Source organism: Martes martes (genome assembly GCF_963455335.1).
Source record: "Martes martes genome assembly, chromosome: 11".
In the NCBI taxonomy this organism is placed as follows: domain Eukaryota; kingdom Metazoa; phylum Chordata; class Mammalia; order Carnivora; family Mustelidae; genus Martes; species Martes martes.
The window spans coordinates 13,090,933-13,235,111 of NC_137899.1; the positions used below are offsets into that span (position 1 = coordinate 13,090,933).

Consider the following 144,179-nt stretch of genomic DNA (forward strand, 5'->3'; position numbering starts at 1 on the left):
TCCTTGAAAAAGAGAACCTTCGAAGGTGTACTGTCTCCTGCATCTGGAAAGGTACCAGTGGGTACAGGTGGTGAAACCCTAAAGGATGCTCCCCTATCCCCGTGCCTTTCTATCGGGGAGCAGAGTGCAAGGATAATTTGCTGTGCCAATGCATCTGGGCAGAAGAATATCCTTTTCTGTTCTTTATAAACTGCCACCAGATGGTCGGCAACGACCATTAAAATCTTTACAAGACTCCAGTTTATTTGGAGCCGGGGGAAGCGAATGAATCCAAATCAAATGAAAAACCAAGATGTGTACAACCGAGGAAAGAAAACACCTCTCCCACATTGAATAGGGTCCCCACTCTGCCAAATTCATGTCCGTCCAAAACCTATGAATATGACATTCTTTTTTTTTTTTAAGATTATTTATTTAGGTATTTGACAGAGAGAGACAGCGAGAGCAGGAACACAAGCAGGGGTAGTGGGAGAGGGAGAAGCAGGCTTCCTGCCAAGCAGGGAGCCCGATATGGGACTCAATTCCAGGACTCCAGGATCATGACCTGAGCTGAAGGCAGATGCTTAATGACGGAGCCACCCAGGTGCCCTGAATGTGATTTTCTATGGAAGGAAAGTCTTTGCAGATGGAATCAAGTTAAGATGAACTCATACTGGGGGCACCTGGGTGGCTCAGTGGGTTAAGCCTCTGCCTTTGGCTCAGGTCATGATCTCAGGGTCCTAGGATCGAGTCCTGCGTCGGGCTTTCTGCTCAGTGGAGCGCCTGCTTCCTCCCCTCTCTCTCTCTGCCTGCCTCTCTGCCTACTTGTGATCTCTCTCTGTCAAATAAAATCTTAAAAAAAAAAAAAAAAGATGAACTCATACCAGATCCAGGGAGGTCCTAAATTCAGTGACCTGGTGGCCTCCTCCAAATATCCCTCCTCCAAATATTTGGAGGAGGGATATTTGGAGACCAAGACACAGAGACCAGGACACAGAGAGAAGAAGGTCATGGAGCCATGGAGGCAGAGACTGGAGGGACGCAGCTGCACGCTGAGAGGCATAGAGGATTACCAGCCACCAGAAGCCAGAAGAACCAAGGAAGGTTTGCCGACAGGTTTTCGAGGGAGCACGCCCCTGCTGACATCTGTTTCGCACTTCCAGCCTCCCACACTGAGTACATTGTTCAAAGCCTCCCAGTTCAGGGAACCTGGTTAGAGCAGTCCTAGGAAATGATGACAGCATCTTATACACCTTCCACGTGAGAAAATACAATGGCAGGAGTTATGAATAATTCTGGGACATCTCTAGGCCCGAAGGCATGCATTCTCTAGAAACATTGCCCTGCGGCTGTGACTAGTAATTAGAGAGATCAGTTTTTATTTTTTTAATTTTTATTTATTTATTTATTTATTTGACATAGAAAGAGAGATCACAAGTAGGCAGAGAAGCAGGCAGAAAGAGAGACAGGGAAGCAGGCTCCCCGCTGAACAGAGAGCCCGATACAGGGCTCGATCCCAGGACCCTGAGATCATGACCTGAGCCGAAGGCAGAGGCTTAACCTACTGAGCCACCCACGCGCCCCTAAAGAGATCAGTTTTTAAAAGGTAACAGTGAAAACCCATATCATTTATATCAGGAGGGTTTGTAGGTATGACGTTTGGACGCAGGCCACTGGTCCCAGCTCTCTAAGAAGACCCATTTCCCCCCACATGATTTTAGGAAATCCCAGAGCCAGGCGCTGACTGGGGTGATGTTAAGGGGCAGTATGAGTTGTTCTCTAAATGCTGCACCTCGGGGCCTGCCTTCCACCACCTTCAGCGGTGCCCCAGTGCGCTCACAAGCGTGCACAAACAGAAAGCCATATTCGCAAGCCATACCAAAGACACCCCGGATAAGAGTTCCCGGCGGGCAGATGCACCGTGCATTTGATGAAACTCTCCAGGTGACTCGAAGGATGAACCAGGTGGTGTCGGTGGAAGTGATCCCCGCCAGGTCCAGAAATAGGATTCAGGATATATACACGATTCTTGCCTTACACCTGCTGCGTTCATATTGGCTTAAAACGCAGAGATTCCAAGGGATGTTAACACAGGCTCATGCTTCGGAGACGGAAGTGTTGAGAAGCTAGAGAAGAAGCTGACCACAGGGAAAAAATGAATTAAAGACAAGAGGGTAGAGGTGCCTGGGTGGTTCAGTCGGTTAAGCATCTGCCTTCAGCTCAGGTCATGGTTCCGGGTCCTGGGATCGAGGCCTTCAACAGGCTCCTTGCTCAGCAGGGAGCCTGCTTCTCTCTCTGCCTGCCGCTCCCCCTGCTTGTGCTCTCTCTCTATATCTCTCTCTGACAGATAAATAAATAAAATCTTAAAAAAAATAAAGACAAGAGTGTAAGGAAGGCAAAGGAAGTCATGAAATTCCCTTTGTACGACATGTCTAGAATCGGCAAATCCATAGAGACCAAAAGTAGCTCAGGTAGTGGCCAGGGGTTGGGGACGGGAGGGCATGGGGAGGGGATGCTTAATGGATACAGGGTTTCCCTCTGAGGAAATGAAAAGGTTCTGGAATCTTCAGCAGTTACAACATAGAATGTTATTTAGTGCTGAAAAGCAATGGACCATCAAGCCATGAGAAGGCATGGAGGAAACTGAAGTCCGAATTACAGAGTGAAAAAGCCCATCTGGACAGGCTACACACTGAGTGATTCCAGCTCTAGAACATTCTGGTTGTCAGGAAGGAGGGAGCGATGGCTCGGTGGGGCACAGAGGATTTTCAGGGCAGCGAAACTGCTCTGTATGACACTATAATGGTGGATACAGATTATTATAAATACATCCAAAGACACAGAATGACAACGGCAAGAGTGAACCCCAGTGTAAGCCATGGACTGGGGTGACTCTGATGCCTTGATAGTCTACGTAAATAAACCAAAACCAAAGCCAGAGGCAGTGCCCTGGAATCCCAGAAAACAAAATTTAAGGACAAACAGCCAAGGAGGCTATCCCAAATACAGCCACCACTCAAGCGACAGCCAATCACATCATTGCTTGGCTTCCAGACTTTCTCCATGAAAACCTTTCTGCCAGCTCCTGCCCAGAGGACTCCTGACCGCTTTTTGCTGGTACTGCTTGATTCAAAGGATGCTTGCTCAAATAGCCCCAGATTTTTAACGTGCCTCAGTTTACCTCTTACTAGTCACCATGTGCTGGTGTGCACGTTATGTTGGGAAGAATGGCTCTAAACTGTCCTCCAGCTCTGGGATGCTGTGATGATGGGATGCAATTCGGCACAGTCTCCGAAGAAGTCTCGGGTTCTCAGGTCTCCACGGACACCTTCTCTGCCCGCCTGCTGAGATGTGGCACTTTAGTTTTTTGCACCTCGGAGCTTTTCACTTCACAATTAATTTTAGAGTCATTCCCACATCAGCATATTCTTCCTGACTGCATTTGAGTCTTAGAGCAGCACGGACAGTTCTGCTACAAGAAAGCACCCAGCTTAGTCTGCACAATCCATGCATCGGGGGACTATCTGAGCATAATGGGAATTTCATATTGGCTTCTGAGTGATTTCTTGCTCCAGAAGGAGCAAGAATCCATGAGCAAGGATCCATGAGCTGCACACAGGGCCACACCTTAGACACCCTCCAGGGGCTCGGCGGGCTGCTGGGCAGCGAGCCGCACCCGTGTAGGGGACATGGCACTTCCGAGGAAATGTTACACTCCCGCAAGAAGGAATCCACCCAATCTGAATTCACTTGTGCAACCTAAACGCCTGAACCTCCTTTTCTGGACAGTTCATGCCAAAACACTGGAACTTCAAAATCACAAGCAGTCAAGACATTTACAGAGAGGCTGAAACTTCTCCAATGCAAGAGAACCACATTTCCTTCTGACATTCTAGAGGTTCTCAGCACTCACGTGGGAGGATCTGATGAACGCCAAGTGAGGAGAGGAGTAACAAAATCGTGAGGCCAGGAGGGGGCACCTGGCACTCAGCTGGGAGCCTGGCGGCCGGGATGGAGCCTTCTAGAGAGGACATGTTCCCCCAGCGGGGAGGCCAGCATGGAAACAGGGCCCCCGGCAGGAGGGGGGGCGATCTTAGTGACCCAACAGCAGACCAGAATGACTTCTTGCATCTCCCACTCACTCCCCACCATCAGCTAGTGGTGCGCAAAATGTCAACGGACCCCAACCCAAGATCCAGACCAACAACATGTGCGACTTGTAAGCGAAGGCCAGGGAGAGCCTGATGTGGGCGTGGTCATGAGGTCCCGGGTCTCACGGTTTTGGAAGAAAACAGCACGTTTTGCAACTTCAGGTTTGAGCACATTGATATTGAAAATTGAACCTCATTTGAAACTGAGAAGTACCCTTTTATAAAGGGGGACCCGGGGGCGCCTGGGTGGCTCAGTGGGTTAAAGCCTCTGCCTTCAGCTCAGGTCATGATCCCAGGGTCCTGGGCAGGGAGCCTGCTTCCTCCTTTCTCCTCTGCCTACTTGTGATCTCTGTCTGTCAAATAAATAAATAAATAAATAAATAAATAAATAAATAATAAATAAATAAATAAATAAATAGAGACCCAGAAGATCCAGGCCAGCCCACCACCAGAGCCTCCCATGTGCAATGCACGTGCCTGTTCCGAGGCAGCTTCCCCACCTACCCTCCCACCCCCTGCCCCCCACCCTCCACACACACACCAGGGCCCAGGTCAAAGCCAGACCAGGCATGGGTTACCTGGGTAGTTCTCCAAACCTGAGATCCAGATCCCCTGGGAACCTGTTACAAGTGTACTTTTGCACGCCCCGCACCAGACCTATGGTCTGGGAACCTCTGGAGGGGGACCCAGCAATCTGTGTTTTAACAGCCCTCTTGAGGGGATGCTGATGCTTGAGAACCACTTAGCGACCTCATCCAGACACTGAAACTTAATGGCATCCTCCATGTCCAGATCCCCCACCACACTGTTGAGAGAAGCCATCACTGGAGGGATGCTGGAGGGTATGCGGGGTTGGGGGGGGTGGCGGTGAGGGCAGTCCTATTCCTAAACCTTTCCCTCTGGTCCAGCGTAACCTGGTGCCTAGGGCTCCCCCATTTTCTTTTCCTTCTCTGAATGGGCACCCTCTGCCCGCAGTTCCACCCCGCTCCCCAAGACGTTTATCTGTTATCAGATAAACTTTATCAGAGCCCGCCTGCTTCTTGGCCTCACCCTTCCCTCCCGCAGGCCATCTGGATGCCGGGGACCTTCAGCCCCGGCCACAGCTCCAGTCCGGACAAGCTGCCCCTGACAGAGAAGTCTGGAAGGAGCACCAGCCCACCCTCTGGGAACAGACACGTCCTCTTCTTCCGGCTGCCTGCGTCCTGCTGCTGGCTTTCGCTTACCTCTTTCCAGTCAGGCTGTTTGGCTCTAGAAAGCTGAGAATTCCCTGCCTCCCACATGGAGAGGGCTGATACCTTGTCTTGTCTGCAGCCCAGGCTCAAACAGCTCCTTTGTGACAGCTTTGCCGGGACCCACCCCACCACCCCAGCTGGGACGTTTCCAGGAAAAGTGAGCTGGTTCCTTCTCAGGGCTCCTGGGGCACCTGGAGCTCACCTCCAGCACTTGCCTCACTGCATAACCCCCTGAAATCCTTTTTGGATTCCCAGTATCTGTGCCTATTCCTGGCCCAGTAAGTGTTCAACGGAACATACTGGATGATCCAAATGCTAGCTGGGATGGATGTCTGATTTCCTCCCAAGTGCAGGCTGTGATCAGTGTACCTTGCTTTCTGCATGCGGGTTCCTAGAACGTGGAGCCCAAGTGTGGGCGCTCACATAAATGAGGGGGAGCCAGACGTGGAGGCGAACGAGAGCGTGTATCCTTGCCATCTGGGTCTGTCCTTTATGAGGCCGGAACAGTCTAGACCCTCTTGCGCCCTCTCCATTCCTTTTACTTCTGGGGAACCAGTCCCATGACCCTGGACCCTTTCCCCAAACCCAGGCTTCCAAGTCTTGCTAACTCTTGAAGGAGCAGACCCCGGTCGGGTTCCCAGTAAGGAAAACCTGTCACTTATCCCCCATATTGGGGCACTTTGGAGAGAGAAAGCGGCAGGATGAGTCGTGACACCAGGACGAAGGCGTCCATGGGGCGTGTTGCAGGCAAGCTGGGAGATGGGGTCACCGTCTCCCAGCCATGTGACTGCTCCCTCCCCTGGCGCTCAGGAGGTGGGTTGGGTCATGTGGCAGCTGGACTTGGCGCTGTGAAAGTGGTCACAGGGCTGAGGCAAACAGCCTTTTCCCATGGAAACTAGTGCCCAACTTTGAACTGTGGGCATTCCACTTTGGAAAGAAAATTACATTTTGGGGCACCTGGGTGGCTCAGTCGGTTAAGTGTCCGCCTTTGGCTCAGGTCTTGATCCTGTGGTCCTGGGATGAGCCCTGCCTTGGGGAGGGGAGGGTCCCTGCTCAGCGGGGAGGCTGCTTCTCCCTTTCCCTCTGCCCCTCCCCCTCTGACTGCTTCGGCTCTCTGGCTCTCAAATAAATAAATTTTAAAAAATTAAAAAAAAAAAAGAAAGAAAATTACATTTCAAAGGTCTGATTTGACCTTCAGCTGCCTGGGGTATCACTTCGTTTTTGGGCACTTCCTCTTCTTTCTAATTGGGCTACCTCAGATCCCAGATGCTCAGGGACCCCAGGAAGTCATCTAATTTAATTATAACCCCCAACCTGTCTAGCTCTTCAGTAAAAAACCACTTTCATACACTAAATCTCTCTGGGGCCGCACCATGGCTTCCTGGGGGGCGGGGGAGGCAGTGAGTGGAACAAGCCGGTGTCTGTCATAGAAACACAGGACACAGCAGAGTGTGAGTAAAAGGGATTCCGTGTGTATGCACATAACCCTTCCCACACTGGGCAGTCGTTTACCTGATTAAACAGAATGCTTATCACTTACTATCTTACTGCATCGAATTAGAGGGGAAGTTATTCCCATGAGCAAAGGACTCCCCATTTTTCAAAAGGGTCCTTTTAAGAAGCGGCTTGTCCTGCGTTCACTTGCAGATTGTTAACACGCTTAACAGAGGGAGAACCCAAAAGCTGAAGTGTCCCAGCTTGCTGCTTATTAAACAATTAAAAACTGAGGTAAGTCTGCCATGATGGTACCTAAAAACGTATTTTCATATGTTTCTCTCTCAATGGTCATTTCACCAGTTATGGTTTTTACTTCACTGGGAAGGAAGCTAAAACGCCAGATGCTCAGCTCAATGTTGGACGCAGGGAGAGTTAGGTGACTGGCACTCACGCCAGTGAGAACTGGAAAGTTCTTGCTCTTACTGGATAACTTGTGGAATCTCTCTGGTGTGTGGAAACTGAAAGCTCTCTACGTGCCTTTAACATCATCTGACGGTTGATGACTCTTCTCAGCACTTAGTCCCTGGCACATGGCCAGGATCAGTGACATGACCTGGTCTGCAGATGCTCCCCCGTCAGCGGGAGTAGAAATTCTGCAGCGATGCCCCAACTGGGAACGCTCCCAACACCACCATGTAACTTGGGATTTCTCTGGAATTCTATGTTATCTTTCACCACCATGCAATTAAAAGCCAAGGGGACATGTTATGAAGTCACTGTGAACATTCTAAATGATTGTTTACAAACAAAAGAGACAAGCAAAATTTCTGTAAGATAACTGAATTTCTAAGCAGTACTCATTTATTTCTTTTGTACAGTGTCATTTAAAGACCTCCCTAGAAGAAGATCTTATTTACAAAGACAACCAAAGATAAAAACTACCGAGGAATAAACTTAAAAATAAATGCATCAAATGATGTGAAGAAAACTATAAAAACTTTGCCAAGAGACATAAAGATTTTGATACCTAAACACTAAATGAGGGGCACCTGGCTGGGTCAGCCAGTGGAGCATACAACTCTTGATCTCAGGGTTATGAGTTCGAGTTCCATGTTGGGTGTAGAGATTACTTAAAAATAAATTCTTTAAATAAACACTGGGGATGCCTGGGTGGCTCAGTGTGTTAAAGCCTCTGCCTTCAGCTCAGGTCATGATCCCAGGGTTCTGGATCGAGCCCCGCATGGGGCTCTCTGCTAAGCGGGGAGCCTGCTTCCTCCTCTCTTTCTGCCTGCCTCTCTGCCTGCTTGTGATCTCTCTGTCAAATAAATAAATAAAATCTTTAAAAAAAAAAAGAAAAGAAACTAAATAAACACTGAGCAAGAATTCTCAAAATTAAGGTATTAAATTAACATATGTGTTTTGCATTACCCAAATCAAAATGCTAACGTTAGCTTTTCTGAGGTTTTTGCCAAATGGTACTAAAGAATATCTATGTGAAATAATTACATACAAAAATAGCCCAAGAATTCTGAAAAGGAAAAATAAGGGATAGGAACATTTCCCCTCCAAATATTAAAGACATGTACAAGAATGTTCATGTAGAATTATTGCTAATAGCCAGAAATTAGATAAAATCCTGGTGCCCATCAGCAGTAGCATTGATAAGAAAATTGTTGTATATTCATAAAATTTATTTGTAGCAATAGAGAATGATCTCTAGCTGCACCCAGCAATGTGGTTGTCTTTGAGAGATATAACGATGAGGGAAATAAGGCAGTCATCAAAGAATACACATACTGTATGATCTAGTTATACAGAAAGTTCAAAAATAGACAAAACAAATCAGGCGTGATCAGAACCAGAAGAGGGGTTACCGTGTGAAAACAGTGACTGCTAAGGGGTACAAGAGAGGCTCCTGGCATGCTGGTTTCACATGAATATACACTTAATTATTTTTTAATGTTTTTTAATTTTTATTATTTTTATTGTTATTATTAAAGATTTTATTAGGTAATCTCTATACCCAACGTGGGACTCAAACTTACAACTTCGAGATCAGGAGTCACATGCTTCATCAGCTGAGCCAGCCAGGAGCCTGGAATACAGACTTTTAAAAAATTCACTATTAGAATATACCAAAAAAATACATCCCTGAGAATGAATGAACTACTGCTGAACCAACAACACGATTAAGTTCACAAGGATAATAGTGAGTGAAAGAGATCAGACACAGATGAGTGCACTCTTCTATGGTTCCATGTATACAAAGCAAAAAGACAGCTAGGATCAATCTTTGGCATTAAATTTCAGAAGAGCAGTTACATCTGGAAATGTGAGGGCGGGAAAGGATAGGAGGAGGGACAAGAGGGGTTCTGGTTACTCACATTTTTCTATTTCTTGCTTTGGGTAGTATTTACACAAATGTGTTTCCTTTGAGATACTTGATCAAACTGTCCACTTCTCATATGTGCACTTTCTGTATACGAGAGATCCTATAACCTACAAGTTGGTTTTTTTCCCAGATGCCTTCCCTTTAACCTTACAATTTCACTTTTATGATTTTTTTCCCTAAGGAAACAATAACAAAATTACCTAAAGATGTAAAAAAAAAATGTATCAGAGCACTGTTCATAAAAAAAAAAAAAAGAAACAATCTAATGTCTAATGGTAGGGGAATCAGATGAATAATTTAAGGGGCATACACTGAGATACTATCCAGCCAAGCGTAGATGACACAGATCTACATTTATTGACCTAGAAGAAGGCTCATTACACAGGATCAGATGACAAAAGTAGGTGAATGTATTGATGTTTTTGGATATAACCCTAAAATGTTTTCGGCAGTAACTTGGGATGGAGGATTGATTATTTGATTGCTTTTGTATTTGCCTCAATATATTTTCTACCTTTTCTATAAAACCCATATTTTTCTTTTTAAAAATTAATTTCTTTCTTTCTTTACTGTGCATATTTATTATATACATATAATATATATAATATTTATATTATTATATTTATTATGCCCAGCATGGAGCCCAGTGTGGGGCTTGAACTCACAACCTTGAGATCAAGACCTGAGCTGAACTCAAGAGTCAAACACTTGACTGATGGAGCCACTCAGGCGCCCCATAAAACCCACATCTTTAAAAAGACATTTAGTCATTTCATTCACATCAAGACAGTCCAGCCGTTAGTAAAGAGCTGACTTACTTCCCCTAAGCACGCAGACTCTGTAGATAGATCCAGAATGGCGTTCCAGCCTTAACCACTTGTCAGCCACATTACCTTGGGGGTGTTGCCTCCATTTCGGTTAGAAGCTTCCTCTTCTAACTTCACCGCTTCTAACTTCCTCTTCTAATTTCAGAGCTTCCTTTTCCAGACTAACGAAAATGAAGACAATTGGGTTTACAGGATTTGAAATATTTCATTGTATGTAAAGCATTGATCACTGGCTGACGCACCAACGACGCCCCTGAATGCCGCGGCCCTGCTTCTGCTGTGTTCAAGGCTCTTCGTATCAGAATTTGGATTTGGGATGCAACAATCCTTTCGACAGATGCTCAACTTCCCAGGGAATTAGAAAATGGTCTATGGTCTTTTTTGTTCTTATGAAGTCCTTTTTTGCCTTGTGGTAGCAGCTTTTGATCAAAACTGTTGACGGTTCCTGGACCCTTTTCCTTCAGGAGGGCGGAAGAAACATGATTGCCTGCTGAGGCCAGAACATTCTTGTTCAACCCTGTCGGCAGGTGGAGCTGCTACACCTGTGCTCCAGCTTTTTTTTTTTTCTTTTAATTTTATTTATTTATTTGACAGACAGAGATCACAAGTAGGCAGAGAGGCAGGCAGAGAGAGAGGCGGAAGCAGGCTCTCTACTGAGCAGAGAGCCCGATGCGGAGCTCGATCCCAAGACCCTGAGATCATGACCTGAGCTGAAGGCAGAGGCTTAACCCACTGAGCCACCCATGTGCCCCCTGTGCTCCAACTTTAATATCTGCAGGGTCAGCAGCCCAGAGGACTTGGGAGGAGCTCTGGTGACACAGGAGCTCTGAGACAGCTGAGGTGAGGACTCCTAGGCCAGAGCAGGTGGTCTCCTTGATGGGATCTCACTACTCAGCATCCATGACCCAGCGACTTCACATGGACAGGGCACGGCACACCCAACAGTCCCTGGTCTAGCATGTCAGCCTCCTAAGTGTCTTATTCCCAATAATCTAGACCAGAACGTCAGGTCACAGGTATAAGCCCCACATTTGGGTGGTGCAGGGAGATGTGGGGTCCTTCCCAAATGTCACTCCATGCTCCAAAAGGCTACAAGGTACCTTCTCAAACATGACAAGTCCTAGTGTAATCCCCAATGTCTAGCTGATGTCCCAGAGGAGGAAAGTGCAATGATCGGAAGCCTGTAGGAACATGAAGCATGTTAGTGAGTGAAAACTACATGACATGTGAAGCAGAAGTTCACTGATGTTGTGACAGTGTAAACACTGCCACATTTTCATTAAGATAGGAACTAGAGGGGCACCTCAGTGGCTCAGTCAGTTAAGCCTCTGCCTTCAGCTCAGGTCATGGTCTCGGGGTCCTGGGATCGAGCCCTGCATCGGGCTCTCTGCTCGGCAGGGAGCTTGCTTCCCCCTCTCTCTCCACCTGCTGCTCTGCCTACTTGTGATCTCTCTCTCTGTGTCAAATAAATAAAATCTTTCAAAAAAAGAGAGAGAGATAGGAACTAGAGACAAAGTTGTCTGTGAACACCTTCCTGTGAGGAGACCACACTGGTAGGGGAGAGGGTCTCCTGGTTTATCCACTGAAACAGCTACCCTGTTTCCTCACCTCTCCAAGCCGTAGTCATCGTAGCTAAGACTTAGACCCCGCTTAAGTAGACTGACTCGTTTATTCCCCATCATGACTTATGAGGCAGGTAACTTTCCAGTGAGAATGCTGAGTATTGGGCAATGCGAGCCTTACTAGTCCTCTCCATCATCCAGCTCTCTCAGCCACTTTTGTGGTCTGGCTATAGACCAATCTCCCCCAACCAGGCCTCTTGGTGATCAGATTGGAGGTACCAGACCTTGATCCACCCCAGAGATGGCTCCCTGCCACCCATCCAGATTGGTGATGCCGGACTGTAATTGACTAGGGCTGCCATTTCCGAGACTGCTGGTCAGATTGCCGTTCCCACCACTGTGCCACCCAATGACGGTCTCACTCCATTGTCCCACTGAGGCTGCTTCCACCACTTGGGCAGGAGGGGACCCCAATGATGCCTCAAATCTAACAGTGATTCTCAGTTTGGGGGCTGCACACTGGAATCACTTGGGCAACTTCTAAGAATCCATTGGCCAACCAAGCCCTGGACTAATTACACCAGAATCTCTGGGGGTGGGGACGAGGCATCAGTATTTTTTAAAACTTCCAGGTGAGCTCTACTGTCAGCTCTCACCGACTGGAAAGGGGAAGATGAGATCTCCATGAAAACGGTCTTAGAACTAAACTGTTAGAAAACCCAATACAGAACTATGATCTGGCCCTCCCTTCTTTTCAATTTGTTTATTTAAAAATATAAGATTTCTAAGCGGGCTAGATTTCATTTTCCTGTTACAGAGAACAGAAAGATAAGCATTCTGTAATAAACATATGGTACACATTATTCCTTCAAATAGAAAGTACTGAATGGAAGAACCCTCTTGGCTAGAGCAGAAAGAAGAGTCACAGAATGACCACTTTTTAACAAATATTTAATGAGTATCGACCCTATGTCAGGCATTGTGCTTGATGCTGGGGAGGACAGACAGATAGCATCTATAGTGGAGAGGAATATTATGAAACCATAGTACAGACAAAGATAAATGCTTGTCAGCCAGTCAGTGGCACTAGAGATATCTCCCCAGACCTGAAGGTCAGAGTGTCTAGACAGTGCGGTTTTGTCTGAGACTTTGGTAGGAATGAGTAGGCATGTTAGAGGTGTGGAGAACTAAACAGTGGGACTGTTTTGCAGTTAGGAGAGGTCTCAGGCAGCTGAATGGGCAATGTTTATCTCTGTATCTACCTAGTTTCTTTTTCTTTTATTATTTTTAAAATTTTTTTAAAAAAGATTTTGTTTATTTGGGAGAGCTAGAACAAGCAAGCACAAGCAGGGGGAGCTGCAGAGCTCGATCCCAGGACCCTGACATCATGAGCTGAGCCAAAGGCAGATGCCTAACTGACTGAGCCACCTGGGCACCCCTTTGTCTACCTAGTTTCAAGGGGACAAATAGTTCTAAGCCAATCACTCATGAGACAAAGAACAGGATGTTGACCAAAGGCAAAGGGGTCTATGTCTGGCCTTGTCACTCCTAATCAAGATTTTGTATATTGTATATATGTGCTTTTCTTCCCTCTCTCTCTTTTTCAGTTGGTAGCATTTCAAATAGATGCAAAGGAAGAGAGAATAATATAATGAATCCTCATATACAACCCTCCAACTTCATTAAGTATCAAAATTTGGTCACTCTTGATCATTTATCCCTCTCTACTTTTTTCAACATAATTTTAAGGCAAATCCTAGACATGTGTCACTTCATTCCTATATACGGCGATATGCATACAGTTAATTATATTTAACCAATTTTTTAGATTTAGGAAGGCTTCCTAAAAGAAGTGACATCTAAGTTGAGATCAGAAGGACGGGTCACAAGTAGCCTGGTGAGGATGTATGTGGCAGGGCTGGGACAAGGAGCCAGGAATGTTCTAGACAGGGAGAAGAGCATGTGCTAAGTACATTTTGAGGAGAAAGGGATCCATAAAAGGTTTTGAGAGCCTCGAGCTCCAGAAGGCCTGAGTTAATTAGAGGAGAAGGGAGGAAATGGTTTATCAAAAGATTTCCCTAGCCCAGAGCTCTCTGTAGCTTCACTCTGCTGGGGTCCACTTTCAGTTCCTTCCTCAGTTGGGGAATCTAGAATCTCATGGGTCTCAAATCATCAGACTAAGCAAAATGTGTACAGGGGCTCAGTTCTCTCACACAGCCATCCCTCATTCCTGGCCACCCCCTTACTGGGCTGTTAGATCAGAAGTGGGGGCTTGTCTTTCACTGATTTGTTCCTACTGAAACCCACTTAGAGAAGTGAGGAGAGGTCCATGTTCTCGAATGGAAGAATGAGGACATTGCACAGTACATAGCTGAGTCCACAGGGCAGGAGAGATATGAGCTGGCAACAGATCTGGGAACCGTCTGCAGAGATGTGCTTGAGGTGGAAAGTGAGCCTAGGCCAGTAGCCAGAGGGATGCTAACATTTAAGTGCCTAGCAGAGCAGTTACAGTATATCTTGGTATCATTTCCTTAAGCTTCATAATTACATTGGCTCATTATTTTTCTTGCACCCAATTGTGTTCCTGCGCTAAAAAAACAACAAAACTATTAATTATGGCAAAATCTGTGGCCTTGTCTTTGGAGATAGTAAACCTAGGAGATGGCAGCAGGTTGGGGTACAGGAGGTTGGGGGTGGTGGGCACAGTGAAGCGATCAGGAGAAGAGAGAAGCAAGCTGAGTCCCTGGGAGTTACAGAATTGAGGGTTGGGGGAGGGAGAAGCCCGGGAAGCCAGACTCGCCAAAGGGGGAAATAGTTTCCCGTAATTCCAGGGACACCCCACGGAAGGATTCGCAGTCCTGTCTACCAGTGAGGAAACGCGGGCCCTGGAAGACCACCCAGGGCCTTGCTCGTTCGAAGCGCTGGAAGTGACCCAAGTTCCGACTCGGCCACTAACTGTGGGGCCTGGGGCAAGGGCCTTCCTCGCGAACCCCTTAAAGGCACCTGGCAGCTGAGAGACCCCGGGCTTGGAACCAGCAGTCCAGAGGGGCTCTAGCGCCCCTGCACTCCCGCTCCGCGGTCCAAATCTCACCATCCCTATTTTACAGACGAGAAAACGCAGGCCAGAGGCAAAGCCAGGTCTAGAACGCAGGGCTCCGGGGGTCGACAAGAACCTCTCCTTGTGACGCTGAAGCCGCTCGCCGGCCAGCGCGGACAGTCCCTTCCCGCTGGTTCCACGGGAGGGGAACACGCCCAGAGGAGACGCCAGCGTGAGAAGAACAAAGCCGGCGGCGAGCGCACGGCTGGAGGCTGGAGACTGGGGAGGCTGCGCGCCCGCCTCCTCACCGCGCCTCCCTTCCGCGCAGGTGCGGCCCGGCGGGAGCTGGGAGGATCCGGCTTCCGGTTTCCCGGCACTAAGGACGTAGCCGCCTCTGCCCTGGGGGATCCCGTCTCCTAGAGGCGGCCGGGGGACGCCCAACTTGGTTCCTTCCTGCAGTCGCCACGGAAACCGCCTCCCGCGTCACGGGGGACCACAGCTCCCCCACCTTCCCACGCAAGGTTTCGACCAATGAGATAGCGGGAGTCCTGTGACGTCGACGGTAGCTAGGTGGGCTTTGGCCGAGAGCTGAGCTGGGGGTTGGGAAGGGCGGTGCTGGGCGAGGAACTGAGGTGGGAGTCCAAGAGTCACAGCTTCCTCTCCTTCTGGATGTCCCACGGGCACCTCCTCTCGTGATCTCTCCAGATTCACCTGTCTCCCCGCCCGCCCCCCTACCTGCTCCTCCTCCTGAATTCAGTTTCCAAGCTGGTGGCCCCTGGGTAGGGGAGGGCGGGAGAGGAGCATTGTCAGAGGAGGCTTCGCTAAGAAATCCGACGGCTGACGGTTGCTTCTGCCTGGAAAGGTTGAATGGGGTGCAGGCAGCAATGGGAGGTACGGGTGAGGAAGGCTTTTCTTGACTGGGGAGGGTGGAGGAGGGAAATTCCACCCTGGAAACAGAAGTCGGCTGAGCTGAGGTGTACCTGGGGCAAGGAGGGGACTGGCCCGGGCGGAGCTGTACTGAGCTGTACTGAGCCGGAATGCCAGCCTTGTCCACTTCCTCCTCCTGGAGGCGGCCGGCAGACAGTGAAAACCGTGGGTCTGGACACCGCGGACCCGAGGGGACACTCCTATGTGGAAGCGTGTACTCGTATTTGTGGTTGGGGTGAGGAAGGGGGGTGTCTTTGTTAAGGATTCTTTGGGCCCAGAAGATTCTGGGGCTGTTCCTTACAAGGCCACAGAACCTGGCTCAACCCTGCTTGGAGAGGGTCGCTGGAGGGAAGTCCATCATTCTTCCTTCCCTCCCGTTCTCACCTCCCTCCCTTTCTCAGTGCCTGTTACGGGCCAACTGTGAGTCAGGCCCTGTTCTAAGGACTGGAGGTAGAGTAGTGCAGACCACACACAAGGGAGTTCAGGCCCTCCAGGAGATGGCATTCTAGGGTGCATTGGAGCCTGCCTTCTAGATGCTAGACCCCAAACTCTGCTCTGAAAGTGATCATTTGTGCTGAATGCAGGGAAGAGATCAGGACCAGACATGGTCCTAAAATAGGGTAACCCCCCTTTTTAAAAATTTCAGCTTTGTTGAGGTATAATCAGCATATACAATTATAAGGTGTTTGAAGGGTAGGGATTCCTGGGTGGCTCCACTGGTTAAGCATTTGCCTTCGGCTCAGGTCATGATTCCAGGATCTTGGGATCCAGTCCTGCATTGGGCTCCTTGATCAATGGGGAGCCTGGTTCTCCTTCTGCCTACCCCTCCCTGTGCTTGTGTTATCTCTTGCCTGCGCGCAAGCTCTCTCTGACAAATAAATAAAATCTTCTAAAAAAAAAAATTTGAAGGGTACATCGCAGTGATTTGATATATGTATACATCATGGAAGGATTCCTCCATCTAGTTAATTAACACATTCATCACCTCACATATTTGTCCTTCTCCTCCTCCTTTTTGTGAGAACATCTATCATCTACTGTCAGCAACTTTCAGTTATACAATACGGTGTTTTCAACTGGGGTCACCGTGTTTTATATCAGCTCCTCAGACCTCATTCATCTTATAGCTCGTTGCTTATACCCCTCTACCAACTGTCCCTATTCCCCCGCCCCGTTTCCAGCTTTTGTTAACCATTTTTCTACGCTGTGTTTCTACGAATTTGGATTTTTTTTTTTTTTTTTTTAAGATTCCGCATAGAAGCGATCCCATGCAGTATGTGTTTTTCACTGTCTGGCTTTTCACTAAGGAGCGTATCCTTTCTTGATGGCATCCCGACCATATCCCCAAAGCTGCCCTTCCCCTGAGCTAAGGACCGAGGCCTCAGGGCCAGCTCTCCAGCCTTCTGGGTAGTATCCATCCGCTTGGCCCCAGTACGTTCTCTCCCCCTTGGTCTGGGATCAGAAGATTTACCCAGGAAGAACTGGGCCTGGGTTCGAGCATCTCAGTCCTATCCTCAGCTGCAGTCTTAGTTAAGAGTAAGAGGGGTACTGTATCGAGGTTCGAGGGATTTGGGGCCCAGCCAAGGAAAAACATATAACCTTGAGAGGCAGTAACACACACACACACAAGCTTTAACAAGGTTGGGCTCGAACACGAGTGCACTCTGGGGGAAGTCTCTGAGGGCCTGAAAAGCTTAAAGCGAGCGGAAGGAGCCAACTCCCAGCAGAGGGAGGCAAGGGAACGAACGCTCAGGGAGGTGGGACTCAAAGAAGGGGTCTAGCTACTGTTGCTCAGCGGCATGGCCGGGGTAGCGGGGAGTGTCTGAGTCAAAGGGCAGCTTGGAGTCTTATAACTATCAGACTCTATCTTATCTCTGGATCACAGACGTGGGGGGAGCTGTGCCTTGCAAGGTATGTGAAGCAGGCAGGCTCTAAATGGCTAAAAATCTGCTTGTTAGAGCTACTTTTTAAATAAGGGGATATGTAAAAATTTGAGTTTTGCCCTGGGAGGGGGGGAGTGCTTTTGGCTGATGGCTCTCAGCCCACAGCGAAGGAATGAACAGCCTAGGGACTGATACATGGAGGCCATCTTTGGCTCATTTATCTAAGATGCGGGATGCAGAAGTCTGGAAAGTTCTGCTGACAGCCTTCCCTCCGCACATGACCTTGTCTCAGGATCCTCTCAAAGAGTGAATGCGGGCGTCTCATGTTGAGTGTTTTGCACCCTTGGAGGGCTCCGAAGACTGCCATTCAAGACCCTTTAGGATCCGGCCCCTGCTGGCTCGTATACCAGTGGCTAAGTATCCTAATGGCGCACGCAATAAGGAGAGAGTCCCCTTAGAACAACTTTCCTCACATCATTATCCCACTCGGAAGCCACAGTGGCTCCCTACCGTCCATTTCTGTCCCACAGACTAGATGTGCTCAAACAACAGAGCTTTATGGTGTCACAGTTCTGGAAGCTAGAGTTCCGAAATCAAGGTGTCACGGACCGTCTCTCTCAGGAGGCACCGGGAGAGGAATCCTTTCTTGCCTCTTCCTGCTTCTGCTGCTTGCTAACATTCTGTGAGTTCCTTGGCTTGTAGAGGGATGTCTGCCCCCCGCATCACGTGCTGGCTTCTCCCTACGTGTCTCCCAGTGCCTGTGTATCTCTTCTTACAAGGCCATGGGTCATGTTGGATTAGGGCCCATCCTTGATGACCTCATCTTAACCTGATTGTATCTGCAAAGATCTTATTTCCAAATGAGGTCATACTCACAGGCATGGGGATTAGGACTTCAACATAACTTTTTGAGGGACATAATTCAACCCATAATACAAAGTGACTAACCTCCTGTTAAGTGACTGTGATAGAAATATGCAAGAGCCGGGCACCTGGGTGGCTCAGTCAGTGAAGCATCTGCCTTCTGCTCAGGTCATGATGTCAGGGTCCTGGGATCGAGTCTCACACTGGGGTCTGTGCCCAGTGCAGAGTCTGCTTGTCCCTCTCACTCTCCTCCTGCCCGCTCTCTCTCTCTCTCAAATAAATAAATAAAATCTTAAAAAAAAAGAAAAGAAAAGAAAAGAAGTATGCAAGAGTGTCCCTAGCCTGCCCTTAGGAAACAGCTTATGGGTTCCCTTGGTTTTGTCACTGTCTCTTCCTCTGTCTTGCCACCCAGAACTTGAACTCTGATGCTGAGACCATTGCAGATGAAGCAGCAGTGCAGAGGAGCCTGGGTTCCTCATAGTGGGGAGCACACCTCCGGCCCTGGACAGCCAACCTGGGCTTTTACTTTCAAGAGAAGTAAATTTCAGGGGCTCCTGGGTGGCTCAGTCGGTCTGCCTTCGGCTCAGGTCGTGATCTCAGGGTCCCAGGGTTGAGCCCCACTTTCGGCTCCCTGCTCAACAGGGCAGCCAGCTTCTCCCTCTGCCCCTCACCCTGCTCTTGTGCTCTCATGCTCTCTCTCTCTCAAATAAATAAAATCTTTTAAAAAAGAAATAAATTTCAGAGCTCACTTTGATATACTAAAAATTGGAAATGATACAGAGATCAGCATGGCGCCTGAGCCAGGATGACATGCAAATTCGTGAAGTGTTCTATATTCTTAAGGATGGATCTAGAAGATATCATGGGGTCCTGCTTAGTGAAATAATCCAGTGGGAGAAAGACAAACGCCATATGACTTCACTCATATGTGGAATTTAAGAAACAAAACAAATAAGCAAAGGGCAAAACAAAACAAAAAAAAAAACCAACCAAACAAAAAACCCAAACAAACCCAGAGAGAAGAACCAAGAAACAGACTCTTAACTGTCGAGAACAGTCTGATGGTTACCAGGGGGGAGGGGCGGAGGAGGGCAGAGGAAGCCTGTGACCGGGACTGAGGAGAGCACCTGTCAGTGATGGGGGGGAGGGGGAGGATGTGTGGAAATGCTGGATCACTATGTTGTACACCCGAAACCAATGTAACACTGTATGTTAACTACACTGGAATTAAAATAATTTTTTTAAAAGAAAGAAATTTCAAAGTGTATAAATACTTTATTGTGGAGATTCTACCCATAGCGGCTGAGTCCAGTTCCTACTAGTAGACTTTGTGCCGTCCCGGGGTTGGGATTTCACTGTGGGGATTGGTTCCCCCTCAGAGTTACCACAGGGAAGTGAGCACAGGTCCTTTGGCTTTCAGATTTTCCAACTAACTTGGGGTTCTGTCACGTCCTTCCCTTCGCGGGGGCACTCACCAGTGCCTCATCTCTCTCTGCTCCTCTGAATTTTTTCTCCTTTCCTCAGTTCAGAGAGTCTCCTAAGGCAGGAAAAAAATTACTCCTTTGCATTCACCCAAATCTATGATTTCTGCCGTAAACAGCCTGCTCTGAGTCCCTAGGGCTTTGACTTTTGAAACTCAAAACCTTTCTATCTCGGGGCACCTGGGTGGCTCAGTGGGTTAAAGCCTCTGCCTTCAGCTCGGGTCATGATCCCAGGGTCCTGGGATAGAGCCCCGTATTGGGCTCTCTGCTCGGCAGGGAGCCTGCTTCCTCCTCTCTCTCTCTGCCTGCCTCTCTGCCTACTTGTGATCTCTGTCTGTCAAATAAATAAATAAAATCTAAACAAAAAAAAAAAAAAAAGGAAAGAAAGAAAACCTTTCTCTCTCATCCTGTTGTCTCAAGATGTAATCTGAAAGCCAGAACTCCAGAATGGACATTTTTGTGTGGCTGTACCCTTCCTTTCCCTGGGGTTGAGAGTCCAGAATGCCATAGTTTATGCCCTCACAGGGGAAAGGTCATGAAGGCCCACGAACGACCAGAAATGAGGACACACTGGCTAATTTATCAAATATGAGCCCCATGAGCATTCACCTCTATGCGGTGTCCGACAGTGCCAGCACTGGACGATGTCTTCTTTACCCCCAGGGGCACCTGAGTGGCTCAGCCGGTGAAGCATCTGCCTTCGGCTCAGGTCATGATCCAGGGGTCCTAGGTTTGAGCCCCACATGAGGCTCCCTGCTCAGCGGGGATTCTGTTCCTCCCTCTGCCTCTCCCCCTGCTTGTGCTCTGTCCAGGAGAAAATGTAACCTGGTACATAAGATGGCCTCTGGGGATCCAAGGTGGGACGTCGACTTGCTTTTCACTGTACAGCTTTTGCTCTTTGGGGTTTATGCTTTCTAAGTGCAGGTGTTACCCATTGATCTGGAACGGGCGCGAACTTCGGAAATGAGCGGTTGAACCCAGAACCCAGGTCGGGGGTGGTGGGGGAGGGGCTGGACAAATTGAAAACTTAGCTCTTGGCTGGGTTTGCCAATGCTGTTGCCGACCAAACTCAGATAGACCTGCAGCAAGAGAAGCCCATAACTCAAGAGACAAGGTTTTTGGAAAAGAGAAAGGGAGAGACTTATTTCGGGTGCTCGCAGCCGGGACAGTGTGACAGAACAGGCAGAGAGCCAGTGATCCTACGTGCGGTTGGGGCGGGGGGGTTGTTCAGCATGTGATCATGGGCGGGGGGTGGGGGTGGGGGGGAAACCTGTGAGGGGGTCTTCTAAGGGTGGTTCCATTGCTCTTGGGGCTTTCCCGACCTGGCAATTGGAATGTTCCGGTCATTGCGAAACATCTTTCATGCCTCAAGTTGCAATGAGAAGTAAGAACCACAGGTTTCAGAGACAGCACGAGTTGAGCTGTCTTGCCTCTTGTCTGTTTCTGATTTCAATGGTTGGGGTCTATAGTGGAGCAAGACGGCTTGCTGACCCTAATGTAGAGACAATAAATTGACAGTCGCTTAGATAAGCCCCAAACTGGATATCGACTTGACGGAAACCTCCTGGGGATTGATAGCTCTTGTCCTCTACGGAAGGTCTTCATAAAAAACATCCCTCCGAAGCTCACCACTGAGGGCGATGTAAGAAGGACATTGAGGGTGCTGTGAAATCGGAAAGCAAGAAAAACAAGAGCAAAATCTGATTTAACTGTTCTGGTGTGGAACTCGCTGTGGCAGATGTTTTAAAAGCTCTAATGTGTAGCCATAGTTGAGACCCGCTTGGACTGAGAGGGAACAATTTGAGATCTTCATCCAGAAGGTGTTTCTCTTGTTTTGGGCAAGGCACTGGGGCGGGGGGTGGGGGGGATTCAAAAGTAAGACTTGGTCTCCAACTTCAGATGTCTCCGGGAGCTGGAAGATGCTCTGTTTCTTATTGGAGATGTTTCTGGAAAGAGCCTCTCCCCTACTCCCTGTCTACTTTCGGCTTCATTACATAAGAGCTGGGGCTGGGGTTGGATTTGCTCAGTGAGAGCTGAACTGAGGCATTGTGTCAGCCTCAGAAGATAAAGAGCTTTGGGTCACCTGGAGCCCTTGAGGGCAGCTGGCCCTTCCAGGCACTTCTGGGAGAATTCCACATTTCAGATCACACACTCAGGCCTGGGGAACCCTGGGGTGGGGGTGGGGGGGCATCCCATGGCTTGCAGAGCCACAGATCCAAGTTTTGCTCTAGAAAAGCCTTTCTGATTGCCAGCCCTTGGACAAACTAACTATATATATTTTTTGCCATCTTGATAACGGAGTCACGTAACCTTTTTCAACTGTAGCAATGGATGGGGGCGCCTGGGTGGCTCAGTGGGTTAGGCCTCTGCCTTTGGCTCTGGTCATGGTCTCAGGGTTCTGGGATCGAGCCCCTCATTGGGCTCTCTGCTCAGCTCTGCTTCCCTCTCTCTCTGCCTACTTGTGATCTCTGTCTGTCAAATAAATAAATAACATCCTTAAAAGAAAAACTGTAGCAGTGGAGAAATCATCATTTCTCAGGAGAGAGAGCATTCCAAGTTAGGAAAATTCTATTTAATCTTAAATTTTTTATCTTGAAATAATTATAGGCTGTCAGGACACCGTACAATTAGTACAGAGTCCTGTGTCCCCTTCACCTCTCTCCCCCCACCAGTGACATCTTATCTGGGGGTAAGACAGTTTCAAAACCAGGAGATTGACAATGGCACAAGAGTGTTCTATTTCCTTTGGAAGAAGTTGCTGTGTCTGATGTCGAAGAGGTTACTACTGCCTATGTTCTCCCCTAGGATTTTGATAGATTCCTGCCTCATGTTGAGATCTTTCATCCATTTCGAGTTTATCATTGTGTATGGTGTAAGAGAATGGTCGAGTTTCATTCTTCTACATATAGCTGTCCAATTTTCCCAGCACCATTTATTGAAGAGACTGTTTTTTTTCCACTAGATATTTTTCCCTGCTTTGTTGAAGATTATTTGACCACATAGAGTTGAGGGTCCATATCTGGGCTCTCTACTCTGTTCCACTGGTCTATGTGTCTGTTTTTGTGCCAGTACCATGCTGTCTTGGTGATCACAGCTTTGTAGTAAAGCTTGAAATCAGGCAATATGATGCCCCCAGTTTTGTTTTTCTTTTTCAACATTTCCTTAGCAATTAGGGGTCTTTTCTGGTTCCATACAAATTTTAGGACTGTTTGTTCCAGCACTTTGAAAAATGCCGGCAGAATTTTGATTGGGATGGCATTGAAAGTATAGATGGCTCTGGGTAATATAGACATTTTAATGGTGTTTATTCTTCCAATCCATGAGCATGGAGTGCTCTTCCATCTTTTTGTATCTTCTTCAATTTCTTTCATGAGTGTTCTGTAGTTCCTCAAGTTCAGATCCTTTACCTCTTTGGTTAGGTTTATTTCTTTCAAGACATGTCTCCAAAGGCAAAGGAAACAAAAATGAAAATGAACTTTTGGGACTTCATCAAGATCAAAATCTTCTGCACAGCAAAGGAAACAGTCAACAAAAAAAAAGAGGCAACCCACGGAATGGGAGAAGATATTTGCAAATGACACTACAGACAAAGGGCTGATATCCAAGATTTATAAAGAACTCCTCAAACTCAACACACACAAACAGATAATCACGTCAAAAAAAAGGGCAAAAGACATGAACAGACACTTCTCCAAAGAAGACATGCAAATGGCTAACAGACACATGAAAAAATGTTCATCATCACTAGCCATCAGGGAGATTCAAATCAAAACCACATTGAGATACCACCTTACACCAGTTAGAATGGCCAAAATTAACAAGACAGTAAACAACGTGTGCTGGAGAGAATATGGAGAAAGGGGAACTCTCTTACACTGTTGGTGGGAATGCAAGTTGGTGCAGCCACTTTGGGAAACAGTGTGGAGATTCCTTAAGAAATTAAAAATAGAGCTACCCTATGACTCTGCAATTGCACTACTGGGTATTTACCCCAACGATACTGATGTAGTAAAAAAAAAAAAAGGGCCATCTGTACCCCAATGTTCATAGCAGCAAAGGCCATAGTCACCAAACTGTGGAAAGAACCAAGATGCCCTTCAACAGACGAATGGATAAAGAAGATATGGTCCATATATACAATGGAGTATTATGCCTCCATCAGAAAGGATGAATACCCAACTTTTCTATCAACATGGACAGGACTGGAGGAGATTATGCTGAGTGAAAAAAGTCAAGCAGAGAGAGTCAGTTATCATATAGTTTCACTTACTTGTGGAGCATAAGGAATAACATGGAGGACATTAGGAGAAGGAAAGGAAAAGTGAGTTGGGGGAATTTGGAGGGGGAGACAAACCATGAGAGACTGTGGACTCTGAAAAACAAACTGAGGATTTTGGAGGGGAGGGGATTGGGAGGTTGGGTGAGCCTGGTGGTGGGTATTCAGGAGGGCATGTATTGCATGGAACACTGGGTTTGGCACATAAACAATGAATCTTGGAACGCTGAAAAAATAAAATTAAATTAAAAAAAAAGAGTGTTCTAGGCTACGGGTCTTATTCACACTTCATCTTTTTTGTTGTTGTTGTTTAAGATTTTATTTATTTGTGGGGTGCCTCGGTGTCTCAGTTGTTAAGCGTCTGCCTTTGGCTCAGGTAATGATCCTAGGGTCCTGAGATAGAGCCCCGCATCAGGCTCCCTGCTCCACGGGAAGCCTGCTTCTTCCTATCCCACTCCCCCTGCTGTGTTCCCTCTCTTGCTGTGTCTCTTTCTGTCGAATAAATAAATAAAATCTTTTAAAAAAGATTTTATTTATTTGTCAGAGAGAGAGATAAGCAGGGGGAGCAGCAGAGGGAGGGGGAGAGGCAGGCTCCCCACTGAGCAGCTTGCCCAGGACCCCAGGATCATGATCTGAGCTAAAGGCAGACTCTTTACCAACTGAGCCACCTAACCGTCCCACTTTTCATCACTTTTTAAATTAAAACAAACAAACAAACAAACAAAAACCCCTGTATTCATTTGTGTTTGCAACTTGTACAGATCTGCATAGAAATTCCTGTATTTAAGATACAGATCTGTTTCATCACTGAAACAGAACTCCTTCCTTCTGCTTCTTTGTGTTCGCATCCACCCGTTTCTAGATGAGAAATGTTCTATAAATGGACTCGTAAAGTATGCAGTCTTCATCTGAAAGGTGACAGCTTGAGGGATATATAATTCACATACCACCCATTTAAAGTGCACAGTTGAGGGGCTCTTAATGTAGTGAAAGACGTGGGCAACCATCAGCATAATCAAGTCAGAACCTTTCTGTCACCCCAAAAAGAAACTTTCCACCAGTCCTCACGGGCTTCTGATTTCTCCCTGACCCTCATCCCTCCCCAGCCACTGATCTGCTTTCTGTCTGTAGAGAATCGCCTGTTCTGGCCATTTCCTACAAATGAAATCATCTAATACTTATAATCATATCTATTTAGCCTTTTGTAGTCTGACTTCTTTCACTGAGGAGGATGTCATCAAGGTTCATTCCAGCGGTAGCAAGAATCAGGACTTTATTACTTTTTTTGTTTAAAGATTTTATGTATTTATTTGAAAGAGAGAGAATGAGAGAACAGGAGAGGGGGTAGGGCCAGAGGGAGAAACAGACTCCCCGCTGAGCAGGGAGCCCAATGTGGGACTTGATTCTGGGACTCCAAGATCATGACCTGAGCCGAAGGCAGTCTCTTAACCAACTGAGCCACCCAGGTGCCCAGGACTTTATTCATTTTTCCTGCTGACTAATAGTCCATGGAATGGATGTAGCACCTTTGTTTCTCCATTTATCCATTGTTTCCACTTTGGTCTATGATGAATTGATTGAATTGGTTGGCTAGTTTGTTGATCGAATTGATTGGCTCTTATGAATTGATCAATTGTTTCTACTCGTGACTATTATGAATAACGCTACTAGGAACATTTACATACAAGCTTCTGGGTGGATCTAGGTTTTTATTTTTTTTAGGTTGTACCTAGGCATGGATTGCCAGATTTTATGGTAACGCTCTGCTTAACCTTTCCAGGAACTGCTAACAAAGGATAGTCGGAAGAAAGGCAGGCAAGAACCAGGAACCCCTGCCCTAAAAGGAAACCATCCTTAAAAGGATTTGACACCACCGTGGAAGGAGGCCTCCACCCTTTCCCACGTGATAGATGACAAAAACCTGACTGGATGCGCGTGAATGGTAAATCATATTCAAAGAGCCTGCCCACAAGCCCATAAAACCCCCCAGACTTAGAAAATCTAGAGGCAGCCAACTGGGTTCCCTCCCTCTTCTGGAGGTTTGCATTATCGCTCAAAAAACGTTTTGCTGCCCAGCACTCTTTGTCTGGTCTACCTCCTCATTCTTCAGAGCTGCTCGACCATGAACCCCGGACATGACAGGCAAGGGAATCCTGTAACACTGTCCAAGCAGTTCCCCAGGCAGCTGTACTACCTCGTGTTCTCACCAGTGGTGGACGAGGGTTCCGATCTCTCCACATCCCCACCAACACCTGTGATTGTCTGTCTTTTTGATTCCAGCCATCTTGGTGAGTGAGGCGTAGGATCTCATTGTGGTTTTTCAAAAAAGATTTTATTTTTATTTATTTATTTTTTTAAAGATTTTCTTTATTGATGTGGGAGAAAGAGCGAGAGAGCATAAGCAAGGAGGCAGAGAGAGAGAGGGGGAATCGGGCTCCCTGCTGAGCAGGGAGCCTAGTGTGGTGCTTGATCCCAGAACGCTGAAGGCAGGTGCTTAACCAACTGAGCCCCCAGGTGCCCCTAAAGATTTTATTTTTAAGGAACCTTTACCCCCAACATGGGGCTCGAACTCACAACCTTGAGATCAAGAGTCACACACTCCACCGACTGAGCCAGCCAGGCGCCCCTCACTGTGGTTTTGATTTGAATTTCTCTAATGACTAGAGACATTGACCATTTTTTTCATATGCTCTATGGCCTTTTGCATATCTTCTTTGGAAAAAATGTCTACTAGAATCCTTTGTCCATTTTTAAATTGGGTTATCTTCTTATTGTTGTAAGAGTTTTCTCATATAATCTAGATTCAAGTCCCTTAGATTTATGGTTTGCAAATATTTTCTTCCATTCTTTATGCTTCCTCGGTGGTATTCTTTGAAGCACAAACGATTTTAATTTTGATGAAGTCCAACTTATCTATATATGTTTCGTTTGTTGTTTTTTGTCTTAAAAAAAAAAAGATTTTATTTATTTATTTGAATGAGAGCAAGCATGAGAGAGAGCATGAGCAGTGGGGAGGAGCAGAGGGAGAGGGAGAAGCAGGCTCCCCTCTGAGCTGGCAGCCCGACTCTGGGCTCCATCCCAGGACTCCAGGATCATGCCCTGAGCCAAAGGCAGACGCTTAACCCACTGAGCCACCCAGGCGCCCCCTCCTTAGGATTTTCTATATACGAAATCATGTTGTCTGCAAATAGAGAGGGTTTTTTAGCATGCATTTTTTATTTTTTATTTTTATTTATTTATTTTTAAAGTTTTATTTATTTGAGAGAGAGAGCATACATGTAAGTTGGGGGAGTGGTGTGGGGGGACGGGCAGAGGGAGAGGGAGAGAGAGAATCTCAAGCAGACTCTGTGCTGACCACAGAGCCGGTCATGGGGCTGGATCTCCTGACCCTGAGATCACGACCTGAGCCGAAACCAAGAGTAGGACTCTTAACTGACTGTGCCGCCCAGGTGCCTGTATTTTTTAAAATAGACTTTAGGAGCACCTGGGTGGCTCAGTGGGTTAAAGCCTCTGCCTTCAGCTCGGGTCATGATCCCAGGGTCCTGGGATCGAGCCCCACATTGGGCTCTCTGCTCAGCAGGGAGGCTGCTTTCCCCTCTCTCTGTCTGCCTCTCTGCCTACTTGTGATCTCTGTCTGTCGGATAAATAAATAAAATCTTTTAAAAATATAGACTTTATTTTTTAAAAAATATTTTCTTTATTTATTTGAGAGAGAGAGAAAGAATAAGAGAGAGAGCGAGCATGAGAAGGTGAAGGTCAGAGGGAGAAGCAGACCCCCTGCTGAGCAGGGGGCCTCCCCCTTCCCGGCAGCAGAGGGACAGCCCACACCCTCGCCCCATGTGGGACTCGATCCGGGGACTCCAGGATCATGACCTGAGCTGAAGAAAGTCGCTCAACCAACTGAGCCATTTTTAGAGCAGTTCTACGTTCACACCAAAATTAAGAGACATGTACTCCCTGCCCCTACACATTTGCAGCTTCCTTCATTATCAACATCCCCCACAGGAGTGTGGGGCACATTTATTACAATTCGTGAATCTATACAGACACATCGTTATCACCAAGAATCCATCATTTACATTAGGTATACATCCTGATGTTGTACATTTTCTGGACTTGAACAAATTTATAACGACATGTATCCATCATTATGGTATCACATGGAATATTTTCACTGCCCTAAAAATCTTCTGTGCTCTGCCTGTTCGTTCATCCCTCCTCTCTAAACCCTGGCAACCACCCATCTTTTAACTATTTCCATAATTTTGCCTTTTCTGGATTGTTATTTAGTTGGAGTTATACAATATGGTGTCTTTTCAGGCTCGCTTCTTTCCCTTAGTGTTATGCAATTGATTCTTCATAATTGAACAACATTCCATTATTAGATGTACCACAATTTATTTATCCATTCCCCTACCAAAGGACATCATGGTTGCTTCCAAGTTTCTGCAATTAAAAATAAAGCTGCTATAAACATCCAAGTTCAGGTTTTTGTGTAGATGTAAGTTTTCAACTTCTTTGGGTAAATACCAAGGAACACAATTGTTGGATTGTATGGCGAGAATATATTTAGTTTTCTAAGAACCACCATGCTGTCCTGCTAAGGGGCTGTTCATTTTGCATTCCCACCAGCAACAAATGCGAGTTCTTTTTCTCCACATCGTCACCAGCATTTGGTGTGGTAAGTGTTTTGGATCTTGGCCATTCTGATAGGTGGGTAGTGGGATCTCGGTTGTTCTAATCTGCGTTTCCTCGATGACTGAGGATGTGCAGCATCTTCTCATATGATTATTTGCCAGCCTATGTCTTCTTTGATAAAGTATCTGTTAAGGCCTTTGGCCCATTTTTAAACTGAGTTGTTTTCTTATTGTTGAATTTTAAGTGTTCTTTGCGTATTTCAGCTCAACTCTGTTAGGAACTCTCATCAACTGGAGGGGACAGTGGAGACATGAAGATTAAGTCCAGTGCGGATTCTGGGTTAGAACATGAAACACAAAGAGTGGGGACACGGGTGGTATCCCATAAAGTCCGTAGTTAACTGTTGTGTACCAATGTTAATTATGCCTTGTGACAAGTGTGACTGGGCCCTGCTGGGAGAAGTATATACAGGAACGCTCTGTCCAATCTTGGCAACTGGACTGTAAATCTCAAATTATTGTGACACAAAAATTTGTAAAATAAAAGACTTGAACATGTAATAAAATATATGATGTGTGTACCGTATTTGGATCCCAACAGAAACAAACAAACAAACAAACAAAAAAGAGAGTTGGCGGGAGAAAACAGCAAAAATTTGAATATAGACTGGGTATTAGACAGTATTAAGGGATTACTATTAATTTTGTTAGCATGTTTGTGAACAAAAATCATCTTTACCTATTGAAGTATTCATGCTGAAGTATTCACAGGTGAAATGATATAATAGCTGGAATTTGTTTTAAAATATTCAGAAACAATGGGGGTGCCTGGAGCGTGCAACTCTTGGTCTCGGAGTCTTTAGTTTGAGCCCCATGTTGGGTGTAGATATTACTTAAAGAAGAAAATAAAATAAAAATGGACACCTCCTTTAAAAAAAAGTTAAAATATTCATGGACAAAAGAGAAGTACGGGGCGCCTGGGTGGCTCAGTGGGTTAAAGCCTCTGCCTTCAGCTCGGGTCATGATCCCAGGGTCCTGGGATCGAGCCCCACATCAGGCTCTCTTCTCAGCGGGGAGCCTGCTTCCCCCTCTCTCTCTGCCTGCCTCTCTGCCTACTTGTGATCTCTGTCAAATAAATAAATAAAATCTTTAAAAACAAAAACAAAAGAGAAGTACTTATGGGTAAAGTGATATAATTTCTTGGGGTTACTTTAAAATATTCCAGAAAGAAAAATGTAGTTGGCAAAATGTTGCTGCTTAGTGAACTCTTATGAATGACGAAGTTTTCCCGTAATAAAAAGTTAAATAGACAACACTGGTCCATGGATAGGAGTGACTTTGTGACCCCCCCCCTTTTTCTTCCCACGGGACTTTTCCACGCTTCGATAGCACTTCCTCTGTTGTTTGACACCGTCCATAGAACCTGTCTCCTCTCTGGTCTGAAGGCTCCTTGTGGCTGTTTTATCTGTGGGCCAACTTCATCCAGTCCCGTAAACCCTTGGGGAGCCTTGCTATGTACCAGACCCTGTGCTGCCCTGGGGGATGGGCTGGTAGAGAAAAGCAACATTGTTGCTAACTGATTGAATTTATAATCCATGCTGGATCAGATCCTTGGGTCATGGCACTGAATCCCTTGGCTCTCTGTTTCTGTTGTCCTGACTCGTCTCTGACTTTAACTCTGACCTTTCTGCCGCCAGCGTATAAATCTTGTGATTACCCTGGGTCCACCGACATAATCCAGGATGGTCCCCCATCTCAAGATCCTTACTTCATCATGCCCGCAAAAAGCCCCTTTTTCGTATTCGCAGATGCTGGGGGCGAGGACAGAGGCATCTTTCTGAGCCGACTCCATCCTGTTCTTGGAGTTCTGTGTTTATCCTGGAAAAGACTTGTGAAACCATCTCAGTGAATGAGATGGTTTAAGCAAAGGGAGGACCCAATCAGGTCCACCCTTTGCCCTGGTTGTTGTATCCGGGATGGACTGGGTGGGGGTTAGGAGGGGAGCAAGGGCAGGGTAAGGTGGGAAACTAGGAGGCTGTCGGGTGAAATCCTTTAGTCTGGATGAGAACGGAGGTGGCAAAGATGGAGAAGAATGAAGAATTGTGTTTGATGAATGAATGAATGAACAGTGTGTTTTGGAACAAAAGGAACTTGCTTCCCCGCTCCGAGGTTTCCACTCTGAAGGCACAGCGTGCTGCTGAGACGGCAGCCCTTGACCATCACAGCACGGCCTTCCAAGGCCCACGTGGTTGAATGTTGCACAGACACGGTTTTTATGAAGAACGGGGGCCAGGCCCAGTTAGAGCCTTCCTCCACATTAAAAAAACATATGCCCTCTAAGAAAAATAGCGTATTCTCTGGGCCCTCCTTGCAATCATCCCAGGAGGTAGGCAGTGACTGCCTGTTTTACAATCAAGAACCTGGGGTCTGTGGGAGCTCCTCAAGGTCACGGAGAAGTCACGGAGGCCAGACGAGTCAGCTCACAGGGTTCTGGGAGGCTGGGTCTCTCTCGCGCCATCTCCAGGTCAGGCAGCCTCGACATCACCCCCAAGCTGGAAAGGGGAAGGAACTGGACGAGCTGGAGTTTGATGCCAAGACTGCGCACCTGATTCTGGTTCTTACCTGACTCATGGGATCTTGGGCAATGCCCTCCCCCTGCCCGCCTGTAAACCCGATGGAATGGTGGTTCCGGCCCTTTCTAAGCCAACTTCTAGGACTCTGCTCTTCCCACCGCATCAGACATCCTTTGCCAAGGTCAGTCCGCAGACATTTCGGGGGGCTGCAGCCTGAAATTCCTTGCCCTTGCTCCGCAGGGGCCCCAGGGGAGTTAGTTTTCACATCTCTCCGCTCCTTTCCTTTCCAGTCAACAGACCCTTGTGTATGGAACACTCTGCCCTTAGGAGCATTTTCTGCTGGGCCGGGGGGGTGGGCTGGAAGCACCTGAACACTCCGGCTGTTGGGTTTCAGTCGGGGCTTTGGATAAAAGCCGTCTTGTTCTTCTATCAGATTAGCCCCCGGCCGCCCCCCAGGAGTGGTGTTCTGCGGAGACTGAGACTACGGATGGCCAAAACTCCCTGCTCCCCACACCCGGCCGCCCCCAGGCCTCTGTCCGCAGCAGCCGTGTGCCGGGCGGGGGCGGAGGGGTGTCCTGCTGGAGCGCAGGGCCAGGATGTTACTCTGCAGCCGGGAGACTCTGGATGAAGCTGCCAGCCGTCCCAGAGGAAGGCTGCTCCTTCCCGAGGTTCCGGAAAAAGCACAGTGAGGCCCGAGTCCACGGTGGAGCACTGCACAAAGCTTTCCCTCTGGGCACTTGACCTTTCTCTTACCAACCAGGCTGTCCACACAAGGGGCCTCTTCGCCTCCAGCTCCCAGCCAGGCCGTCAGCGCTGAAGAGGCTGCCACCACCGTGGGGACACCTGGGGCGCTTCCCACCTTGGTACCGGCTGCCCAGCAATTTGTTCTTGTCTTCATTCTGCTCCTCCTGCGCTCTCCAGCCTCGAAGGGCATGGGGGCCCCCCTGCTGTGCTTCCTTTGCCGGCTGGTAGTTGCTAGCCTTGTGGCCCTGGGCGAGTTACTGTTCCTTCATCCGCAAAATAGGGGTTAGTGACAGCACCTGCCTCGTAGGATGAACATTAAATTTAACTACATGCACACAGTATCTGGCACATAAGATGCATTGTTTGCTATTATTATTAAGTAGGTTCCATACCCAATGCAGGGCTCAAATTCACGAACCACAGATCAAGACCTGAGCTGAGATCGAGTGTGACGCTCACAGACTGAGTCACCACTCAGGTGCCCATTCTTTTTTTTTTTTTTTTTTTTAAAGATTTTATTTATTTATTTGACAGACGGAGATCACAAGTAGGCAGAGAAGCAGGCAGAGAGTGAGGAAGGGAAGCAGGCTCCCTGCGGAGCAGACAGCCCGATCGATGCGGGGCTCGATCCCAGGACCCTGGGATCACGACCTGAGCCGAAGGCAGAGGCTTTAACCCACTGAGCCATCCAGGCGCCCCTCAGTTGCCCCTTTTTGGATTGTTTTACATGTTGGCAATCATAAGAGATAGGGGGTCTAGCCCAGAGTAAGTAGACCTTTTTTTTTAATACTTACTCTCTTTCTGCATGGGGTACAGAGGTCCTTTCTTCAGTGTGACTCCCTAATTGCCCCAACCCCTGTTTGTCCTTTCCCTGTCCTATTCTCAGCAGTGCCCACAAATATGGACTGAAAAGGAAAGGCACGAACGAAGGCCTCTAGTGACCGGCCACTCTTGCAGTTGGCTAAAGGAGACTTACAACACTGGATTCAATCAAAAAGGTTATTTTGAAAACTTTGCAGGAACTTTTGGTAAATGGTTTGACGGTTTTACTCTACTGGTGGTAACATAAGGTTGCCAAGTATTAACTTTTATGGCCTTGTTGCACAATTTTGAGACACGGCATTCTGATTTAGTTTAAGACTGGAACTTACTCTAACCTTTGTTGGTATGTAATATTTAACAGCATACCCCATATTGGTGTTAAAAACAGGTCCAGAGACTCAGTTGGTCAAGCGTTCGAATCTTGGTTTCAGCTCAAGTCATGATCTCGGGTCACGGGATTGAGCCCCGACTTGGGCTCCCTGCTCAGTGGAGGTCCCCTTCTCTCCCTCTGCAAACCCCCCTTCCCCGCTCATGCACCCTCACTCTCTCCCTGCCAAATAAATAAAAATCTTTTTAAAAAATGGGTCCAGTGAGGTTAAAACTATGCCAACTATAACTCAAATGTGCTTTCTTGGCACTGTTTATGAATTAAGAAATTAAAATCAACTGGCTTTTGAAAAGTGCTCAGTCGAAATTGGGCCAGATCGTTCCTAACCCCCAGGCTTTCTGATAGTTAACACCACCATTTCCCTCCACACATCCGAGGGAGAATGCATGGCCTGAGGCTCATGAGACGGTAGCAGCGAGGTGACTCCTGCCACAATTTGGAAATTAAATGATCTGTGGGGATCATTCTGATGAGAACATGAATATAAAGCCATCCCCTGGTCACTCTGGACATCAGCAGTATTCAGAAAGTACTGTACACAAAGTGATTTCATAACCACATAAGGGAATCTTCCTTGTAATTATGCTCATGGGATTCTCCCACTTCTGAGCCTGGGCTGCAGCTGAGCACCGAGGCTACAGTCATTGAGGGAAACTGGTGTTACCCGAAAGCAAGCCCTAAACTGAGAGCTCAAGAGATTTAGGTGTTTTTTTTTTTTTTTAAGGCTTTCTTTCTTTATTTGAGAGAGAAAGTGCACAAGTAGGGGGAGCAGCAGGCTACCTGCTGAGCAGGGAGCGGACCCTGGGATCATAACCCAAGCCAAAGGCAGATGCTTAACCGACTGAGCACCCAGGTGCCTGGAGACTTAGCGGTTTTATTTATTTATATATTTTTAAAGATTTTATTTATTTTAGAGAGAGCGAAAGCGATCACAGAGGCAGAGGGAGAGGCAGACCCGCTGTGGAGCGGACAGCCCGATGCGTGGCTCGATCCCAGGACCCTGAGCTCATGACCCATGTGGAAGGTAGACGCTCAACCGAATGAGCCACCCAGGTGCCCTGAGATTTAGCGGTTTTAAAATCTCCTGTAAAGCTGCCCAGGTTGGTTAAGTCTGAATGTTACATATTACATATATACGTATAGTAAACATCAAGTAACACCACAAGCATTTAAAAAAAAAGGAAGTTTATTGGTCTTTAAATGGCTCAATTTTGCAAATAAACCAATCGGGTAGTGGCATCAGCCTAAGACATGTGATGCATCTTTGTCAGTTGGCTTCATAGCACCTCAGTACCCAGGAGAGGAAAGGTCTAAAGCAAAGTCACAATGTTAGTGGTTAGGACCCCTGGTTAGATGAGACTGCAGTAAGTACACATGGGGATCGCTGGGCCCGCGGGGCGGGTGTCACACGGGTAACTTTAATTCTGCACATGGCATAGCCTATGAAAAATATGAAATGAAAGATGTACATCTCCAACCCTTTAAGGACAAATATTTAACAGGACAAGCCAGATGGAGTATCTAAAGAGCTGAGTTCCTAAAAAGCCTATTTTTGTTAACTTTACGTACACACCTGTTACCTGGAATGCCTGAACACATCTTGGACTTGTTGAAATTAGGACTGAGCCAAAAGAAAGACGAATTTTGTTGAATCAACTGTCTTAGCCCCATTCCGAAGAAGAAAAGAAAACTCTGGACAGCAGTGTATTTCCTGTTGAAATTATGTTCCCAGATAGCATGCTAGATTTCTTCCAGGGGACGCACCACACAACGGTGACACAAGCTCACGTCTGGCCTGCGTTTGCCACACACGATTTCTGAACTACACTCGGGGCCGACGGCCTGGTGTTAACGTCAGGACAATGTGGCTCTGGTGTTCTTTGTGATGACTCCTGAAAACTCTCCCAGAGCCCAGCTGTCACCTCCTGAGCCCGGCTGGCCGGCACGTGCGCCTTCCCCAAGTGTTCCAGGGCAAAATACGTTAGCACTAACGACGATCTTCCCGTGCCCTGTTCCAGAGAGACCAACAGCTTAACACATGCTCACCACTTGCAGAAAGGGATTTCCGGGGACCGGCATTTTAAAGAAAAAGAGGGATCACTGAAACGTGACTGCGCTGAATCCTCACGGTCTCAAGGTATCTTACAAGTATATGCTGGCCCTTCTTTGCAAACTACCTTACAGTTAGTCAAAAGTAATCAAGGTGCTCTGGAACCTCACTTTCAAGAACCAGAGTATGGCACACATTGTAAATTTGGACAGATCCTAGCAGACGGTTATTTTTTTACGAATCTTCTATACAAAAGTTGTACTCCACACCAGGCAAATTTTCTCTCACCAGGACACGCGGGGCGGCGATGGGCCCACGGCACCAGGGAGGACACACCCAGGATGATGTCACCGGGTATTTTTCGGTTTCTAAATTAAGGCATATTCAAAAATTTCCATGTACAAGTTTACACCACTTTTCCACGTTAATCACCAGGTAATTAATGCAGGTTCACAGATGAATCACTCTCAATTGAACTATATGCAACAATCATGCCAACAACTTTTCTTCTATATTTTGCATAACAATGGTTAAAAAAAGTGGTACAGTTTCACTACCATGTTCACAATTGTCATTTTTCAAGGCAGTAGAAGACCAAGACATTTTAAAATGATATAAAATTTAAGCTTTATAATAAACCAGAGGAAGTAGCCTTTCCTCCCATCCCCCCCACCCCATCTCAGCTCTAACAGTTCCAGAAAGACTGCCCTCGAAACACAAGCCCACACGCTACATTCAGGACCGCAATAAATGTAGGCAATTATGAAAGAAGTTGAACTTTGCTTCTTGGTGAAGCCACATTAATTTCTTTTTTTAAGTGAATTTGACTTTCAGTGCAGTTCCAATTCATGCTTTTAGTGATACATAACAATTTCCAAATTGTTAAAGTAATTTCAGTCAATTGAGCCTTCGATGGCAATGCTTATAAATTATATTTATTAGTATGGTCAAGATAAGAAAGGAGTTTGGGCTTTGATTATAAAATGCAGCATCTTTCTCTGATTCTCTTGGCTAAACTTTTCCTCTTCTTTTTTCCATTCTTTTCTTTGCTGTCTTCCATCTTTCTGGCTCGAATTTCCCTCATCAGATCAAAAAATACCTAGAAAGAAGAAAACAGGGTAAATAAAGCCAACAGATAACATGAGCTTGGTACTTCTTGGAACCACAGAAGTAAGCCTTGGGAATGAACTAAGAGTAACTACTTAAGTGCTCTCGTTTAGGGAGTACAGGGAGAAGATAGCACAAAATCAAAGTCTCCTTCTCCAGGTATACTGAGAAAGCTGGGACATTTTCTGAGTTACACTTTTCGGTACAATTGTTCACATCATATAACCTAATCTTCCCATCCCAATTTTTAAGATAAAGAAGATAATAGCACTACAGATGATGACAGCTCCAAAGATAAAGAAGATAACAGCACTATAGATGATGTGGATTCTGTTTATACAATTAATGAATGCATTTCACCAATTCGTATTTAAAGGCAATTTATGTTTAATAAAATTTATATTTACTAATTTGTTTGTTTTCAGCTCCATTTTGAGAAACAAAGCTGAGGAAAATGAGTGCTTCCTTTATCATTCTGATACTAGGTACTAAGAAAACAATTTTCTTTGTGGCAACATATTTGAGATTTTATCAATTCTGTCTCCTATCCAGAAACTGGCAAATGAGAGCTATTAGCACAATAACTAAAAAATTACTAGAACAACTCGAAAGTTAAATATTGCTGACAAATGCCTGAGGGCAGACAGACAAGGGTCTAGAAGGACACGGGCTCACATCGTACATGAATAGTTACAAGTATGCGTATGATGACTGGATGAAAAAATTTCAGGGTCTACACTCTAAAATTCTGTATTTAAAAAATTCAGTTATTACTTTGGTTTTATTTATTTTTCTCATAAGCATGAAATAAGAAGTGACACCACACTGACTTATTAAGAACTCAGCTGAATATAAAGATTTCAAAAATTCTAGTTGGCCTGTGCATTGCGAAGGTGCTAAGTAAACAAATGTATGTAATGTAGTGGCCGGTGTGCCTCCAGCTCTCCGAAGGAAAGGCTAACTGAAAAAGTGAGGTGCTGTAAAGCTCAGGCAGAGAGGGGCACCTGGGTGGCTCAGTGGGTTAAAGCCTCTGCCTTCAGCTCAGGTCATGATCCCAGTGTCCTGGGATCGAGCCCCACATCAGGCTCTCTGTTCGGCCAGAAGCCCGCTTCCTCCTCTCTCTCTGCCTGCTTCTCTGCCTACTTGTGATCTCTACTTGTCAAATGAATAAATAAAATCTTTAAAAAAAAAAAGCTCAGGCAGAGAGCTATGAGTTATGTGGGTTTACCTGCATTTGAAACAGAAACAACGAAAGGATAAACCAAACACTGCTATTATTTTCAGGATGAAGGGAACAGGGGACACAGAACAGTAAGGTATCTGTGAATATACTTCATGGTACAACTTCTACTTTGGATTGGTAAATGTTTTACATATTAAAAAACGGAATTAAACACAAAAAAGCAGCTGCCAAAAACTGAAAATCAAACTAAAACACTTTAAGGTGAGCTACACAGAGAGTTGGTGACATAATCATACAGAGGAAAGAATTCAAGAGACTTTAAAACACGGCATACACAATATACATCTCAGAATAGAAGCTAAGAATAAAAATAAAAACAAAACCTCAACAAATAAAAAAGCAAGACAAATCTTGAACTTCACTTTGTAATTATGCTGTTCACAGTAACGGTGGTATTGCTGACTTGGAACAATCTTATACAACAGGTTGCAGGGCAGTGTAAGAGAGCAATCACGCTAACGCAGGTTAGGAACCAAGACTTCTAGTGTAAGAGAGAAGATATGAACATAAAGTCAAAGAAGCAGAAAGTCCTGAATGCTACAACTGAATTAGAAGTAACAGTATGATCTCATGATTTGTTTTCTTTACTACATATTTCCCAGCACTTCAAGGAAGGCCACGAAGCAAAGACAAGGCAACAGCAGAGAGCACATTCGTCCTCAGGCTATGGCTGCTAAATACCATTCCTCCCAGGGGAACCGTGTCCCTTAGATAAATGGCTGATCCCTGATCTGGAGTGAGAAATAGAAAGTAAGTCAGAAAGCAAGGAAGCTATTAAAAAAAAAAAAAGGCAAGAAGTGATTAGAGACTAATGGCTTAAGTCAAATGGACACAGGACCAACACACAAAGGGGTGCAAATGGTTAGAACAGGGAAAAACCGAGCAGAGAAAACCCACAGAGAATTCAGAAGACTGAAACAGACAGGTGACACAGACGCCAGCGGTCTCTGCCCCCACTTGATGCACCTTGGCTTCCCTGGGGTGATTTCGGAACACTTGCCCTTTGAGTCTACAGCTGGCCCGCCGAGGCAGGAAGCTTCCAAGCTAGCTGCAAGTAACATCAGAGGACGCCCCTGCAGCCTTCTGATGCAGGTATATCATTATGGAATGCACTCCAGAAGAAGGTTTAATTTTTTTTTTTAAGTAGGTTCCATGCTCGATACTTGATCTCACGACCCTGAAATCATGACCTGAGTGAAAGTCAAAAGGTGGCCGCTCAACCGATTGTGCCACCCAGCTGTCCTGTTATAAAATTTAGAAAGCAAACTACAGAAATGCATGATCTACATACACAGAAATACCGTGTGTGTGCGCGCGTGTGCGTATACACACACATATACATATGTTATGTGTATACTGTATATATATACTATATACACATTATGTATATATATACTATATACACATTATGTATATATATTATATATAGTATATATAGATATATATACTATATATACTATATTTATATAGTATATATATTTATATAGTATATATACTATATTTATATAGTATATATATTTATATAGTATATATATCTATATATACTATATATATAACATATATACATAATGTATATATACATAAATATACTATATACGCACTGTAAAAATCCTATGTATACGGGGGAAACACAAGCAAACACAAATCTTCCCTTAGACTCTATATACTGGTCTTTAAATGTGGATAAACATCTGGAAAGACGTCTGAGTTAGCAGTGGCTACCTCACAGGAAGGGGAGTGAAGTGGAATCTGGGTGGGGAGTGACTCCCTTTTTCTCCTTACTACAAATTTTTCTTTATACAATAAACATATGTCCATGTTTTTAATGAAAAAAAAAATTAAAAACACAGTACACTTCTACTAAAATTCTCTCCCCAACATAAACTTGGCTCTCTTCATGTAATAAATCATATTCTCTGTTTTGACATCTACTTGCTCAACCTCTTCCCATTCCTTCAAGATGTTCCTTAAAAATTAGGAGCAACCTTGGAGTTACTCTTGAAGAGCAAGAGCGTTTAGCCAGGAGGCCGCTAACAAGGTCATGAAGACAAACGAGCACCCGAGTCCGTGAGCAGGACTGCCAGGTGTCCTCTGTGACAGGCAAGGCCCCTGCTCAACCACTCAGATGGTCAGGAAGCTTTTCACAGGGTAGATTCAAAATCTGCCTCTTCAAAACTTCTTTGCAATGGTCTATGTGGAAGCCAGAGGAGGGCACGGCATGAGCCCTTAATGTCTTGTAGGGGAGCTAGGATTTGTTTCCTGTGACAAAACAAGATACTTCCCGATATAATAGAAGGAGACAGTGTTAACACTCACGACCCCAGGAAACCTGTACGTGGCTCCCACAGAGGGTGACATACACCTGGGGGATACCTCAGGGACTCCAACCATCGTGTGGAGTAGAAGAGCGAGATGACGTGGGCACCAGAGCCAGCCACACCCAGGGCCAGCAGCTGCCATCACAGGCCTTCTGAACTTGACTCACGTATGTAATCTCTCCACATGTCAGTTTCCTCATCTCAAAAGTGAGCATGAAAAGAGTACTTCTGCTTTACTGGGTTAAAGATGCATGGCTAGTACTGGCCACAGTGCCTGCGTCTTATAAACATGACTGAATATGAGCTCTTTTAACTATTAACATTATTTCCTCAGCAAGAAACCAAATATCACCTAATTCTAGAAACTGAGTAAGTTGCAGCAAGTTACTTCTACGTAGCCACTGAGGTGTTTTATGCGGCGCGGCACGGCACTCACCCTGCTCGGGGTGGAGCAGCACACACAGTGAGAGCAGTTAGTGGGAACTTCTACCTTGGTTTACAAGCCGCCACATTTCATCTCGTTTTGCTTTGGAGAGGTGACCACTGACTACAGACCACATGTTCCCACAATGGCCACAGCAATACTCTCCACGTTCTTCCAGCATCTTGCCACTCTCCACCAAGAGGTGGAGTCGATTCCCTCCCTCCTGACCCGGGCTGGGACTCTGGGACTACTTCGGCCAAGAGAACGGAGTCGAAATAAGGCTGTGTAACTTCCGTGGCCAGGCCAGAGAAGGTGATGTGGTTTCTGCCTGGTTCTTCTCTTGTGACGCTGGCCCTTGGCACTTACCCTGCCTCGCCGCTGGAAGAAAGCCTGAAGTAGGACACCTGGAAGAGGTCACATGGTGAGGAACCGAGGTGTCCTTGGACTACAGCCAGCATCGACTGGCTGAATCAGACATGTGTGAATGGTCTTTAGAACCCAAGCCGAGCCGCTTCCAGTTTCGGGACTTGAAGCTTTTCAGCGCAGGCACCAGACACCACGGAGCAGAGACAAGCCATCGCCCCCCCGTGAGCTGTCCAGATTCTTGGCCCAGAGATTCCACGAGCATAAGAAATGGTTGTTTTCACCCATAAATTTTGGGGGTACAGTTGTGTGACACAGCCAGAGTAAGCCCTATCCCTTGACTTTTCTTTGACAATACGTGCGTACGGCAAAAAAATTCACGCCAGCAGATGACAGCACAGGGGTTGTTAGAATGACAGCTCTGTGGCTTGGATGGTTACTGGTCACCTCCTCTCCCCACTCTCCTCCGTGTAAACAGGTTTTAGAGTGTGCTCTACAACCCGCTCAAGACACCGATTAGGAAGAACCCCAAAACACACATAATGATAATATCCAATGTTGCCTCTCAAAACTCCAAACACATTGAACTTTAAGACACATTTTCATTACCAGTTTAAATACATTTGCCGTAGCTTTAGAGAAAACTGGTATACTAAGTAGAAATCTTGTAACACTCATTTTGTACAGATATCTTGGGCCTATGGGAATCTGACCACATGACCAAAAAACCCTAACTGGCTTAAGACAGTATAATGACATTGTCATCAGGCCCACAGTAACTGAACAGAACAAATCTCTCATTTTTCTTTTTTTAAGAATCCCTAATTTTTTTTTTTAACTTAATGATTTCTGGATCAGCGTTATAAATCTACAGGCACAAGCAGACCAGTTCACTAAAACTTGAGGCCACCTAGAAGCGGTGTTACTTGAACTGTGGTCCCCCGGGCCACAGTCTGCCCTGCAGGGGAGCTTAGAGGAAATGCAAATTCTCAGGTTCAACCCAGAACAAACGAATCAAAATCTCTGGGGGTCAGACCCAGGAATCTGTGTTCGTCAAGTTTCACAGACGATTCTGCCCATTAGAGTTTAAGAGGTGCTCGGTAGAGCCTAGATGCTTGGCGGCTCAAGGAGCCCAGGCCTCGGCCCAGCGGGCAGCCTCCTGAACACTGAAGATGTGGGTCTCCCGCAGCAGGACGACATAATGCACCTGGGCCGGCTCCTAGAAAGGAGGCAAGGGTGTTCCTCACCTGGACTCAGGGAAGGGCCACCTGAACAAAGGGGGAAGATACAGAAGAGGGCAGAGAGGAGAAAAGAGGTTGAGGGTGGGGACTGTAGGTGCAGTAAAAGATTTCAAAGTCCTCTGGCCTGCGGCTCCTTTGTCTTGGGAGCTAACCTACATGGGGCCGGGCAGGTGTCAGCTCAGAGGACTTACGCCATAGCCTTGTAAACTACCCAGCCCATCAGGATAAGAAAAAAGAAAAATTTAAAAAGGGCAGGGATTCAGGTCAGAAATCCCGTCAGTCCTAGAAAAAAAGTGGTGTCTCGTGTTTCAGTGTCTCTTGGGAACCTGAGGACAAGGTGAAGTAAGAAATTCCTAACAGGCCGTGCTTGAGCACTCAGGGCGGATGAGAATCAGCACATACTAAATCACTGTCTGCAAGTGTCACAAATCTCTAGACACAATGGAGCTGAGTTAGAGCGAATCAACTTGTTGTTAACACGATGTAGCTATAAGGAGGGCCGCCCTTTACCTTGTCAACATTAGCTCGAGTTTTAGCAGATGTTTCCACATAGTTGACATTCCACTGGTCCGCTCTGGTTTTTGCCTCTTCTACGGAAACCTGCCTTTTATCTTCTAAATCTGATTTGTTACCAACCAGCAGAAATGGAACGTTCTCATCTTCTTTTACTCTTAAAATCTGCTCCCTGGATAGGAGGAAATGAGAAAGAAATATTAATATTACGCTCGTGTGTCTGACCAACAAAACAACAAACACCAGCTGCAATGAGCATTTATTCACAGGATTCTTTACAATAACAATGAGCTCATTCATTGCATGATGGGAAATGAGCATCACATCCTCCTTATTTTATCATCAATCACTTGCATTACATACTCACTTCTTGGATGAAGGAAGAATACACCAGAGAAGGGAGTATAAAATGGCAGTGGAGGTACAAAATGGAAGTGTCAGAAGCAACTTCCTCCTTTTCCTGCTTTATTAAAAATAAACTTTTACGGGGGCGCCTGGGTGGCTCAGTGGGTTAAAGCCTCTGCCTTCAGCTCAGATCATGATCTCAGGGTCCTGGGATCGAGCCCCGCATCAGGCTCTCTGCTCCGCAGGGAGCCTGCTTCCTCCTCTCTCTATGCCTGCCTCTCTGCCTACTTGTGATCTCTGTCTGTCAAATAAATAAATAAAATCTTTAAAAAAAAAAAAAATAAATAAACTTTTACGAGAAGGGTGGTTTTAGATGTGCAGAGAAGTTGTGAAGACAATACAGAATTCCCATACTCTCTGCACCCAGTTTCCCCTACTGGTAACATCTTACGCTGGTGTGTGCATTTATCACAATAAGCCAATCTTGATCCGTCTTTATTTATTTATTTTTTTAGAAAAGATTTTATTTATTTATTTGACAGACAGAGATCACAAGCAGGCAGAGAGGCAGGCAGAGAGAGAGGAGGAAGCAGGCTCCCTGCTGAGCAGAGAGCCCGATGCGGGGCTCGATCCCAGAACCCTGGGATCATGACCTGAGCCGAAGGCAGAGGCTTTAACCCACTGAGCCACCCAGGCGCCCCTTGATCCGTCTTTATTAACTGAAGTCCAAATTTTATTCAGATATTCTTCGTTTTTACCTAATGTCCTTTTCCTGTCCCAGGATCCTGACCAGGATCCCACGCGACATTTAGTCATCAACTCTCCTTAGAGTGGCTCGGACAGTTCCCAGACTTGCCTTGTTTTTGATGACCCTGACAGTTCTGAGGCTTGCTGGTCAGCTCATTTGTAGAAAATCTCTCAATTGGGATTTGTCTGATGTTTTTCTCGTGTGATTAAACATGGGATTTGGGGAGGAGGACCACAGAGGGAGAGAGTATCATTCTTATTCTTATTACCTCATATCAATGGTCCCACTAAATGTTTTTAAAAGCCCCACCCAGGCCAGACATCTCTTGAGTATGGATTTTGTGTTCAGAGAGAAGTTATATGGCATCACCAATTTTAAAGGTATGACGGCTCTCTGTTCCTCCTAATCACGTGCCTCTGAGCAATGAGTACTTCTCTGCCTCAGTCTCCTCGTGTGTAAAATGAGGCTAACAACAGAACAGTTCCTCGGAGGATGAAACGTAAACTGCTTACAACTGGGTCTGACACACAGGAAATGTTCAACAAATGCGAGCTGTTCTTAATGATTACTAGTACTCTACTGGAGAAGTTTTCTTCTAAAATCATCATTCTCTTGCTACCTTACTGATGCCTCTCTTTTGAAACAAAGACACTGAAACTACAGGAACGGTATTTTAGACTAAAAGAAAATGAGAAAATTAAAGGGGTGATTAGAAGGTCAGGGGGTACCTGGGTGGCTCAGTGGGTTAGGCCACTGCCTTTGGCTCGGTTCATGATCTCAGAATCCTGGGATCGAGCCCCGCATCGGGCTCTCTGCTCAGCGGGGAGCCTGCTTCCCCCTGCCTCTCTGCCTACTTGTGATCTCTCTCTGTCAAATAAATAAATAAAATCTTTAAAAAAAAATGTTTAAAAAAAAAAAAAGAATGGCAGGTCAGCTGAAGACACTGACTTTGCAGGGAATCTATCATGATGTTTGAGATGGAACAGGAATCTTCACCAAGTCTTAATTTCAGATTTGTCTACACTGTGCTTCCTTGGCAGTGTCGCCTAAATACCACTGCCACCACCACTGCCTCGAGCCATTTACTGAGTGTTCCCCATGGGCCACGGGCTTTCAGTGCCACTAACTGCACACATTACGTTACGCACTGCAGAGAAAAAGCTGCTGCCACTTACAACTGTAAGCTGTCCTCCTACAGGACATTGTCCCGATTTTGAGAGATGATAAAATGAAAAAAATGTGTGTCTTCGAGTCTATGAAACTCGCTAGTATCTAGCGCATGTTGTTGATGCTCAGAGCAGTGCCTGGTGTGTGGTGAGTGCTGCGTGAGTTCTAGGCAGGGTTACTTTTAATATTCCTTCATTCACCTGATTGTCGATGTCGTCAACACCCGAGCAGACTCAGTGTATGCGGGCAGCTCTCTGGACCCTAATTCCTAGTTTCTAGCATGAACGGATTATGGACTACACAGTCACCTCCATCTTTCGGGGATCTGTACTTACCTTAAGCACCTTACTGAGGAAGGAACAAGGTCACTGGGCATAGTAACTGGGGGACACGTGCTGAGCTGTACAGGACTGGAGGGGTGGATGTTTCCCACCACGCACGTGACCTCTTGCAGGGAGCGCGTTCACGCTCGCCATTACTACTGTCACATTTCTGATGTGCTTGTGCAGAGGATACTGGCCAGCCATCATCTTTTTCCCGTAACAATAAATGTGCTGGTATCTTCTTAGCCAGCCTCTAGAGCCTCAACTAAGATGTTCACAACAAAGGACTTACCACCTGTGTCACTAACCAGCAGAGACTAACACTGGTTTTCAGGACTCTGGTACTTCTGGTCATATGTGTATATGTATATATAGTCATTAGTTTATTTCTTAATAAACACCTACTAAGACACTCTGAGTCCCTCCTTCAGGAAGACCAACAGAGAAAGTGCAGTGATAGCATTAATCAGTGCTTTCAGAAACGTGGCCATGGAAAGCTTGGACTTACTTACTGGGTTCAGGGGTGAGAGGACAATATTCTTGAGTTAATTAGTTGGTTTGAATGAGCTACTTTCCTGGATGTCAGAGAAAGGCAATGCTATGTCTACAATCTTCAGACACATTTTACTTTAAATAGAGTGTTAGAGGCTGTTACAGAATTTCGGAATAGCAAAGTACCTTCACAAACTGGTCCAATTTCTTCATTTTTGGCAGACCCCCCCCCCCCCCGCCAAAAAAAAGAGAGAGAGACAGTTTTCTAACACTTCTACCAAATGTTTACTAAGCAGTCCCTGTATGATACATGACAGGAACCGTGTCAAATATGGGCACCAGGGATACTCGGACGGGTGAGAAATGGGTCCTGCTCTCAAGAGTTTTCCCCTCCTCAGGAAAAACGCAGGCACATCAAGCTGACTCTGAGAGTGTAGTAAGTGTGCCGGCCGCATGGTCGCAAGCACTTTACCACATACAAAACTCCTTCCTTAGAGAAACCAACAAAGTTAATTTTACAAATAAATCTGCATTTTATTTCTTTCTTTATTTGAGAGTGAGAGAGAGTACAAGCAGAGGGAGCAGCAGGCAGAGGGGGAGGGGGAAACAGGCTCCCCACAAGCAGTGAGCCTGATGCGTGGCTCGATCCTAGGACCCTGGGAACATGACCTGAGCAGAAGTCAGACACTTAACCAACTGAGCCACCCGGGCACCCCATAAATCTGCATTTTAAAAAAGTTTCTCAATGACATGTTTTTTTGCAAAGAATGCTCTCTTAGATTCCTTTAAGTTCTTGAGACTTTCAAGTATACATGAAAAGCAAACTTTATATAGGCCCAGGTTCAGTTTTTGCTCAACCCCTGGAAAACTTCCCTCATCAGTGGAAATCCTTATCCTTCAGGCTCAGCTATCTCATGAAGGCCTCTGGGCTGCTCTCCTCTCCTGGGTCCCTGCAATGATCTCTGCCCACGTCTCCTACTTTGTCACCACCTTGCTCTTGGTTTCACCCCTTTTTCAACTAGGCTGTATGAATCTCCAAAATAGAAGATACACTACGTGTTTCTTTTGTGTGCCTCATACTAATGCAAACTCATAAAACAGAAATAAAAAATATATAATTAAAGAATACTTTTGGGGGTGCCTGGGTGGCTCGGTGGGTTGTGTGTCTGACTGTTGGTTTCGGCTCATGTCATGACCCTGGGGTGTGGGACTAAGCCCTGTGTCTGGCTCCGCACTCAATGCGGAGACTGCTTGGGATCTCTCCCTCTCCCCGCTCACTCTCTCTCTAAAATATATAAATAAATAAAATCTTTACCCCCACCAAAAGAATACTTTTGATTATACATATAGGATATGAGACTACTCAAGAACTTATTTATGCCGTATGTCTCTTAGAAGTTCTCTCCCCTTCCCCTACCACCCCCCTGCAAACCAAACGGATGACAGATTTTGATTAAGCAAATAGTAAATAAGATATAAAAAATATATAATCTAACCTCGTGTGTCAATCTATAGTATTTTTATTTCTATTAAAAAAATCAGTGTGTGCAGTCTGGCATCTATGTTGTGAGGAGGATGGCAATGAGCCCGCTGAGCATTACACAGGCGCAGGACACCGGTGACCAACACAGAAAGATCTAAAATCTGGCGCAGAGCTCCATGATATGAGCCAATGTCTACTCTGATGGCAGCAACAATATTCTACTCCAGACAGAAATACTTCAGAAACAGGTACTGAGGCTGTCACAGTGTCACGCCCCAGTGCAGGCGGCACGGGGATAGCGGTAAGACAGCAGTAAGGTGTGTACAGGGTATCTGAGTGTCAGTACACCGGGGACGGAGTCATAGACTGCCATCAAAGAGGGAGTAAACACGATCACACGCAGAGTTAAAGACTAACAAATAACCACCTCTAGCTGTCCGCTTGTTTCGGGGGAAGACACTACTGTGCACAAAGTGCGAAGGCCTCAGTCCCCGCCATACCTGAAGTCGGCTGTGGCTGCAAAGGATTCCATTTCTGTAATAGAGAAGACACAGAGGAAACCCTCCCCGCTCCGAAAGTAGTTGTCTCTAATTGCAGCATAGTCCTCCTGCCCAGCTGTATCCAAGATATCGATCTGCACTTCCTCCCCATCCAGCACTACCTTCTTCCGATAGCTGTCTGCTTTGGTAGGCTCATAGTCCTCCACAAACTAGAAAAGATGAAATGCAGATTCATGTGAAGTTGCCAAAACAGTACAGAGAGGTCCCATGCACTCTTCCTTCCATGTTCCTCAATGGTTAACACTAAATTTACATTTTCATTATAGATAATTCAGTGGCTTCTACTTTTGCAAAAAGCAAGGGTTGAATGAGTAAGTCTAGACTGTTTACAACTTGACAACTAGGCCTTTTTCTTCCTGAAAACACCGGACCTGCAAAAACAATTATACATCTGTTTAATCAAATATCTAAAAACTCCTTTCAATGTGACTCTAAATATAAATTTTCATGCCAGAATTGTGGAAATAGCTTGAAACTGAGTCAATATTGAGGTGAACAATGAAAGCTGCTATGAGATCTCTTCTCTAAAATGAACCAAGTCAATAAAGTGGCTTATACTACTCAGTATAATGGCAAATCATGGACTTTGAGATCGTTCTCTAATGTCTGCTTTTTAAAATGATACAATTAAACAACTTTACGTTTCCACATCTATCTTCAACTCTGTAAATCTCATCTTGGTATTTTTGATCAGTGTATCACTGTTAGCACGTGTCTATGTATACATACATACTTTTGCAGTTTTTATTAGCTCCTATAAATATTTTCATTATCTGATATTTTCTTATTTATTTGCTCAATGTCTATATCCCCTTATGAGAATATAACCCTGCGAGCAGGGACCTTGACTATTCTACTCATCACTGTAGCTTCCAGAGCTTAGAACAGTGCCTGGTACACAGAGGATACTCAATACATAATTATTTAAAAAATGAATACAGTGTATTTGTAACTATAAAGGCTATAGAACCTTCCACATTTTCACACTTATTTTTATAAGTATTCAGTATTTATGAAGATTTAACAAATATAAATATTCAGATATCATATCAGATACTACTGTGAATATTAATATTGTTGAATACTGAGTGAAAGCTTAACCATTTATTAAATGTCAGGTATGTGAGAGTCCTACCTTTGACCTCCTCCTTACTGTTAAGGGGCTGGATTTAGCGATTAGTTTGAAAGACTAGCTATTAAAATGAATAGTACAGAAAACAGATTGAACAGATAAATCAGCAATTTCAAATTCTTTGTTATGGTCCCCAATAAGCAAGATAACGGCTGGATTTAAGCTGTTTGTGGGTGTGACAGACGCTGATGAGCAGGCAACTGGGGGGTAAGGCCCTGCAGGGTCTGCTGTTAGAGGGCACCAGGCTTCAGGCTCCGTTTCTCACTGGAGATCACTCCTCTGGGGCAGGTTGGGAAACCTCTCTGAGGTTTTGTTTTCTCATCTGTAAAATGGGGACACTACCATACCGTGCAGAATTGTTATGAGGATTAAGTAAGAAAGAGAAACCATATAACCTTGCTGCTCTGGAAGGAAGAGTTGAGGATAAATGCTTAAATTGGATTTTCAACTCTTAAATCATTTAGGCTTGATAAGAATCTTCTGGGGAAAGAATATACTGCTGTATGTGGGCTGAGATGTTAATTCTGGGGCAGTCAAGTCTGATACACATACAGGTACACAAATCTGTAGCCTTCTTGTAATTATGTTTTAGGGATACAGCCTTTACCTAATGATGAGTGTAGTGCCATGCCAAATACTACAATTATTATTAGAATTATTTTATTAGTATTACTATTATTATCACAGGCACCTTATTAATGTCAACTTTAAGTCTCAATTAGGTACTATATCTGCCAGTTCCATTAATTCAAGATGTGAACCTCCATTAAACACTTAAAACAAAAAAGCCAAAGTTAGATTGCTTAAAAGTTGGTACTGCTTCCAGGTTTGCTTTGTTTTTAAAGTATAACGTTTTTAAGGATCTTGAGTTATTGACTTGTTAAATCAGGATGTATATAAATGTTGGCTCTGAACTGAAAAATGGGGAAAAAAAAAGTCTAGTAGCTTTCAAGGATTCAGGAATATATCTAAAATAGCACCAAAAAGAAGCCATAGAAATCCTCTCTGAAAACCCAAAGTTTGCTATCCATTATAAAACGGGCACTCACCTCATCATACATGAACTGTAGGGTCAGAGCAGACTTGCCCACACCACCACTGCCCACCATGATGACTTTGTGTAGGGCCAAAGAATTCTGACCCTTGGGCTTGTTTGCAGCCATCTTGTGTCACAGAGTTTGCAGCTAAGGAGTAAGAAGAATCTAGAAAGGATGAAAAAATAAGTAACGTTCAGTACATTCTTCTTCAGAATTGCAAGTGTAGGGAAGAGATATGGTGTCCTTGGGCTTCAAGATACTAGTTTTCATTTTCATGAAATCACTGTGGTGATTTGAAACAGATGGCAAATGAAGTATGCTCATTTAGAGGAGGAACCACTTATCAGAGAACACCATGACAATACAAAAAGTATATGAGTCAAGGGCATTTCTCCTAGAACAGCTCGTTTTCGGTAATGAGCTGTGACCCACAATGAAAACTTCCCAGTGCAACCACATGCTGACAATAATGGAGTACTGCAGGTATTAGAGCATAATCACAGACTATGAAAACATGCCAAACAATCACTTTGTTCTCATGTTAACCTTTACTGACAATAATTAGAGAGATGTTTCTTCTAATTCTAGTAAGAAACAACTGACTCCCCTCCCACCCCGCCTGCAAAAAAAAAAAAAAAAAAAAAAAAAAAAAAAGTTGCCGACTGAAAGGCTTACTCCCTGTACGTTTATAAATGAAGGAATCTCATCCCAGTAACTTGGTAGCAGAATTACAGATAGACTCCGATACTGTGTATCACACCTCCCAAGGGACATCACGGAGTAGATGTAATTTACATAGCTGGATCCAGAGTGACCCCGCTTTCTCCAGAACGTGCATTTGTGTACTACCTGTCCGTCTGTGCTCAGGGTGGGAGGACCAGGTTCCTCCAGAAGCTGGCTGCTGCTCTATGCTAATGGCACCCAGTACCCGGCCTTAGAGAAAGAGGCCATGAGGTCACAACCAACAGCCCCTGTGCAGCCCAAGCCAGAAGCCTTTTTGTTTTTCGATGTTCCAGGGGTCTGCCGCTACCCTTCCTTCTCAGCATCCTCTGACTTCTTTTGGTTACCGTACGGCTTTCCCAAATTGCAGCTTGCATGGCCACACCGCCTCCTGCCTGCCTTCCCGTTCTGTGCCAGTGTCTCCCACCTCGGCTGCACCAGACCCCCACTGGCCTTCCTCGGTTCTTCAGGTATCCTCGCCCTCGCCACGCAGTATCCTGCGTCTGGATTCCAGTTGGCTAAGACCTCTCAGTTTGGGGTCTCAGCCTTACCTGAAACTCTCAGCTCTCCCCTGCCCTGTGTTCTCCTACAGCATCTGCTGATACTTTCCCTCATAACCATTATTCCAGGTTGAAACTGCCTGAATGTGTTAGCTGCTTCTTCGGGGTCTTCTTCCCTAATACACCAGAAACAACTTGAGTGCTGGGAGCCACGTCTACCTGCCTTACTCTACACCCGACGTGAGTAACACAATTTGGCAAAATCAGCCATTTGGTACAAACATGTTGAATGAACAAATAAATGTTCTCAGACTGACAACTGTGGGGAGTGACTTAGACGGTACTGGTATAAAGTGGTCATTGCTACTAGAGATCTGACCACAAGTCTGGGCAAGGCCACTCTGCTGGGGGTCTGTGCCTCACCCACTGGCTTACAGGCACCCAAGAGTTGGGCAATTCTCAGCTGCACCCAGAAATCACACCCATATGACTATCTGCCCAAACAGAAAAGTCTTTCTTTCTTTTTTTTTTTTTAAAGATTTGTTTATTTATTGTACAGAGACAGGCGGAGAAAGAAAGAGTGCACAAGTGAGTGGGGAGGAGGGGCAGAAGGAGAGACTCCATGCTGAGTACAGAACCCCACAAGGGGCTCAGTCTCAGAACCCACAAGGTCATGACCTGAGCCAAAACCAAGAGTCCCACACTTGAGCCACCCAGGAGCCCCCTCAAACAGAAAAGTCTTAAGGAAAAAAAAAAAAAAACTCCACAACCTCCCATAATCTTACTATCCATTTAACAACATGAACATGTTGTACTTTGAGACTGCTTTCAAACTGTATGGAGCATAACTTGAGCTGACACTATATATGCAATTTCTGATCCCGTTCTTAGTGTGTATCACAAACATTTTAGCAGAAGCAGCTTGCACTGCAAAGTATCCTGTAAAGAATCTATACTTGGGGGGCTAGCAATTGGATCAACTCAACAAAGAAGAACTGAGTTCCCCTTTTTCCTGGGTGCCAAGGACACGATCAATAGAGTGTGAATGACTATCATTCCTCAGAAATAGTGAAAAATAATAGCATATTGCAGATAAGGAACTAAAAGCCTGAAGTCTTCCCAGCCTACGCAGTTTATGGAACACAATGCTGCTGGTGTTCCCAGGTGAATCAGGAAATGACTTCTCACCATTAGGATCCTTACTTGCTGGTAGATGTAATCACTTCATGACTATGTAACTACTGTCTTATTTTTAAAACAGTTAAGTATACTCTACGAGCTGCGAGCTGCGAGCTGCGTGTGTGTGTTTTGAAAGCAAAACATTTAGCAGCTATAGCAACTGGGTTAGAATACTTTTCCTCCCAGAGCAATTTAAAATACTGTTTAAATATTTGTAAATATGTAATTTAAATAGCTACATTGTATTTATTTCAAATACACACATATATAAAATTTAAATATTATAAAATATTGTGACATCGATGTAAAAAAAGCGGATTCCCAAAGACATTCTTCCAAAGTGCAATCGGTCCCTAATAACTAGGAGCTGCACATCCCATACGTTCAAGAGGCTATGCAGGATGAGAAGCTTCCACCGAGGAGACACTCCGCTCTCCCCAGTTCAAAAACTTGGCCTTCCACAATTTAGCTCCCAATCCCTAGTTTAGATGTTGTTTTGATGGTAAAAAGCCGAAGCCCTTGCCTACCTAGAACTTATAACAAACACATATGCAAACAAGAAAATTCCATAGTGCTGAGTGCAATGAAGAAGATGAGGGGCACGGGGCTGACGAGGAGGGGACGCGCTAGTTTAACCAGGACGGTCAAGGATGACTCCTTTGAGGAGGTGCCATTTGAGCTGAGACCTGAATTTTAAGAGAGAACCAGGCAGCTCTGAGGGAAGAGCATTCCAGACAAATGACAAATGCAAAGACCTAAAATGGGAGAGTTTGGCATGTGTTAGGGACTAAGTGAAGTCCAGAAGGGATGGAGCCTCGGGAGTAAACTTGGGGAGAGTAACAGGCGGTGAGACCGAGAGGTAGAAGCGGCCAATGACAAAAAGCATTGAAGGCCATGGGAAAATGTTGGGGTTTACTTTAATTGTAATGGGAGGCCCTGGAGAGTTTTTAAGCAAGACAGTGACATAACTTCACTTCTAACTTTAAAAAGATCAGCCTGGCTGGTGTGTGCAGAGTGGCTGGTAGAGGTACAAGGGCAGAGAGCACAGGGGGCTGCCTCATCGTCCATGCAGGAGAGGTCAGAGGCTTGGCCTACGGCAGCTGTGGCCCAACTGGTAATACTACTTGTCCCCCTAACTAGTACTTGCATAACTATCAATACTATCTATACTGGGGACAACAATGGCAAATCTTTACTGAGCACTCACTAGAGCCGGGCACTGCTCGGAGCACCGCAGACGTATCAATTCAGTTGGGTACCACAGGTTATGAAGAACAGTCCTGTGAGATGTGCAGCATCTTAATTTCATTCGAAAGCTGAAGAATCTGGATCACAGAACTTGACTCGCTCAAGGCTGAGTCAGGACTCAAACTGAGGCAACCTGGCTCTCCCAACTACTATGCTATGTGGCATACTTCTGGAGAAACAGCTGACATGGGGGAAAATCAGGGGTGGGGGAGGGTAAGAGTACCTTCTAAAAATACTGAATGGGTGGTGGTGCCACTAGCTAACATGGAAAAAGACAGGAAAGAATCGGTCTGGGAAAGCAATCCTAAGCTTTGCTTGTATATTAGATATCCAGTTGGGAACTGAAAAGGACACTGGATGTTCTGGTCTGGAATTCAGGAGTGAGGGTAGAGATAGACACAAAAATTTGAAGGTTAGTTTACAGACATATTTAAAATTTTTATTTATTTATTCATTTGAGAGAGAGAGAGAAAGCACATGCATGCATGGGTTGGGAGGGCAGAGGGAGAAGGAGAATCTCAAGCAGACTCCCCACTGAGTGCAGAGCCTGACATGGGGCTCGATCTCACAACCCTGAGATCATGATCTGAGCTGAAACCAAGAGTCGGATGCTTAACCAACTGAGCCACCTAGGTGCCTCAGTTTACAGATGTATTGAAAGTCACAAAACTGAATGAACTCACTTAGAGATTGAGCCCTATATCTGGCTCTGCACTGGGCATGGAGCCTGCTTAAAATTCTCTCCCTCTCCCTCCAACCCTCACCACCAGCCCCCTATATTCTCTCTCTTAAAAAAAATGAAGACATGGGGCGCCTGGGTAGCTCAGTGGGTAAAGCCTCTGCCTTCGGCTCAGGTCATGATCTCAGGGTCCTGGGATTGAGCCCCACATCGGGCTCTCTGCTCAGCGGGGAGCCTGCTTCCCCTTCTCTCTCTCTGCCTGCCTCTCTGCCTACTTGTGATCTGTCAAATAAATAAATAAACTCTTAAAAAAAAATGAAGACAGCACTTATTGTGATGAGCACTGAGTAATCTACAGAATTGTTGAACCATTATATTGTACACCTGAAACTAATATAACACAATTAACAATGTTAATTGTACTTCAAAAATAAAAAAATAGAAATTAATGATGTAGAAGAGAGGGTACTTCCAGGAGCAAAGTGCCTTTAAGAGAGTGGCCAGAGGAGTGGAGATGGGTCATGCAGGAGGGCCATCTCTTTGTAACAGGAGGTGAGTTAAAGCAAAGAACAGGGGTCCAGGTGAAGGTTGCAGAGAGATTTGATCATTTCTCTATTTAACTACATCTATATTTCCTCCATGAAATATGATCACACAGCAATTCAGTGAGGGAGTTGTAATTCAAAGGCAAAGCCTGTCTAGATAGATCAATGGAACAGAATATACAGCAATAAATCTGACTACACGCTATGGTTTAGTGAGTAATTTCACACAAAGGTGTGGAGGGAAGCATGGAGGATAATTTAATAAGTGGTACTGGGACTACTGGTGAGCCATCTGGAAAAAAATAAAGTTAGATCTCTTCTCCCACCAATATAAATTGTACCTGGATCAAAGATTTAGATGATAAAATAAAATCACAACAGCACTGGGGCACCTGGGTGGCTCTGTTGGTTAAGCGTCTGACTCTTGATTTCAGCTCAAGTCACGATCTCAGGGTTGTGCCATGGGCTCCTCGCTCAATGGGGTGTCCAGTTGAGATTCACTCGCCCTCTGCCCCTCCCCCCACTCATATGCACGCACGCACACGTACTCTCTCAGATAAATAAATAAATCTTAAAAAAAAATCACAAAAGCACAAGGGGGGAAAAATCTCTGGAATAATTGTTTGATAATCTCAGAATGGGAAGGGTATGAAGTATTACATAACACTCATCATCAAATAACTGACAAATTTTACTACTCAAAACAGTTTCAGGGGCACCTGGGTGGCTCAGTGGGTTAAAGCCTCTGCCTTCGGCTCAGGTCATGATCCCAGGGTCCTGGGATCAAGCCCCGCATCGGGCTCTCTGCTCAGCGGGAAGCCTGCCTCCCTTCCTCTCTCTCTGCCTGCCTCTCTGCCTACTTGTGATCTCTGTCTGTCAAATAAATAAATAAAAATCTTAAAAAAAAAAAACAAAAAACAAAACAAAACAAACCCAGTTTCTACCTGACAAAATCTTCTAGGAGAAAAGAGATAAAGATAAAACTCAGGAAAATATTTGCAATTCATTTCAAAGAGATACTTTCCCTTATATAAAATGTTACTATAAATAACTATCATAGGAGAATGGACAAAAGATATGAACAGTCACAGAAAAGGAAATGTAAATGGCTCTGATATGCTCAACTTTGCTGATAAGAGAAATACAAATAAATTACATTGGGACACCATTGTTTTACCCATCACGCTGATAACAATATGTTTGCAAAAGTCAGCAAACTATAGCCCCTTGGCCTCCTTTTTTTTTTTTTTTTGTAAAGATTTTATTTATTTATTTGAGCGAGAGACAGTGAGAGAGAGCACGAGCGAGGAGAAGGTCAGAGGGAGAAGCAGACTCCCCATGGAGTTGGGAGCCCGATGCGGGACTCGATCCCGGGACTCCGGGATCATGACCTGAGCCGAAGGCAGTCGTCCAACCAACTGAGCCACCCAGGCATCCCTCTTGGCCTTCTTTTTAAGCTAACAATGGTTTTATGTTTTTGAAGGATTGTAAACAAAACAAACCAAACAAAACCAAACCAAGAATATACAACAGAGAATGCATGGGAGCCACAAGTCTAAAATGTTTACTTCTGGCCTTGACAGTTTATCTACCCCTGGTGGAAAGAAACGGGCACATCCATTCACTGCAGCAGGAGTGCAAGCTGGAGACATAGAATAACCCCAACCACGAAACACATGGATGCTCTTTACCCAGTGATATGGAGGGAGCTCCAACATACTGTTAAAGTGAAAAAAACAAGAGGTAGAGCAAAGTATGAACCGCATACACAGATGAGGAAGAGGCTTATTTAGGAATTCACTTGTTTATTGTATCTGGAACAATATAAAATAATGGTAACACAGGCTGCCTGTGAGGACAGAAATGAAGTCACTAGTGGACAGAAGTGGGACAATGGGTTTTTACTGCACACCATTTTTTGTATTTTGATTTTTGTATCGTGCATATACAACTTGTTTTAAACAAAGAATTAAAATTAGTCACAAAATAAACTAATAATATACACTTGTTTATTGCTCGCATTCACTTGGCAAAAGTGCAATTAAGTACCTTGTTGGAACTTTCATCCAAACTAGGAATTGGAGGACTGAACCTACATTTTAATTAAGATATGACATCTCTGTGTGTGCATGGGTTTTCCCCCTCAACTCAAGAGACAGAGATTCTTGGATTTCAAATGGTTTGGTTTACTTGGTTTCTTAATTATCTTATACTTTTTACTGTTCAATTTTTAGTAAGGAATATCCTAGAATAATACTACAGAACCTACTGGTTATGGGTGGGCTTCAAGTTTTCAACCCTACTGTTTTTCTCTGCTTCATTCAGAAGCTAGACACCTATACCATGCTCAAAAAACCTCGTGTAAAATACAAATCCCCTGACTTTCCCCTCCTCTCTGCCTTCCTCCATTCACAAAGGCACTGTTTTCCGGGCTGGGGCTGTGGAGTTGAACCCCACGGGCGGAAGCCTGGCCGCTGAGATTTAGTGGATTGGTAGCCACACTGCATGGGGCTTCCTGCGGAAGCTGTAATAAATCACCACAAACCTACAGGGGCTTCAAACAATACACATTGATTGTCTTACAGTTCTGATTGCCAGAAATCCAAAATGAGTCTTAAGGTTCAATTAAGGTGTCAGCTGGGCAGATTCCTTCTGGAGGCTCCAGGAGAGAATCATTTCCTTGCTTTTTCCAGCTTTTAGAGACTGACTTTCCTTGGCCCTTAAACGGCCTTAAATCCCTTTGCAAAAAGACTTAAATCCCCTGGCTGCATCACACAATCTCTGTTTCTGTGGTCATACTGCGTTCTCCTCTACTGTACCTACCTCTCTCATAAAAGGACACATGATTACATTTAAGGTCCACTCAGATTGTCCAGAATAAGCATCCCATCTTAAGATCCTTAATTTAATCACACCTGTAAAGTCACTTTTGTCACAGAAATAACATTCACAGATTCGAGGGATTAGGTCATGGATGTCGTCGGCCATTACTCAGCCTCCCACATACAGAAAGGGCAAGGAGCTTCAGACTATACATCTTAAATCCAAATACTGAACTCTCTATTTTAAACTTTAAGAAACTTTCTAACAAACGGTCAGTCTAGTTCTCCAATAATGAATAAGGAATACTCCATCAAGTAAGAGCTCAAACAGTCCCTGCCCAACCAAAACAAAAATCCCAATGATCTGCATATTTCCAGAGTTGATTATTGTCTTTAGACTTTCCTAATAAAGGTATTTACTATTAGGCTTTAGTCTAACAAAAATGCTAGCTGTAAAAGCTCCTAATGCGAGATTCTTTGTAATAAAGAGGTTAAATGAAGCATTCACCTCCCCTCCAATTTCAATAATGCATTAGAGGTTTATGATCATTCAAGTTCAGTTCCTATAGCCAAATCAGTGACCAGTTCCCAAAATGTAAGGTATTTCATACAAACAACTCACCCACGACACTCCCTATCTGCATTAAGAATATCTGCTCAAGGGCGCTTAGTGGGTTAAGCCTCTGCCTTCAGCTCAGGTCATGATCCCAGGGTCCTGGGATTGAGCCCCACATCGGGCAGGCTCTCTGCTCAGTGGGGAGCCTGTTTTCTTCTCTCTCTCTGCCTGCCTCCCTGCCTACTTGTGATTTCTGTCTGCCAAAAAAATAAATAAAACCTTTTAGAAAAAAAAAAAAAAGAATATCTGCTCAATAAAACAAAACAAAACCAAACCAACCCAGGAATTTAGTATAAAATCAATAATTTTAGAAGAGTTAAGAGTATACTTGACCACAGAAATGAGACACACTATTGTTTTTTGAAAGGGCTTTAAGGCTATTTAGATTTACTACCAGCCACAAATAATATCACTGGTATAATTTTCCAGCAATGTAAACAGGTATTATCAATACTATTTACTGTTCCAGAAAAAGCTTCCAAATTCTCTTCAGAGAGCCAGCTTAACACCAATGAAATCCTAACAAAGAGAGACTAGAGGAATTGTAGATTAACTGACCTATTATGTGAACACAGTGCAAAAACTCTAAAAAAAATGTTACCATATAGAATCCAGCACATTAAAAGAATAAGCCAAAGTGACCAAGTAAATCAATGTGACCAACCAGATATTGCAAGAATAGCTTTATATTTTAGGACGTCACTATAATTCCTCATATTAATAGTTGAAAAAAATCACATTAGTACCTTCACAGGATCTAGAACATTTGATAAAATTCAAAGTCCACTACTTATAAAAACCCTTAATAAAGTAGAAATTTATTAGTACTCACACAGTAGAGAAACTGGTGACCTTAAAACCAAAACTCTAAAAATCTCATTGTGCTTCATGATAAAATAAAAGCATTCCCACTAACGTTTTTTGTCAGGAATAAGACAAGAATGCCCGCTACCATCACTCCTTTGGCACTGTTCTGGAAATAGCATCTGATGACATCAGAAAGAGAAGTAAGGAGCAAATGATCATTATTAACTGATAATATAATTTCATATTTAGGCCAAAGGAATCAACTGAAAAATTGCTATTATAAGAAGATTTCAAAAATAAGTGGTTCTACTAACAAATATGTTATATAAAACACAAATTTCTTTTCAAATAACCAGTTAGCATGTGTAATGAAAGGGGCCAAAGCAATTAAATGGGAGAAATGACAATCTTTTCAACAAATGGTCCTGGAACAACTATATAAATCTTGGGAGGAAAGAACCTCTATGCATTTCTCACACTATACGAAAAAATTAATTTGTATGTATGACAGGCTCAAATGTAAAGCGAACATATAAAGTTTTCAGAAAACAGGAAAATATGTCTGACCCTGAAGGAGAAAAAGATTTCTTAGAGAGGACACAAAACATATGAAGTACAAAAGAAAAAACTGAAAAATTGGGCCTATCAAAACGAACATCTTTTGCTCATCAGAAGAGATTGTTAAGAAAACTAAATGGTAACCCACAGGCTGGGAGAAAATATTCGCAACATATATGTCTGTCAAAGGACTTGCATCCAGAATATATAAGTAACTCCAACAAAGTAATGGAAAAAATATAAGCAACCCAATAAAAACTGGGCATAGTACTTGACCTTCATAAACACTTCATAAAAGATATTTCTTTGGCCAAAAAGTTCATTAAAAATTGTTCAATGTTGCATTTACTGCATTTGTTACCAGATACTGCCTTGGAGAAAACTACAATGGTAGCGAAGCAAGAAGTGGTCATTCTCTGGAAGTTACTAAAAAGCAGACTGTGAGGCTTGTGGTCAGACATGGTTAAGAAATGCCAGGAAATCAGAAGAACAGAGAATTGGATCAATATTTTGGAATAAAATCTGGAAGTAAGAAATCCTCATATTATCATCAAGGAAAACCACAGGAACAACATTTCCATCATTCGGTTCCTCTGTGCCTTTCAGTATTAGCACTTCAACTCTGCAATGGTCATCATTATTCTGACTTCCACAAACACTCAGTGGAAGCTCTTTTTAACAGAATCAAACAAAAATTTCTCTTGTGCATCTGCCTTCTTTTTCTCAATGTTTATAAGATGCAAACTTTATAAATGCAAGCAATAATGTTATTGATTTTATTACTGACTAGCATTCCACTGTATGAATATATTACTATTGCTTCCTTTGAATCATTTGATATTTTCAGATATTACGAATAAAAATGCTATAATACTCCCTATTAAAAAAATTGGTTATCGCTAGAGGGAAATTCAAATTAAAGTCAGATGCCCACTGGAATAGCTAAAGCTAAAAAGTCAACATTGAATGTAGGCAAGGATGTGGAACTATCAGAACTCTTTTGCCTTGCTGATGGGAGTACAAAAATGGTACAATCATTCTGAAAAATGGCAATTTCTCAAAAAGCTAAATAAAACACATACATACCCCATGACCTATAAGTTCTACTTGTACGCTTTACCCAAGTGATATACGTCCACAAAAAGACTTGTAAAAGAATGTTCGTAGTTTTATCCACAGTAGCCAAAAACTGGAAACAACCAAATGTGTAACAATTAAAAAAAAAATATATATATATATATATAAAATGGAAAAAAAGACTGAATTTACAACAGCACTCACAAAGGGTACATAAGAAAGAATAAGACTGACACAAACTGACTAAGATATACATGAAGACAATTTAATAATATACTTAGTAACTTTATAAAGATTCAAATAAATGAAGAGAGATCCTGTTTTGGGGGCAAGAAGATTGTACATTGATACAGGCACAAAATCCTGTAATAAAAAAAGACTATTACTTTTAATACATAAGAATTTATTCATGATTAAAAAAAACACCACTGAGTCAAAAGACAAGGGACTTGATTTAGGAGTCATCTGATCTATCTCCTAGAGTTTTCTTTACCCTTAAATTTGTGAAGATAATTTCCGATGTTGAAAACTGGCTTTAATTTTTTTCTTTAAAGGCAGTTCGGTTTACATACAATAAAATCACCCCTACTTTTTCTTTTAAGGATTTTATTTATTTATTTGACAGAGAGAGAGACACAGTGAAAGAGGGAACACAAGCAGGGGGAGTGGGAGAGGGAGAAGCAGGCTTCCCACTGAGCAGGGAGCTGATGTGTTTGATCGCAGGACCCTGGGATCATGACCTGAGCAGAAGGTAGAAGCTTAATGACTAAGCCACCCAGGTGCCCTGGAATCACCCTTTTAGTGAATTTTGATAAATGTACAGAGTCACATAACTACCACTACAGTCAAGAAACATAACATTTCCATTCCCCCCCAAAAGTTCCTCTTACCCCTTTGTAGTCAATCTTCCCCTATGACCCCATCCCCTGGCAGCCACTGATCCAACTTCAGTTCCTATCACCTTTCCAGAATGTTATATTAATGGACCATATTGTATGTAACCTTTTGTACCTGGTTTCTTTTACCTAGCTAGGGCTTTTGAGATACATCCATATTGTTACATGTAGCAGTAGAGCATACATCTTTTTGTAATGTTGGATGGTATTCAGCTGTCTGCAAGAAGCACAATTTGTTTATCCATTCACATTTATTTGGGTTGTTTCCACTTAAGATGTTGAGGATAAAGAAACTATAAACATTCACATACAAGTCTTATGTGTGTGTTTATAGATAAATAAATAAATAAATAAATAAGTAAATTCCTACCTCTCTTGGGTAAATACCTAGGTATGGGATTTCTAAACTGCATGGTGTGTTTAAATATGTTTTCCAAGTGGCTGTACCCTTCTGCATTTCCACTAAGATACATAAGATTTCTATTGCTTTCTATCCAGGTACTGTTAGTCTAATAGATGAGTACTAGTATTTCACTGTGGTTGTAATCTGCATTTTCCTAATAGCTAATCATGTTAAGCATCTTTTCATGTGGTTGTCTACCATCTATGTTTTAGTGTTCAAATCTTTCGCCCGTTTATAAAAATTGGGTTTTGTTTTTTCAGGGAGTTTTAAGAGTTCCTTCTATTTTCTGGAACAAAATCCTTTACCAGAAAATATTTTCTCCCAGTCTGTGGCTTATCTTTTCATTTTCCTTACATGTTTTTTTGAAGAGGAGCAGCTTTTAATTTTGACAAAGTTTAATTCATCATTTTTTTGTTTCATACTTTTAGAATTCCAATAAATCTTTGACAAATGTTAAATGACAAAAAAACTACTGTTTTGAATATTTATAAACAAAACCTTATTAATTTGTCATTATTAAAAAGAGAAGGTGGAAGGAAGTCCACTAATTAGTCTACTAATTAGTAGTAACTGTCACCCTAATCTCTTAGGAGGTCTTCCTCCACTTTAAAGTATACATTCAAGGTCTACATGAGCAATATTCAAAGTCAGAAAGTTTAATTTTTGAGGCACTGTTTTATTTTTGAAATATAATGTAATATTTTCTAATTATTCAAGCTGCACTGACTAAGGAGAGTACAAAATCATAATAAAGATAAAGATAATAAAGGAAAGCAATACTGTTTTAAAGGCACAGTGGCTGGAAACCACCTAAAGATGGCCTAACATTTTGCTTTGTCTGAATAATAACATTTATTTATATAACTTGCCAAACATGTCAGATATCAAAGCAGACTTAAAATCACAAAGGCTTGAATTATTTTATCTCTTTGGGTCTCCGCCTGTTTGTAAAGCCGAGGTTAACGTGAATAAAACAGCATTGTAAGATGTCTGATAGAGTAAGCATGGGTAATATAAACATTCAACTTTCTAAGCATCTTTTCAGAAGATCCAACCTTTCTCTGCAGCAAATATTCAGCCACCAGTCAGGGAAAATTACTAATATCAGCACAAAGGTAAAGCCCTTGCCTCAGTTAAAACTAACAAAAATTCTCTAGAACAAATGAGAACTGAGGGCTGAGACTTAAAAGACAAAGCACTAGCCAACCAGAGGTAAACCCGGGAGGGAGAGAGTGAGATGAAGCCAGAAGTAAAAAGGCCAGGAATAGAACCTTACCTACCTGGAATTTAGATTTTTGTCTTCAGAGCAGTGGAGACCCACAGGGAGCTCCGAAGAGAGAGACTATGACTCAGAGGCCGGCAGAACGGATGGAAGGCTAGAGGGCCACATGGACTGGAATGTGGACCAGGGAGAAGGTGTGGATGGATTCAAGAGATACTCAACCAGTCTGGGGACAGATTAGATGTGAGGGGTGAATGGGAAAGTTCAAGCCAAATCACCCAACTTTCTGGCTAGAGTGAACATCGGTAAGGAAAAGAAGAGGAATGAGCAGGCTTTTGGGGCGGGCGGGGGGGGGTTGGTGGTGAGAAGGATTCATGAAGGGAAATAATGGAAATCAATACTGATCTTTTAACAGATCAAAATAATTTAAAACAATAATCTAAGTATAGCCTAAGTATAAGTGTCTTTTTTTCACCCTAGCCTCAGTCTTTTGTTACCTCATTATGACTTGATTTCTTTTTTTTTTTTAAACGATTTCATTTGAGAGAGAACAAGAGGGAGCGAGCCCATGAGCGGGGGGGAGGGGCAGGGAGAGAGAGAGAGGCAGACTTCCTGTGGAGCAAGGAGCCAATGACAGACTCGATCCCAGGACCCTGAGATCATGACCTGAGCTGAAGGCAGATGCTTAACCCACTGAGCCACCCAGGAGTCCTTTTATGACTTGATTTCAGTAATGTTGAGAAATAAATAAGAGTGGAACCTGAAAGGTAAAAGAATAAAAAACTGATAAAACTATTATTTACAGCTATTTTAACACTTGTCTTTGAACCCCTAAATGTGTGTCTGAAATAAGATTACATAGTTTATGAAAACAGTAAATAATAATTATAAATAATACACATTTTGCTTCTGTACTGCTATGGTAACTTTGGAGGATACATAACAGACAGTAATCATCTGAATTTTGAATGATGCAAATACTTTATTTATTTGAAAATTAAATATATTAAGTGTTATTTACTGAATTTACTAGCTACAAAACTGGATGAAGAAATAATACTCAGAGCCTGGATGCTTAACAGATCAAATAAAAAAGTATGTAACATAACTGCTTTAGGTTCCACTGTGTGTGAGATATATAGTTACAGTTTCTCTTACTGATAAGTAAGAGAAACTGTAACTATATATATAGTTATACTGATAGTTTATGAACTTCATATTGTCTATGAAGGCTCTGCTAAGTTAAAAAATGCAACCAGAAAAAATAATTGATCATGTCTGAATGATTCAGCTTAAAAATTATTCAAATAAGACATACAAACCTAGATATTAGTGGGGTGCCTGGGAGGTACAGTCAGGTGGGCAACTGACTCTTGGTTTTGGCTTCATCGTGATCTTGGGGTTGTGGGATCAACCGAGTGTTGGGCTCCATGCTCAGCATGGAGTCTGCTTGAATTTCTCTCCCTCTCTCTCCCCCTCTGCCCCTCTCCCTGCACGCTCTCTAAAATAAGTCAGTCAGTCATAAAAAAAAAAAAAGCCCTACATATTAGAAGAAATACTGACAAAAAGTTTAACAGTAAACAGCTATGAACACATGAAATATTTTTTTTTTTTTTTTAAAGATTTTTATTTACTTGACAGACAGGGATCACAAGAAGGCAGAGAGGCAGGCAGAGAGAGAGAGAGAGGAGGAGGCAGGCTCCCTGCCGAGCAGAGAGCCCGATGCGGGGCTCGATCCCAGGACCCTGGGATCATGACCCGAGCCGAAGGCAGAGGCTTTAACCCACTGAGCCACCCAGGCGCCCCCACATGAAATATTTTTAAGGAATCTAATTTCACATGAAGACATCTGTTAAATTCCATTTTTTAACGCATGTTTCATTAATAAGTTAGCTCTCTCTGTGTAAAGTGGCTTCTCTGATCTTTTTGGCTTATTTTTGGATTTCCTTCCTGTTTCTTTTTCCTATGCCCATCTTCTGAGTTAACACACAATTACTGAGAGTCAGGTACCACGCTAGGCATGGGGGGGGCAGTAGTGGATGGGCGCAGAGATAAGCGAGTCATAATCAAGTACTGAGACATGATGGGAAGAGGTCAAGTTGCAATACACAAGTTTGCTTTCTGCATCCCTTTCCACTTAAGTCACACTTGTTTTCCTGTGTTTTGTTGATTCGATGGTTATAATTCTTATGGTTATTTAACAGTCATTCTGTAGATGTACATCAGTTTGCTTACTAAGTGTTGTAACAGAAGACGTTATAGCCAGTTAGAATTCTTCAGTGTAACAATGAATGACCATTTATTTCTACATTTAAAATGCTTTTCATGAGGTAGAGTCTAAGAAATAGAAATGAATGAATGGATTGTTTAAGGTTTATTAGGGATAATGTCCAACTCCTTTTCAAAAGGGCTGTACAATTGTTCAAACGTTCCTGTTAGCGATTGGTATTCTTTAAAAAAAACCTGCTTAAAAAAATCTGCTCATTATATATTAGGAAAAAGATCTCATTGTTATTTCTATTCCGTCTTTGATTACATGAAGAGGATGAGTATCTTTTCCATTTAGTTATTTTGTGAACTGTTAATTCATATCATGTACTAATCCGGCAATAGGATTGCACTATTTCATGTCACCACTGGCTAGACTTACTTTCCTCTAGCTTCCCCAGGCCATTTCCACTGGTGGTGGGTGACCCACTTCCTGTTACAGATCTGGAGACTCTAGGTTCACTGGCATTTTAGCAGACACGCTTCACTTCAGGGTTCTTGGGCAAGGAACAGCGTGACAGGTTGGATTCGTCCCCAAATAACAAACCAAGGAGAGTTTACCTTGGGTCACTAACACTTTCACTGGAACTCCGAGTCCTCCTCAGGCTGAGAGTTTAAAAGGAAACTTTTTGAACATAGATTTCCAAAATTACCATGGGAACCCGTGTTGTTGCAACATTTGTATAGACCGGGTGTATGGGCAGGGATTATCCAGTTAACTCTTTTAACACATACATATACAATACCATGTCCTATCATCTCTTCTGCTCTGTTCCCACTGACTCAACATCAAGCCTCTTCAGCAACCTATGGGAAGAAGAGATTCCCCTTGCAGGCTTTGCTCCTGGGTATGCCCGACTGGGGCTTCCTCCAGCCCAGTTCATCCATCAGTGCCATCTGTTTTCTGTCTTCTAAAACCTGGAAAGTCTCTGGTTTGTTGATGGTCACTCCATCTGTTCCCATTCTCAATGCTGTTGCAAATTTACAAATTTCTGTCTGTAAATTTTATTTTCCTCTGTCATTTCACTGGGAGCCCTCCTTGACACAGAGGAGTCAGTCTACTGGCTTTCACTTACACAAACCTGAGTTAAAATCCTTGGTGACTTACTTGAAATCCCAAAATATTTCAAATTCAGGAACTATGAAAATCTCATTAAAGACATCTAATTAAAATTAACCTCAGTTTTATCTTTTAAGATTATTTATTTACTTATTTGAGAGAGAGCATGGGCTGGGGGTGAGGGGCAAGTAGGAGGGGAGGAACATGCAGACTCCCTGCTCAGCAGCGACCGTGACACAGGGCTTAATCCCAAGGTCTTGGGATCATGGCCTCAGCTAAAGGCAGATGCTTAACTGACTGAGCCACCCAGGTACCCCAAATTAGCATCAGTTTTAAAGAATACAAGTACCAAGCACCAATTTTTTTTTTAAGATTATTTATTTATTTATTTATCTGACAGACAGAGATTACAAGTAGGCAGAGAGGCAGGCAGAGAGAGAGGAGGAAGCAGGCTCCCTGCTGAGCAGAGAGCCCGATGCGGGGCTCGATCCCAGGACCCTGGGATCATGACCTGAGCTGAAGGCAGAGGCTTTAACCCACTGAGCCACCCAGGCGCCCCCCCAGCACCAATTTTAAGAATAAACAGGTTTCCTGAAATGAGTGACCAAGTAATCATAAATAAAAAAGTTAAGATGAGGCAAATTCTGGCACAGAAACGGAGTAGGAGTGAGGCACAAGTGGGAGAAAAGAGAAAGGAGAGCCAGTAGTCTTCACTGCTGCTATAAAGAAATGTTGAAGTGATTTTTTTTTAAAGATTTTATTTATTTATTTGACAGACAGAGATCACAAGTAGGCAGACAGGCAGGCAGAGAGAGAGGAAGGGAAGCAGGCTCCCTGCCGAGCAGAGAGAGAGCCCGATGCGGGGTTCGCTCCCAGGACCCCGGGATCATGACCTGAGCCGAAGGCAGAGGCTTTAACCCACTGAGCCACCCAGGCGCCCCTAAAAAATGTTTTCTTTATAGCATTGAGACAGGTTAGCTAAAACTAGGAATTTACAAAGGGACACATTGATCAGCCATGCTCTGCAAATGAAGTACTGAAACTATTTTTATAAACCGAGAATTTATTTAAGATTTTATTAATCTGAGAGAGAGTGAGCGAGCACGCACAAACGGGGAGGGGCAGAGGGAGAGGGAGAAGCAGACTCCAGGCCGAGCGGGGAGCCCGACACGGGGCTGGATCCTCCAAGTGCCAGGATCATGACCTGAGCTGAAGGGAGATGCTTCACAGCCCAAGCCACCCAGGCGCCCCATAAACCAGGAATTTAAAGCTAAAGATTAACTCTACTGCAATAAGGAGAACCTTTGTACCAACTGACCTCTACTACAGCTCTTTCCTAGACCACCTGCTGAGTTTCTACTTTACTGAAATGTGGTTGAATAGCCAATGGTTTTACTTATTTTTATGGGGGGGGGAAGGGCGTGTCTATAGATACTTTAACAGAGAAACCAGGCTGTACCGAGTCTACGTGACTGGAGCAGGTGGCGGTTATCTTTCCAAAGGGAAATGTGAAGCCTGAGTGCAGCTGGCGGCACACAAAGGTTACAAGCGGAGCCAGGAGACTCCTCTTTTCTGGTTCTGCCCTGCATCGCCCACTCATGAGGTGAGATGAGAGACTGACAACTGTACTGAAGGAAAGAAGAGGTCCAACTGGGCAGAGGCGGCATCCCAACAGGAGACAAGCAATCACTGAAGAGGACGCCAAACTAAGCCCTATAGGCCAGGGTTGACGGTCAGTCAAGCAGGAGGACAGGATGAGAACCTGGGCTCGGTACAGATCTCTGTGCCTAATGAAAAGAACAACAATGCTAAGGGAGAAGACAGGAACGGTAAAATGCCTGAAAGTATTAAAAAGAAGAGCCTATTCTCTTTATTAAATAAGACAGGAAATGCCACCTTAATTTTCCTCGCGGCAGGGGAAGCACACTTGCTGGTTTTCATGCACCACGATTTCTGGAACGGGGTCTGCGGGTCAGCTCGCTCAATCACGGGAGGACGAGCACAAGGCTGCCTGCTAATGCCGGAGCACGGCTTCCTGCAACACCTCCCGAGGGTGCTATGCTCATGCTGGATCTACAGAGCTGGATCTACAGAAAGTTTCTGGAACATCGCAATGGCATGATCGACAGGTGTTCTGTTTTGTTTTGGGGCTGTTTCTTGCCTGTACGTGTACACTCTTGGAACAGCTGGAGTTAAAGGATGAGCAGGAGTTTGGTTCCGAGCCACAAAGCTTCAGACACCCGCCACAGATGCCTCTGCCCTATTTCACGACATGTCCTTTTCTGAGAAACGCATTCAGTGGCCGAGTGTTAAGTCCTGTGGTTGAAAGAAATGACGAGCAGGCCATCATCTGCCCTCCTTCTTCCTCCATGTGAACCTCAGTGGAGGCCGCAGATGGGAAGGTTGTCTCTGTTTCCTCTCACCAGGGAAACGACGTGGTGACCTAGTGAAAGGCATGGGCAGGGTAGCCCCCTGCCACAGAGGTGTGGCCATCCTCTGTCATGCAGGCGGAGAATTCCTTGGCCTCTCAGCCTGCTCGAGCTTTAGTCCTGTGAAACGGAACACGCCAGTCTGGTCAGTGATGGGCTGCCGGTGTGGAAGGAGCCCTCCTTGAGGCTGGAGACCAGTGAAGTCCACACGCTCATGACTGTGTGGGCCACGCCTTTTACTTCCTGCCTCCTGGTTGGGGCGGACCGGGACGGTCAAGGCAATCTGGGCCCCACGGATCTGGGAGGGTTGGAATACATCGGATGGATCAAGATCTTCAGCTGTGACTCCGCCCTTCTGGACCACAGTGAAGGCTCCCATGTGCTCTCCACTCATGCCCCTGTTCTTGGTACAAGACTGGCAGAGGCCAACAGGAATGCCCTGTCCGATGAGGTGCCGTACAGCCCAGGCGTCCTTGTTGCCATCACCGCTAGCAAAGCCCTGGGAGGCCATGTCAAAGAACGCAAAGAAACTGTCCTTCACCACCGTTGCAATTTCTTTCCACTGCTCAGGGTGAGGGTCCACTCCCGTGGGACTGTGGACACAGGCATGCAGAAGAACACTTTGCTGGGGCAATTTCAAATGTTCTCCACAGTGTCTGTGAAGTCAAAGCTGCACGTCTTAGGGTTATCGTATCAATTAACCTTGGGGCTGCATGCCAGCGTCCCTGATTTCCCCAGGATGATTCCCCAAGAAGATATTTGGCTGAACTTAAAAAATCTTTGCAGAAAACCGGCTCCAATCCTCCAGGCCCTAGCTCCAGAAATGGTCTTCAGGGTGACCTACCTGCTACTTTTCAGCACTTGGTTGTTCTTACCCGGGGCTAGTTCTGCAGCTGCCTTAAAAATTCAGCAAGTCTCATGACATGCAGGTATTCTTGTCCAAATACTTTGGAGCAGTCTGGGCCACTGCCTTCCGGACACTGGGAAGCATATAAGGCTTTCCATCACCATCCAGTAGGTACCACCTCCCAGATTCACCTTTTTGCTGCTGTCTCTCTGAAAGGCTTCTGGGACTCCCAGGATGGGGTCTGGGAGTCCCATTCCCACATGGGTCCACCAGGAGCTGGCTCTGGCAGAGACGGCAGAGAGAGGCCTAGGTGGAAGGTGGCAATGAACCGGGACAGCACGCCCCCTGGGGGGTGCAGCAGGGCCAAGGTGGGCGGAGAGAAAGCAGTGGGGGAGCTGCAAGGTGGAGCAGAGGGCCAGCAGCCAATTCTTCTTAAATAATAACAGGGAGTCATTTAAAACACAGAAAGAAAGAAAACAGAAACTGGTAACCTCTGAAATTCTGACTTGCTATCACGCATGGCACGAGGCACCTATGTAGTCTCATTAAGCTTCTAGTATGTACTCTATGATGCTTACTGTACAAGTATGACACAGCAAAAAACCAGGAAATATCACTGTTTTTCATTAAAAACTCTAACAATGAATATAAAAATAGACAATGTGAACTTATGTTTAATAACAGCTTGAGTATTTATCAACTAAATTCTCCTTTGCAAATCTGTTTACCACAGGCTGATTTCTTTTCCTGCTTTCTTTCTTTTTTAAGATTTTATTTACTTGACAGAGAGAAAGAGACAGTGAGAGAGGGAACAGTGGGAGAGGGAGAAGCAGGCTTCCTGCTGAGCAGGAGCCCAATGTGGGGCTCGATCCCAGAACCCTGGGATCATGACTTGAGCTAAAGGCAGACGCTTACTGACTGAGCCACCCAGGAACTTAACCACAGGCTCATTTCTGAAGGCTATCTTGAATGCCGTCGAGTACTCTTAATGTTACCATTAGTGTTGATCAACCGCTCACACACACATACACACACGCACATGGGATGTGTGCTTCTCTTTCACTAAATTTTTCATTATTATAAAAAGCAACATGTACTCATCATATAAAACTTGGAGAGTGAAGACACAGGAGGGAAAAGTCACCTGCGTGGTAACTTAATGTTAATATTTTTGAATTTTATCTTCTTCTAGGACTACCTTATCTTTTTTATAAGATTTTATAGAGAGAGAATGAGCAGAGGAGCAGGGCAGGGGATGGGGGCTGTGGCACAGAGGGAGAAGCCGACTCTCTGCCAAGGAGGGAGACCGACATAGGACTCAATCCTGGGACTCTGGGATCTGAACCTGAGCCCAACGCAGATGCTTAACCGCTTAACCGATTGAGCCATCCAGACGCCTCACTAGAACTATCTTATACAGAGCATTCTATCGATCATATGGTTCAAGAAACTGGGAGAAAAATTCCAAGGAAAGCAGGAAAAAGAATAAAAGGGAAATTAAAAAAAAAAAAAAACAAAAACCTGAAGACAGTAACATTACAGGAAAAATAAATATTTTCATTTATTGAGTATTTAAGTTGGATGCTTTTTCAACTACTTGACTATCTCAAGAAACTCTTAAAGGACATTAAAACTAAAACCCACATTTTACAGCTCAGCCACAGAGAGCCTTGAGAAGGTGCCCAAAGTCACACTGTTGGTGTGAAGCCAGGACTTTTCAAAAAATCCAGATCCTAAGTGTTTACCATCTAAACTTTACTACCACTATGGAAGAAACTGATAAGAATGACCTTTCTACAGGGCCTGGGCCCCAGACAGTTTTTGTTTATTTTTTAAAGATATTATTTATTCAAGAGAAAGAGTGAGTGAGTGGGGAGTGGCGAGGGAGAAAGAATCTGAAGCAGAGTCCGCACTGTGCACAGAGCTGGACATGGGCCTCGACCCCACAACCGTGAGATCATGACCTGAGCCACAGCCAAGAGCTGGAAGCTCAACTGACTGAGCCACCCAGGAGTCCCGGGCCCCAGACAGGTTTAAAGGCAATTTCTCTTAAACCTAAACAGATAATTCTCATGGGTAGCACAGAAAAGCTACCCTAATCATTTCATTTGGGTAATAAAAGCCGGGGGTACTAAATGGCAGCAATCATACCAAAAAGAAGGCCACATTATAATCTCATTAAAGAACAGACATTTCAAAAAATATAAATACCTCATTTTTACCTCTTAGTAATGTATAATCCATTACAGTTAAATGTGTTATATCCCAGAAATACTAACAGCTTAATATTAAGAACGCTAGAGTAAGATCTAATCACATGAATAAGCCAAATGAGAAAACTCATATAATCAACAGAAGAGAAAAGAAAAAGGCATTAGGTAAAATTCAATATTCATTCCTCAGAAAAAAATTTTGAGGTAACTAAGCAAAGGCTGCATGTTGTTTAGTGTATATATACACTTTAATGAAGTGCTTTACAAATTTGAGAGTCATTTTTCTTCAGGAGCCACACTGAACTTAAACTTCTCTGTATTTTAAGAAACGATATATGCCACTAAAGCAACCCCACGTCATGAGTAAGGAGTGCAAATCAGAGAGAACAGAGTGGTGGGAGGTAGAAAAAAGCCCAGAATTCTCTTTTCGGGGTTTTAATATTTTGTCTACAGCTGTCAATGAACTAACAGAAATTTTGCTCGTAATTTTGGGCTTATCTAGAACCCACTTACCAGAGATTTCAAAACACTGGTTAACAATAAGAGAACAAGAAACAAATTAGTATCAGTGAAGGAAGAAAGCTGCTGTTCAAAGAAACTCCCTCCATTTTCTCTTGGCTACATTAAAATTATGTGGGTAAGCTGCCATTGTGAGTCAGGTGAGTCAAAGTATGTTAGCCTGAATTTTGGCCTACTTACTACTACTAATTCTCTTTTGCATGAAAAGGCAAAAGTATATTGGAAAAGTGTAAAATCCGACATTTAAGTTGCATGAAAAATAATGTGAAGTGATCTTTCATAACTGGGGGAAAAAAAGACCTGGAAGTTCCTTGAAAATCACGAAAACATCCTATAGCACCTAGATTTTCCTTCCCAAGATAAAATACTGATAAATCTTAATTTGAGATCTGATCATATCTTGAAGTTAGGAATGACAATAATTTGAGGAATCATAAAAATAAAGTTTCAGTTGATGAACAGAAAATGGATTACATGAGAAACATACAGGTCTGTAGAAAAGAACTTGTACATTAAAAGAAAAACAACCTGAAAGGAAGATTATCTGACAGGTATTTTAGCAGGAATATGAATTTGAATCATCTGGGGAGTTTTTTAAAAATGCTTTACTCATGGGGCACCTGGGTGGCTCAGTCAGTTAAATGTCTGCCTTCAGCTCATGATCCCGGGGTCCTGGGACTGAGTACCACACTGGGCTCCCTGCTTGGCAGGGAGCCCGCTTCTCCCTCTGTCTCTGCCTCTCTCTCTCTCATAAATAAATAAATCTTAAAAAAAATACATTTTACCCAGGGGGCACCTGGGTGGCTCAGTCTCAGACTCTTGATTTCGGCTCAGGTCATAATCTCAGGGTTGTGAGACTGAGCCCAGCACTGAGTGTGGAGCCTGTTTGGCATTCTCTCTTTTTCTGTGCACTGCCGCTCCTCTGCTCATGTTCCCTCCCTCTCTCTTAAAAAAAAAGGGGGGGGGGGACTTATCCAGGACCCATGCATGAAGATCCTGATTCAATGGGCTGGGATGGGGCAAGTATATATTTATATACTGTAAAAGGCTGACTAGATAATTCTAATTCGCATCCTGGTTAAAAACCATCACTCCCTGTATCCATAAAATTGAACTATATAAAACTGCCAACATTAGATTTCTTTTTTTTACTTACAAAACAGCAATTTCATAGGATTCATTTAATAGAAAGTGGCCACAACTAAAAACAGCTAACATTTATTGAATACACTACTTTGTACCAGGCACTAAATTCTGCATACCTATTGTTCCAAGTTTCCTAACACTAGCCAGGAAGTGGGCAAAAATATACCCAGACTTTGTATGGGGAAGTGAGAGGGTAAGAAAGGCAGCTGAGAAGAGGAGGAGTGGTCAGGGATGATACCAGAGGGCAAATCATCATTATGTCTGGAATAAAGACCACTGGGGTTCTAGATGAATTGATGGAGGCAGAAGAAGAGACTGGACAACATTAATTTAAAATGACTCCCATATATAGCGACTGTCTATGTGGTCAAGGAAGGATAAGCCTCCTCAGTCATTTCCAACATGTCTAACAGCCAGAACACTGAGCAGAATGCCTGTCCTATTACTCTGGGGGTGGGGGCTGGCTGTGGGCGAGAGTGGGTAGAAGGAGCTGACTGGGGATAGTCAGAGCTCATCAGGAATGGTCGAGAATCATAGGCTGGGTAGCAGGCCCATCTACAACGAAGCTTCCCATCTCTTTAAACTGCATCACCCAAAACCAACCATATATTAAAATGAAAACACTAAACATGTGCACCTAAATTCAAACTGGGGGTTAGAAGCAAAGTTGTAGCATGTCATTATCATCTCTGGTAATCAAAGAGATAACATGTGGAAGATCCAGGACCCATAGAAAGTGATATTTCCTTAGGGACCTCATTCAATACAATATCCCCTTTGGTACACTAGCCTAGTTCTTCGTTTTATATGTGATGGGATTTAAAAAGTCATTTCCATTTTCACCTAGAAATTTCACTGCAAGATGTTAAGTCAAGTCAATACAATGTAACTGAAGAACTACAGAAGGGAGTCTTAAAATAGTCAATTCTCTCATTTTTCCTAAGAAGTAGTCAGGGCTAGAGAAGAGTTAAGTCACTTGTAAGAAATTCCACAGAAAGCTGTGGTAGAGTTCAAACGAACTGACCCAGGATGGTAACGATCCAGCAGAATCTGTGTATCTGCGTTTGTGTAGTTAAAGCAGACGTGAAATCACTGGGAACACACATATGACTTTTGAAGCCACTATCCCTTATCCTCATTTGTTTGCTCTATCCCCAAACCAAGGGTTCAGTTCAAGGGCTGAGAATGTTTATTTTACTAGTAACTGGTAACCACTTATGGGCTTCCACAGACCAACGCATCCTACTAGAGGACTGAGTTCAACTAACCTCTTGAAGGATTGGTCTCACATGATTTAGTAATTTCAGGTTATGCCACGTGTTGAAAAACATGGTCTTGGTTAGGCAGTGACAGGTGCTGTATGAAGACAAAGAAACTTCTAACAATAAACTCACTTTAACAACAGAGCATTCCAGTTGCCCGAAAACTGGCCGCTGCTCATAAATCACCTTTGTCCTTTCTGGGTTCTTGCCATCCCTTGCTGTCATCGAGAATCAGTAGTGCCTTACTGAGAATGGTGACTAATCCCAAATCAGTGAACCTTGACTCTAAAGGTTTGAAAGGAAGAAAAATATAATATTAAAACCACTTACATGCCATTTTATAAGATTTCATACTTAAAAACAGCAAGGATGAATACATGAAGCCTGTATTTAATTCCAGTAGACTAAATTCTTTTTTTTTTTTTTTAAGATTTTATTTATTTATTTGGCAGAGAGAGAGATCACAAGTAGGCAGAGCAGCACACAGAGAGAGAGGGAGGGGAAGCAGGCTCCCTGCTGAGCAGAGAACCCGATGTGGGACTCGATCCCAGGACCCTGAGATCATGACCTGAGCCAAAGGCAGAGGCTTAACCCACTGAGCCACCCAGGTGTCCCCAGTAGACTAAATTCTTAAGCCTAGATATAGTTGTCATTCTCATAAATCCAAGAAGCAGAAGCAAGAAAATTCAGGTAGTTCTGAACTTTGAATTGTCAGCTATATTCCACTTGACAGGATGCAACTATAATGTACAGAGCCTGGGGATAAATTAAAGTATCAGAAGAAGAGTACTGACCCTGTCACCCCCCCAAAACTACATATTAACTAAAATACAAAGAGACTGACACAAAGCCCCTCATTGCTAATATTGTCTGCCTCTTTATGTAACCACAACCTATCACATTAAAAGGGAAATTAGTCCAACATGGCCTAAGATTCCGTAGTGCTCTTAGGTTAAAATCTAAATTCTGTAATACTGTCTCCCTATGTCATCTGCCCCTGATCATTTCCTTTTTTATACTTCTCCCCTTAAAACTTATATATCTTGATCCCATGCATTTTTCAGTTTCTACTAGTGAAATATGTGTGGATATCTGAGGGAGTTGAATTAAATGGATAACAAAGTGGGTTATGTGCAGTTGAACAATGGTAATGAGGAAAGATAACAGAACTTATAGGAACTGACATGACGTAAGGACTTGAATAAAGAAGGTATACTTGAAGTGAGTTTACAAACCACATTTTCTGAATGTTATATTGAGAACTACAGACCATTTTTTTTTTTAAGATTTTGTTTATTTATTTATTTGACAGAGAGATCACAAGTAGGCAGAGAGGCAGGCAGAGAGAGAGGGAAGCAGGTCCCTGCTGAGCAGAGAGCTTGATGTAGGGCTGGATCCCAGGATCCTGAGATCATGACCTGAGCCGAAGACAGAGGCTTAACCCACTGAGCCACCCAGGCGTCCCTACACACCATTTTTTAATAGGAATAACAAAGCGGGAGTTATTATATGAAGAAAAGATTAAGGAATAAGAAAAGAAAAATTTTAGCTATCAAGACATTGTTTACTGTATTATTCTATAAAATTTTTAGAGTTTTATTTGTAACAGCTTTATTGAGATATATAATAAACTGCACGTATGTGGAAGTCTGACCCATTGTAATCTCCCCTTCCATTGCCACCCTTAATACATTGAATTACATACATTACATACATACACACATTGAATTGTTTTGTATATGGGTTAATTAGCATTTTCTAGAGTTTCTGGAATTTTGCAATATGTATCCCTCAGACTTCTTGCACTCCACATAATTCTGAGATACATCCCTGTTGTTGCCTGTACCAGCAGCCCTTCTTTTCCTTCTACTCTGCACAGCACTCTACTGTATGGATACACGAGTACTACTCATTTATCCATCCACTGCCTGGTGGACAAGTGGGTCGTTCAGTTTTTGACCCCTGTCAACAAAGGTGCAAAAGGCAATGCAGTACAGAAAGGACAGTCTTCTCAACAATGATACTGGAACAATTTTGATATCCATATGTTAAAAAAAAAAAAGTACCATATACAAAAGTTAACTCAAATTGGACCATTCTTACATGTAAAACCTAAAATAGCAAAACTTCTAGAAGAAAGCACAGAATTAGGCATGAGACCTTGGGTTAAGTAATGATTTCTTAGATATAGTATCAAGAGCAGAATCCACAAAAGAACAAAATGATAAATGGGACATCAAAATGATAAACTGCTACTCTTTAAAAGACAGTTAAGTAAATGATTATGCCATCATCCACTACATTCCTATGGTATGCCTTTTATTCCTGTGATTTATTCATTCATTCCAAGTGGTAGTAGCTACATTGGTGGTGAGCACAGCGTAACACAGACTTGTTGAATCATTATGCTACACACCTGATACTAATGTAATGTTGTGTGTCAGCTATACTCAAAATAAAAAATAAAAAACCATATTTTCTGCCTTCAAAAAATAAAAGACAGTTAAGAAAATGAAAGGAGGGATGCCTGGCTGGCTCAGTTGGTACAGCATGAGACTCTTGATGTTAGGGTCACGAATTCAAGTCACATACCGGGTGTGGAGCTTACTTAAAAAAATGATGCAGGTAGAAGAAAATGAAAGAATAGAAAGGCCCCAGTGGAGAAACTGAGGTCAACATGAAATCTGAAATACTCAAAAAAGATACAAAACTGTCTGAGCACTGCAGATGTAAACAAGTGCACTGTTGTGGGTGATGGGGCAGCTGGTAAAAGGTGTTTCCTGATTCCCTACATTTCCATCTGAATATGGACCAACTGTTTTTGACAACCATGCAGTCATGGTTATGATTGGTGGAGAGCCACATACTCTTGGACTTTGTGTGTTTCACTGTTTTCTCTGTCCTCATTCAAACTGTGAGAGAGAAGTGAGTGCCTGCGATAATTCACCACCATGCAAAGACTCCTTTCTTGCTTGCTGGGACCCAAACTGATCTCGGAGATAACCCCTCTCCTACTGAGAAGCTTTAAGAACAAACAGAAGAAGCCTATCCAGAGACTGCTTGAATGCTATCAAGTACGTGGAGGGCTTTGGACTCACACAGAAAGGCTGAAAGAAGAGCTGCAGATGTGCGCTGCTGTGAATGTCTCTCCAGAGCCCTTTCTGCACAGCTGGCGTCAGCATCGTACTAAATGCAACGTTTTACTCAAGCCAAAGACAAAAAGTAAAAATTTGTCTTTCCAATAATGACAAATGCCCTGCACCTTCCCACATGCACTCGTGTGAGACAAGGCCCATTGGTATGACCCCCCCACCTCCCCCAATACTAGTTAATTCTGAGGAGTTCTATGTTGTCAGAAAAGTGGTCAGTACTGGTTTTTTATCTGTAGTTTCCAAAAAAAGTAATGCTTTCGTTGTTGTTTAAAAGCCAGGCATACTTGAGCTGACTCTGTAACAGACTAATCTGGACTGCAGAAGGGGCTCCCTGGTTCCACTTGGGAGAGTAATCAGGGATATCTTAGTGGTATCTGTTTCTTTTCCATTTTCAGGGTGTGTGCTTGGTTTGTTTTTATTTAGTCTTTTAAAAAAAGCCATTAACCAGTGGGTGGCCGTTAAGGTGTAGAGGACAAACTGATTCCACTTCCTAGATCCAGTTTAAAAAACATGTTGTTGTCCCCTACTCTGCGCTCCCCCCATGCCCCCGTGACATGCTCTTAGGAAGGCGTGTAGTAAAAGCCTTATGTAGTAATACACTCCTTTTTGAGAGTTGACTTTTCTGTCCACCGTTGAGTAGGTCTAGTGTTCGATGAACCTCATAAAAGAAGGTGGTATCTGACCTGCCCCTCCTCTTTTCTGGAATGCATTCTCTATGTGACTGTGACTTCCAAGATTTGTCTGCCATTTGCTGAGGTTTTTTAAAGCTAATTTCTAACTTCTACTATTGATAAATGTACTGATAAGCTCCGCATCTTTTGAGATAATATCAAATGGATTGAGTTCATAATTAAAAAAAAATTTTTTTCCCTTTCAAAAAGAAAATGAGGGGCATCTGGCTAGCTCGGTTGGTAGAGCATGACTCTTGATCTCAGCGTTTTAAGCTCGAGCCTCGTGTTGAGTGTAAAGATTAAGATAGTATCTTTAAAAAAAAATAAAATGAAGGGATAAACTACGGACTGGGAAAAAATGTTTAGAATTTAAAACTAAAAATACTGAGGAAAAGGGGCTCAGTTGATTAGGAGGCTACCTTTGGCTCAGGTCATGATCTCAGGGGCCTGCATCGGGCTCCCTGCTCAGCAGGGAGTCTGCTTCTCCCCTTCTCTCTGTCCTTCCCCTTGCCTATGCTCTCTCTCTCTTAATAGATTTAAAAAGAAATCTAAAAAAATAATAAAAAATAAAAATACTGAGGAAAAGAAAAAGGCAAATTTTGGCTCACTCGCAGATTCTTTCTGATTACTTACTATGGTAAAAAATGAATGAACTGTATATAAGCTCCCAACAAAGGATTCAAACAGTATGAAAGAGGGTGGTAAAGACTCAGATAATTAAATTTAAATTGCTTCTTACTCTGTAAATATACTTATTAGCTATTTCTAAGATGACTAATTTAATGCATATTGATACCGTATTAAATCAATGATGAAAAAAGTTCTTGATCGATACAACTTGATCAAAACATTTTCAATGGAAACAGTGGCCAAACAGGGTGATGTGAAATGTGTACATAAGGGTAAAGAAAGCTGTTTAAACAGAACCTCTTTTGTGAAGCATGTCGAGCCCTCTGACTGCTCTCTGGGGCCTGAGTGGCTACTTTCTCGGTGGTTTCAAAGCACTGTGGACATAACTGCTGTCAGTGCTTCACACCACATTAATTACTGGGGGCTTTTCAACAGCAAAGAGCTTTTTTTTTTTTCCAGTTCTGAAATCCCCGCATTGAGCACAGTATCTAGTAAATACTAATACATACAAATATTTTGAAAAAGAAATCAAACTCTAGAAAATGACTGAGGAACTGGTAATCAGTATTGGTAAAATCTTGAGACATTCCCCCAACAAGAATAGGAACTCTAGTTAAGAATTGCTTATTGAGGGGCGCCTGGGTGGCTTAGTCGTTAAGCATCTGCCTTCTGCTCAGGTCATGATCCAAGGATCCTGGGATGGAGTCCTGCATTGGGATCCCTGCTTCTCCCTCTCTCTCTGTCCCTCCTTCCCTGCCCTGCTCATGCTTGCTCTCTCTCTTTCTCACTAAAAAAAAAGAAAAAAGATTGCTGATTAAGGGAATGGGCAGAGGAAGGAGAGCCAGCAGAGAGTCAGTCTGCTCCCACATCTGATAATGCGATGTTGTATTACTTGGAATTACAACGTATTTTGCATTATGGACAAATTAAACACTGGTTTCACAAGCTAAGTTAGCTTTTCCAAGACTAATGTACTTAAAAAAGCCTCAGAAAAAAATTAAATGGAATAGTAAGAGATAATTTTAAGCTCAGCAGGTACTTTATGCAGTTTTCTTAATAAAATTAATATAACCATGTCAACGTTATATAACATCTGACTACAAAGCAATTCAATCTTCTGATAATGAGGTCATTTACTAAGATCACCATAGCAAGTGGCAAATCTCCACAAACAAATTTTTTGCTTTTTACCTTACATCTATATTATAAGATTTAGGAGTTTGGGGGACATTAGATATGTGCTATGTTCTTATATCCAACCCAAGAGGTTTATGTAAGGTTAAGTTTATAGTCACTGACCTATTTTTGCAAATTAACTGAGGACATGAATATCCCAGTCACTTCTGAGAACATCTATGGACCCTCAAAACAGAAGTCTCACCATGGTCCTATTTAAAAACTAATATAAATGTTACAAAATTAATACCTACAGTTATTGCTTTTGTTGAATTTGTATATGAATTATTAGTAAGAACTGATAATTGAAAAAAAGGCTATCATAACATGGCTGTTCAAAGAGAATTAACAACAAGGATATTTACTGTAACACTATTCATAATAAAAAATGAAGAATTAAATTATGGATAGTCATATAATGGGATTATAAAACAGTCATTAAAAATGACACTGAGTACTGAAGGACACTGAAAAATGTTCACAAAATACGTGAAAGCAGCTCACAAATAATGTGAAATAGGAAAACAGATTACATATTAGTACAAACAGGAAAAACATTAGATAGCAAAATAAGTAAGAGCAGGAAGAGCAATCAAAACAGAGGCACAAGGGCACCTGGGTGGCTCAGTGGGTTAAAGCCTCTGCCTTCGGCTCAGGTCATGATCCCAGGGTCCTGGGATTGAGGCCTGCATCGGGCTCTCTGCTCTGCAGGGAGCCTGCTTCTCTTCCTCCCTCTCTCCCTGCCTCTGCATACTTGTAATCTCTGTCTGTCAAATAAATAAATAAAATCTTAAAAAAAAACAAAAAAAAAAAACAGAGGCACAATAAAAATGTTTAATTTCCAGAGCCTTTTACTTCTCTGAATTACGGTGTTCTATCATGAATGTTGCTTCTGTAAAAGAAAAAAGCTTAGGAAAAAAGAAAAAATATTTAAACAGTGTTTGTGGCTGGGCTTTAATATAATCAAACTGTCAATAATAGCTGCTCCGGGCAGTTAGGAAAACACTGGTCACCACACTGGCAAAGCTGGAGGTATACAATGTAATTCTGTAGACGTTCAAGTGAGTCTGTGTAGTCAGCCTCCAAGACGGTTCGGACAACCCCCACCTCCCGGGATTCACACCTGTCTGCAGCATCCTCCTGTAACGTACCAGGATTGATCTGTATGACCATTACAATAGAGCAGAAGTGAAGGCATGTCACTTCCGGGACTAGGTTATAAAAGACTAAGGATTCTGTCCTGGGCACTCTCTCTCACCACTCTCTTTGGGGAAAACCATGTTGTGAGTCGTCCCACGAGGAAGCCCCTGTGGCAAGACACTGAAGTCTCCTGCCAGCACCATGTGAGCAAGACAGAAAGCCAGACCTGGAGACCTAGCCAAGTCTCAGATGACGGGAGTTCTGGCTGACACCTTGACTGCAGCTTCATGAGAGACTGAGCCAGAACCATACCACTAAGCTGCTTCTGATGCCTCACCCCCAGAAACTGTAAGATAATAAATGTTGGTTGTCTAAAGCCGCCAACCCTAGGCTGTAACTCATTTTCTTCTAATTCAAGGTTCTGATTTCCTTCTGATCTGACCTAAACCAGAAATGACATTTGAGTACCCCTTTCAAAATGTTCAGTTCCTTAGAACTGCCTTCTACTTCTCCTCTCCCACTCGTATTTCACCTCCTCTTTCAGTTACTGTAAATCTAGGGTCGGCAAACCCGTTCTGCAAAGAGCCAGACAGTAAATATCTTGGGCTTCTCTGTAGGAACTATCACCTCAACTTGAAAGCAGTAATAGACAACAGCTAAATAAATGGGTACAGATGCATCCCAATAAAACTTTATTTCAGTAACAGTTGGTAGGCTGATTTTAGCTCCAGAACTGTGGCTTGCCAACCTGCTATAAATGAAAACTGGTAAGATCAATGCTTCCAACTCATGCAGTAGATCCCATTCCCTCTAGCCGACTCCAAATATTGCTCCAGAAAGCCCAGAAAACCAATGCATCAATCTGTCCCACTCTATTGAATGTACACATGTTATTTCTTTCTTAAAAAACAAAATTAAAAACAAAAACCCAAAATGAACTCTCTCAACCCAGCTTCCATTTCTCCAATTCACTGTCTTTATGTTCCTCCCCAAGCCTACTCTTAACAGGCTTTTGTTAAGATCATCAATGATTGTCAATTCTCAAACTTCATTATACTTCACTTAGCAATATCAGCTGACTCAGATGATCAACCCCCTTTTCGTGAAGTGTCTGCCTTTGGCTCAGGTCCTGATCCCAGGATCCTGGGACTGAGCCCCACATCAGGCTCCTTGCTTGGCGGGAAGACTGCCCTCCTCCCACTCTGCTTGTGTTCCCTCTCTCACCGTCTCTCTGTCAAATAAATAATTAAAATCTTAAAAAACAAATACCTTGTTTTATTTCCTGGATACCATGGTTTCACTTGGTTTTCCTGAAATTTCTACGGCTGCTCCCTTTTGATACCCTTTGTTCTAAGTGTGGTGGATCTGTGTTCAACTTGAACCTCTGTTTTCTATCTATACTCATTCCTTCATAACTTCACTCAGTATATTTCTATATGAGATAGCACCCAAATTTATACCTCCAGATTTCATTTCTCCCCCGAAGGCCAGACTTACATTCGGCTGCCTACTCGACATCTTCAGCTGGTTGGGTTCCAAACTCCAAACTGTCTAAAACTAACCTCCTAGTATCACCTACCTCAACCTCTCTCTCTCTCTCTGTTTTCCTCTTTTCTTAGTAAACGGCAACCCCATTCTTTGAGTTGCTCAGGCCAAAACCCTTGAGTCATTTTTGCCTCCTTTTTCACAGCCCACAACTGATGATGTGCTGGCAAATCTGTAAGCTCTACCCTCAAAATAGATCTACTCCTGTGAAGAATTTCCATGTTACTCTGAATAATACAGTCTTACAATGAAATGTAAGGTCCTAAGTTATCTTGCCATTCCTTCTACTAGAAGATAAACACATGGCTCACTCCCTCACATCATTTAGGACTCTCTTCAGCAGAATGTGAGATTTATGGGGGCAGGGAATTTTTCTTTGTTTACTGTTTGTTACATCGCCATTACTTTATATAGCGCATAACACACAGTGGATCCTTATGTAGTATTTGCTGAATGAATGAGTTAACTGTGAAAAATGACAAAAAATATTTTCTAGTTGGTGGAAAACTTACTGGTAAAACAGATGGGTATGTTAACTTTTTTCTCCTTTTCTACTTTCATAGTGTTTCTTAAATATAATCAAAGCCCCTGGTAACACAGAGTATAAAAAAAGACTAGAGTATCAGTCAGTGGTCTAGGTTCTGCCACCTATCAGCCTCTGAAGTCTTTAGCTTTTCTTTAATGACCATGGTTTTCAGATCTGTAAAATGAAAACTGCACTAGGAACCCTGGATCCTTTTAAAATTGACAAACATCCAAAATTGTGCATATGACTTCAGAGACTTATGCAGTTACAGATACTCTTCAAGCTCATGGGCATCTGACCACAGTCTCTATAAAGGTGTGCTCATAGGGAAGTGTAAGTCTAACTTCCTGGAAAAAATGTCACACTATATAGGAGAAGTGGCAGAGCAGCTGACAAGTTGGTGACAGGAGGTAAAACACTTACTTAAGGGCTTTAAATGTCCACGGCTTTATGTTAGATACAGTAATAATTCTGGAAAGTAGGTAGGAATTTTCTTGGTTTATTTATTATTTTTAAAGGTTTTATTTATCTGAGAGACAGAGAGGCAGTATGAATGGGGAAGGGGCAAGCAGATTCTGCGGGGAACTTGACAAGGGGCTGGATCCCGGAACCCTGAGATCATGACCCCAGCTAAAGTCGGATGTGTAACTGAATGAACCACCCAGGCACCCCAAGAATTTTCTTTGCTTAGATTTCTGTAATAGACCATGTAAGTTATGTAATAGCCCCTAAAGTTATGTAACATATCCAAAGCTACACAGCTAATACATGGCTGAACCATTTATTCAAATACAGGTTTATGAAATTTTTCATATTAACAAGCTGAGTGGTGATGTGAACAGAGTCCATGTTTCCAAGTGCTACCACTCATACGTATTTGGATATTCACAGACAACTGAAACTCAAATGATGATCCATTCAGGCTCAGGGACTCATACCAGAAACTTCGGTTATTCTTCATGCCTCTCCTTAACTTTTCATGTGTCATTAATCACTCAAGCCCTACACGTTCTATCTCCTCAGTATTTCAAATCTAGCTGCTTTTCTTAATCCCCCTTATCCTTTTTAGGAACCTATCCTATCAGCCTGGGCTGTTCTAAGAATCTTATTAGCCCTGCCTGATAGCCTGACCCCTTCCAGTGCTTTCCCTAGCGTACTGACCCTGAGAGTAGGCTTATATGCACACCAGGATGAATGAGGAATATGGGAATACACCAAGGATATGGGAAAATATTACAACTTGTTATTTCTATGTGTTTGTCATCTTAAAAAATGAGAAAGAAATTAAACTTTACCAAGAGCCAACATGCTGACTTACACTGGCATCCTCACTGGGTCTCTGTCAAATGTAGAAGGTCCATGTGAAATTTGAGGGGTTGGACCTAAGGGAAGAGCGAGCATTCTGAGAGACGTGAAGAGTGGTGCTCTCCTAGCTGTTCACTGTCAGGATATCGGGGGGTATTTTAGTCTACGTGACCAAGATAGATAGACATAAAAAATATTACCTAAGTTTTACCTAAAACATCTTTACAAGATAGGTAATTTAGTAAACTTCCTGAAAAGAAATCATGAATTAAAAAGATTCACAGAAGCACGGGTGAGCAACAAGGCAATGGCAGAATGTCAACTCATTTTCACTTCTAGTATAAGCTCTTCAGTTTCATTGAAGAAAACAATGACAAAGTAAATCAGATCTGAGAAGTAGGCCAAACTGAAATAAAAGACGGAAATGGTGATAGGGATTTGTATATCTAATTCTGTGTGAGGTTTAGGTTGGGCTGCTAATGACAGAAGACCCCAAATAACAGTTAAAAAGAGAAATTAATTTCCACGATGATGTAAGCATAAAGAGACAGGCAATGCAGGGCTGACAACATGGCTCCATAGTTATCTGGCAACCAGCATGCTTCTGGTTTTTTAGGGGGCAGCTGTCCCCAAGGTGCAGAGGATTCCCAGTCATTATAAGTAAGCTGAAGGCACGCAACCTTCTCAACTTTGAGAGCCCTTCAGGGAGTTTCACAAATCACTTCTGCTCGATCTCACTAGCCAGAAATGCGTCAGCTGGCCATGGTTAATTGTAAGGGAGATGGGGAATTGTAGTCTTTATCCTGGGCAGTAGCACGCTTTGCGTGTATGTGGGAAGTTTGTTTACAAAAGAAGGGGAACACTGAGATGAGCTGTCTCCAACAACCTATCAACAATAACCCTCAATTCTGTTCCTCATTGTTAACCAGGAGTCAGCCACAGTATCAAAATACAAAAAAGTCTGAATGATGAAGAAGTTTTTTTCAGGTAAGTAGGGTGCAAACTGATGTGAGGCAAAACCTGAACTGAACAGACAAAAGAAGTTGTTTGTACTACTGATTTATTTAGTGTGAATAGTCATACATTTTGATGTATAAATATTATCTGATTAATGGGAACTACCCCAAATTATGAAATATTTAGTATATGCATAAAATTATCTTTCTTAAATTCTAAGGATTCCAAATCCTAGAACACATCCATTTTGGATAAGATTACAGAATGGTAGTATGAAAGTACTAGAACTATTAAGGTATTTGAAAACTAAGCATTAGAACAAGAAAATCTCCATGTTTTTTGGTCATCTTTAAAGTAATGCAATACTGAGTCAAAACTTTTATTACTTGTAATTACTCTGAAATTAATGATAAAGGTTCATAAGCATCCAATAAGGCTTCTTTCTTAATAGCGAAATCCACATTATATTCTATTAAGACTTGTTCTTCCTGCCATCGTAAAAATGTCTAAATTAACACAGAAAACAATTCAACTGAATTTCACTAACAACAAACACTGCTGGAAATCATATAGGTTTTAGGTTAACAAGAACAAGATTCTTGGACAGGCAGATTTAAAGTGCAAATGTTTAACGTATTTACTAGATTCTAGAATAACATAACACACAAGAGCTGCTTTTTAATTGCTAAAAAAGCAAGAGGTAGCAGAGAAGAGATCTCCAAAAGTAAATTACTTCTTTCATAAAAACAATGTGCTACATGGAAAAACTATGTAAATGTATCCCTGATGGAGCTATTTGGATGAATAAAAGGAGGATTCTAGGATAAGCACAGAGGTAGCACCACGTCTGAGATTTATTCTCTGCATAATTCACAGCTAGTGTAACAAAACTGAAACTGGAATTGCACAAAACGTTATGCCATTAATATGGTTCATTTTATAAAAATAAGACCCTCAAAATACAGAAAAGAGAAGAGGGACTGTATCCCCACTCATGTTGCAATACCAACCTAATCTTGACACGAAAAACTGAAAAGGAAAAGAAGTTAATTACAGGCCAATCTCTCAAAGAACAAAGATGTAAAGACATTAAAGATAACAGCAGACCAAAACCAACAATACATCAAAAACAAAACCAAACAAAACCAAAAACCCAACATCATGATCCAACTGGATTTATTCGAGGAATATAAACTTCTGTTCACAAATCGATGTGTAATTCACAAAAGGGGAGAAAATCATATTATCTCAACCGATGCAAAAAATTGCATCTGACAAAATTCAACATTCATTCACAAGAAAAGCCTTATTAGCAAACCAGAAACAGAAGGAAATCTCTTAATACTAATAAATAATATTTACAAAAACTTCACAGGCAAAAGAGCAAAATGTTTTCCCTATGGGATGAAGGATAAGACAAGACTGTTTACTATCATCACTGTTAGTCAGTAAAGTCTTGGAAATTCTAGTCAGTGCAATAAAGCAAGACCAGAAATAGAAGGCAGAAGACTGGATAGGAAGAAGCAAAATTGAATTTATAGGCAACATTCCAAAAGAATCAAATTATCAATATTAACAAGTGAATTTAGCAAAACTGCTGAAAATGTGGTCCTAACTTAACATTGTATTTCAATATTTAAAAAGTAATTATAGGATAAAGGACCTAAATGTAAGATCTAAAACAATGCAACTCTTGGAAGAAAAAAAGGACACAAGCTTCATGATATTCGATTTGGCAATGGTCTCTTGGCTATGACACCAAAGGCGTCATAGAATAAAGAAAGTATAGACAAACTGGACTTTACAAAAATTACAAGATTTTGTTCATCAAAAGATGTTATCGACAGAGTAAGAAGGCAACCACAGAACAGGAGAAAATATCTGCAAACCATATATCTGACAAGGGACTGATATCTGCAACAAAAGCACCAAACAACCTAGTTTAAAAATAGGCAAAGGACTTGAACAGACATTTCTTCACAGAAGATAAATGAATGGCCGGCAAGCACAGGAAAGGCTGCTCAACATCATTAATAGTTAGGGAAATGCAAATTAAAACTACAATAAGATACCAACTCACATGCATTAGGATGACCACTAAAAAACAAAACAAAACAACCAGAAACAAGTGCTGGCAAGGACGCGAACGCCTGTGCACTGTGGTGGGAATGTAAAATGGAGCAGCTGCTGTAGAAAATAGTATGGCAGTCCCCCCCCCAAAAATAAGAAACACACTTACACAGGATCCAGCAATTCCAAGTCTTGCTTTGTAGCCGAAAGAACTGAAAGCAGGGTCTTGCAGAAATATTTGTATACCCATGTTCAGAGCAGCATTATTCACAATAGCAACCCAAGTGTCCATGGGTAGATGAGTACACACACATACTGAAATATTATTCGGCCTTAAAAAACAAGTAAGTTCTGACACATGCTACAACATGGATGAACCTTGAGGACATTATGCTAAAGCAAAGTAAGCTAACACAGAAAGGCAAATACTGTAAGATTCCGCGTATATGAGGTACTTCGAGCAATCAACATCATAAGGACAGCAAGAATAGTGGTGGTTCAGGAGCTAAGAGGAAGGGAGAATGTGAAGTTATTATTTATTGAGTAGAGAGTTTCATTTTTACAAGATGAAAAGAGTTATGGGGATGGATGACAGCAGTGATGGTTGCTGAACAACGTGGATGTGAATGTATTTAATACTGCAAAATTGTACACTTAAAATGGTTAAGATGGTAAATGGCCTATGTATTTTACCACAAAAAAAGGGAAACAAAACTAGTAATTACATAGGATTTGAGGATGAAAACTTAAAAGTATGTATTAAGACTATTGGCTTTCAGTGCACAACAAATTACCCTAAAACTTAGTGACTTAAAATAACATTTCTTATCCTACAGTTCAAGCAGCCTAGCCAGGTGCTTCTTCCTCAAAGCCTCTCACAAGGCTTCAGTTAGATGCTGTCAAAGTGCAATCATCTAGAGGCTTCAACACTGGAGAGTCTGCCTTCAAGACGGCTCACTCACATCCCTGTTGTGGCAGAAAGCCTCTGAGCTCTTCACCATGTGGGCCTCTCCACTGGGCTGTTAAATGTTCTCTTAACATGACAGCTGCTTTCTCCAGATGAGTGATCCAAAACAGCAAGGCAGAAGCCAAAATGTCTTTTATGACTTCGAAGTCACACAATGTCATTTGGTCAATGTGAAAGGTAACGAAGAGGCAACAATCTTTGGGGGCAATTTGGAGGATGGAGACCACAGAGAACTTCAAATAGACAATTACAAAACAGTGATGAGAAAATTTAAAGAAGACCTAAGTAATGCTTTAGTTTATCTTTACGGATTGGAAGACTCATTACTATAAAAAAATGTCGATTTTCCTCAAATTTATTTACAGATTTAATGCAATCCCAATCAAAATCCCAGCAGGCTTTTTGGTGGAACCTGGCAGTTGATTTTAAAATTTGTATGCAAACATGGGGCATTGGGGTAGTTAAGTTGGTTGAATAACCTGCCTTCAGCTCAGATCATGGTACTGTGGTCCTGGGATCGAGTCCCAAGTCAGGCTCTATGCTCAGCAATGATTCTACTCCCCGCCCCCCAACTCATGCTTTCTCTCTCTCAAATAAAGAAATAAAATCTTAAAAAAAATTTTTTTGTATAGAAACAGTTACACCAACAATATCCAAGACCAATTCTGAAGAACAGTCATCAAAGTACCTTGGCAAATTAGGCTGCTTGGGTTTTTTCTATAATAAATTTATTTTACTTACTTTTAATGATATGTATTTATTAAATGTTGGAACAATCTCAAATTTACAGAAAAGTTACAAGTACAATACAGAAAGTTTATCTCTGAGCCATTTAAGACTAAGTTGCTAGGATGCGTGGGGGCTCAGCTGAGTAAGGGTCCAACTCCTGATTTCAGCTTAGGTTATGCATGATCTCAGGGTTGTGAGACTGAGCTGCACATCTGGCTCTGTGCTGCACTGAACCTGCTTAAGGCTCTCTCTCTCCTTCTCCCTCTGCCCCTCCCCTGCTCGCTCTCAAGGAAAAAAAAAAAAAAGAGAGAGAAGAGTAAGTTGCTGATATGATGCTTCATCTCACCTGAACACTTCTGAGTTTATTTTCAACAAACAAGGACAATCCCCTACAAACCAATACACAGTCATCACCCCTGGGATATGAATGTCAACAAAGTCCTATCACAGAATCCTCAGACCCTATTCAAGATTCTGCACTGGCTTAGAATCTTATGTTGCGTTTAGTTGTTCCATCTCTTTGGCCTCCTTCGGTCTGGAACAATTCTTCATACTTTGACTTTAATGAACTCAACAATTTTGAAGATTACTAACCAATTATTTTATAGAATGTCTCTTAATTGAGTTTTGTCTGATGATTAGATTCAGGTTCTGCATGTTCCACAGGAACACCACAAAAGTGATGATGCTGTTTCTTCTGTCTGCACTTCTTTTTAATGAACTATTTTTTAGGGTGGTTTTAGGCTTATGGCAAAATGCTTCTCTTTGTAAATAAAGTTTTACTGGGACAATGCCACTCCCATCTGTTTATGTGTTGACCATGGCTGCTTTTTATTACAGCAGCTGAGGTGAGTGGTTTTAACAGAGACCATATGGCCTACAAGTGTACATTGGATATTTTGGCCCTTTGAGAAAACCTTTGCTGACTCCCACTCTAGTGACTAAAAAGACTTTTTATAAAATTACAGTAATTAAGACCTGTGCTATTAGTGATATTAGTGAATGGATATTAGTGATATTAGTGAATGGATACACCAAGAGTTGGCAAATTTTTATTGTTACGAATGTAAATGTACCCATTTTAAAAGATAATCGCACCTGAACACCAACTTGAAAATTAATTTCTAACCTGTGTAAATCTATAGATACACTGGATTTTGAAAACATTTATTACAAATACACACAAAAAAGGAAACACATTGTGATGAATTTGCAAGAACTGACTGACATCAGAGAAAACAGAGATCAGCATGACAAATTTCATTAAAAATCTGTCCTTATTTATTAGATAAAATTAAGAACTGAGGATTATCACTAAGCCAACACAATCAACAACATCATTCTCCCATTTCTGATCTATATCTTAAGGCATATGTTTCAAATGTGACAAGCATTAAAACAAATATAAAACAGACTGCACCCAAAACCAAGCCTTTGAATCACCATTTCACGAAGTGTTAACTTTCACTAGAATGAAGACCACGGTAAGCAGAGACAAGTTTTTTTTAGTATATATTATGGTCTACTGTATCCCCCAGCATCTATAAGGGGGCCTGAATAATACTTGTTTTTACTTCTTTTTTCCCTCAGCTTTATTGAGGTAAAATTGACAAATTTCTATTTGGAGAAACTGTATACCGCAAGATGATTTAATATACTATTTACCTGTTGTATGAATGAACCACGACTTGTAAAAGTTATAATAAAGCACATCTGACTATAGTGCTTTCACTAAATAATGTTTTAGTGCCAACAAAAAAATTTTATACTACTAAAATTTTTAAATTTAAAATAGCTTATATAACCTCCCATTATTTTACAATTTATATTCTTTGATTTATAATGTATAAATGCACAGCAGTATACGTGTGTGATTTAAAAAGAAATATACATGTGGGAGTTTCTACAATTCTGTAGTGATGGGGCATATGATCAAAAAGAGATCACTCCCCTATAGCAGAGGTACCGAAAGCCTAACTAGTTAACAACCAGGAAAGAACTAAATTGAGAGTATATATTCAGAGACTTAGAAAACTTAAGAGTAATTTTATGTCTATTCAATCTAACTTTTGAAATGGACTTGTTTTCTGTTTTTAAAATTTCATTTTTCTGGTAATTAATTTGTATTGTATTGTATTTTACAAACTTCTCAGTCTGATATATATGAAAATTTTAAAAACAGTTCTTCACCAAAGTTAATTTCAGAAGCACTGCTATAGAGAATGATCAAAACACAAATCTGATCATAATGCTTCCTAAATTTATTTGATGGCTCCCCAAGGGCCTGAGATGACAGGCTTTATGATCTGTCTACATCCCTCAGGGCCTTTGCATTTTCTTCTCCTTTCCCCTCAAGAATACACCACACTCACTCTAAATTCATGGCGTGAATTTGATTCCCTAGTCCTGAACCCTCAATGTCCAATTCAGCCAGACCCTGATTTCTTTTACCAAATTCCTACTCATCCTCCTGGTGGTCATTTCCAGAAAACTCTCCTTGTTCTTTAAGCCTAGGTTGAGTGCTTGTCCTTTTATGCGTCCAACACAGTACCTGGCACACAACAGGTGCTTTTTTTTTTTAAAGATTTATTTATTTATTTGACAGAGAGATCACAAGTAGGCAGAAAGGCAGGCAGAGAGAGAGAGAGAGAGAGAGAGAGGGAAGCAAGCTCCCTGCCGAGCAGAGAGCCCGATGCGGGGCTTGATCCCAGGACCCTGGTATCATGACCTGAGCCAAAGGCAGAGGCTTTAACCCACTGAGCCACCCAGGCACCCACAACAGGTGCTTATTAATTCAACAAACATTTTTGCCCCCAACAGGTGCTTATTAATTCAACAAACATTTTATTAAACAAAACCTACGCTCATGTCACCACACATACTGTCTCCCCCAAAGTGTTCTATACTTCTCTTAAAAACATTTCAGGGGCACCTGGGTGGCTCAGTGGGTTAAGCCTCTGCCTTCGGGTCAGGTCATGATCTCAGGGTCCTGGGATCAAGCCCCACATCGGGCTCCCTGCTCCGCAAGCAAGGAGCCTGCTTCTCCATCTCTCTCTGCCTACCTCTCTGCCTACTGATCTCTCTCTATCAAATAAATCAACAAAATCTTTAAAAAAAAAATTTCATACTACTGACAAATAAATGCATATCTATCAGCTTCAAATATTAAAGAATAAACAAAACAAATGATAATTTCTAAAGGGAAAAAAACCCTCAACTACTATCAATCTTCCCTTTCTTGTTTCCATTTATGAAACATTATTGGCAACATGTCCAAGTTGTGGAATGAAAAAAACACACGTTATTTACAACTTTCATCTCAAAATTACTTTCATATGACTGCCTTAAAAGGGAATCCTTCCTGGGATGCCTGCGTGGCTTAATTGGTTAAGTGTCCCACTCTTGATTTCAGTTTAGGTTGCTATCTCAGGGTCCTGAGATCCAGCCCCACGTAGAGCTCTGCCCAGGCATGGAGCCTGCTTAAGAGTCTCTCTCTCCATAAATGAAACAAGATGGGATCAGGAGGGAGACAAACCATAAGAGACTCTTAATCTCACAAAACACTGAGGGTTGCCAAGGGGAAGGGGGTAGGGAGAGGGTGGTGGGGTTATGGATATTGGGGAAGGTATGTGCTACGAAGTATGTAAACCTGGCAATTCACAGACCTGTACACCTGGGGCTAATAATCCATTATATGGTAATAAAAAAATAAAAAATTAAAAAGAAATTCTCTCTCTCCTTCTGCCCCTACCAACCCCCCACCCACTCTCAAGAGTGCACGCACTCTTGAGCTCTCTCCCCAAGAAAACAAAAACAATAAACGGAATGCTTCCTTCTAAACCCTTCTGCCCTAAAACAGAGGTTTACTGACTAACCTAGCAAAAATGAACTACAAAGAGCAAACCTGCTGCTATTTACCCTTGGCCCAAATACTTTAATGTCAGTGAAAATATTTTACACTGACAGTAAGTTGAAAAAAATGAGTCCTGAGTTCTGAACCCAAATGATATTATAATTATAGTCTTGGTACTTTAAGCCAAAGAGCACTTCACACTTTTAAGGAAAATCACTGAAAAGTCTGAATGTATCATACTTCTTCATCTATCAACATAAAGAAACAGCACAAAGTAATTTATAAGCAGAGGTTGGGTTTCCCACATTTTTCACAAGTCTGTCAGGTAATTATATACATTCTATAACTCTATATTGCATAACAAATTGTTCTTAATGTGAAGTTACTAAAACCTCACTGAAAGCATAGATAAGATTACTACTTTATAATCGTCAACGGTAGCAATGCTCTGACAAGATTACTGCTAGGTTTTGAACAACCAAACAAAAACAAAAACAAAACAAAAAAAACAAGATCCCATCAATATTCTGGCACTATACACTTTTATCTTTTTTGATTGAAAAACTAGGTGTCAATATGTACATCAAAGACTTAAAGATGTAATAATATTAGAGACAGTTGAAACTTATAAGAATAAAGGGCAATTGACTACTTCTATCAAAATAGGAACCAAATGAACAGCTGGGGTTTGGAAGAAAAGGAGAGGAAGGGTAAAACCTAAAGTATTTCTGGAGTAATACAATCTTAAACTTTTACTTCCCAATCCAAAAGAAAGCAACTGCTAATTAGGTAATTTTAAAAGTACTCACATACATTTTTATATGAAAAGTTAAATTGTTTTGCTTAACAGCATTCTCTAAATATTTATCAACTGATGGCAGGGAAAGTGGACCAGAATGTGCCGGCACACAAAGGGAAGACAAGTTGTAACAAACTGTTAACACATCAAAGACGCGAGAACCTTGGTAATTCAGCCAACGTTATAGGAAATGACAAATTCTAACTGTATAGGTCACCTCCCACAATCAATCACCAAGTAAACGGCTTATTTTACTTAGTGCTTAACATACATTAAAAAAAATCATCATCATGGGAATTTAGTAAAGATCTGATAATCGATGAGAAACAAGCGATTTAGCCACCAGCAGTATCCAGGAAGGATAGTATCTAATTTTTGAGGTGCACTCATTTTGAGTTCCTAAGTGTATGTCTCACAAATTCGTCAACTTAACTGAATAGTTTTTAAAAAATTCCTTGATAACCCAGAATCATAACGAGCCACTATTCTTCTGTTCTCAGAGGCTCTTCTGAATCCGGGGCAGGTTTCCCTGGATGCAGTAGCCCTAGACTGTGGAACTCTGAATTCTCTTAAAGTCGTGTTTTAGCTTTCTGCCTCCTGCCTTCCCTTCATAGTCGTCCCTCACTGATCACTACTGCCTATGTGCTTGCCTTCAGCAGCATCCCTTCACCTCTAAAAATTGTTTGGATGCACATTACCAGGCTTACTGCAATAAGATATAAAGTAAGACTTTTGAAAGATGGCGTAATTATTCTCTTGAGCATCAGATGCATAACAGCCTGTAGTGCTAGGACCTTGCTTTTCTACTGTGGATGTTCAAAGGTATGTTGTTTTTTCTATGTTTTTATACTTGAATTCCTGATTCTTATTGCCTTTAATGTTTCCTTATCTTCTGCCCCATCTGGCTGAATCTGGACAATTAAATGGAAATAATGAATCTGATATTGTTTAGGATCAGGGCCTGGCCATAGAAGGAAATCTACAAATTCTAGTTTCCTCCTTCCTCTTTGAGTGTGTTTAATATTTTAAGTTGTAAAATTTGCCCTCAAAATAAATGAATGTTACTGCATTATTATCAGAAGCCTGTGATCAGGAGTTAGGAACTAACTAAAGAAATGAGGGATGTCTGGCCTGAATAGGCAGACACTTGGGAAGCTGGCAAAGGAGTTGTATCACTGCCATCTTCAATTATTTGAAGAAAGATATCTGCAAAATGCCTGTTCTCAATTCCATCAACAGATGTACTGTTTAACAAGGGCTCAAAAATGTTCGTGTACTAAGTGCTTCTTCAGAGAGCAAACCAGGCACAAAGAGAAGTCACAGGATAACACACTTCAGTACAAAACAAGAATGAATTTTAAATGCAAACATCCAAAAATGACCCAGATTTCCACAAGATCACTTTAAGAGCTTAAGCAATGGCTAGTGGCTGGGTAGTTTTGAAGGGATTTTTGTTAACTGTGAAGAACACACTAGAAAACCTTTCAAGGCCCATTCTTTTTTTTTTTTTATAATTTTTAAAATTTTTTAATAAACATATAATGTATTTTTATCCCCAAGGGTACAGGTCTGTGAATCGCCAGGTTTACACACTTCACAGCACTCACCATAGCACATACCCTCCCCAATGTCCATAACCCCAACCCCCTCTCCCGACCCTCCTCCCCCGAGTAGTCCTCAGTTTGTTTTGTGAGATTAAGAGTCACTTACCATTTGTCTCCCTCCCAATTCCATCTTGTTTCATTTATTCTTTTCCTACCCCCCAAACCCCCCACGTTGCATCCCTGATATGAGGAAGTCAAGGCCCATTCTTCTAACTCAATGAGACATGACACATTTTATACAGACAACCCCAAACCATAAGTTCTCATTTCTGCATTTCACTTTCATATTGAAAACAAATCCTAAAGAGTACTGGAAAAGTATGGAAGCAACATTAGAGCTACACAGTATCCAGAGTTATTTGTTCGACTTCAGGGACAGTATTGATACAGCAATTTATCTATCTATTAAAGGCTTTAGATAAGAAACATTTTAAGTGATAAAAATTATTTCCTTTTCAGAGCCGGAAACTCACAATTACATCAACAGCACCGTCACTATCACCATACACATCATAAACCCAATGTCACGAAAAGGAATTGGGAACTATCCTTGCTTTAAAAAAAAAATCACTTTGAAGATGAATCATACAACATATGGACACTGACAGAGCTTGAGAATCCAAGTAAATGAAAGAGGAGAGGAAGGAAACTAATTATAAAAAATTGATTTCAGCAATCTGTAGGAATGTAGGAACTCCAAGACAGTTGGATACAACCCCCACTCAGCTAAAGAAAACTACATGAAAGAACAATCAAGACAAGTACAGAAAAATCAGCTACAATTACCAAGTTGTTACCATTATTAATGTCGGTTGCTCCTCACCTCCATGGGAGGGGGAAAGAGGTGAGTGGGACGTTTTAGTTTAAATCAAATACTGCATCAGTTTATTTAAGAAAAAGTGCTACTAGTAAAGGCTCATTCAGGGTTAAAATTAATGGGATAACAAATGCGATTTTCCCCCCAAACTTCAGATGTCAACTTTCTATGTATTACTTTCAGTTTAATTTTGTAAAAGTGGGCAAAAAATGACCCGACACCCCTAAAGAAGCAGACATATGGCTTGTCTGCTGAGCATTCCTTCTTCTGGTGGGAACCACCCACTCCTTACTCACTGCATGACAACAGGCCTGCAAATCTGGATGCTCTGCCACCCTCAAAAGCGGACAAGAGACCCAGACTGGCCAGAGTGCTCCTTTCCCCGGGCTACAGAGAAAGACTGGCTCTTTCTGCTGAGCTGGGAAGAACTGAATCTGGAGATGAAAATGGGAACCAAGTGAAGAGTTGGCCAACGGAATGAAGAAAGAATCAGAGCTGAAGAGGGAGAAAAAAACTCCAACATTCTGTTTTGCCCAAGACAGTCAAGGGATGCGGGTGTGGCTCACTTTGCTGAGAGACTGCCTTCAGCTCAGGTCATGGTCCGGGGTCCTGGGATGGAGCACCATGCTGTGCTCCCTGCTCAGCGGGGAGCGTGCTTCTTCCTCTCCCACTCCCCCTGCTTGTGCTCTCTCTCTGTCAAATAAATAAAATCTTAAAAAAAAAAAAAAAAACCTCAGTCTAAACTGGATTTCTGGCTGTTACAACTGAAAGAGCCCTCATATCTGCAGTATCTCTATTTGCTTCTTATGGTTCAGAAGGGAAGTTTCTCACTGCTTAATTGCAGAATGAAGATGAAGGTAACTATCACTGTCTTTAACTATTTACTCTGCTTCTGTAGTAGCTAGACATATGGAAGAATTAAGAAAAGACTTAGCTTTTATTCCAATTGTCTAAAAAAGCCCCATGGCAAATGAGAAAAATTAAGCAAGGCTCATGGTTAACATCATTACAAAAACAAAACAGCATTTTCTGGGAGAAAATCTTTGCAAATCACATATCTGATGAAGGACTGTATGTGGAACACACAAAGAACTCACGATTCAATAACAAGATAGATAACCCAATTAAAACAAACAAACAAACAAACAGGAAAAAGATCTGAGTAGACATTCCACCAAAGAAAATTTGTAAATGGCTAATAAGCGCATGAAAAGATACTCAACACCATTAGTCATTAGGGAAATGCGACTAAATCACGAGATACCAATTTATACCTACCAGAATGGCCATAATAATTACTAAAAAGACTATAACCACTGTTGAAGATGCAGAGAAATGGGAAATTTCAAACACGGCTGGTAGAAATGCAAAATAACATGTAGCCACTTTTCAAAACAGTTTAGCACCTCCTTAAAAGGTTAAACATAAATGTACCATACCACTAAGCATTTCTACTCCTAGGTATATGCCCAGGAGAAATAAAAACATATGTCCACACAAAGGCCTTTACATGAATGTTCATAGCAGAATTATTCATAATAAACAAAAAGGGGAAACAATCCAAAAGTCCATCAACTGATAAATGGATAAGCAAAATGTGGCATTTCCATAAAATGGAATACATACCTACTGTTCACCAATAAAAAGAATTATGGACACATGCCACAACATGAGGAACCAGAAAAAAACAAACAAACCCAAAGACGACTTATGGAATGATTCCATTTATAGTAATGCCCAGAAAAGGCAAATCTGTGGAGACAGAATGTACGTGAATGGTTGCCTCGGGCTGGAGGTGCGAATGGGGATTATTAACTACAAATGGGCAAAGGGATTTTACTGAAGTGATAAAAATGTTTTAAAACTGAGTTATGGTGATGTTTACATAATCAGTTACTAAAAATGACTGTAAACTTAAGCGGGTGAATTTTATGATACGTAAATTATATCTCAAAAGAGTTAATTAGAAAAAATGAAATAAGAGACTAAAGAAGTCGTAATAAGCAAACAGAAATCATGAACCTTGATCAGACCCTGCATCAGAGGAAAAACAGCTACTAAAGACACTGGGTGGCAGCGAGGGAAGGAAATCTGAATTTGGGCTACATATTAAATGATGGTATGGAATTAATAATAATTTCCTTATGCGTTACAATAGCATTAAGGTTATACAGGAGAATGCCTTTATTCTCAGAAGATGCAAGATGAAGTATATCGAGGTCAAGTTTCATGAGGTCTTCAGCCTTCTTTCATAAATAGTAGAGAAAAATAAAAACATCTATACTTAGATGAAGCAAATGGGGCAAAATAATAATTGGGAATTGGGAAATACAGGTTTAAAATATAATACTCTTAATTTTTTTTATAAGTTTGGAATATTTCAAAATACAAGGCTGGAGGGGTGGGAAAAGAGCACTCTCATTTTAAAATGCAACCACATGTAAAAGAATCACCAATGCAGTTCTCTATGCATTTCAGAAAAAGGCCTATAGTTGAGCTATAGAGATCAGCCTCTCTTTATGAACATACAGGTAATAACAGGGACCAATGGGAACTAAAGTATAAGATAATTATGCAGAGACTTAGCAAGTTAGAGCTTTATATGCTAATACTCACCAATACTTTTTGAAATAATCATTGAAGACAAAGCAACATAGTTATTTGTTGTTGTGGAAATATTTAAGTTATAGGTATATCCAAGAAAATATTGTTGAATGAAGGTCAATTTTCCCACCCCAAAGAGCACCCATCCCACCTATAACTCTTGGCTGATATAAAGATCAAACAAGATCATGTACACAAGAATGCTGTTTCAATTTTTAAAAAGTTAGTCACTTACACTTGGTACCTTCGGGGTAAGAAGAGGAATACAAACATAGGATCAAACCTAACACCTTTTTTGGTTATTCGTGTGTATAATTGGTGTTTCTCAATTTTGCAGTCAATGATGCACCAGCAAATCTTCAAAACATTGTCAGTGTCCACTATGATTGACTCCCCTTCACTCTCTAACTTAGGCATTTTGTCTTTCTCCTTGTTATGCCACAATCTTTAACAGTGTGCTTTTAACAATTTAAAGTTATAACAGCTTGAAACTCATCAGACACACTAATATAAAACAGAAATCTTGTTATGAATCAAAAGCAAAGTTCACCTGGAAGTTCGAACAAAAAGCCACGTTTACTATAGCTTTTACAATAAAGAAAAAATTCTTGGAATTGGGCCTCAAAGTAAAATATCTAAGAAGAAAAAGACATGATATGCTAAGATGTCATTATTTCACATACACAGGGCAGCTTAGACAAAGTATTCTAGCAAATGAAAGAAGATAATCACACCCACTGGGATGGCTGTAAAAAGAGGGACTATACCAAATGTGGGGGAGGATACAGAGAAACTGGAAAGCCTCATACAACCATACTGGGCAAGTAAAATGGTGCAGGTGTTTTAGAGAACAGTTTGGCAGCTTCTCAAAATGTTAAACATGGACTTACCACACGACTGACTAATTCCGTTCCTATCTGACTATATTCCGTTCCGTTTTACTTATTCTGAGGGATCAAAAAAGCTACTAAAACCCACAAGCAGCAAACAAGAATAAATGAAGTAATAGACACAGAGAACCATCTCAGTTGTAGCATGCAGACACAGAAACAGAAAAAGACCCTGGAGCCAACAGGGTAGTGGGAAAGTTACCAATAATCCAAGCATGAAGACTAGGACAACTGAAGACCTCAGGGAATGGGGATTTTCTGTCACACAAAAAATGTCTTATGCAGAAGGTTGAGGGGAGACAAGGTCCTCGGCCTTAAAAGGTGGGGGTAGGTGAAGTAAGGGGAAAAAAATACGAATAGAAAAAAAATCAGCCTCCTCCCCAAACTCTGCCATCAAGGTGCCATCCATGTACCAGAGGGTGGAATGTCTTCAAGGCAGGCAGTCCCCACACCCTGGAAGGCTGAACTGCAAGCCACAGAGGCCACATGACCCAAAGAGAAAAAGGCAATGCAGGTCCCAGGAAAAGTAGAGATGGCCAAATGACCGTGGACCACTCACCTGGTGAGTGAGAGCTCTTCAACCCAGGGACAAGAAGAGATTATTGGACACCCTACCTATCAGTGTTCCTGGGTCAGTGAAGATGGACAATAGGCCAAGGACTACGACTTGTAGGGACTTCTGGGGAGGAGCTCCTCAGCATAAGGGGCAAGAAATTAATAAATATCCTGCCACCCAGCACTCCTGGGGAAGGAAATACTTAGAATGACAAAGACAACAGGATGTGGATTGGGAGTTCACAGATGGACCTAGATAATTGTGAAATTATAAGAATCTATAGAAAATATGCTATTTAAACTTCCTGGGTAACTTAGATGGCAGCAAAATTAAAGCACCCTCTAGAACTTGGGAGACAGCATTGGTGTGTGTCCATAACTGACATGTGGATGGAATGTGTGCTGGATGCCCCACAATCAATTCCACACAAACACATCGCTTCCAGCTAGAGGACTAAATCTTTGAAAATGAATTCTGGAGAAAGAACAGGTGATTGAGGCTCTACAAACTTGTCTGGAACCACCCCATATCCGTGTACTTTAGGTCACCTCCATGGATAAACTTACCTAATTACAAACTTGCCTTGCCATATGACCTATAGCCCCAAGAACCCAAGCCATAACCACATCAATACAAGGTAAGCCTAATTTATCTGTTTACAATGGAAAGAAACCACTTGAGACTGTGAAAGCCAGGAAGGGCACCCTTAGATCATCATAGACCCATGGCAGCTTTAGCCTAGAGGAGAAAAGGAGGTCACCCTGTGGCATCCATGACTGACTGAGAGAAGATTACAATGAAGTTCGACAAAACTGCATGGCAAGATAAGAAAGAACAAAACTTAGGACTGGATGCGTGAACTGGGAAACTATAGATCAGTCCTTACCTTGCTTATCTTTGTACTTTGCTCACTAGGAAAGTTCATTTTTCCTGCCTCTCACCACATGCATCTCCATTTATAATTACAGAGACAGTGAAGGACTGCAATCTTTGAAAGTCACTTCCATATTTACGTTAGTATCTAGTACAATGTATATCTTTGTATATCCACAGGAAAAAAATAATAAAGCAACCAGCATCTCTTATTAAAGACACTGTTAACTGCAGTTTAATTGTCCTGGAGATATTAACTGATGCGGTTAGATAGGATAAACAATTGGAGGCATAACCATTGGAAAAGAAAGGACTGAAATCTCTGCAGGTGAAAGAATAGTATCTGAGCCTAAAAGAAGCAATGATGAACGTAACTCAAACACTGAGTTTAGCAAGGTAGCAGGAAAACATGCAAAAACCTGCAATATTCAAATACATGAGTAATAACTAGAAGATACAATGTATAAGAAAATTCTATTTGCAATAGCGGCAACAACAACACAGCAACAAAGATAAAATGCCTAGGAATAAACTTAACGAAAAACTTAACGAGAAACGTTCAAAACTGGTATGAAGAAAACTATAACCATTCTGCAAAGACATAAAAGTAGTTTTAAGAAAATGAAAAGACACTGCTCGTTCTAGGTTAAGATGTCTCCACACCATCAAGAAATTAGTTCTAAGTTAAATCATAAGCTTAGTGCAATCTCAATAAAAATAGCAATAAGCTTTTTAATGAATGGACTCAGATAAAGTGATGCTAAAGTTCATATGGAAAAGTAAAACATGCACGAATAGTAGGGAAAACAATGAAGAGGACGAACTATAATGGGGGCTAGTCCTACATGGTATGACATCATATACAACGCCTCTGCGACTAAACAGTGTGATACTGGTGCATGAATAGTCAGTCCAACAGAATAATAGTCCAACAGAATAAAATATACCCAACTACATAGAGAAATCTAGTATACAATAAAGGAAACAAAGATTTTCTAAAAATAAATAGCACTGGGACAACTGGATAGCCATGTAGAAAATGATAACATTATATCCATTCCTCACACCATATACAGAAATATCCTCCAAATGGATGAGAAAACTAAATGTGGAAAATGAAACTATACTGAGTATTAGAAGGCATGGGTAAATTTCTCTATAACCGGGGGATAAAGAAAGGCTCTCTGATGATAACTAAAAATACATATGTAATACATTTAAGATTAATATATTTGATGGGACACCTGGGTGGCTCAGTTGGTCATGCATCTGCCTTCGGCTCAGGTCACTATCCTAGGGTCTTGGGATTGAGCCCCACATCGGGCTCCCTTCTCAGTTCTCCCTCTCCCTCTGCTGCCCTCCTGCTTGTGTGCTTTCTCTCTCTCAGAGAAATAAATAAAATCTTAAAAAAAAAAAATTGGGGCGCCTGGGTGGCTCAGTGGGTTAAAGCTTCTGCCTTTGGCTCGGGTCATGATCTCAGGGTCCCGGGATCGAGCCCCACATTAGGCTCTCTGCTCAGCGGGGAGCCTGCTTCCACCTCTCTCTCTCTCTCTCTGCTTGCCTCTCTGCCTACTTGTGATCTCTGTCAAATAAATAAATAAAATCTTTAAAAAAAAAATCAAAAGTGGGCAAGTAACGTGAACAATTTTTTCAAAATGTAAAAAATGGCACTTTAATATACAAAAAAAGTTCAATTCACAAATTAAAACTACACTGAGATACCATTTCTCACCTATTAGATTGGCAGAAATTCAAAAGCTTGGCCATATACTCCATTGGTGAGGCCATGGCACTCTTACACACTGCTGGTAGGTATTCAAAATAGCATAGCTCCATTAAGGAGCAGAATCTGGCAAAATCTAACAAATCTTATATACGCATTTATCCTGAAAATTTACTTCCAACAATACAAAGACACATGTACGTAAAGATTTTCATTATAACGTCATTTGTAATTGAAAAATACTGGAAATTATTTAAATGCCCAAGGACATGGGGCGCCTCGGTGGCTCAGTCGGTTAAACGTCTGCCTTTGGCTCAGGTCATGATCCCAGGGTCCTGGGATTGAGCTCTGTGTCAGGCTCCCTTCGTAGCAGGGTGTCTGCTTCTCCTCTCTCTCTGTCTACCACTCTGCCTGCTTGTGCCTCTCCCTCTCTCTCCAAATAAGTAAAATTAAAGAAAAAAAAATGTCCAAGTACAGGAGACTGGTTGAATAAACCATGGAGTACTATGCAGTTAAGAAAGAAATTACTGGGGCACCTGGGTGGCTCAGTGGGTTAAAGCCTCTGCCTTCGGTTCAGATCATGATCCCGGGGTCCTGGGATCGAGCCCCACATCAGGCTCTCTGCTTGGCAGGGAGCCTGGGCCCCCCCCCGCCCCTCTGCCTACTTGTGATCTATCAGATAAATAAATTTTAAAAAATCTTTTAAAAAAAAAAGAAAGAAAATTATTTATTTTAATTCACGTGTATTTTTTTTTTTCATGTAGCTACTGGATTTTTAGGACTTAAATACTTATTAAGTTGCTTAGGCCTATTTAATAAATTAAACCGTTAGGTGTTTTTTTGACCTAGGGACGCTGTGAAACAATTATTGGTATGATAAGGACGTCATGAACTAAGAAAGTTTGGGAACTTCTGGTAAAGGCCTGTGAAGACTTTTAAGAGTGTATTTATGTGTGTAGTTATGAGCTCTGCGTGTAGTTACTATGGATTGTGGTCAACAAAATTTAATGAAGGCACTGCCCATAGTGGTAAAAGTGCTATGCTGGATTTTATGGCAGCCCATAAAAAGAGCAACTAGTCCAGTCTCGAAAGTTGTTGAAGTTTTTATTTGTTGGTTTTTCAGTTTCTTGTTTTTAGAGATGAGATCAAGAGAAAGAATCTAATCCAGACACAGTTTTTGGAGAGGTATAACCCACAGTGAGTGCTGGAAGACAAGCAGGCATACACCAGACTGGGGTAAAGAGGGATGGCTACAACTACAAGAAGAGGAAAAGGGGCACCAAGAAAACTCTAGCATTCTAGAAGTTTGGTCCTGCTGGAATAGCATATACTGGAAGAGAAGAGATGAGGCTAGAGAGTTAGGGAAAGAGCAGGTCTTGAAAGTTCTATATGTGAGATTAAGGATTATAGGAGTTTGGATTTTATTAATAGGCAAGAAGGAGCTGCGAAAGGGCTTTAAGCAGGGGAGTGTCACGACTGCTCTAACCAAGAGTGGAGAACAGATCCGGGCGGGGTGGGCAACAAAAGGCTAACAAGCTGCTGCAGCAATCCAGAACAGATCTAGACAGGGCCGCTGAATTAAAGCACTTGCAATCAGTAGTGGGCAGCCTCCATTTTCAACGAGGAATGATGCTAGCTACTCAACTGCATTAGGAAGCAGGGGTCCTGTGGCTTAGATGACTACAATCATGATCTTTGTGGAAACTGGGGATCCCTGCCCACCCTTCATGATGCATCTGGAAGTAGAAATCATTTCATAATCTTGCTATGTTTTATTCTCCAACCTGACATCGTCAAACCTGATACCTAGTTCCAGTAAGTGAATTCAGCAACCCAAATGGATCCCAGACTTCAAAGAGATGATGTGTGTCAAGCGTTAGGTCTATTCCATCTAACAGAGAACTCTAACTGTGAAGGACCTGAAGAATAGTATCCTAATAGTTTTTGTAAGCTTGCTGGTTTTGGCTTGTACAGACTACCCTCTTGACGCTGAGGAATTGAACCTTCAGGTATAATTATATCAAAGATTCAAATTCTCTTCCAAAATTTACCCACATGACTCTTAAAACTCACAGACCTTTACTTTCACTTTTTCTATATTGTAACCAAATCCTCTGGAGTGTAATAAGGTAGTAAAAAAGGTGTCTTAGAAAAACAAATAACTGTTCCTAATGGGGGCTGGGGAATGAGCCATTTTTTACTCAGAGCTACATACTTAAAACAAAACAAAACAAAACAAAAACAACCAAGAGATGAACACATCCTTCAAATTAAGCCCATTAAAAGTGCATTTTCCCCCCAAAAAACAAAAAAAACAAAAACAAAAAAACCCAAAACCTCACAGGCTTGGGAAGAGTAAAGAGAGTTGACCAGCACTGAATAGCAATCAGACCCTTACAAGAACTCTGCCACTTTTAAGCCTCTATATTAAACCCAAAGCGAAAATGATACCTGGTTTGAAATGGTATAAACAGATCCAGGATACCTTCGCCTCTTCTACATTCTTCCCAATTCCGCCTCCTGCCCTCCCAACATTCCCCCACCACCTCCTTTAGTGAAAGAACTAAAAAACAAGGTTTCAGGAGAGGTCAGCACAAAATAGGTTTTCCATGGTCCTCTCCAGTAGGGATTATTCAGATATTTCAGAGCAAAAAGCAGTAATCAACTGCTTGAGTTCCTAACATTCTACTCCTCCAGGACCCCCACTCCAACAATACCCAACCACTTCTTCATGGCACACCCAGGCAGATGAACACTGCATCTGTAGGTACTCATGACAGAAACAGCAGTAACCCTAGGGTCCACTGGATGGCCAAGAGTGCTGAGATCATTGGATTCATGTTCCTGAAGCTCAGCTCAATTAGAAACTTGTTTTTCCTCAGCCTTTTGGGATTAACTGTAATATGCAATGCTCTCAGAAATCGGTACTTTCAAATCCAAACTCTCCTAAATACTAGCTACTAGCCTCTAGCCAACAGCTTCACTTAGCCTTAATAAAGTACGGAAAAACTACCTATCTTACCGAAGTACTGTGGGGATTAAAAATAATATAACTAAAGCTCTTATCACAGTGCTTGGCAGGCAATCAGTGTTATATGGACTGTTATTACCAAGAGGGTTGCTGAATTAAAAAAGAGATCTCACCTCTGTTACAGTGATGTTGCTAAGAAACTGCAGGCCTCCCTCTTCTTAGTGTCTAAGAGTTAAAACATTTTACAAAACAATAAAAATCATAAACTTTCTCCCTACCACTTCCAAGTCATATTTTTCCTCATCAAGAATACATACTATTTTAAAAATGACTGTTCTTGCCACCCATTTATAAGGATTACAAGTGTGTATAACAGTGATACACACATATCCAAGAAGTGATTCTGGTACATTCATGTATATCCTGCAGACACTGAGCTTGGAAAACAAGTGCAGGACCACCACCAGGCATTTGGAGAGGAAAGATATCAGCACTTTTTTTTTGGACCTCTCGGAAGTGAAAACAACCCAACCATCTATAGACAAAAATTATTCCCCCACACAAATGGCAGAAAAGATCCTTCCCTATAATTAGCACTTCTTTTCCCCTGAAAGCCCTGCAAAGAAAGGGTTGTATGAAACTACTTTAAAATAAGTGATAAGATGGCTGCACATTCAGCAGACACACTAGAGAACATTAAGATCTTGACAAAGAAATGTGAAAGTGGCTACTGGTAAATCATGCCAAGGTCATATCAGGATGTCAGAGGATTTCCTCTACCCATGGGAGAAATAAGCCACTCTAAGCAATTCTGCGATGCATCGTGTTTTCCAAACAGTGGTGACTTCTAATTTTCTCTTTTGTATTAAAATTATGGTATGGCTATCAACCCCAAATATAAACTTACTATCACTAGGAAATCTCTTCTTAATAACCCTGGATAAACATGTTTAAGTGGATAAGTACTGAAGACTGGAATACAAGCTATTATAATGACCAATCACAATATCCCAAATATAATTTTAACCTTTCACAGGATAGTTCTGGGAGGACAGCAAAGGATTCTTCTTAAACTGTCCTTTTCATCACGTTAAAAAACATTAAGACAAAGCAAAGTCTGTATGTGCCAAGAAACTGGAACACAAACAAAAAACCAACAAAATAAATGATTCCTGAGGCAACTGTGGGGGTCAGCTACACGTTCATTCATTCAGTGAATAAATACGGGAATAACTTCTATGTGCCTGTCATCACTTATGAACACAGGGATGCATAAGACACAGTTCCTGCCCTGAAAAAATTAAAGTCTAAAATTAACATCTGAAGAGTCACAAGAGTCATTTTATAATAATATTGCATTAATAGACACAAATACATAAACTAGTAAAATACATTTAAATACATTAATAAACAAGCTGGAAAAAAAAAAAAAGACCCTCTACTGCAAATTTACTAACAAATTTTGTTACCCGAGTCTGGAAACATGACTAAAGTTGTAATGTACTTTCAGGACAAAAATTAATGACACACGTTTTACAAAGGCCTCCTCACTCCCCATCCCTCCCCTCAACACACACCAAACACAATTTGTAAATTGGTTGCTTTTCAGCTTGACACGCAGGGCGTGGCACGGGAGTTCTCACACAACCCCAAAGACACCTGGATAAGCTCTCACAAGTCTGGACATTCAGGTTTCTCAAGCAAAGGCCAGTTAACTCCCTAATTCTCCTTAAACCTTGAAACAACACTGCCACCTCTCTGTGCTGTCATCCCTGCCCACTTACACACATATACCCAGACTAAAGCATACAAATCACATCTTCCACTCCTGGAAAACCATAAGGAACAAATCCAGAGGAATTACCCTCTCACTCAAAAAATATCTGTATTCTCTTCCTCGCTTTAGAGGCTAGATTACCCTAATATGGGTAAAGCTGTGCAGTTCAATGCAGAGCATCTAATGACTTCAGTCTGAAAAAGCCATTCCTTTAACTGGCACAAAACCCTGGCGGAGATGCTTAAAAAGCAACTGCTCTAGTACAGGCGAGGAGTGGAAGAAAGGGAAGGAGGGGAGAGGGGCGGAGTGAAACGCGGGGACTGCGGCGGTGGCGACGGGTCCCCCCAGGTCGCGGGCACCGCCCAGGCGGGGACCTCGGCGCGGCGGGCCAGAGATGCAGGGTGACCTTCCGACGAGGCCAACTCAAGGAGGTGCTGGGCTCGGAGGACCAAGCCGCAGCCGCCGGCTCTCGGGGTGCACTCGCCCGCACAGCAGTGAACACCGCGCCCCGGATTCCAGCCCGGGCTCGTCCCGCAGCTCGTTCCCGGATAGAACGCGGGATGTGCAATCTCGGCGTCCGGGCCCTGAGCCTGGGCCTCGGCCCGCCGCCGCCCGGACACACCCCCGCCGCCGCCGCCCCGGCCGCCTCAATCCCTCCCGGGGCGGCCCGGGCAGGCATCGCTCACCTGCACCGCAAGCCGGTCCGCCGCCCCGCGGGTTCCGGAAGCCGCGGCTGGGCTGGCCTCGGCCGGAGAGAGCTTGGCCCTTGTCGTCTGGGAGGCTCCCCGCCGCGAGCGGCCGAAGGACGAGTCCGACGGGCGGCGGCGGAGCCTGGGCGGCAGGAGGAGGAGGAGGAGGACTCGGGGTGCTCCGCTCTCCGGAGATCCACCCTCCTCCTGGCCGCTCTGCAGCAGCCGCCGCAGATCACTTCCGGGGCGCTGGGGGAGCGGGGCGGGGCCGGCTGGGGAGCAACTTCCTGTCCGTGGGCGGAGAGGAGGGTGTCGGGGGCTGGGGCTGGAGAACAATGGCCAGGAGGGCGAGGGCTTGCCGGCGTCCACCCGCTGCGTGCCGAGAGCTGGCTGCGCTGCCTTTTGGACCGCCCCACCCCCGGCTCCCCGCGCCCGGCGAGGTGGAATCGCTTCCCGGAGGCCTGGGAGCTGCCGCAGGCCTCGCGGAGGTTCCCGGATCTCGGCGTCGGCGCCGCGACGTCCTTGTTTCTCTTCTGGGGACCAGGAGGGGGTTCTCGGGGAAGGAGGGGAAAGCGGAGGCCGCCATCTTGCTCTCGGGGGCCGCGGCTTCTCCCTGGTTGTCCAAGGGTGGAGGCCGCTCTGTCCCGTGGCCGGGGTTTTCCCGAGTGGAGCTGGCGACGTGGCTCGTTGCGGGTGGAATACTTGGAGATGGTTTGGTCAGTTCCCTGCCCTGGCTGGAGGGTTTCGGTAGCCGCCCTGGGCCTCAGGTCTAACTGCTGATCCCTGGAGAGCTCGGACCTTAGGGTGGTTTGTGATCTTTTACTGAGGGGACTCGAGCCCCCCGGACACCGCAGGTCTCGTGTCTGGTGCGGCGCTGAGATCAAACGGCGCCCCCATCTTGTGATTTGGTAGCTTGAGTTAGAAGTAGTTCCACTAAATCGGTTGCTCTATTTGACTCCTTCCACAGATTTGAAATAGATCGTTTGCCTAAGATCCGTTAGCACTTGGAGTCTTACCTGTTGACATTTATTTATCCCCTTATCTCCTCTCACTTGAGTAGCAATTCCCAGCCTTGCACAACTCGTTCAAGGAATGCCCACTCTGATGGGCAGACATGGAAGCAAATAATTATGATTGGAAGGATGGTATATCAAGGTATACAGAGGAAAGAATGGATGACTCATAACTGCGTTAGATCTTCAAGATAAGGTATTTTCCAGCACAAACTTAAGGGTGGGATGGTAAATCCAGATCCTAGTAAAAAGGACATGCAGCAAAGGGACAAATAATATGTGTTTAGAAGTCTGGGTAGTAATTACAGGACTTAAAGTCTGAGTTGCTGAAAAGGATGAATCTGGAGAAGCAGATAGGAACCAAATTGTGAACGGTCTTTCACTCCTTGGTGAGGCAATGAATAGAGGAACGACCCTGGACAGTTTTACAATTTAGGCTGTTGCTAGAGGGCATTAGTGGAGGGGAAGGAGAGGGAAAGAGGGCTTGTAGACAAGGGGACTTGACAGAAGTCAAGAGAAAGGATAAGGACCATTATGGGAGTGTCTGTGAGCACCCAAAGAAGATGGATTCCTAAAATACCAGGATGCCAAATCAAGTGATTGTAATTGTAATTGATTGCTGGGGGAAGATTCTGGGTAAGCGAATGGAAGTAGCAACATGATGCCTTGTTTTGCGTTGAGGGGAGGGTAAAGGTGTAATTTACTAAATGGAATAGGGAATGCCTGGGATGGGAAAGGGGAGGGGATGTGGAAACGAGTGCCATTTTGGACCTGGCCAGCGTGAGGTGCCAGTGATGCTGTCTCATGGCAGTTGCTACATAGGTCTGGAGTTATGGGCTGAAGTTAGAAACACCACAGGCTTGTATCACCACATCCAAGCCCACTGCAGGCCCACTTTGTCGAGCACAGTTTCAAAACCACTTCTTTCTCCCTACCTTTTCTTGGGAAAATTGCGGAAATACTACATTTTTAAAATCCTGATGTGGTAATAATACATATGCCCATGCCAGTACTCAAATGTTTAATGTTTCTATTGGACCAGAAAGGTCAGGCTTACAAAAAACAGTATGACAATGATAACAAGTATATAAGCATAAACTCAAAGATGAAATATCATTAATTTTAAAAATTGTTAGGTTTAATCATTGACAATAAACAGCTTCTTTAAAGCCAGCCAGAAAGGACTGAGGACAGTAGTTTGCACAAACACCTGTTGAGTGGAGAACGAGGAAGATGACTTCAAGAAGAGTGAGCAGTGGGAACACAATGACAGACAACCTCAAGTTCATTAGTCAGCCTGTCTCAGTTGCTGCTTCGTTGTTGATAGCCATGCTAACCTAGCTGAAAGCAGTCAGAAATAGAATGGATCATTTTGAGCAGAGGCTTTGGAAAGCAACAAATAATAAAAGCCCTATGAATAAGAGCTACAGTGGCAAACCAAAGAGTAATTATTAGTTTTTATTCAACATTTTTGAATATAAAAAATAAAGAATTCTCACCTTTAGTTCGTAGATAATTCAAATACATTATTCGCAGTTTTCCTAGAGTAGAAATACATGTAGGCGTATTAAACAATCCCTTAATGGGTACCGTACTGAACTGGAAATGAGAACAATGATCTCGACGCCCTTTTTTGTTCTTTGTTCACCCTATGACCCTAGCACAGTCACTTAACCTCCTCATGCCCTAGTTTCTTTGTAAAATAGAGATAATGATAACCCTCTACTGGCCTACCTCTCAGAGATATTACAAGAAATAACAAATTAATGCTTTAAAAGCTCTTTGAGGTACTTGGATGAAAGGGTATAATTGTGACTACATATCATTAATAATTAGCACTAATATCCAGTAGAACTCATGAGCATTCCTAAATTTGCTGCCCAGGCAACTCAAAAGAACATGAAGGATTCTGTTTTTAAAATAGGCTTAGATTAAAAAAAAAAAAAAAAAGCTCAGATTTCTTCTTGTGAGTGTAAATTTTTATTATTTATGACCAAACCTTGTGTATTAAATATACTATTAGTAAGGAGTAAAAGGAATTTTTATTAACTACAGTTCTTATGTTCACTGCTGTTATAGATAATCTATATTTTGGGGGGAATGTATAGAGTGGTATGCATTTGTCAGAATCTTGTTTTAGAACTGATGATTAGTTTACTGGAATTTTCTATGAAAGCATTACACATGTCCCTAAAGGATAGTAAGAATTTTATCTGCAGTTACATGTTTATCTGAAACCTGAAGCATTCCTGTGAATCTTGTCATTCCCATCATTGTTTAATCAGAAATACAAAATAAAATTCATATGTCCTTGAGGTTTTAGCCAAAGTCTACCCTACAGTAGATGAAATTTTGCCCATTAGATTCATGGCTTTGGTATTTCTATTTTGAAAGGTATATGCATAAACACACTTAAACGTATTCATGGCTATATTATGTGCATATTTTATACATATACTTATTACATACCAATTTATAAAAATATTATATGAATGTACATTAACTATACATATAGAAACAACTGTTAACAACAAAAGCCTCCTTGGGTATATTGGCCAGATAAGAAAGCAGTGGTTATTAGCAATTTGTCACTATGGATGGAAAAACAACTCAAAGTACATATTATTATCTATAATACCCATGGTACCTTAACCTTTATATTACTTCATTTTGTTTTCACAACAACTTTGTGAGGCACACATTGTTCAGAAAAAGAGGACCAGAGGGCTTAAAGACTTGCTACAAATTGTCCAGTAGCATAGTCAAAGTCAAACTTTGGGGACTCCCAAAGACACTGTTCCCTGTAGTACTTGATACTGTGGTTACGAGCTTGATATGACTGTTCGACCAGAACGTATTTATAATATGACATTCCTGGTTTATGAGTGATTGACTGCAGGATCTAAAATTCAGCCACACTTGAATTTTTGAAAATTAAGCTGCTATTCTTATGTTTATGGCTGTGTCTTCACCAAAAACTTTTTTTATTCCTCTTTGTATTCTTCATGATGTCAGGCATAAATACTCAAAAGTATTTTAGGGATGAAAATAAAAAGTATACTGTGATGATCAGTTGACTAAGGAAAAAAAAATATATATATATATTAGATGAGTGGCTCAGTCGGTTAAGCATCTGCCTTCAGCTCAGGTCATGATCCTGGGATCCTGGAATCAAGTCCTGTATTGGGCTCCTTGCTTGGCGGGGAGCCTGCTTCTCTCTCTGCCTTCCACTTCCCTGCTTGTGCTCTTTTTTTCTCTCTCTCTCTGTGGCAAATAAATAAAATCTTTTAAAAAATTAAAAAATGGGTGTGTGTATGCACGTATAACAGCCTCCTTCTAATTCTGATCATCAGTCAAGTCAGGTTTGGGAAGCTCCGGTTTCATTAACTTATCCAAAGTCACCCAGAACCATAAATAGAGCCAGAAACAAACAAATCTTATAAGTCCGAGTTAAAGATCTTTTCACTGGACCTTTACTGTCTACATACGACAGGGTAGGAGAGCAAAATAGCAATTTCATTTTTTAAATTGTTTTACCATGTTGTGTTGTATGGTTTTATTTTAACTTTTTAAAGATTTTATTTTTAAGTATCTACACCCAACACAGGGCTCGAACTCATGACCCCAGGATAAGAGTTGCATTCTCCACGGATGGAGGCAGCCAGGTGCCCCTCTGTTACATGGTTTTAAGATTAAATGAGTTTATACCTGTAGAGTGCTTAGAACCTTATCCGACATGAGGCAAGTACGGTGTTAAATAATAAGTTTTCCAACTATATTGCTCCCGTTGCCCAGGGTTAAAATTGGTAAGATTATGTTAGCTACAGGCATTTTCTATGTAGAAAAAAATGTATGTAAACAATGGTGGAATCCTTTTTTTTTTTGGTCATAGAAGCTTTGAATTTGTACAGCTGAAAGTATTTCTATGTTGTTTCTTTTAATCTTTCCTGACATAGTAGAAAAAATGTTAATAATAGACCTATTAAAGTTTTGGACTTGTGGCTGTGTAGTATTTTCATATCATTTCCTTTAAGACATAGTTAAGGTACATGAGATGATGTACTTTATTTATTTTACATTGTCCTCCTATCACTAAACTAGTTCCAAAAATCGATTCTTACTGTTGTGTAATCAAATATTCACTGTTTAGAAGCCATTGGCTGCTCGGATTGACCTTTCAAATGAAATATTTCCCTGGAACGAGGTAATAGATAAACTTGGTTCTATTTAATTTCTTTACTTCTCTACAGGTTTCTCTGTAGTCTTTCAGCCCTGAACAAATGTTTGTACTTGTTAACTATAAATTAAATTGTACATTTTCATCCCGAGTAAATGAAGAACCCAATTTATTATTTAAGGGCTCTTGGAAATATTTGGAGAAAGTCTGGGAAAGTATGCTTTTGGTCATCATCTGTGACTGTGAAAATTGATACTTATCTTAGTTTTTGTTCCATTTTATAAGTTGTATGACTTTCCAGAGGAATTATCACATAGCAATTTCTAGTGGCTCCTGTATTCCTTTGTGTGTGGTGGGGAGGGCATACACATACACGGGGTGCCTTCACATCTTCATGCAGAACATGAATTTAGTCTTTAATATACTTCATTAAGTGAATTATACTATACTCTTTTCCGAAGATGGGGATAGACCAGAACAGAAGGTATTTACAAAGTCAGGAGGGACCTGGTAAGTAGGATTAGACCCGAAGGTACAGATCTGAGAAGCCAGAAGGGAGAACTAGATGCCGTTAGTGGTGAAGCAGCTGGCTACTGGAGTCCAGAGTCAGCCAACAGAAGGGAATTAAATTAGCATTTATGGAATATCTACAATATTTCAGACTTTGCAGCAGGTACCTTACAAAAGAAGGAACATCTGGCTAGGCTTCATAAATCTAGGTGGTTTGAGTCTTGGAAGTCAGAGAAAATAGTATTAATATGCAAGACACTCGAACAAATCCTCTTATTCTCTGCCTTTTAAAATACTTATACTGGGGGTGCCTGGCTGGCTCAGTTGATACAGCATGTGACTCTTGATCTTGGGGTTGTGAGTTTGAGCCCCACATTGGGTGTTGAGATTACTTAAAAATAAACACTTAAAAAATATTTAGGGGCACCTGAGTGGCTCAGTCGGTTGAACATCTGCCTCTTGATTTCAGCTCAGGTCATGATCTCAGGATCGTGGGAGCATGGTTGGACTCTGTGCTCAGTGGGAATTCTGCTTGCCCCTCTCCCTCTGCTCCCTGCCCCCCCCCCCGCCCCACGCTCATGTTTGCTTTCTTTTTCAAATGGATGAATGGGTAAAATCTTCTAAAAAAGATACTTATACCATATAGTTTATTTTAAGAATTAAAAATTACATGAGATGTTATTTATGTTAGTTACTATAATCAAACACGCATCTTTTGAAACATATCCATCCCTTCTTCCTTCTTTCCACCATAGAGGAGCATCGTTCTATCTGTTCTGAATCTCAACTCCTCCTATCTACTGGAGGACCTATCTCCATCAGTTGTTCTCTTCATTGAATACTCAACTCTTACCCTACTGGTTCCTTGTCATTGGTATTTTCATTGGTACAAGGTATCTCCTTCATATCCTCTCTTCCTCTAGCTTCCACCCAGATTTTCCTTCCTTCCACTAAAGAAAATTTTCCAGAGAATTTTTTGTGCTTGTTATCTCCCCTTCCTCACCTCCAAGTCACTCCTCAACCATTTGTAATCAAGCTTTCATCCCCAACACTACTCTGAAACAACTCTGATAAAGTCACCAATACCACCCCTATTATATGATCTCTCTCTCTCTCTCTCTTTTTTTTTTTTTTTTGAAGGGGGTGAGGGGCTTAGGGAGATGAAGAGAGAGAATCTTAAGCATGCTCCATTCCCACACAGAGCCAGACATGGGGCTTGATCTCACCACCTGAGATCACAACTTGTGCTGAAACCAAGAGTTGAATGCTTGACCAACTGAGCTACCCAGGCGCCCCATGATATCTCTAACTTCTTAATGTTTCAACAGCTTTTGAATTTGTTGATCATTCCTTTCTTTTTGAAACAATCTGTTCTCTTAGCTTCTGTAATACTACACTTCATTGTTTCTTTTCTGGCCACTCCCTGTTGTCCTTGGTCCTTCTGTCTTTGCTTAAATTTTGCCTTTCCAAGGAATTCTAAAGCTCTTATCACTTTTGTCTCCTCTGCATGTTCTCTTGGAGGATCTCATCCATGCCCATTGTTTTACTATCCATATGTTGATGACTTCTAGCCCTGAGCCCACTCCCGAGCTTGAAACCTATATATTCAGTTCCTTCCTTGGTATCTCTTTGGTGTTTCATAGGCAAGCAACTCAAACACAGAATGTCCACACTGAACCGATGCCATCACTCACCCAAAATGTCCCAAACTGGAAATCTAAATGTTTTTTTTTAATTTTTTTGTTTTAATAAACATATAATGTATTTTTATCCCCAGGGGTACAGGTCTGTGAATCGCCAGGTTTACACATTTCACAGCACTCATCATAGCACATACCCTCCCCAATGTCCATATCCCTACCACCCTCTCCCCTCCCCCCTCCCCCCAGCAACCCTCAGTCTGTTTTTTGAGATTGAGTCTTTTATGGTTTGGAAATCTAAATGTTTACTTTGCATTTTCCATCTTCTCCCTAAACATCTACTCTATCACCACAATCTTTTAAACTTTCCCCCTTAGGCTATCTTGAAGTCATCCGTTCCACTCCGTATCTACTCCCACTCTCCTAATCTGAGCCATTTCTACCTGCTTACCATTACTGCCGTCCAGATCCAGTGGGTTTAGTGTATTCCCCCCTATATCCACTCTTCATGCTGCAACTCTTATGATCTTCCAGAGACAAATGGATTCATATAATTCCTCTGCTTCAATACTTTTGGTACTTCCATTAATCTCAGGATGGTTCTGAATTCCTTTATGTGTCCTATGCAGGCTTACACAATCTAATGTCAACTGATCTCTGTAGTCTCATCTCTGGTCACTCATCATTTCCCTCATTACACACACACACACACACACACACACACACACACACACACACACACGCACACATCCAGATCCAAGAATACAAGTAGTTGTCTGCTATTATATATACTGTGGTCCCCCCAAATGTGTGAAAGTTAAATGAACAAAAGTTAAGATATATTGTACGAGGTTTGTAAGATTATAATACAAACACTAGAATATTTCCAATTACTGTACAAAGTTTTTATTTTTTAACCCCTGCCATATGTATACCTAATATATTTACAACCTAGGTTAAACATTGAATATGATAAATTTCTTAACACACATTCCAGTTCTCCCACTTATGGTGACATTTAGTAGGCAAAATTCATTTTCACGTTGGAAAGAAGTTGGTGCTGTATATTTTGTAGAGTATTGATCATTTTTGTTAATGTTGGGAAATTACTGAGAGAAACTTGAATTCCAGCTTTCTCTTGGTAACAGGTTCATTAGTGAGGTGTGTCCCTATTCTGTTTGCACAATGTTCTTTCAGTGTTCGAATCACTAGAATACTTAAGGATGGCAATGAGCAATCCATAATTTTAACAATTTCTCCATTTCCGTTGTCACTGTATTTTATGTTCTAGACACAACTATAAAGGGTAAATTTCCAGGATTTTTAAAACGTGCCTGAATAGCATTCTTTTCTTTCACTGAACTCACAGGAAATCCACTTCAACAAGCATCTGATTTGGGCTAAAGATTCACAGCATGAGGAAAACCTAATTTTTTTTTTTTTTTGGCCTTTGTCTCAATTACACTGTTAGTAGCAACATTTTTTAATTTCCTTCGTTAATTTTTATAAAAGATGAAGTTCCAATGCAGTAAAATATTCAAATAATTGCACAAGCACTGCTGTACAAAGATTATCTGAAAGTCATTTGTCAGATGGCAATGAACACTGCTGTGTCATAACAACTTCCCATTTTTATCAGTGGATATGTTGTGATCTCAATTCAGCTTAGAAAAAGTAGAGGGCGGGGTGGGAGTGGGTTCAGTGAAGTCTAGTACCACTTCATGTGGTGTTCTTGTCGCTGCTGTGTCTCCTGCCTGGAGAAAATCTCTCACCTCCCCCTCCAACCTCCTACCTCCCCTTCGCTTCTCTTTCACACCACATGGCAACTACTCATCACTACATTTTACTCTCCTTTCACGTCGCAACTTAGATGTCACTTCAAAAGGACTTTCCACACCTTCCCTGACTACCGCAGGTGACATAGGCATGGGCTCTCTTCGTGTCCCGGGGCTTTGCTTAACACCTAGCACAGTATATTAGATTTGCTTGTTTGTATTTCTTACTTGATAGGGAGGGCAGGAATTATATCTATTTTGTTTATAGTTATGTCTTAGATTGATATCAACTTCTTCTTTCAAGATTTTATTTATTTGGGAGAGAGAGAGAGAATGAGCACGAGCAGGGAGTGGCATGGAGGGAGAGGGACAAGAAGGCTCCCCATTGAGCTGAGCACAGAGCCCGAGGCAGAGCTCCACGTGGGACTCAGTCCCAGGAACCTGAGACCAGGACACCAGCTGAAGGCAGACGCTTAATTGACTGAGCCACCCCGGCGCCCCAGGGATTTTGAAGTTCTAAGAGACTTTTGATGTGGTCTAGACCAGAGAATTTCTCAAAAATCGTTTTACCATGACCCCTGAAAGTAGGCCAAAAGATCCCACAGCCCACCAGTTTCAATCTTTTCTTTTCTTTCTAAGATTTTATTTTAAAGTAATCTCCATACCCAGCGTGGGATCCCTGAGATTGAGTCTCATGTTCCACTGACTGAGCCAGCCAGGTGCCCCTGTTTCCATTTTCTAATGAAAAGAACTCAACAATGATGAATGGATCAATAAAAATTGTAGAACCAGAATTCTAGTTTTTCCTCAGACCAGCAAAAGGTAAAAACAATAATCTACAGAACATAAATCACTCACCTGTAAGAACTGAAGAAAAGGCTTGTCTTGTAAAAAGTTCTCAGTTCATATATGTTAGGGTTCTCTAGAGAAACAGAGCCAACAAGAGATTATCTATCTATCTATCTATCTATCTATCATCTATCTGTCTATATCTAGGAATTGGCTCACACAACATGGAGGCTGAGAAGCTTCAAGATTTGTGGTCAGCAAGCTGGGGACTTGGTAGGGGGACAATGCTATAAGTTCCAGTCCAAAGTCCAGTAGGCCAGAGAGTCAAGAAGAGCCAGTGTTTCAGTTTGACTCTGAAGGAAGAAAAAGAGCTGATGTCCCAGTTCAAAGGCAATCAGGTAAGAGGAGTTCCCTCTTCTCTGCAGGAGGGTCAGCTGCTTTGTTTAACGCAGACCTTCAACTGATTAGATATGGCCCACTCATATTAGTAAGAGCAGCCTGCTTTACTTAGTCTACTGATCGAAATGTTTTTCTCCTCTAAAAACACTCTCACAGACACCCTCAGGAAAATGTTTGGTCAAATATCTGGGCACCCTGTTGTCCAACGAAGTTGGCACATAAAATTAGCCATCACAGCCCATGTGGTAGGATGTCAGCTTACAGTATGTTATAAAGTCACTTTGACCTGATCTGGTTTCCTACCAAAGCAAGAATCTCTCAATAACACTGCTGCAAGCTGGCTATGTTCCTTGACTTGAAGGATGTCTCACCATAATTTTAGCCAATTGTCCTACTTCTAACCTGTTGAACTGCCCAGGATAGTTCTATACCATATCCCCCGTACTAACTTTTCAAATAAATTAAGATTCCTGTTATAGTCTCCCAAGTGTTTTTCTTCCCCCAGGTTAAATAGCCCCAGCTTATTCTTCTCATTCTCATAGTACAGAATTTCTTTGATGCACTCCACTTTTGCCAGTTTTCATAAAATAAAATGTCTTGAACTGAAAACGTTTCCTAAATGGGTTCTAACTCCTTTATGCTGAAAAAAAAAAATCAACTTTTGAGTCTCTATTTATATTCTTACCATAAAACAAAAGGAACTTCTTGTTGTGAGAACCACTAAAACCATTATTTATGACTAAAAATCACACTAGTCTTAATATAGTATACATTATATTGTGTGTGTGTATATATATGTATATATATACATATATATGTATATATATATACATATATATGTGTGTGTATATACACACACACACACACACACACACACACCCTACAAACTATATGTGTATATATGTATACCTCCTACACATCCAGCAATGTATCATCTTCCTTGAGACTCAAATACTTGTGGAAGTCACACTGTGGACCTAAAATCCTGATTTTTTATGTATCTGCCTATACCTGCTTTGTGACTCAGGTGAAGATGACTCATACCCAACCTAGGAGAAAATCTTGATTGGCTTAAACCAATTAGGGTGTTTCTGGAGGGAAGCAATCTCTCTTGTCAGGAGATTGGCTTAATAGCAGGCATGTGATATAATTCCGGCCAACCGGGTGTGAAGGGAAGTCTGCTGGAGTTGCTTCTTGGAAAGATTTCCTCATTCATAAAAAGGAGATTCCAAGAAATGGCCTCTTTCCTGCCTCTGGATATTATATCAGGATGTATTGCCAAGAACTGCTTTTTGCTGTCAGCCGGAAATGTCAGAGTGAAGATACTGAAAGCACCTAAGTCCTTAACGTCAACTAACCCCTCCTCTGTATTTTCTGCCCTTCTTTTATCCTTGCCATTATGTGAGATAAATATCTTATTATTTAAGTCAGATTGAACCAGGGTTCTCTGTTACTTGCATCCAAAGTCATCTTACTTGATAAACTCTGCCCTTGATCTATTTCAAAAACCGAGTTAACCCTCATCTTGCCATTGGTGGGAAATCCAAAATCCTCCCGATATTTTTTTTGAAGTTCCTCAGGCTGACACTCTTCAAGTCCAACTTCTTGGTTCTACTGAATTCTTCACCACCCATCTCCTGTGGCAAAGTGTTTCCTTATGCACTGTGTTCATCCAACCATTGGAACATGACTTCTTTTCCTCCATATAAAAAAGCCCATTCTTATCAGACACACAGAACTATGTGTATGTGTGTATGTGTGTGCACATGTGTGCACCAAACTTTACTGAAGTGTCAGAATAAGGGAACAGAACTTATGTTACTCCAGTTAGACATCTTAAAATGGATTATTAGACATTAATGTTTCTAGACATCCTCAGGAATTCTGTCTAGTGGAAATTTTCACTGATCACCTTCCACAGTAGTCTCTGGTTTTAATCTTCAAGCTAATCTCTTAGGACGAAGTACTTCATCACAATTTTCAGACCTTGTTTTCAGATTAATTTAGTTTTCCATCTACTTAGGGACTGGGGCTTATCTTTGCAAAACTCATTACCTGCACTGCTAAATTAAGAGCCATTTACTTCAGGTCTTACTTTTTGGGGATGTGGAAAAGTTGGCAGATACTTGAAAACTTCAGTCCCTCCGTTCATTCTCTGCTATGAGTATCTGCCAAAGGAAGCAACAGGTAGTAATGTTCTCCCTGATAGGAATTCTGCCACTTCATCTTAGAAGAAACAGCTGTAGTAACTGTGAGTTTTGATTGTTTGTTTGTATTTATTTATTATTTTAGAGAGAGAGAGAAAGAGGGAGCACACATGAGCAGAGTGGAGGGAGAGCTGGCAGATGGAGAGGGAGAGAGAGAATCTTAAGTAGGCTCCATGCCCAGTGTGGAGCCTGATGCAGGGATCGATTCCATGACCTTGAGATCATGACCTGAGCTGAAACCCAGAGTTGGACACTCAACCAACTGAGCCATTCAGGCGCGCCAAAGTCACTGTGAGTTTTAAAGAATATCTTCCTCTGTATATGCATTACATGAATGCTAATACAAGGAGTGTGTGAGAATATTTGCAAAGTGGATCTTCTCAGAAACCTTGAATCTTTTTGTGTGCCAACGACCTCTACGGCATGGGAATCCTCTTTTCATCACCAGTTTCTATTCATGGTAAAATTCTGAGTAGGGGCACCTTGGTGGCTCAATTGGTTAAGCAACTGCTTTTGGCTCAGGTCATGATGCTGGAGTTCTGGGATCGAGTCCCACATCAGCTCCTTGCTCGGCAGGGAGTCTGCTTCTCTCGCTGACATCTCTCCTCTCATGCTTTCTCTCTCTCTCTCAAATAAATAAATAAAAATCTTTAAAAAAAAAACAAACCTGAGTGAAATAAAACTTGGCTTTTAAAAACTCTTAGAGGGGCACTTGAGTGGCTCAGTGGGTTAAGTCTCTGCCTTCAGCTCAGGTCATGATCTCAGGGTCCTGGGATCTAGCCCTGCATCGGGCTCTCTGCTCAGCAGGGAGCCTGCTTCCCCCGCCCTCTCTCTCTGCCTGCCTTTCTACTGGTGATCTCTCTCTCTCTGTCAAATAAATAAAATCTTAAAAAAAAAAATAAAACCTCTTAGAAATATGTTGTCTACCTACCTCTCTGCAAGTCTCTTTGGTATCAAGAAAACTAACTATGTCACTGATTTGCTTCAGGGGTATGTTGGTTGGATTGGGCTGGGGTGTGGCATGTTTCTGGCAGTGGCAGATTGGGGAATTTTCAGGGAGAGACTGGATAGGCTGAGTCCGGGCTAAATTTAACCACGTCTCTCTAACCAGATATTCTCTTAGCTCTCCTTTCTGACTGGCTGCCTTTTTGAGTCCCTCTGATCTGCTTCTAGAAAGGATGGAGGTAGCAAACATGATCCCAAGACAGTCACTACTCCACAAAAATTCCCATTAATTACTCCTTTGGGTTTCCATTTTCAAAAGTAATCTGCTCTCTTGATCCACTCATTTTTTCATTCATTCCTTCATTTAATATTCATTGTTTTCTATATGCTGAGTATGGCTCATCATTAACTCTCCTTGAGGTTAGAATATTCATGAATATACTTCAAACTCTTGTTATTTCTTATCAGTGTCAAATCAATATAATGCTCTTCCTAAGAATCTAAATGGGATTCAATGCAACAAGGACCAGTTAGGTCAAGGAAGTTGGGCTGTTCTTCATAGTTTATCGTTACACTTATTGTCAGTTATTCTTGAGAATTCAAAAAAAAAAAAAGTTCCATAAACAGATTTGCTTACTAGTGTTACTTGACCCTGTAAACATTTTACAGTGTTTTCATAAAAGTAATAGAGGTAATTACAGAACTTCGACTTGAATAAAATTAAACAATGAGATTTCTTCTGCTGCTGATCTCAGTCTGCTTACTCTAGCTACCGACTTAGTCAGCTCTAATGTCAGATACTGAGCATGCTCTTGGCATAGGGTTTAGTAATATGATGGCATTTCCAAAAAAACTTAGATAACTTCTTAGAATTGTGCCTCCCAGAAAATGATTTCATTTTGCTCTTGATTATGTTTGGTTTGTATAACTTTTGCTTATGCAAAATACTACCAACCAAAGCATCTCTTTCAGAATAGATTCAAACCACCAAGAGCTACACTTATAAATAAACATACCCAGTTTTTTAAAGATGATGATGTCACTAACTTAGTGAATTCATTTCCTGAGGCTGCCATAACAAAGTACCACAGACTTGGGGGGGGGGGGGCTGAAATAAGGGAACCTCACAGTTCTGGAGGCTAGATGTTTAAGTTCAAGGTGTGGTCAGGGTGCTTCCTTCTGCCAGGATGGGGTTGTGAGGGAGAATCTGTTCCATCCTCCCCTGTGGCTTCTGGTCTTCTGTTGACAATCATGGGTTGTCCGTGGCTTGCGGAACATCCCCCCATAGCTGTGGTCATCATCTTCACATGGTGTTCTCCCTGATGTGTCTGTCCCCAAATCTACCCCTTTTTTAAAAAATATTTTTTAAAAGATTTTATTTATTTATTTGACACACAGAGATCACAAGTAGGTAGAGAGGCAGGCAGAGAGAGAAGGGGAAGCAGGCTCCCTGCTGAGCGGAAAGCCCGATGTGGGGCTCCATCCCAGGGGATGCCGGGCTCCATCCCAGGGCCCTGGGATCACGACCTGAGCTGAAGGCAGAGGCTTTAACCCACTGAGCCATCCAGGCGCCCCCAGATCTACCCTTTTAATAAGGACATCAATAATCCTGGATTAGGGTCTGCACATCTCTGGTATGACCTCCATCTTAATTATATCTGCAAGGACCCTATTTCCAAATGAGATCATATCTGAAGTACTGGGGATTAGGACTTCAACATAAAAATTGGGGGGAGGGCAGTGGGCACCGGGGTGGCTCAGTCAGTTAAGCGTCCAACTCTTGGTTTCAGCTCAGGTCATGATCTCAGGGTCCTGGGACCAAGCCCCGTGTCAGGCTCCTCACTCTCTCTGCTTGAGATTCTCTCTCTCCCTCTCTCTCTGGCCCTCCCCCATCCTCTCTCTCTCTCAAAATAAGTGAAAAAAATCTTTAAAAAAAGAATTTGAGGGGGACACAATTCAACCCTTAATACTTGTAATTAGAATTATGTTTTGTAATAATTGTTCTTCCTTCAACAAATATTTACCGTTTGTGTGCCAAGCACTGTGCTAGATACTGGGAATAGCAGAATAAATAAGATACACACCTTGACCACAAAAATTTTTAGTTCATGGATTTGTGCCCCTTTTCACTTCTGAGGAAATGAAATAAAACACAATGGGACTATAAATGGTCATAAACCATATGGCAGGACAGCTAAAGACAATAATAATGGCCAATTTTTGTTGGACACTATGTAGTGTCATCCTGTAAATTATCTCACTGAACGCTTAAAACAACACTACAAAGTAGGAACTATTGTCACTTCTATTTGTAGATAAGGAAACTGAAGCTCTGGGAAGGCTACCAGATGGCCGTGGGAGAATTTAACCCGATGGTCTGGTACTTGAGCGGGAGTCCCCTGTTACCTACTCCCTACATTTACATACATCTAATAATGGCAGGAAGAATTGAAACATGTCTTTATGTCTGCCTGCCTGCCTGCCTGCCTTCCCTCTTTCCCTCCCACCCTCCTCCCTCTCTCCCTCTTTCTTTCTTGGTCAAGATTTTATTTATTTATTTGAGAGAGCTAGAGAGCGAGAAAGAGCAGAAGGGAGAGGGAGAAGCAGGCTCCCCGTGGAGCAGGGATCCCAATGTGGGACTCGATCCCAGGACTCTGAGATCATGACCTGAGCTGAAGGCAGACGCTTAACCAACTGAGCCACCCAGGTGCCCCCCAAAACATGTCTTTCCAACATCTTCAAAGGGTGTGTAAAGTAATACTATGGTTAATCCAGGGTAGGGTTATAATTTCTTCTCTTTCTCTGTTGCTTTCTTTCTGACGTGTCAACATTCACAATCCATTTCTTCCTTTTGTCAGCATTTCTTCCTACGTATCGTATTTCACCTTTCTTCCCCCTTCCCATAGAGGGCTCCCCTTTCTGTGAATTTGCACCACAGACTATGTGAAATCCAGTTGTGTGAAATCCAGACTATGTTAAAAACTAAGTTTAATAGGAAGGTAGTAGGCATACTATTCTAGGACAAAGTACAGAAAACATCTTACTTCTTAGAGATAAACCACTTGGAAAGTGGAGGGGTGGGATTCAGCTCTTTCCAAAATTGAAAACAATCCTGTTTTCAGTTATATCTAGTGATTCTACCCCTTCCTCTATCAGAAGTCCAGGATTTTGGTGCTACTGCTGATACTGGTTTCTTCTAGACCAGGTGACAGTAGATAGGGGTTGCTGGCTGATCAGAGGGGTATCTTTCCTCCAGGATTTAAGGCAAAAACATAATTCAGCAATGGCACCTTTGTGGAAGAAAAATGCAATAAACTGAGGCCAGCTAGTTCTTTGAGCTAATAAGTCTCTGAAATTAAACTCACAATAAATTAAACAGGTGCTCATTCATATGTTCCACTGTCTCTTTTCTAATAAGTGACATGGTTCTGAGGGCGAAACTATTCTGTTTGATTATGTAGAACATCATGAGTAATACAAATGTATCATGAGTAACACAAAAAGGGTATCTAGACTAAATGTGTGTGTATATATATATATATATATATGAGTGTGTGTGTGTGTGTGTGTATATATATATATATATATATACTTTTTTTTTGCATTCCCTAAAGACTTTAACAGGATCCTTTCTATTGTGAAGAAGGCACAGTTAAAAAATAACTCCATTTTAGAGAAGTGTCTTGCATTTCCAATCTGTTACATGATGGCAAGCCCCACAGTTACTGTGACTTATTCCAGGAATGTCTTTAAAGTTTAGGTGTTAATTGTCACTGGAAGCACAAACAGAAAGAAGGTCAATTCCAGTGATATAGAATCATGTTTGTTTCTAAAATCTTTCCCTTGAGATTTGTATAGACATGACCTGTTTACTTCTTGTAATGTTAATTAATTTCTCTATATCAGTTGTGTCTTGGGCACAGTCATTCATTGATCCAACAAACATGTATTGAAGGTCTACTTTATTCCAGGTACTGACCTAAAAGCCAAGGATTCAGAGTGAAGTGAGAGATGAGAGCATATGAGCAGATGGCCTAATGGGGGGAGACAGGGAGGTAAATAGGGCATTTCATTGCAGTGTGGTAAGTAATAGGTTGCAAGTCGGTACAGAGGGCGCGCCAGCCACAGCATAAGCCAGGCTGTGAGGTGAGTGGAGTCAGAAAAGTGGTCAGGAGACAGACACATTTAAGCTACCTCATGGGGAATAGCTATTGGTAGAGGTGACTTACAGATCGTGAGATTGGGTAAAACTCAATTGTGTCAGTTCCCAAATGTTCCGAATACTAAGTGGCTTCCTTTTGCAGACTCTAAAAAAAAATTTTTTTTTTAATGACAGAGAATTCAGCCATGTGTGACTTCCTTTGTCTTTTCTACTTCAAATCATTAAGGCCAGGGAGACATTAAGAAAAAGATGTATTCAATAGAGAAAATGAACAACTGGGCAGAACCTTAACTGCTTGAGTTAGAGAAAGAAACATCCCGAATGCAGCCTTAACCAGGAAAAAGCAGGTATGATTCCTTCTCATCTCAGCAGGGCTTGAAGTGAAGCAGTTTCCAAATGCATTCCTTAGATACCAAATCTCGGTTCTTTCCATCTTTAAGCCCAATCATTCCAGGCTTGAAAGTTAGCCAGGTATCTGATTATGGCCACCACACACAGCTTTGAATAAGTGTGATGGTAGCAACATTAATTGTACTTGAGAGTCGGAGGTGAGGGTCCCATTTCCCCCTCCTTTTGTAATACAGTAGTTACTGAAAAAGTTGTCTAGGAACTTTGTATTCATTTATTCCGATAGTATTCATCCTTAAAAAAATTATTGTATGGGATGTAAATTATATCTTAATGAAGACATTTTATTATTTTTAAAATGTTTATTTATTTATTTGAGAAAGAGAGAGAGAGAGGGTGAGCCAGGGGAGGGGCAGAAGGAGAGAGAGAGAGGGAGAGAAGCAGACTCCCCGCTGGGCTTAATCTCACAACCCTGAGATCCTGACCTGAGCTGAAATGAAGAGTTAAACACTTAACCTACTAAGCCACCCAGGCACCCCCAAAACACTGTTTTAAAAAGATATTTATAGGGCGCCTGGGTGGCTCAGTGGGTTAAAGCCTCTGCCTTCGGCTCAGGTCATGGTCCCAGGGTCCTGGGATCACACCCCGTGTCGGGCTCTCTGCTCAGCGGGGAGCCTGCTTCCTCCTCTCTCTCTGCCTGCCTCTCTGCCTACTTGTGATCTTTGTCTGTCAAATAAATAAATAAAATCTTAAAAAAAAAAGATATTTATAGTGTGCTCCAATGTCATCTTCCACTCCCAGCCCCAGTGAGATCAGCAGCATAATTTGGCACATAAAGATCTTTCTTCTTCTTCTTCTTTCTCCTCTTCCTCCTCCTCTTCTCCTCCTCCTCCTCCTCCCCTTCCTACTTCTCCTCCTTCTTCTCTAAGGTTTCTCGAAATGAGTAGACCATGCAGCCTGGTTGTGTCTCCATCTTCTTTGGTACATGTGACAATATTTTCTCCTTTCATGGTTATACCATTAGATATGAACTAAAAATCCCTTTTGTTCAGAAATTGACTGTGCAATCCTCTAGAAAAACTCTATATAAATACTTTTATCAATAAAAAGAGAACAATTGAATGGAATGCTTGGAAATGCTCCCAGGCACTTCCTGAACCTTGGGAAAATAATCCCCCATCTATATTGTTTCTATTCACTAATCCACAGGAATAGAATTGGAAAGATAAATCAGAACAAGTAAAAATCTTATTAGTAGGGGCACCTGGGTGGCTCAGTGGGTTAAAGCCTCTTCCTTTGGCTCAGGTCATGATCTCAGGGTCCTGGGATTGAGCCCCACATCGGGCTCTCTGCTCAGTGGGGAGCCTGCTTCCCCCTCTCTCTCTGCCTGCCTCTCTGCCTACTTGTGATCTCTCTCTCTGTGTCAAATAAATAAACAAAATCTTTTTTAAAAATCCTATTAGTAGAGAGGTTCTGGGGAAAAAAGAAATGAAATATGAGCACCAGAAGATGAGTGGAGTGGCTGTCCTCTTTCTAAATATTTTGTCTCTAAAAGGTGAAAAAACAAATCAAAGCATATTTTGGTAGGGAGCAACAGGGTCAGTATAAGTAAATACAATATAGATTGTATTTATGTCTATAAATATATAGGCATAAATATATAGACATAATATATGCATTATGTCTATATATGGAGCAGATTTTTCTTGGTTAAAGGAAGAAAATGAGGTTCCACTTCCGTGAATGGTTGAGTAGCTTGTACCATATCAACCATTCCATAGGTAACACTTTGAAGCTCTGTGTAAGATATAAGAAAACAACTGTACGAAAGCACTGAAAAGTAACCAAAGCAGGCAGAAAGTGGAGAGAGTGGACACTTGGAAGAAGGGAAGAACATTAGATGAGTTTTCCATTTTTAATGACTCTACCTGAGGGCCAACTCCTGTCAGCATCATGCAGGCTAGCTAAGGCTCAGTAACCTGTAATCTCACAGGTTAAATATTCAGAATCAGTGCCTGGAGCAACTACAGCAGAAAAATGAAGGAGAATAATCCAGAAAGGAGAGAGCCATAGATGGGTCTCCAATTTAGGAGTATAAACTCTGCATGAACTTCTGGTAGACCCCTGTACTATGCGTGTGCAGGGCAGAATCCAAGCAGCTTCTATAACGCGAAAAGAACTGAACAGAGATTTCAGCTGCTGCCCAACAAAGAAGAGTCAGATTTTGGGGCCCACGTTCTGCCAAGTTAACTGTCTTCTGTAACAAAAATGGATACTCTTGAGAACATAATGGAGTTGTCTTTACAATGGAGTTCAGTCTCTACAATTCAACATGTCCAGCGCAAGATCCAAAATTACTAGAGTGAAGAAGACACAGGAAAGTGTGACCAATACTCAAAGAAAAAGATAATCAATAGACATCAACCCTAGGATGTCTTTAATTATAATCAGCAGACAAGGATTTTAAAGACAGTTGCTATAACATACTTAAGGATATAAGTGGAAATATAATTGTAATGGACAAACATTAGGACATCCCAGCAGAGAAACAGAAATCAAAAAGAAATAGCCAAATGGGGGCACTTAGGTGGCTCAGTTGATTGAGCATCTCACTCTTTTTTTTTTTTTTTAAAGACTGTATTTATTTATTTGAGAGAGAGAGAGAGAGCATGTGCTCGTGAGCATTCACGAGTTGGGGGGAGGGCTGAGGGGGAGGGAAGAAGAAACTCAAGGAGACTCTGCACTGAATGCGGAGCCCTACATGGGGCTCAGTCTCATGACCCTGAGATCATGACCTGAGTGGAAACTGAGAGTTGGACACTCAACCATCCAGGTGCCCCAAGTATCTGATTCTTTTTTTTTTTTTTTTAAGATTTTATTTATTCATTTGACAGAGATCACAAGTAGGCAGAGAGGCAGGCAGAGAGAGAGGAGGAAGCAGGCTCCCCGCTGAGCAGAGAGCCCGACGCGGGGTTTGATCCCAGGACCCTGAGATCATGACCTGAGCCAAAGGCAGAGGCTTTAACCCACTGAGCCACCCAGGCGCCCCCAAGTATCTGATTCTTGATCTCAGCTCAGGTCTTGGTCTCAGGGTAGTGAGTTCAAGCCCTGTGTTGGGCTCCATACTGGGTGTGGAGTGTACTAAAAAAAAAAAAAAAAAGAAAAAGAAAAAAAGGAACAAAAACCACACACAGAGAGAAAGAAAGGAAAGAAATAGCCAAATGGAAATTCTAGAACTAGATATTAAAATACCTGATATAAAAAATCCACTGGATATCTTTAACTCCAGATCGGAGATAACAGAAGAAAAGAATTAGTACCCTTAAAAATAGGTCAGTAAAATTATCTAATCTGAACAAACAGAAGAAAACCTGGGGAAAAAAATGAGCAGAGCCCCAGTGACTTGTTGAACAATATCAAGAGGTCTAGCATTGTGTGTAAATGGAGTCCTATAAGGAGAGAGAGAGAGGTGTTTCCAAATTTGGTGAACTATCCAAGACTCTTGGCAAACTCCCAAGCACATTAAGTACAAAGATAACCACACCTAGGCACATCCTCCTTGAACTACGGAAATCCACAAGTAAAGAGAAAATCTTTAAAGCAGCCAGAGAAAAGGAGCACATTGTAAACAGGGCAAGCAATGATACATAACGGCAGCTGACTTCTTACCAGAAGCCAGAAGGCAATCAAATGGCATATTTAAGATGCTGAAAGAACAAAACAAAACAAAACCGAAAAACAAAACAAAACAAAACAAAAAACAACCTGGAACTTTATATCTATTTTATATCTAGTAAACATATCTACGATTTAACAGCTGGCAAAGATACCTTCAAGAATAAAAATGAAATAAGGCATTTTAATGTCCATGAAAACTAAGAGACCCCATTGCTGGCACAACAGTATTTTACAAAAAACATTAAAGAAATATTTAGGACTGTGTGCCAAACAGCACCCTTCTTGTTTGATGTAGTTGTTTGTGTTCCCAAGAAGCCATGCCTGGAACAAAGTTTCAGCTGAAGTAGTGTATTTAGTAGAGGTTATGCGCTGAATGGGGTCCCTCCCCAATTTATATGTTGAAGTCCTAATACCTCTGAATGTGACCGTGTTTTGAGACAAAGACTTTGAAGAGCTGATTAAGCTAAAAAGAGGTCTTCAGGGCAGGCCCTAACCCAGTAGGACTGCTGTTTTTATAAGAAGAGTAGACAGGGACACGGGGAGAGATAGCAGGGCTGTGAGTGCACGGAGAGACCACCCCGTAGAGGACGCAGGGAGGAGGCGGCCGTGTGAAGGTCTATTATGAAGCTGTGTGGGCGATGGCCAAGATGGGCCATCCAGTGGGGAGGCCCTAGGGGATGTAGCCAAAGATCACACCGTTTAGGAGCACAGGGTTTGCTGCCAGGTGGGTAGGAGTTCAACCTTACTGGCTCTTAATTTATCTGTAAAGTAGTTATAACATTAACACTTACTGAGAATAACAGTTTCTCTACGAAATCCAAAACCAGTGTCTGACACAATCGAAGCGCTCAGTAAGTGTCATGATTTTATCATTTAACAACAAGATAATAAATAAATAAATAAATACTAAATAAATAAATAAATAAATAATCGTTTCATGACAACTCTGTGAGATTAGTGTAAGTGATGATAATTACAACTAAATATGTCTCCACTAACTGAAATGATTAAAATTTTAAGTTATGTGGGGAATCTTAACCCTATTATTGTAGTTTATAAGTGTTTAGCATAGTGTCTTAGTATATATTTAATATACTAAATACTTAAATACGTAGTATATACTCGGTCATAATCCATTTGTATACACATGTGGTTTTCATGTTGATGGGGCTGGGCTGTACTGAAATGATACTCCCTTGTGTTCTGACTTTCCTGCTTCTACAATCACAAACTGACAAGTATAACACATATTTTTTTAGTGACACATGTCAGGTGTTTACTTCCTCTAAGGCCCAAGGTTTGGAAAGGGACTTTTGGTGAGTCATTGTCTCCGTGTCTCATGATGTATGACCTCATTGTCTGCCTGCTGCCTCCAAGCATGGCTTCCCGAAATAAGGCTGCATTTCCCTAAATTTTAGGTACCCTTTTTATTGCTCTTGTTGCTGGGGCCAGATTCCTGGAATCGTACTTGATGGGCTCATGGTGCCTCCTGGCAAACACAAGTGTGTTTGGTGACAGAGCTATCAGTAAATCTTACTTACAGAGCTAAGTAAATCACCTTCAGTTATGGAAAACACAAAGGTTCATAACAGTGTTAGTGATCAAAACAAATCATCCTTTCATAAGTGACAGTTAAGAGAAATAAAAATTTAAATACAAAAGTTCTATTTTCACATTTTTGAAATCGTTTTAGATTTTATTTATTTATTTGACAGAGAGATCGAGAGCACAAGTAGGCAGAGCAGCAGGCACAGGGAGAGGGAGAAACAGGCTCCCTGCTAAGCAGGGAGCCTGACACAAGACTGGATCCCAGGACGCCAGGATCATGACCTGAGCCGAAGGCAGAGGCCCAACCAACTAAGCCACTCAGGTGCAGGCACCCCTATTTTCAAATTTTAAAAAACAATTTTCAGGTCATACAACTGAAACTGAAAGAGCCAATTCACTTTTATTTTATTTTATTTTATTTTATTTATTTATTTGTTCAGAGAGAGTGCGAGAGCACAAGCAGGGAGAGTGGCAGGCAGAGGGAGAAGCAGGCTCCCCCCTGAGCAGGGAGCCCCACATGGGGCTCAATCACAGGAACCTGGGATCATGACCTGAGCCGAAGTCAGACGAGACGCTTTACCAACTGAGCCACCCAGGCATCCTGAGCCAAGTCACTTAAAAAACAAATTCTTTAAAAGAACGTTGAAAACACATTTTTAATAATTTTGTTTCTATTAAAAACATAAGCATTTTATTGATGTCAATGACAGGGGAAAAAAAATCAATTTGTGTCTTATAACCAGAATTAGGAATTGGGAGATTTTAAAAAAAGGAATTGATCACTCATTTTATTTATTTATGTATGTATTTATGAATGTATTTATTTAGTAAGATTTTACTTATTTGACAGATAGACAGCAGAGAGGGAACACAAGCAGGGGGAATGGGAGAGGGAGAGGCAGGCTTCTTGCTGAGCAGGGAGCCTAATATGGGGCTCCATCGTGGGACCCTGGGATCACGACCTGAGCTGAAGGCAGACCTGAGCCAAAGGCAGATACCCAACCACTGAGCCACCCAAGTGCCCCCAACTCATTCATTTAAGATATTTATTAAGCACCACATATTACCGAGAACTAGTCTAGGTGGGGTATTTACAACTGTGAATAACATACAATTGTTTCTTGAACAACACAGGTTTGAACTGCGTAGATCCACTTATGCACTTTTTTTTTTTACAGTTAAGTCCGTAAATGTATTTTGGTTATGATTTTCTAAATAACATTTTCTTTTCTCTAGCTTACTTTACTGTAAGAATACAGTATACAATACCCATAACATACAAAATATGTGTTGATTGACTCTATGTTATCAGTAAGTCTTCCAGCCAAAAGCAGGCTATTAGCAGTTAAGTTTTGGGGGAGTCAAAGTTAAACATTTTTATTTTCAGCTGTGCTGGAGATGAACATCCCTAATCCCTGCATGGTTCAAGGGTCAACTGTACATTTTAAAAAATTACTCTCAGGGTGCTTGGCTAGCTCAGTGGCACAAGAGCATGGGACTCTTGATCTTGGAATCATGAGTTCAAGTCCCATGGTGGGTGGAGAAATTGCTTAAAAATAAAATCTTAAGAAAAATTACTACTTTCGGGGTACCTGGGTGGCTCAGTGGGTTAGCCTCTGCCTTCAGCTCAGGTCATGATCCCAGGGTCCTGGGTTCGAGCCCCACATCTGGCTCTCTGCTCAGCGGGGGGCCTGCTTCCTCCTTTCTCTCTCTGCCTGCCTCTCTGCCTACTTGTGATCTCTGTCTGTCAAATAAATAAGTGAAATCTTTAAAGAAAAAAAATTACTACTTTCACATTTGAAAGAATTATTTCAATAAACAAAAATATATGGAATAAATTATGAAAGAATAAGGAACAAAAATAATTCCTGGCATTTAGCAAATGTCAAAGACACAGTAAAATCCCAGATGAGGAGTCAGGGATAGGCAAATTATTTCCAATTTGGAAGGTGATCGACCAAAAACAAAAGAAAAACAAAAATAGAAACAGTCACACATTACACATAATCAAAAAAACTACCATGAAAATGGTTGGGCAATAATGGCACAAAACAGTCAAGGAATGTTGTTGGCCATTTAAAGTTTTGAACCCAGGCACCAACAAGCAATCCCAAAGGTATCTTAGCCATCAGATCCAATAAGACAAAATTCCCAGGATAGAATAAAATAAAAGAGGAAAATCTAACAGTCATCTGAATGTTCCCACAAGGTCTATGTCTTGGTGGGTTCTCTTGGATGCTTGATAAACTTTTACGCTGTGTTCAGCAATTCTATTTCTTCTGTCCAGAGCCATCAAGTTCTGTCAAATTCAGTCATATAGACTAAATTCGAGAGACCTAAACAAACCAGAGCAATCATGTCACTTTATGCATTAATACATTTCCAATGGACAAAATCTTCATAGCATTCAAGATGCCCTTCCCCAGAAAACAAAGGGACTTGTACGCATTTAAGGAAGTGTTGTCTAGACTGTGGGAGAGAAAAGGATCATTCTGTGGAATGTTATTTGTCTAATACATGTATACTGAGCACTTCCTAGATGTCTAGCAGTGTACTAAATGCTGAAGATCCAGATTTTAATAAAATCTGTTTAATCTTTGTAAGAGCTCACAGACCAATGGGGCAACCCTGAGGACTAATTATACTGTATGATGTGGCAAGGTAGGAGGTCCCAGGGAGGCAGGGAGGAGAACGTTATTACTTTAGCCCTGGCAGAATGAGTAATGGCTTCCTAGAGATGGTACTTTAGTTGCATGTAAAGGAGAAGACAGTGGAAAAAATTTATTCCAGGCACAGCAGTAAATACTTAGAAGAACACAGAGTACTTACAGAACAGCATGTATTACTCTCACTGGTGGGTGAGGCTCTGTTGTACTAACAGGAGGTGACATTGAAAACAAGGCTGGGTGGGGTATCTGGCGGGCTCAGTCGGAGGAGCATGGGACTCTTGTTCTTGGGGTTGGAGTTCGAGCCCCACGTTAGGTGTAGAGATTACTTCAACAATTGAATTAAGAAAAAAAAAAACAATAGGAAGGCTGGGACCAGTTGTTTCAGTCATGGAAATACATAGAAGAGAACAATATGACCAAACTTGGCTTTTAGAAAAATCCTCCTTGGCAATATTGTGCAGGACAGGGGAGCTATGGAAAGTAAGTAGGGAAGTTGAGAAGGTATTCCAATGGCTCAGGTAAAAATGGTAAGGCAGTGGAAGTTAAAGTCAGTGCGTTAACATTTGTCCCTGAGTATGACTGGTGCTTAGCTAAAGAAAAGAATTTGTTTCCTCAGGATAGTCTTCGATACATACTAACAAATATTTCTTCATGGATTCTCCTTTTTCTCAAATCCATCCAAACAATTGGCGAACAATTAACTTGATAGGTTTATCTCTTATTAGACCTTAGACTTCTATCTCCCCCTGGAGTTCAGGAGATAGTCTAAATCACTCACAAGATTTTAAGAGAGGGTAGCCTATTGCGTATTGATGTCTAACAGTTGCCTTAACACAAACAGGCCTTTTGTTAACACCAGAACTCCTCAGGTGTTTGGGAGTCAAAAGGGAATACTATTTTGGGGGGGGTGTGGGAGGGTGGGTGGAATTTAGACTCTGCTGGTGAAACACCAGCTTGAAGAAAATCGGGTTTCCTGCATAGCTAAGAACCAAGTTTAAGCTATTTCATACTCTATCAAAAAGAATATGGGGACTTCTACTAAAACTCAGTGGGATTTGGGGTCCTCAATTATATAAGAAAAGATAACTTATCTATAAATATTTTATACACGTTAGTAAGTTTGAACACTACTGTATTCTAATTAAACAATCCAGATGCTGCAAAATTGGCTGCCATCAGAAGGATGCATTTCAGTTTTGGAACATCAGCAGAGCACCAGTAAGTACTTCTTTGTATATGTTTAAGGATGTTCTTCCCAAACAATCAACAAATAGCTTCAATTTCAGATTTCAGATCCTAAAATCCAAGTGCTCTTGAGGCCCTGAGCTAGCTATACAGAAAGCTACATAGTAGGTATGTTTATCTAGGACAACCACTTTTCAAAATCCATCAATTTCCAAGGTAAATTAGTTTCTATTGCTTCTAAAATGACCGCAAGTGGCTTACTTTATAACTTTTTTATTTTACACTAAACTAAAACTAAAATTGCTCAGTGTATTCATTTTTAAGGTAAATTCTAAACACGGAGGGTGATGTCTTTAGAAATCAGAAGCAAGCAAGAGAATAAACAGGAATCCTGGCTTGTTGCAAGTGGATGTAATCAGCAAGCAGCTTCTAACCAAATAGCCACATACTTGGTAGGAGTGGCGAAGCCTTCTCCTTTGAGGGGAGACTTATTGCCAGAAAAGAAACACTGGAAATTCCTGTCCCTGCTGGGCAGTTGTTGGGGGTAGCTGTGATGTTTCCTTCTTCCAAGCTTTGCCAAGTTTACAAGCTCCCTACATGTACACAAAGGACTAAGTGTCACTAGCTTTTCAAGACCAGAAAGCCCACAGTAACATATTAATTAAATCTAGTCTGGAGCAAAAGAAAGACTGGAGAAAATGTAACATCTCTCAGAGACAGATATAGTTTGGGAGCTTTAAAAAGACCTGGGAAAAAAAAAAGAAGAAGAAGAAGAAAAAAAAAAAAACAACCCTAGAAACCAGTAGAAACTAAGAATAAATCAGAGCCAATTAAACCAAGAAAAGGAAACAAAGGAACTAAATAGAATTTTAAAAAAGTAAAAGGTAGTCAGGAAGATACATACAAAATTTTGTTTTCCAGATTCTATCCTGAGTTGCTACCCTTAAAGCAGTGGTTTTGAAACCCACGTTGACCCATGTGTCTACCCACTTTTCCATGGGTAATAGGTTGTAATGAATCCTTGACTCCCTTGAAGTGAGATTTATAATAATTTACCTTCAGGGTTCCTGGGTGGCTCAGTGGGTTAAGCCTCTGCCTTCGCCTCAGGTCATGATCTCAGGATCCTGGGATCGAGTCCCACATCCGGCTCTCTGCTCGGAGGGGAGCCTGCTTCCCTTCCTCTCTCTCTGCCTGCCTCTCTACCTACTTGTGATCTCTCTCTGTCAAATAAATAAATAAATAAATCTTTAAAAAAATAATTTATCTCCAGACATAATTTAAAAAATTGTGATGGAGCTCAGTTGGTTGGGCTTCTCACTCTTGACTTCCACTGAGGTCATGATCATGGGGTCGTGGAATCGAGCCCCGCGTTCTGCTTGGGATTCTCTCTCTCCCTCTCCTTCGGCCCCTCCCCCTTCAAATAAATAAATAAAATCTTTTTCTTAAAAGGGCTATAATTATAATATAGGGGAGAAGTGAAAGGAAGATAATTATCAGCCAAAGCATCGGTATTTTAAGATGTGAATGTGTGGGCATTACCTCACCAAGGCCAGACAGAGTCTGCAGCTGACGGGGGTCATGTGACAGAGAGGTTAGCAGCCTTGGTGACTTGATACCAGGAGCTGTTTTTTGTCAGTTGGCAAAATTCCAAACACAACCTATTACAATGTTCTTTCTTTTTAGGTAGTAGTTGTATCCCCGGAAAAATTCTGTGTGTACTAAACTGCACCAAAAAAAAAAAAAAAATTAAACTAAATTAAAAAAGATATCTCATGTTTTTAAAGAAACCATGGTACCAGGGTGGGAAAGGAAGGGTTGTAGAACAAAAGATTGACCTGGAAGTCAGGACACCTGATCCTGAGCCCGAATCTCCCCTTGGTGGTAGACATGGGCTGCTGTGTGCCCAGCATCTGAGTCTCCTTCTGTGACTGGGGGATCCTCCCACCATCTGAGACTTGCTGGTAGACACAGCTCTCCCCCAACAATGTGAGGTACCACACAGTCCTTCTGCCTGTCTCTGACAGAAAAATGAACTGAACACTCTTCCCTAGAACTTAGAATCTGAAGAGAGAGGACGAAAACCTTGGAGTTATTCTGGATTGTTTCTGGTGGCAGTGGTGTTGCTGAGCCTAATGGAAGACTAAGGAGCCCACGCTACCTGGGGGCTCACAGTGGCTCGGTGAGCTGTGGACCCCTTTCCTTAACCTCCCGAGCTTGGTTCTTCCGTGGTTACCCAAGATCCTGCAAGAAATTATTTTTTGGGCTTCTGTTGACCAGAATCAATTTACGGATCCCAGCCACGAGCTCTGACAGGCTCCGTTTCCCCTGGGTCTCAGTTTCCTCCCATGTATGGTGGATAAAAGCTCCTTCCAGGTTTGATGATTTCCAGTCAGTAAATCCATGAAGACCACTGGTGGGGAGACCTCCTTTGCATGTAGTTTAAGCTTTAGAGCTTCCAAAGGGCTCTCAAGTCTATTATCTCTTCTGGCTTCGAGGAATAGGGAGTAAGACATTGCAAGCAAAGTGTTTATTCCAGTGCCTGGAACATAGGAAGCCCTCAGTAAACGACATAGTCTGATACCTAGGATATGTTATAAAGTGAAGAGATCAAGCTCCCTTTTGTATATTTGGCATGATTTCATTTTATTTATTTATTTTTAAAAGATTTTATTTATTTATTTGACAGAGATCACAAGTAGGCAGAGAGAGAGAGAGAGAGGAAGGGAAGCAGGCTCCCCACTGAGCAGAGAGCCCGATGAGGGGCTCGATCCCAGGACCCTGGGATCATGACCCGAGCCGAAGGCAGAGGCTCTAACCCACTGAGCCACCCAGGCGCCCCATGATTTCATTTTAGTAGAGAATTTGTTCTGCACCACAAAGTATCCTCTCTGAAAATACTACATATTCAATATGTATCTGTTGAAGCAATGAATTTCTACGAAATAAAATTGTGCCATTTGCTAGTATGTACCTAGAAAGATTTTGGAAGAATCTGGGGGCGGGGGCGGTTATCAGTTTGTGCAGGCTGCCGTAACAAGGTAGCAGAGACTGGGCGGCTTAAACAATGGAGATTTATTTCCTCAGAGTTCTGGATCAAGGTCAGGACGTCAGCAGGTATGTTTCCTTCTGGAGCCTGTCTCCTTGGCTTACAGACGACTGTCTTCTCCAGTGTCCTCACATGGTCTTTCTTCTGCGTCTCCGTGGATGTCCAAATTTCCTCTTCTTCTAAGGGTTAGGGCCCTACTAGCCTCCAGCCTCATTTTAAGCTAATCACCTCCCTAAAGACCCTGTCTCCAAATACAGTCACATTCAAAGGTACTAGGGAATAAGATTCCAATGTGAATTTCTGGGGGTGGGGTGGAGAACACAATTCAGTCCATAACAGGTAACAGTATGAAAGACTTACTTTCCCTAAATACTATTTTCTGCCTTTGTTCTATAATGTTGAAAATACTTCATGAAGAACCTAATTATTTTAAAACTTGGAAAAGCAATCATGTTTGAACAAATAAAACCCATTTGTGTTCATATTCAATAAGTAGTTAGATTCTAGGCTTAGATCATCGTAAGCAGATTTTCCAGTGACATGAACGTCTCCTGCAGCACTTGAACGTAGTGAGCGACGCAGGACAGTTCTATGTTGTGAAGGGTCGACCTGGGCATTACAGCTTGGATGGCAGCCTCTCTCCCTACTACTGCCAGAGACACCCTCCTCTATCCCTCTGACAACCAAAAAAACGTCCCCACCGTTTCCAAAAACTCCCCCATCGATCATCACTTTAAAGTATAATTTGATACTAATATCTGTAAATCTTTAAAACATTTTCTCCTTTTCTCTCCGTAACCATCCTTCCACCCAACCCCTGCGAAACAAAAAAAGTAAGAGAGGAAGAAATCATGCTAATTACCTTTGGGCAGGGCAGTGGGAAGCTCGGCTGCGTCCGAACTGCGGGGCAGCTCAAGTTGTCTAAAGGCAGCCTTTTACCAAAATAGTAGGCACTATGCTCCGGAGAGCAGAAAATAAACCGCTGCTGGGGAGTGAGCATCGCAGATGTACCAGCCATTGTCCGGAAGGCTCCACCTGTAGGAATTCGTTTATTCTTCTCGACAAACCCATGAAGTAGGCACTATTATTTGAGAGATGAAGGAACGGGCCCGGGAAGGTGATGGGACTTGCAAATGACCGAGCTTCAGAGCGGACGATCTGCCATCCTCAACCACCAGGGCTATCAGCTGTCGGTACTGAGCATCTCCTGGGTATCCCACATATGTTATGGCAGGTGAGCCTCAGAGAAACAGTGAAATTGCTACCGTTACCTCCATTTTACAGATGTGGGAATGAACAGGCTCCAAGTGTTTGCGGAAGCAGAGAGCATACAGTATGTCCGGATGCATACAGTTTATTGACATGCACGGAATAATGGCAGATTTGACCAGTTATTGCCCTAGTCCAGTCAACATGGAGAACCAAAGAAATGAGAGGAACATATATGTTCTCTTCCAAAGCTATTTAACTTAGCAGTCAGTCACTTCTTGCTGAATTTTTGGGGGTTCTGGGTATCTTATTATTGGGTAAGACGTATTGTGTACAAATGATTCATAGGTATGATACTGGTTTTCCCTGGGAGTCAATGAAAAATAATTAAATTGGGTTAATAGGAATTCCAATTTTGTGAACTGATCTTTCTCTTTTAAAATGGAAGCAATATTGTGGACAAATCCAATAAAACCCTTTTTAATTTTAATTTTTGTTTGTTTTGTTTTAGTTTGTTAAGGCCAGTCTACTCAGATGACTGAGAATGTACCACTGTCCTGGGGCACCCCCCCCCCACAGCTGGTATAATTGTTAGTATCTTACTTTTGTTAGTATCTTACAAGGGCTGTTAGAAAGTGCGCTGAAAGCAGGTAGAAATGGCTTCTCTTTCTCTTCCATTGGAGTTTAAAGTTGACTATGTATACTTCAAGGGATAAATTTCGGGTTTTGATATAATTGAAAAACTAGTAAACCATAAATATATTTTGATTTATTGTTGTATGCCCCCTCACCAGACAGTAGCCAGGGATGTTTTTCTGATCCACTGTTTTGAATTAAGTGCATTTGCTTTTTTTCCAGAGTCTGATTTTCTGGATAAAGTACGTGTGATTCCTTTTCTTAAAAGTTAATAGTTTTCCAAATATTTTTCTTATTGTAAAACAGCTCAACATAAAAGAAAATTCTGAAAAAGGAAAAAGTCTAATCCTATTACATTAATACATTACCATATCTGAGCATAATCTTCTTGTTTTTATCTATAAAATACACATTTTTTAAACATAATTTGTCCACATAGGTATATAACATATTATGGCTTTCACTTAAAAATACCCTTAAGTACCTCCCATTTCTCATAATGATAACCTGCAACGGGTGTGTGACTTTGCTGGGAATAGATGGGTTATAATTTACGTAGCTATTCTTTTTTTTTTTTTTTTGAATATTTATTTATTTGAAAGAGAAAGTGTGCCCAGGGGAAGGGCAGAGGAAGAGAATCTTCAAGCAGACTTCCTGCCAAGCATGGAGCCCAGGGCGGGTCTCAGTCCTATGACCCTGAGATCGTGCCTGAGTCATGACCAAGAGTTGGATGTTTAACCACCTGAGCCACCCAGGTGCCCCTGGGTGGTGAGTGCTGGTTATTTAGGTTGTTTCTAATTCTTCTTTACTTTCGATAGAATGTGGCAATGAGTATCTTTGTGCAGAGTTTTCATAACCTGTTCAAGCATTTCCTTGGATCAGTCCTAGAAGTAGGGTATCTTTGATTTGATACAGACCCTACCATATCAGACTAAACGCTGTCGACTTTCAGTATTCTTCTTTGTCAGCCTCTCTACTCACTCTCTCGGTCAACTGAACAGTATCTGTTAATGGCCACTTACTCTGCCTGACCTTTAACTCCCATAGTTCCTTGGTTGCTTCCCTTGAGACAGCTGTAACCTGGGATGAGGTCAGGAGTGTCATGTTCACACTACAGGGATAGAGCCAGGGAGCAGCTGAGTGAACCTGGATCACAGCTCTGACCCCGTGCTGCTGCTACTTTCACGAAGGCAGTCCCTTTGTTCTAGCATAAGGACAGAAATAAAAACTGTCTCTGAGCCGACATATGGGGTCATAATGAACACCGCCAGATTGTCAACTTTGTGGGAACTTCATTTATTCCTATAAGAAGATTAAAACAGATTAATAATATATCATTTGGTATCTTGAATAGCAAAACAAAGTGATTTCATGTGATAATAGTTTAATTGGCTCCTGCTTGGGATTTAAATGTCTAAGTGCATTAAATGAATTTTCCTTCTGTAATCAACTCTGTGACCATAATTTCTAGGACTGATGAAAAATTTGTGGTTAGTTTTTAACAAGTAAGTGAATTTGTCATTGAAGTTTCCTAAAGTATGCTTTGATGTTTTACAGGATGAGTTTATAATCACAAATGAGAGTCCCAGGTTATTTTAGGAACTGATTTTGAAAGAAATGTCTTGTAGTGTTTCCAAAGAAGAAAAAGGAAGGTCTTTTATTTTCAGGTTATTTACGTTATACCCTCATTTCAGTCCAGTTTTGCTTTATTGATAAGGACTGTCAAATCACTCTTATTGTTGTCAAGTCACTCTTATTATTACAAAAGATTTGGCAAGTTATTTATATTTTATGTTAAAAATTTTCTTATAGAACTTATATACTTATTTTATAACTAATTTTACATAATGGTGACTATGTAACTCCTAAGGAAACAGACTTAAAGAGTAGCTGGAAAGAGATGTATTTGATAGGAGGAAAACCTCTGGCTGTCGACTTGGTGGTGAAAAAAAAGAAAGGTTGTGACATATTGGAGAGGTAAACAAAGTAAGTTGTTGTCTCTCCCTAAGTTTGAATCCTGAGAAGTTGTGTTTGTGTGTGTGTATGAGAGAAAAAGAGAGATACAGGTAGAGATGAGATAGGGGGAAAGAAGAAGAGAGGGAGAGAGGGAGGAAATGAGGGAGAGTGGGAGAGAAGAGAGAGCTAGAGAGGGAGGGAGAGAGGGATGGGGGGGTAGAGATTAAGATTGTTTGAAACACGCTAGGGACAGTCCTGGTTGACAAAATAGAGATGCTTCAAGCATGTGAAATTATAATTTTTTTATCACTTCTGATTAAATTCCCCATACTTTGGGTTCTAGGTGTTCATCTTCAGGTCACAGGGATTTGGAGAATAAAAGGTGCTTTTTTCTTATGAACATGTTTCCTTAAGATTGGTTGTTTTGATTTAGAAAAATTCTCAGCCTAGAATTGAAAAAGGCGGGGGGGGGCGCGTCTCATTTCGTGATTTTCTTCACTCCCAACCTTCCCAGCATTACGCGTGACTCAATCTGTCTGACATAGCTACAGGCATAATCGCTGGCTTGTCCTTGTGACACTGAAGACGAAGCAAAGAGCACATTACATTTCGGGATGCAGCAGCGCCACCCAGTGGCCAAGGAATTCCCTAGCTCCCGGGAAATAAACAGGATCCAGACTGTCACCGCCTCCTTCCCCGCCGCGAGTCGCACACGCAAGCCTTAAAAGAATAGGGAGCTCAACTTCTCAACCTCCGCAGCATTGAGTCCATCATAGGTAGGTCTCATTGTACTTGGCTATCCTTCTTTCTTGAAAAATCACACTACTTACAGGGCAATGAAATGGAATTTGATGTACGTTAAGGACTCTTAGCTCCTTTTGGCAGATCGGTAGCAATGCATGTATTTTCTAAGCCCTGAGCTAATACCCTGCTTGTGAAAGTTGAGTAGAAATTTATGAAAGCTAAAGGAACATTATCACAGAATAGATGGCACAAATATCCTCTCCATGAGGAGTGTAGAAAGTCTAAGGAGTCCAAGGAGAATTTAATTTCGGAATATGATAAATGCACCTTGCTGTACCACTCCCTATGGAGAGATTATCTCCCCCTTCCCCCCAAGAAGGGAATGGCATTTTTCTTTTTCTAGGTACATGGCAAACAAATTTCTGATAAATTTATTGTTCTTCATCACTCTGATTATTATAGCTGCTGATTATTGCTACTATAATTATATTTTACAAAATTGTATTATACAAAATTATATTATACAAAAATATTATAGCCGCTGATTATTGCTACTCCTTATTGTAGCTGATGATTATTATTAACGTTTTATTAAAAAATAATACTTGAGATGGTTTAAAAAATGCATAAAAGTAGAAATGAATAATGAAGACAAAATACAGTTCATAGACCCTCTACTGAACACAGCCCCTGCTACTGGGCTATTACTCAGTACACATCTACCCTGAGCACAGAATCGAGCTAG

At 42.2% G+C, this 144,179-nt stretch overlaps 1 protein-coding gene and 1 pseudogene across 3 annotated transcripts; both read right to left on the bottom strand.

Moving 5' to 3' along the window:
• Positions 1 to 36,175: 36,175 nt before the first annotated feature.
• RALA (RAS like proto-oncogene A) lies at positions 36,176 to 109,046 on the bottom strand. 2 transcript variants are annotated; one of them, XM_080818395.1, is made up of 6 exons: positions 108,796 to 109,035; positions 74,907 to 75,059; positions 49,771 to 49,923; positions 47,530 to 47,738; positions 42,469 to 42,643; positions 36,176 to 36,361 (listed from the first exon to the last, which is right to left on the bottom strand). In XM_080818395.1, exons 3-6 carry the CDS (start codon positions 49,882 to 49,884, stop codon positions 36,239 to 36,241), a joined length of 621 nt encoding a protein of 206 aa, XP_080674521.1. In that variant the 5' UTR covers positions 49,885 to 49,923; positions 74,907 to 75,059; positions 108,796 to 109,035; the 3' UTR covers positions 36,176 to 36,238. The 2 variants fall into 2 exon arrangements, with proteins under 2 accessions (XP_080674521.1, XP_080674520.1); XM_080818394.1 differs by lacking the exon at positions 74,907 to 75,059 and having other exon boundaries at positions 108,796 to 109,046.
• On the bottom strand, positions 68,858 to 103,426 carry LOC308352131 (aspartate aminotransferase, mitochondrial-like; annotated as a pseudogene). The gene is made up of 2 exons: positions 103,371 to 103,426; positions 68,858 to 70,029 (listed from the first exon to the last, which is right to left on the bottom strand). The product of its transcript is annotated as an aspartate aminotransferase, mitochondrial-like (transcript).
• Positions 109,047 to 144,179: the final 35,133 nt, after the last annotated feature.

Bases quoted from the DNA above. Each gene is read 5' to 3' on its own strand.
- RALA (XM_080818394.1), bottom strand. From the start codon at position 49,884: ATGGCTGCAAACAAGCCCAAGGGTCAGAATTCTTTGGCCCTACACAAA. The intron at 42,644-47,529 runs GTATGGCGGGGA...CCTCCTATCCAG, and splicing joins GCAGCCACAGCCGACTTCAG to GGAGCAGATTTTAAGAGTAA. The intron at 36,362-42,468 runs GTAAAGGGCGGC...TCTTCTTTCTAG, and splicing joins CTCGAGCTAATGTTGACAAG to GTATTTTTTGATCTGATGAG.